The sequence below is a fragment of the Urtica dioica genome, chromosome 7, assembly GCF_054948205.1.
Source record: "Urtica dioica subsp. dioica isolate 48M chromosome 7, U.dioica_male_clone48M_v1_H2, whole genome shotgun sequence".
NCBI lineage: Eukaryota > Viridiplantae > Streptophyta > Magnoliopsida > Rosales > Urticaceae > Urtica > Urtica dioica.
Genome location: NC_142762.1, coordinates 41,703,517 through 41,836,561, shown reverse-complemented (window position 1 = coordinate 41,836,561; position 133,045 = coordinate 41,703,517). Strand labels below are relative to the sequence as shown.

The 133,045-nt window shown below is 36.9% G+C and overlaps 14 protein-coding genes and 1 long non-coding RNA gene across 21 annotated transcripts; 10 read left to right on the top strand and 5 right to left on the bottom strand.

Annotated features, from left to right (window-relative positions):
• The first annotated feature begins 3,908 nt into the window (after positions 1 to 3,908).
• Positions 3,909 to 5,761, top strand: LOC149391699 (NAC domain-containing protein 2-like). Its single transcript, XM_089618627.1, has 3 exons — positions 3,909 to 4,184; positions 4,269 to 4,543; positions 4,882 to 5,761. Exons 1-3 carry the CDS (start codon positions 4,025 to 4,027, stop codon positions 5,359 to 5,361), a joined length of 915 nt encoding a protein of 304 aa, XP_089474753.1. The 5' UTR covers positions 3,909 to 4,024; the 3' UTR covers positions 5,362 to 5,761.
• An 18,572-nt stretch (positions 5,762 to 24,333) lies between these two features.
• Positions 24,334 to 35,417, top strand: LOC149391698 (CELLULOSE SYNTHASE INTERACTIVE 3). 2 transcript variants are annotated; one of them, XM_089621266.1, is made up of 8 exons: positions 24,334 to 24,566; positions 24,889 to 25,027; positions 25,277 to 25,375; positions 25,739 to 28,805; positions 30,911 to 33,455; positions 33,729 to 34,183; positions 34,500 to 34,616; positions 34,751 to 35,417. In XM_089621266.1, the coding sequence occupies exons 3-8, from the start codon at positions 25,311 to 25,313 to the stop codon at positions 34,913 to 34,915; spliced, it is 6,414 nt and encodes a 2,137-aa protein (XP_089477392.1). In that variant the 5' UTR covers positions 24,334 to 24,566; positions 24,889 to 25,027; positions 25,277 to 25,310; the 3' UTR covers positions 34,916 to 35,417. The 2 variants fall into 2 exon arrangements, with proteins under 2 accessions (XP_089477392.1, XP_089477391.1); XM_089621265.1 differs by having other exon boundaries at positions 24,889 to 25,032.
• Positions 35,418 to 35,828: 411 nt separating this feature from the next.
• LOC149391697 (uncharacterized) lies at positions 35,829 to 38,022 on the top strand. The gene is made up of 3 exons (XM_089620977.1): positions 35,829 to 36,060; positions 36,591 to 37,451; positions 37,532 to 38,022. The coding sequence occupies exons 1-3, from the start codon at positions 35,983 to 35,985 to the stop codon at positions 38,015 to 38,017; spliced, it is 1,425 nt and encodes a 474-aa protein (XP_089477103.1). The 5' UTR covers positions 35,829 to 35,982; the 3' UTR covers positions 38,018 to 38,022.
• A 3,457-nt stretch (positions 38,023 to 41,479) lies between these two features.
• LOC149391696 (uncharacterized) lies at positions 41,480 to 42,639 on the bottom strand. Its single transcript, XM_089620042.1, has 2 exons — positions 42,221 to 42,639; positions 41,480 to 42,146 (listed from the first exon to the last, which is right to left on the bottom strand). The coding sequence occupies exons 1-2, from the start codon at positions 42,622 to 42,624 to the stop codon at positions 41,480 to 41,482; spliced, it is 1,071 nt and encodes a 356-aa protein (XP_089476168.1). The 5' UTR covers positions 42,625 to 42,639.
• Positions 42,640 to 45,383: 2,744 nt separating this feature from the next.
• LOC149391695 (replication factor C subunit 3) lies at positions 45,384 to 48,510 on the bottom strand. The gene is made up of 9 exons (XM_089618618.1): positions 48,215 to 48,510; positions 47,752 to 47,968; positions 47,519 to 47,598; positions 47,266 to 47,425; positions 46,920 to 47,001; positions 46,188 to 46,317; positions 46,023 to 46,086; positions 45,876 to 45,944; positions 45,384 to 45,669 (listed from the first exon to the last, which is right to left on the bottom strand). Exons 1-9 carry the CDS (start codon positions 48,405 to 48,407, stop codon positions 45,570 to 45,572), a joined length of 1,095 nt encoding a protein of 364 aa, XP_089474744.1. The 5' UTR covers positions 48,408 to 48,510; the 3' UTR covers positions 45,384 to 45,569.
• Positions 48,511 to 50,955: 2,445 nt separating this feature from the next.
• LOC149391694 (P-loop containing nucleoside triphosphate hydrolases superfamily protein) lies at positions 50,956 to 59,316 on the top strand. Of its 3 annotated transcripts, XM_089618513.1 has the most exons (26): positions 50,957 to 51,430; positions 51,564 to 51,661; positions 51,786 to 51,875; positions 52,082 to 52,134; positions 52,276 to 52,341; positions 52,423 to 52,476; positions 52,573 to 52,632; positions 52,913 to 52,991; positions 53,480 to 53,547; positions 53,864 to 53,926; positions 54,026 to 54,130; positions 54,371 to 54,475; positions 54,585 to 54,692; positions 54,879 to 55,025; positions 55,142 to 55,324; positions 55,422 to 55,592; positions 55,712 to 55,948; positions 56,063 to 56,203; positions 56,286 to 56,408; positions 56,622 to 56,672; positions 56,769 to 56,816; positions 56,936 to 57,232; positions 57,360 to 58,103; positions 58,449 to 58,538; positions 58,629 to 58,691; positions 58,963 to 59,316. In XM_089618513.1, the coding sequence occupies exons 1-25, from the start codon at positions 51,180 to 51,182 to the stop codon at positions 58,647 to 58,649; spliced, it is 3,453 nt and encodes a 1,150-aa protein (XP_089474639.1). In that variant the 5' UTR covers positions 50,957 to 51,179; the 3' UTR covers positions 58,650 to 58,691; positions 58,963 to 59,316. The 3 variants fall into 3 exon arrangements, with proteins under 3 accessions (XP_089474638.1, XP_089474639.1, XP_089474640.1); XM_089618512.1 differs by having other exon boundaries at positions 50,956 to 51,430; positions 52,082 to 52,341; XM_089618514.1 differs by lacking the exon at positions 54,026 to 54,130.
• LOC149391693 (aspartic proteinase Asp1-like) lies at positions 59,289 to 62,200 on the bottom strand. The gene is made up of 9 exons (XM_089618515.1): positions 61,679 to 62,200; positions 61,098 to 61,215; positions 60,758 to 60,984; positions 60,432 to 60,662; positions 60,203 to 60,341; positions 59,908 to 60,102; positions 59,744 to 59,816; positions 59,521 to 59,608; positions 59,289 to 59,429 (listed from the first exon to the last, which is right to left on the bottom strand). Exons 1-9 carry the CDS (start codon positions 61,843 to 61,845, stop codon positions 59,342 to 59,344), a joined length of 1,326 nt encoding a protein of 441 aa, XP_089474641.1. The 5' UTR covers positions 61,846 to 62,200; the 3' UTR covers positions 59,289 to 59,341.
• Positions 62,201 to 66,120: 3,920 nt separating this feature from the next.
• LOC149391692 (uncharacterized) lies at positions 66,121 to 67,626 on the top strand. The gene is made up of 3 exons (XR_016300075.1): positions 66,121 to 66,213; positions 67,128 to 67,228; positions 67,306 to 67,626. It is a non-coding gene; the product is annotated as an uncharacterized LOC149391692 (long non-coding RNA).
• A 3,935-nt stretch (positions 67,627 to 71,561) lies between these two features.
• Positions 71,562 to 73,326, top strand: LOC149391691 (uncharacterized). The gene is made up of 3 exons (XM_089621315.1): positions 71,562 to 71,640; positions 71,779 to 72,293; positions 72,876 to 73,326. The coding sequence occupies exons 2-3, from the start codon at positions 71,812 to 71,814 to the stop codon at positions 73,324 to 73,326; spliced, it is 933 nt and encodes a 310-aa protein (XP_089477441.1). The 5' UTR covers positions 71,562 to 71,640; positions 71,779 to 71,811.
• Positions 73,327 to 77,810: 4,484 nt separating this feature from the next.
• ALDH3H1 (aldehyde dehydrogenase 3H1) lies at positions 77,811 to 82,601 on the bottom strand. Of its 2 annotated transcripts, none has more exons than XM_089619835.1 (10): positions 81,341 to 81,778; positions 80,437 to 80,505; positions 80,253 to 80,349; positions 79,951 to 80,157; positions 79,696 to 79,811; positions 79,488 to 79,592; positions 79,229 to 79,401; positions 79,050 to 79,140; positions 78,809 to 78,958; positions 77,811 to 78,216 (listed from the first exon to the last, which is right to left on the bottom strand). In XM_089619835.1, exons 1-10 carry the CDS (start codon positions 81,572 to 81,574, stop codon positions 77,980 to 77,982), a joined length of 1,479 nt encoding a protein of 492 aa, XP_089475961.1. In that variant the 5' UTR covers positions 81,575 to 81,778; the 3' UTR covers positions 77,811 to 77,979. The 2 variants fall into 2 exon arrangements, with proteins under 2 accessions (XP_089475961.1, XP_089475962.1); XM_089619836.1 differs by lacking the exon at positions 81,341 to 81,778 and adding an exon at positions 82,263 to 82,601 and having other exon boundaries at positions 77,815 to 78,216.
• Positions 82,602 to 88,203: 5,602 nt separating this feature from the next.
• LOC149391689 (putative L-ascorbate peroxidase 6, chloroplastic/mitochondrial) lies at positions 88,204 to 92,029 on the top strand. Of its 2 annotated transcripts, none has more exons than XM_089619271.1 (12): positions 88,204 to 88,471; positions 88,564 to 88,713; positions 89,080 to 89,200; positions 89,284 to 89,384; positions 89,483 to 89,570; positions 89,679 to 89,746; positions 89,814 to 89,900; positions 90,388 to 90,462; positions 90,582 to 90,659; positions 90,749 to 90,853; positions 91,394 to 91,468; positions 91,746 to 92,029. In XM_089619271.1, the coding sequence occupies exons 1-12, from the start codon at positions 88,256 to 88,258 to the stop codon at positions 91,896 to 91,898; spliced, it is 1,317 nt and encodes a 438-aa protein (XP_089475397.1). In that variant the 5' UTR covers positions 88,204 to 88,255; the 3' UTR covers positions 91,899 to 92,029. The 2 variants fall into 2 exon arrangements, with proteins under 2 accessions (XP_089475397.1, XP_089475398.1); XM_089619272.1 differs by having other exon boundaries at positions 88,205 to 88,471; positions 91,589 to 92,029.
• A 7,297-nt stretch (positions 92,030 to 99,326) lies between these two features.
• On the top strand, positions 99,327 to 103,988 carry LOC149391688 (uncharacterized). Its single transcript, XM_089621014.1, has 4 exons — positions 99,327 to 101,166; positions 101,420 to 101,631; positions 102,044 to 102,267; positions 102,827 to 103,988. Exons 1-4 carry the CDS (start codon positions 99,762 to 99,764, stop codon positions 103,602 to 103,604), a joined length of 2,619 nt encoding a protein of 872 aa, XP_089477140.1. The 5' UTR covers positions 99,327 to 99,761; the 3' UTR covers positions 103,605 to 103,988.
• A 6,559-nt stretch (positions 103,989 to 110,547) lies between these two features.
• Positions 110,548 to 114,267, top strand: LOC149391687 (protein disulfide-isomerase-like). The gene is made up of 11 exons (XM_089618859.1): positions 110,548 to 110,845; positions 111,447 to 111,477; positions 111,594 to 111,881; positions 111,958 to 112,146; positions 112,251 to 112,376; positions 112,716 to 112,853; positions 113,035 to 113,154; positions 113,249 to 113,366; positions 113,456 to 113,568; positions 113,667 to 113,893; positions 113,991 to 114,267. Exons 1-10 carry the CDS (start codon positions 110,631 to 110,633, stop codon positions 113,886 to 113,888), a joined length of 1,560 nt encoding a protein of 519 aa, XP_089474985.1. The 5' UTR covers positions 110,548 to 110,630; the 3' UTR covers positions 113,889 to 113,893; positions 113,991 to 114,267.
• Positions 114,268 to 117,772: 3,505 nt separating this feature from the next.
• On the bottom strand, positions 117,773 to 121,081 carry LOC149391686 (glutathione hydrolase 1-like). The gene is made up of 6 exons (XM_089620041.1): positions 120,728 to 121,081; positions 119,264 to 119,779; positions 118,945 to 119,180; positions 118,603 to 118,867; positions 118,133 to 118,270; positions 117,773 to 118,024 (listed from the first exon to the last, which is right to left on the bottom strand). The coding sequence occupies exons 1-6, from the start codon at positions 121,079 to 121,081 to the stop codon at positions 117,773 to 117,775; spliced, it is 1,761 nt and encodes a 586-aa protein (XP_089476167.1).
• A 6,536-nt stretch (positions 121,082 to 127,617) lies between these two features.
• On the top strand, positions 127,618 to 131,493 carry LOC149391685 (CCCH-type zinc finger family protein). 2 transcript variants are annotated; one of them, XM_089619069.1, is made up of 4 exons: positions 127,618 to 127,840; positions 128,807 to 128,993; positions 129,177 to 129,287; positions 129,382 to 131,493. In XM_089619069.1, the coding sequence occupies exons 2-4, from the start codon at positions 128,883 to 128,885 to the stop codon at positions 131,212 to 131,214; spliced, it is 2,055 nt and encodes a 684-aa protein (XP_089475195.1). In that variant the 5' UTR covers positions 127,618 to 127,840; positions 128,807 to 128,882; the 3' UTR covers positions 131,215 to 131,493. The 2 variants fall into 2 exon arrangements, with proteins under 2 accessions (XP_089475195.1, XP_089475196.1); XM_089619070.1 differs by lacking the exon at positions 127,618 to 127,840 and adding an exon at positions 128,172 to 128,272.
• Positions 131,494 to 133,045: the final 1,552 nt, after the last annotated feature.

Below are 133,045 nucleotides of genomic sequence, written 5' to 3'. Positions count from 1 at the left end.
ATGCAGGAAATCATCACGGCATTGGTTATGATAATTTTATTAAGGGTTATATAGCTAAATAGCCTCCTAAGAATATACAGTTTTGGATTTAGCCAACATTTGGTTAATTTTGTGTTAATAGCCAGGCGAATTTATTTACATAGTTAAAAATACCAATATATCCTCACAACTGTTCCCGCCAATTCCCCTATCGAAAATAAAATCAATTAAAGCAAATCTTTGGATAATAACTGCCGCGTATTTCAAGGGCCTTCATTACGCTCTGTAATTAATACCAAATATACACGCAATATTCTCTCTCATTCAAACACAAATTCAAAAACGAAATCCCAAAAAAAAAAAACGATCTCTGGTTTCGTCCAAAAAGTGATCGGCGGGAGGGTGATGAGCGTGGCGGAGAGCCAGTGGGTGAAGGTGTCGCTGCAGAGCGGCGCGGCGGTAGGGAAGGCGGAGGGCAAGAACGCGTTGGAGTTGACGGAGATGGAGATCGACGGCAAGCACTTCTTCTGCGAGTCCAGGGACGTGACTCGGCCTTTCCCCAGCCCCATGCCCGTGGATCGCCCCGATCTGGAGTTCGTGTGGAATCGCTGGTTTTCCATGTCCTTCAGGGCCATCGGACTGCCTCACCACTGCGTCAACCTGTTGCAGGCAAGCCGGAGATTCTTTTTTACTGAAGATTGGTTGGTTGGTTCGACTTTGATTGATTGATTCATACATTCTCTGTGTGTCTGTGTTATCTCTCAGGGCTTCGCTGAGTACCGAAAGTTTGGCGAGCCGCCGCGACACGCAGGTGATCCACATCGATCCCACCACCGGCGCGCTTGGCCTCGATCCCGCCGGCGATTTCGAATCTGAGAAGGACGCTGTGGAAGAGGTGACGCGGGGATCGCGGTGGACGGCGACGAAGGCGCGGGCCATTTTGGGGTACGCGGCGGTGGGCGGCGTGGGGCTGCTATGGTTTTTTTTTTTTAATACAGTATGTTCGTGTAAATAGATAGCCTATTTACAGTATGTTCGTGTAAATAGAAATCATATTTACAGTATATTCGTGTAAATACGAAGCTTATTTACAGTATATTCACTGTAAATACAAAGCCTATTTACAGTGTATTCGTGTAAATAAACTGAAAAATTCTGGAAATATTTTGAGCACGAAAATTCTGGAAATTATGACAATTAATGGTTGATTTCTTTCAAAATCTGCTCAAAATTCAAATTTCAAATTTGAAAACTTCCCTATTCGGTTTCAATATTTAATTCGAATTTTTTTAAAAAAAATGCCTAATTAAAATAGCATAAGGACAAAAAGGTAAAACTAATTCAATTAATAAGCTGCCACGTAAGCAAGATGGCTATTTACGGGAAATTAACGAAAGGTTGGCTAAAACCAAATTGCTAGTGTTTTAGATGGCTAAACAGCTAATTATTTGTTTTATTAAAGGGTCACAAACTTTGTCTTTAAACAGATTAGTACTTCGTATAATAATTTTATAATAGACTATTGCAATATAATAATAAATTATAAACTGCAAATGAATGGGAGAAGACATTGTGATTTTTATTAATCATCGTCCGGAGAATAATTAAAAAAAAAAAAATAAGTAAGCTCTATTGATGCAAATATTGTGCATTTATTGGCGATGTTTAATTGGCAAAATTGCTCATAAAAGGAGGATATTTTTTGCTGATGTGGAGTCTTCACGCGGCAGAGAATATTTGATTTGTAGCAGATTTTGTTGCGACGTATTCTGCGACATTCTCGAAGTCATCAAATATCCGCGAGATTTTCTAGGGATCAGAAGATATGATATCCTTGATGCCAGCAACTGAATTGGTGCGCCCTAATTCGCCTCGAAGACTATAAGTGGCGTCCTCCTTTCATAGTTCGTTTAAGACCCTTTTGGAAACACTTGTTTGAGAGATTTATTTTTTTAGTGTTTTAGCTGAGCTTAGAACGACATGTGTTCAAACTTTTAAGGTGTCTTTTACCTCTGCTTTGTTTCCTATATACGGGTGATTGTATTAGAAGCTAGAGGCTAGGTTTTACAATTGTTTTTGTTGGGAAACACGTTTAGAAGTATCAGGAGAGATATTCTGTGGGAATCGAGGGGATCTCGTGCTTAGGGGGAGCCTAAGTTGCTGTTGAAAAAGATAGACGTAGGTTGGGTAGCTAGCGAGGGAGTCGTTAAGTGTAAAACCTTATTGTACCACGTTATCATAGTAGATTGCTTTCCACCGGGCAAAGGCCCTCTAGACGTAGGCACGAATTGCCGAACTGGGTTACCAATCTCTGCGTTCTTTATAATTTCGCACTTACAGCTTTCTCTGTTTGATCACTCGAATTTTAGTGTTTGTCACAGAATCCGTCACAACATATTCTGTGACATACGCACAGATCACGTAATTTCAAGCTCGAAAGCTTAACTATAAAGCAAAAAAAAAAAGATACAATCTCTTATTTATAGTCTCTGATATCATTGTTTTGGTCTTCTCTTGCCACTTTATGACGCGTATCTTCTACGATCGATCAATTATACAAAATGGCTCATAACACCTTTGAGTTTGTAATGAGTCTGGTATTTCGCTAAACTCATTTTTATAATCATCACCAACTCTTTAAGATTTTTTTTTTGGCTTGTTGATTGAATTTTGCTTGTTTTGGCAAAGTTTGGAATATTGAAGTGGAATCTCTCAAGTTTATTATCGTTGTTTTAAGCTTTTTAATTAATTTGTACTATCATATTCTTAAAGAGTTGCTAATTAGTACTCATCTTTATTTAAGGAGATTGTACCTGCTAAATTAGGTACAAAAACCTTTCTCCATATTATTTAGCATGGAACAATAGCATGGTCAACCGTTCATTTTGTGATCAGAGATCTCATCATAGATCTAGTCCAAATAATTAAAGCATAATACTGAATCAAACTATATAATTTAATACTAATAATTGAAGCCGGTCGAGGTCGTTATACAACTAATGCATACCACAAGTTGTATTTATAGAAGAACCGTCCCTAGGAAATTCATTTTTCAAAGACGCTTCAAAAACCAATAATGAGCATAAAGAAAAGAAATAAAAAAAAAACAAGTAATTTCCGAAAATCTTTCGTCAATTAACACGATGATACTTTTGTACGGATGCTGTTAGTATTAATACAGGAATTCATTCCTAGTTTTTATAAGGATTTGGGAATCAATGCTGTGTATCATTTTTTTAATGTTTTTACAAGAATCTGTGCTGTAAAATTATTCAATAATAATAAGAGAATAAATCAAGTGCGATATCATTAAAAAAAATATATCACCGCATTTACAAGGAACAGACAGACGAACAGTTGGATAATTTATTACCAGAAATTTATTAGAGCAAATTGTCAACAATGACGGATTTCCATTACCAAAGTATTTTCCTAATAACAAGAATTTACATTGAATAATAAAAACTAAAATAATATCTGAAAAAAAAAAAAAAAGCGAAATCACCGTATGGCATGAGATCCTTTGACAAAACTCCGTCGCACGTGTAAGTAATCCGGTGACGTGGATGTCAGATCCACCGTTTAAGTGTCAGCCAAAAGAAAAACGAAAAAAGAAAAAAACAATAAAACCGCCGACTCTAACACGAATCCATATGACAGTGTAATAGAGCGGTCCGGGCCCTATAAGACCGACGAGTACCGAATCCGTCCAAAATAGGTGACGTAAGCAGTGACAAAACAATCCCATGTGCGACATCGACACAACTCACTTGCCCTCCACGCTCGACACGTGTCCGGTAATACCTCACCACTTCCCACGTAAAAAATTCATTACAAAGCGTTATCTTTCATGTGTACGTTCTAGAAATCAACCGGCTACAACCGACACGTCATCCTCGATCCCCTCTATAAATTCCTCTCTCTCCCTTATGTAATACGTTTCAAGCGCCGTCGACGCACACACACACAGACACAAACACACCCCAAGAATTTAGCACAAAAAGAAAGGGAAAAAAAAAGAGGAGAGATTAATTTCGCCGGGTAAATGGCATCGGATTTACATCTACCTCCAGGATTCCGATTCCATCCGACGGACGAGGAGCTCGTGATGCACTATCTCTGCCGTAAATGCGCGTCGCAGCAGATCTCTGTCCCGATCATCGCCGAGATCGATCTCTACAAGTACGATCCTTGGGAACTTCCAGGTAAATAATTGAATTAATTCTGTTTTTGAGCATATTCCGTTATTTCTGAACTGGTGACCTAATTCCTCTTCTCTTTTCGGACAGGCATGGCTTTGTACGGAGAGAAAGAGTGGTATTTCTTCTCGCCGCGGGACCGGAAGTACCCGAACGGTTCGAGGCCGAACCGGGCTGCGGGAACCGGGTACTGGAAGGCGACCGGGGCCGATAAGCCCATTGGGACTCCCAAACCGGTTGGGATTAAGAAAGCCTTGGTCTTCTACGCTGGAAAAGCTCCCAGAGGAGAGAAGACTAATTGGATTATGCACGAGTATCGCCTCGCTGACGTGGACAGATCCGCCAGAAAGAAGAACAGTCTCAGGGTAAGTAAAACGGACATTTTTTTTTTTACTTTGCATGCGTGATTGAAACTTGAAAGTACGATTCTAACCTTTCCCAGTCAATTGGCGGCCGTAAAGTTTAGTGCGTAATTTGATCATAAATGTAATTTTGTTAAAACAAAATAAAATGTAAATGTATTATGTACTATGTATATAACGAAATCATATGGCCCACTAAAAATGTGTGATTTTTCAAAGAAGGCGCTTATACTAAAATGTAACTATTTATGGACAATATTCGACATTACCTCTTTCCGATACGCATTGAAGATATGTAGATATTGATCCGATTGCTTTTTTTTTTTGTTAATAATTTTTAGCTGGACGATTGGGTTCTGTGTCGGATATACAACAAGAAGGGCACAATCGAGAAACAGAACAGCCAAGCCGTTTCCGTCTTGAACCGGAAATCGGCGATCTATTCCGAACCAGAGGACAAGAAGCCGGAGATCAAGGCCCCGCCGCCGCAGGGTCTCGCCGGAGGATTCCCGGCCCCGGCGAACACCGGCGACTTTCATTACTTTGACACGTCGGAGTCGGTGCCGAGGCTTCACACTGACTCGAGCTGTTCGGAGCACGTGGTTTCGCCAGAGTTCACGTGCGAGGTCCAGAGCGAGCCGAAGTGGAAGGAATGGGAAAAGGCCCTCGACTTTTCTTATAATTACATGGATGCCATCGATGTAAACGCGTTCGGCGCTCAGTTACAGGCACAGCAGCAACAACAGCAACAAGGCGGTGGTGGTAATTATCAGATGTCGCCGCTCCAGGATATGTTCATGTACCTGCACAAGCCGTTTTGATTAGGACCGTTGGATCCGGAATACTACTTTTCGCGCGGTTAAATCAGGAGACGCCTTAAAAAGTCCGTGACTGTTGGAACCTGCGCGAGATCATATCTATAATTTTAAAAGAAGAAGAAGAAAAAAAATGAAGTCCCTCTAATCAATTAAAATCAGGGTTGGGAAAAAGAAAAAAGAAAATATAATTGAGGAATTAATTTTGTGCGTAATTCAGCGGTGGGACCCATCAGCATTGTGACAGTGCTTTTCCTTTGATATCTTGGTACAAAGATAGGCTTAGCATGTGTAAAGACAATGTGTAGATATTGAATGTTCACAAACCTTTTGATAATTTTGTGTGGGCAATTTCCATGGCCCCCAATCTTTTTATTTATGAATATATTTCATATTTCAGTTTCTAGCTCGAGAATAATCTTTTCTTTTTCTTTTTACATTATTTTTGTGCAATTTTGATGTTTCTATATTGTGTACATAGAATAATCTTAGAGAAGTTTGTCTCATATATTTCTTTTTTATTTGTAATTAAGCTCGCGATAAGAACCATTGTGCGACGTGACAAATGTCTTCCGTTAGTTGCGTACGCGTTTTGTATTAATTATGGTCTTTAATTTTATTTTTCTTTGGGAGGTATGGTCTAAAATCCAATTATAATATTCAACATGTTAAACTTGAAAGTTTGTTAAGAATTTGTTCGAGTTTTGAACTTTTGAGAGCTTAATTATGGTGACATACAATATGTAATGATAAATTATGGTGATAGACATCCGCGTAATCTTTAACATATTTTGGCATGTATCCTTATCATCACTATGAAATAATATCTTAAAATCCATTTGTGTTGTACGGATGGCAGTTGGCAATATACGTCACATGTTAACCAGAAACAAACAAAAAAAAATTCTTTGGTGGAATATGGTGCCACGTCAACTTGTGCTTGGACATGCATTTCCACCTAAACATATTGCTCTCTCTATATCAAATCTTGATGATAAAATTTGACTTTAATTTAAAATTAGATGCTAATCTAATCTGACATGTGAAAGATGATCTCAACAGAAAAATATTGCTTTTGCTGGCTTCTCAGCAATAATATATTATGAGATCTGTAACTTGTGCAATGGACTTCGTCCTATTAGATTTGAAAACAATACTTAGTTGTTTCATATCTTTGATTAATTTATTTCAAGATCTTCTCAAATACATCGGAAGACCTGCGGTGACGATTCAACTAAAAAAAAACAAGTGACAATGTAAGCCGAGAAGGCACCTCGGAAAGGAAGTGTGATCAAATTCTATCGGAAAACTAATTCAAGAGAACGTTACACGACCTCTCGAAAGCACGCATGCAACATCCTTTATTCATTCTTTACTTTATGAGCAAATTTCCTTGTTCATATATCTCGCTCTCATTCTCCTTTGTTTGATATCATATCGTATTCCCGGTTAATATCATTAAAATCTTTACATTTTCTTATTCGGATAATTACTCTTCAAATCTTGCTGATTTAAATCCATTAACGAGATATTAGGCCCAACTTTTCTTACTTAACAAATCAAATAGATAGAAATCATAATTTCGATCCCTTGACATATGAGGTGAAATCCGCTTTATCACCCAGGCCATCTTCAATAACAATTTCCTAGTTAATTTTTGTTTTTCTATTTTTTTTTTTTTTTACATTTTTTTGTGTGTTAAACTTACTGGGATCTTTATTTAACAAGGCCATAATTATTGAGGTAGTTTTTCATTGTCCAAAATTGAAACTCGACACTTCCTAGTTAAACAAATTGGAATAATGTGCAACAGTTTTGTTCAATTGTTTAATATTGGGCTTTATATGGCCCAATAAAAAAAACTTTGTCAAGCTTTGCCTACAATGTCCATTGTCCGCAATGGTTTAATTGCGGAAATTAGATAGTGATTTTTTTCAAAGTACTTACGGGACGCTGCCTCACGCATAAAGCTGGTCATATGGGATCCCGTTTCCCATATTATTAATACCATATGGAAAATGAGAAAAAAATCGTATTATGAAATGTGGTACCGGGGCTTTTGTCCCAGAACCATCCGGGAAATGAGATGAAACTGGGATCTCCGTTTAGCACCATTTAGTACCATATTTTTAAAGTTGTATTTTTTAATTGAAAATATAAGAATTTTTATTTATTTTAATGCATTCATGATTAAAATAAAATGAAAAAAGTAAATATGGAAAATATGGGAATACCAGAACCGCGTAATATGGTACGGGGAATTCCCAATACCGTAGAAAATGGTTCCGGGATTTTCCGGTACCATTTTTTACGGTTCCGGGAGTCCCATTTCTCGCAAAATATGGGACGGGACCAGGGGATCCTATTTCCCGGGTTCCATATGTCCAGCTTTACTCACGCCTTGCCTGCTGCCGCAATGGTTATTTCTGTTAAGCCGTTTTTTGGATTAACACTTACGGACACGTGACGTGAACGGACTTGGCCACGTGTCTTCGAACCTGTGAGATTAGTTATGGAATATTCCTCTTATCAAGTGAAGAACTTGAGAATTGATTTCTCAAGATCTTGGACACTCTTGTAGAGGGAATATAATTTGGCTTTGAGCCTTGGGTTTAGAGAGAGAGAGTAAGCTTCTCTTCTCCCACTCTAGAGAGAATGGAAGTAGATTGTTCCTCTTTTTTTGTGTGAAAATGTATGTGTGAAGTGACTTTGATTCTCTTTGTTCTTGATTTCAGTCTCAAATGTGTTTTTAGAGAGAGAAATAGCTGAGTAGAGAGTTTTGTATATTCTAGTTAGAGAGAGCAAAAAGCCAGCCCTTGATAAGTGTTTTTTCTCGGGTATTTATAGTGAGTTGGTGAGAGTTAGGGCAAGAGTACGGTAGGAGTAAAGGGGTTGGGGCGAGGCCCACTTTCTGAAAATGAGAATGATGGGGTTCGGGCGAGGCCCCCTTTAGGAGATGGGAATGGGGGGCGGGCGAGGCCCCTTTTACGAAATGGGAATGAAGGGGTTCCGTCGAGGCCTCCTTTACGAAATGAAAATGGGGGGTCGGGCGAGGCCCCCTTTACGAGATGGGAATCGGGGTCGGGCGAAGCCCCCTTTACGAGATGGGAATGGGGAGGTCAGACGAGGCCCCCTTTGCGAGATGGGAAAGGGGGGTCGGGCGACGCCCCCTTGGCGAGATGAGAATGGGGGGTCAGGCGAGACCCCCTTTACGAAACGAGAATAAGGGGTCGGGCGAGGCCCCCTTTACGAAATGGGAATGGGGGGTCGGGCGAGGCCCCCTTTACGAAATGGAAATGGGGGTCGGGCGAGGCCCTCTTTACGAAATGGGAATGAGGGGTCGGACGAGGTCCCCTTTGCGAGATGGAAATGGGGGTCGGGCGAGGCCCCCTTTGCTTGATGGAAAAGGGGGGTCGGGCGAGGCCCCCTTTGCGAGATAGGAAAGGGGGGTCGGTCCGGCCTGTGTGTTTCGAGATCGCTCCGGCCTGGGTACTTCGAGATCGACCCAGTGTGGATGCTTCGGGGACGATCCGGCTTGGATGTTTTGAGATTGCTCCGGCCTGGGTACTTCGAGACCGATCCAGCCGGGGTACTTCGGGATTGACCCAGCCTGGGTACTTCGACATCGATCCAGCATGGTAGCTTCGGGATCGACCCAGCCTGGGTACTTCGAGATTGGTCCAACTTGGATACTTCATGATCGACCTAGCCTGGGTATTTCGAGATCGACCCAGCCTGGGTACTTCGAGATTGACTCAGCCTGGGTACTTCGACATCGATCCCGCCTGGTAGCTTCGGGATCGACCCAGCCTGGATGTTTCGGGGTCGACCCTGCCTGGGTACTTCGAGATCGATCCTGCCTGGATGTTTCGAGATCGACCTAGCCTAGATAATTCGAGGCCGACCTTGCTTAGGTACTTCGAGTTCGATCCTGCCTGGATGTTTCGAGATCGACCCAGCCTGGTAGCTTCGGGGTCGACCCAGCCTGGGTACTTCGAGATTGATCCAGCCTGGATGTTTCGGGGTCGACCATGCCTGGGTATTTCGAGATCGACCCAGCCTGGGTACTTCTAGATTGACCCAGCCTGGGTACTTCGACATTGTTCCAGCCGGGGTGCTTCGGGGTCGATTTTGCCTAGGTACCTCGGGGTCGATCCAGCCTGGATGTTTCAAGGTCGATCCAGCCTGGGTATCTCGGGTTTGATCTGGCTTGGGTACCTCGGGGTCGATCAGGCCTGGACGTTTCGAGGTTAACCATGCCTGGGTACCTCAGGGTCGATCCTACCTAGGTACCTCGGAGTCGATTCAGCCTGGCTGCTTCGAGCGAGCCCCACTTGTCGAGACGGGAGCGGGTTGCTTCGAGCGAGCCGCTAGTCGAGACGGGAGCGGGTTGCTTCGAGCAAGCCGTTTGTCGAGGCGGAAACGGGTTGCTTTGAGCGAGCCGCTTGTCGAGACGGGAGCGGGGTGCTTCGAGCGGGTTGCTTCAAGCGAGCCCCGCTTGTTGAGATAAGAGCGGGTTGCTTCATGCCATTCTGTCAAGTTTTCGAGTTTTCCTCTTTGTTTCTTGGACTGGACTCACTGTGCTTCTTTGTTTTTGGGTTGGGCTTTCATGTTTTTTTTTTACATGGAAAAATCTCGCATAACAGTTTCCATGACTTCTGGTTACTTTCGAGTACCTTAATTAATTTTTTTTACATGGCATTTGTGTATACTTCCAAAATAAATAAATAAAAAGTGAACTATATAAGTTTTCTATTTCAGGGTTTTTTTTCTTCCCCTTATTTTATAACGGATTATACGCAATGTTGTTGTTGGACATGGTGTTTTTTCGTTTGCAATATAATATGTTGAGTGTTAGTAAAAGAGGAAATGGTGGGAAAAATACCCAAGGTCAAAAATTTGTTCCTCCGTTAATACCCGAGCCGTTAAATTGGATGAAATAACACGTGTCACAATCTCAAAATTTAATAAAAAAAAGAAATCTTATTTTGTCATTATTTGCGTTTCAGTGTCATTAATTTTTCAAAGCCTTAAATTTTTATTATATTAGACATGTTTATTACATATATATATATATATATATATATATATATATATATATATATTACACGTTAATAGTTGTTGTTGTAGCTTTATTCTAATATGTATGATAAAGTCTCACCATAAATAAAGAGAGAGAATTTTTTTAATTTTTTAAATTTAAACATAATTAAAATTACTTTTTATTTTTTTATTTTATTTTTTAAAATTTTTGAGATGGTGACATGTGTCATTTCATCCAATTTAATGGCTCGAGTACGAACGGATGAACAAATTCTTAACCTTTGGTATTTTTCTCGCAATTTTTGAAGAATGGATACTTGAGTGTTAAAACCTACAAATATTGAGTCTTTTTGTCGCCATTTCCTCTCAGTAAAATAAATTGTGCAAGTCATCCGAGAAATATTGTTGTCATTTTTCTCAGGAAAAGGGAAAAACGACTTTACGATGAGAATTTAAAAAAAAAAAGTGAAATTGGCTCAATGTCTACCCTTTTAGCCAAAACATTTTTCATACTATTTAGAATACAACTCTGCCCTTGTTCTGGTTTGATACAGTTATGTTATTTATTTTCTGTCCACAGAGGTCCATAGTGTTTATACTTTGTAAAAAATTATTCTTTGAGAAGTAGTTCATTTTTTTATATTGCTCTGCAAAAAAAAGGCCTTTTTGTTTTTGTTACACAGCTGAACGATTGTTATTATGTGTGATTATGAATCTAGTGTCGTTATTGTCACTAAATTACTATATTTAGTTACGAGTTTGTCACTAATTTAAGTGATTTAGTGACTCCAGAGAATTAGTTACAACTTTATCGCTAATTTCAGTGATTTAATAACAATAATATGTTATTTAATCTACTTGAATTGTTGACAGGTTTATATGGTAAACTTCACGACACAAGCACAACCTCCTTGTTGAGTGCAATTATGAATCGACATACATCTAGCGACTCGTAGATTAAATCAATTAGTTCACTATGATCAACCGTATAGTCCATCGATATAAATTTCATCAAATACAAATATCACATTCTTTGGTATCAAGACTCATTCCAACCCAGAGCACATACATGAAAAAAAACACGAGTAGATTTGTGTGGGACATTGAATAAGTAAATTCTGAATAGATGTAGTTATAAATTTGTCATTAAATGGCTGAATTTATGTCATGTTGTCACTAAATCGTTGGATTTAGATTCGTTATTGTCACCAAATCACTTAAATTAGTTACAAATATGTCACTAAATCCAATGATTCCAGCGATTTAGTTACGAGTTTGTCACTAATTCTAGTGATTTATTGACAAATCTGACACTAATTTTAGTGATTTAGTGAATGTTATTAAAGACAATAATTAGTGTATTTAATAATTTTCTGATCAAGTTGGCTAATGTTGTTTATTGGCTATTTCATAAAATAAACCTAACATTGGCTATTTTGACAAATTTACATTTTTTATTGGCTAGTCTACGCAAGCTCCCATACAAATATCAGCTTCTTTGGTATTTAAGACTAATTTCATGTATTTTTTTTCAAGTTTATCACTAAAGCCAGAGAACTAGTGATCACATACATGGATAGAGCATGAGTGGATTTGTGAGCGATATAGAATAATTAAATTCAAGAGTCTTAATGAATGGATGTAGTGAAAAATTTGTCAGTAAATGGCTGAATTTAGTATCAATCATGTCACTAAATCATTGAATTTGGTGTCGTTATCATCACTAAATAACTAGAATTAGTTACAAATTTATCACTAATTATAGTGGTGTAGTGACAAACATGTCACTAATTCCAGTGATATATTGGCAAATTTGATACTAATTACAGTAATATAGTGAAAACCAGATGTTGTTAAATCCACTTGAATTAGTGACAAATTTGTAATGTAAACTTAACGAGACGAGCACAACCTCGTGATTTAGTGACAACGATATGTTACTAATATAAGAGTGTAACGCAAACTTAACAACACATGCACAACCTCCTTGTTGAGCGCACTTATGAGTCGACATCCATCTAACGACTTGTAGATTAAATCAACAAGTTCACGATGGTCAACAATAAACTTCATCACTATAACTTTCATCAATACTAATATAACCTTATTTGGTATCTACGACTTGTTTCAACAATAATAAATGTATTTAGTTTCAAGTTTATCACTGAAACCAAAGAATAACTGAGCACATGCATGAAAATAGTACGAGTGAGTTTGTAAGCAGCATTGAATAAGTAAATTGAAGAGTCTTAATGAATAGATGTAGTGATAGATTTGTCACTAAATGGTTGAATTTATTAGTGTCAACTTTGTCACCAAGTGGTTAGATTTAAGAGCAATGTTGTCACCTTCTGTAGTCGTTTAGTCTCATTTAAAAAATAGTGTGTTTTGTTTCAATTTTATTACTAAAGATAGAAAATTAGTGAACACTTGCATGAAAAAAAGTACTAGTGAATTTGTGAGCGAGATTGAAAAAGTAAATTGAAGAGTCTTAATGAATGAATATATTGATAAATTTGTCACTTAATAGCTTAATTTAGTGTCCATTTTGTCACTAAATCACTTAATTTGGTGTCGTTATTATCACTAAATCACTATAATTAGTTACATGTTTTTTCACTAATTACATTGATTCAATGACAAACTTGTCACTTATTTCATATAATTAGTTACGAGCTTGTCATTAATTCCAGTAATTTAGTGACAAATATGTCATGAATTTCACTGACTTGTAGACAACAAAATGATACTAAATTCACTTGATTTAGTGATAAGTTTGTAACGTAAACTTAAGACACAAGCACAACCTCTTTGGTCAACAATTATGAATCAATATACATCTAATGACTAGAAAGATTATATCAACAAGTTCTTGATGGTCAGCCATAAAGTTTAGCAATATAAATGTCGCCAATACAATTATCACCTGCTTCTTTGGTATTTAAGACTCATTTCAACAAGATCTACTGAATTTAGTTACAAGTTTATCACTGAACCTAGATAATTAGTGAACACATACATGAAAAAAGCACGAGTGGATTTGTGAGCGACATTGAATAAGTAAATTGAAACGTCTTAATGAATGGATGTAGTGATAAATTATACGTTCAGTGATATTAGTATCACCCGATCTCGTAAAATTCATCTCTGACCCATTAATCGGTATGCTTGACGAAAGTAAAAATATCTCACATTACTACACATAAATCAAAATACGCACAAGTGGATTTATGAGAAATATTTGTACAAATTTGAAGTTTATGTATTTACAAAAATCTTAAATATACTGAATTTAGTTACAAGTTTGTCACTATTTTCATAGGTTTAGTGACAAGAGTCTTGGAGGGGATGTGAAAACCTGAGAATGATAGAGGAGGAAAGAGAAAGTGTTATGATGAGAAGGAAAAATATTATTTTATGGAGGTTTTGATTGGTCCAAATTTTAGGGGCCGTTTGGTTTAGTTTTCTAAACTCGTTTTCTGTTTTTAAATTCTGTTTTCTTATTCTAATTTTTAAATTTAAAAAACAGATTTAGAATTACGTTTCAGAATATTTTAAATGTTGTTTGGTTATGTTTTCCATTCAATTGTATAGAGATAAAATAGAAAACAGCTTTTCATTGTTTTCTGTTTTCTAAACAAATTTCAAAGAAAACAGAAACATGATTCTAAATCTGTTTTCTGAATTTATAACCAAACAGTTTTTCTAAAACTGTTTTCTAGAATTTAGAATCAGAAAACAGAAAACAGGAGTAGAAAACATAACCAAACGGGGCCTTAGGTATTTATTAAAGTATGTAAGAAATAATAAAGTACATTTTCATTTTTTAGGAGAGAAAAAAAATATTCCTTTTAAGAGGTTTTGATTGGTGGAACGTTACGAGATTTGATGTTGAAAAAACAAATAAAAAGTAATTAAGTATGTATAGTGAGGTTAGAATAGAAAAAATTTTATTCTCTCTCTTTTAACTTAGGTAAGAGTTTAGTTGACTATTCTTAATTTTGGTAAAATTTTTAAAATAGTAGGAAAATAAAAATGTCCTCTCAAATAAGGATCGCCGTACCGTTATCGTACCGGGACCCTAATTTTTGGGGGAAACCGTTTACCGGAGAAGAAACCGAGGGGTATTCAGACAAAAAAAAAGGAAACCGGTACCGATAGGAAACCGCTTACCGTAGAGGAAACCGACAAAAAATGTAGGAACCCGATGGGTATTTAGACAAATATTTTGCAAAAATAAACATATTTTTCAAAGTTTTCATATTTTGCAAAACTGAATTACTTTGATTACAACACGTATGACAAAATATTAAATACAAAGTTCAAACCAAGATAAAATTCAACATAAAGTACCATAAACTCAAACCTTGATTGCAACACGTACGACAGAATATGAAACACAAAGTTCAAACCAAGATAAAATTCAACATAAAGTACTATAAAGTCAAACATTGATTACAACATGTACGACAAAATATAAAGCACACTAATTAGTAATTAATGTACGTGGAGTGTCTTGAGTGTCTCGTCACTCGTGAATGAAGAATCAGTCGACGGCTTTGGCCAACCTCTTGACCCCGGAGTGCGATCTTCTTGGATCAGAGGACCCCGAAGATCCACCGGGACCTTCGTCTATTTCTTCGTCAGAGTCCCCTAGACTTTTTCGGAGGTCAGCTCGCATCGACTCACACAAACTCTCACGTTCCTTCTTCTTTTGAGAGCGTACTTAGAGTAACTCCCGCATTTCCTCTTGTACTTCTTGAGGAACCTTGTCGCGCATCTTCACACTTTTTGTCTTCTCTATGTTCGCCAAGTGATTTTTCACACGAGTGATTTCACCACCGCCAATGATGTACCCGCAAAATTTGCATTTGCTTGCATTCGGTTGTCCTTCGACGGGATCGCAATACTTGTATGTCGAGTCGGACGCCATACTTCATAATCATAATAATTTCAATTTCACATATTCACAAATCACCATAACAATCATCAAATTAATTTCAATTCAATATAACCATCACAATAATTATCAAATTATTTTTAATCAACATTTCAAGTAATTCAACTTAATGATGACAATAATCATCAATTCATAATATAATGAAGATGAATTCAACATTTCAAGACCATCATCATGACAATAATCAATTAATCTCGAAATTAATTAAAAATCTACAATATCATCACAATAATCATAAATTCATATGACAAAATAAAAAAAAAATCCTAAAAAATGAAAAACTCGGATGATACCTCTCGGGTTCCCCGGGATCTGGACAAAAATGACTTCCACTGAGAGGGATCCGGCGGGACGCACACCAAAAACACCGGAATTCACAGGATCTGGCCGGGATTTGAGCAAATGAAGAAGAGAAGAAACGGAATTCGGCCGGGACGGGATTCGCTGATTTCTTCCTTGAGACAGTAGGGTTTCGCGAAATGAGGAGCAAAATATTTAAAGACAAAACGGTACCCGATCCAGAGGATTCCGGTCCGGTTCGACCGGGATTCGACCGGGTTTAGTTCGCGGGAACGATTTTTGCATGTCCCGTCCCGGTCTCCTCCGATTCGGGGGAACCCGGTCGAAACCCGACCGGATCCCCGGAAAGCGAGACCTTACTCTCAAACACTCCTAGCTTAGAAAATACCCCAAAACTAATAAAAAAAACTTTTGTTACTATTGCTTTTGGAAAAGTCTAGTTTGTTTGTCTACTCTGATTTTTTTTAGCCCATACATACATGACATTTTATCTTGCCCTTCATTTGGCACTTTTATAGAATGGGCCACATATTGTTGTTCAATATGGGAACATATTTTGAATTCGATTTGAAGGCCTTTCTTGGCTCAGCACAGTGTCGTGATTTCATTCATATACAAACTCTGTTCAAATGTGAATCAATCAACCTAAGGAAGCTTGTCATCCTACATGGTCTCCTTGTGACCCTCTTCTTGAAATGGTAGATTTTTCGTGGTTGAAATTTGATAGGAGAACTTATATAAAATAGTTATTTAAAATTAAATGATTAACTGTTTAACTAAAATTATGTTGTCAAAATTTTATTTGACACCGTCATTACATTTTTTGATATTTATCTAATTATTTTATCACTTTTAAAATATTTGCTCATATGAAATTTTTTTATTGGAATATTTTATTTGCAAATTTTAACTATTTTGTAAGTTAATTAAATTTCAATGACTATTTAATTAAAACATTCAATTTCAAAGGCTTGTTAGTCATCCTGGTATTGAGATAATGACCTACTATTATAATACTGAAATGTAAACATAAGCTTCATTATTGTTAGCATGTCTCATTTATCTCACAAATAATTGTTAAGAAAGTATGACGTATCATTATTATAATAATAATTATTATTATTATCACTATAATTATATGAAGATAAACTTCTTAAATTAGACCTAATAGTTACAAAAAATTATCACTAAGGGGAGCTTCTTATTCTTGAAGAACTATCTAAAAATGAACTTTGACTCCTATTCTTGACAAATATACCCTTCAAATCATATACACTTATTTAAAAAAAAAAATATTTATTCTCTCTCTCCACGTAAGAGTTCGTCGTAAGTTGTCAGAGTTCATCGGATTGCGTCAAGACAGAGATAGAGTGCAAATGACAAAAAAAAATGTTAAATTTAGATTGTCTAACGATATTTTTGTTTGAAATAATACCAAAAATTTATTTTGAGATACTTCTTAAATAAAAGGTCTATCAGTGATTTTTTTTTATTATTCATAAGGCAGAGATTTGTAGGGAAGTGAAAACATATTATTTGTTATTTCTACAAGTAAAATGCTGGAATATTACTCCAATAATAATCGATGAATAACTAAATAAATAAATAAAGACAGACGGAGGAGTTGAGAGTTGAGACATTTCATAATCATATATGTGTAGTATAGCTAGTAACATAGGATACCAATCAATTCAAGTACTGTACTGAGCTTTCCAATAGTCTTTTCACTTTCGAACTTCCAAATAGTATATTAGAGAGATTGATTAGGATTTAGGAGCTACTATCAAAAGATTTACTCATTTAATTAATTAATTTTAAATGAAACTTCATGATTCTTATATATGTATAAGAGTCCAAAATAAACCCAAATAAGTCTCAAATTCAATAGTCGAGATTCGACTTAAGGTGTGTTCTTTCGACAAAAAAAATGATATTTTGAATTGACACGTTAAACATACATGAGAACTAACAAGATTTTTTAAAATCGTAAATTTATAATGTTGCGAGCTATTCTTCTTATTATTAGTTAAGTTTAAAATAAAATTATATGACACTTCACAAAAAAAAAAAAAAAATATTACTAATAATCTGATATTGTTCAAGAAGCCCACGTGTTTCGAGGACCAAAGACTCTGATTCAATCGTGTACTCTTCTTAACTTCCTTGCACACACGTCATGAGCTAAGAGGAGCAAAATTGTTCAACAATGTCTCTTCTAGAGAACTTTTAAAGCTTATGATCCCTTTTTTTTTTTTTTTGAGGGAAAACCGAGAATTCCATTAGAAAGAAGTGATTACAATCACTAATGCAGACTTTGAAAGTCCCGAAACAGAGATGCTCATGATCTCGGACTGAACCGAACCCATCGATATGATCAAATGAAAGCTATCAAGGGGTTTAAACGTGGCTTGTAATCCAACAATGGAAAACCAACAAAGCACACAACTAATCGAGCACAACATCGGCTCTTTGACAAAAACCTCTATGGTTGATAGACAAACCCGAACAACCAAGAGCACAAGACCTCGGAAGAGAGTCTCAAACCTGCATAAATGCTTGTCTAACAGGAATTCCATAACGGAAGGCTGAACGATGGCTAATCCAACTTCATAAAACAGATAGCTATTGCAAAAAGCAAAGAAAACAGGGAAATTACAACCAAAACAAACACAAAAGACCCCACCAAAGAACCAACGTAACCAAGACCCAAACAACCCGTCACTCGACAAGCTTCAAAGACTCGAACCCACGGCGTGGAGCACCTTCAGGAAACGACGACGAAGGAGGGTCGGACCGCCTAGCTGGCGGCGGCGCTTGGGCCGGCGGTGGCGAGGCCGGGCCTGGTGGTGACGCGGTGCCGACCGGAGCTCTGGTGATGGAGGGGAGCTCGCCGGGGCGGGGTTCTTGGCGGTGGCCAGCCTCTGGAGCGTGGTCAGAGAGGTTGGGATCGCCGGATCTGAGCTCGGCGGTCGACGGTCGACGGGTCTGGGCTCGACGGTCGACGGTCGACGGATCTGGGCTTGGCGGTCGACGGTCCTGAGCTCGACGGTCGACGGTCGCCGGATCTGAGCTCGGCAGCCTTCGAGCTCGGCAACCTCTGCGACGAAGAAGAAACGAAGAAGAATCGGCCTCTGCGACGGATCCACTGAGAAGGGTCTCATGGAGAAAGCGCCCTCCCCTCCGGACCGGAGCCGCGACAGCGACGGCGTCCGAACCCAGAGGGGCGGCGGCGGCGTTCACCCCCGCTAGATCTAGATCTAGATCTAATTTGCTAGAGAGAGAGAGAGAGGGTTTAGAGAGAGAAAGTAATGAGGTAAGTAAATTAGCTTATGATCCCTTTGAAGGCTATAAATATAGACATTCACCGCAAAGTGAACACTCATTACTCTTCTTACTCGCACATGTTATTATATACAAGCTCACTTATTCATATGTTGTTCATCCCTTCTTCTATTATACTCATTTAGATGAGAATCAAATAAATTTACCGTATTCTTCAAGTGACTTATTATTTGCTATCGTTTTTTTCGAAATGTAATCTATCTTGTGGCGAAAGTTTGAGACCTATCAACATAAATTATAATTGATATTTTTTATCTTAAAGACTGCGAATGTTTGGGGTGATTTATAACGTCTATTGACACCTGAATTATTTGAAACTCTAATGGTTTATAACATGTTCATACAATTCTTTAAAAGTCATGATTTAAGAGTGCATACAAATTTATAGTGGTTTACAAGTTTTGACATTGTCTCATATGTGTTTTCTTCCTATAAAATTGATTAAATGATGAAATAATATAAAAGTAAATATATTTTCCATTTATGTCTATATTGGGTGATTAATTAGAGAAAATATGAATCGTTAATTATCATGCAGTTTTACAATTTTGTATGGTTTACTACGTGTGATTTCTCTTTATGATACATTTATATATTATTATTGTGTGTTTATAATATATAAGTAGATTCGCAGTACTAATTTTTTTTGTTGTCTTATATTAAATGATTGTTGATGGATATATTTGCTACTTATTATTAGAGATTAAATATGTTTGTAGTGTCGTTTATGTCTATTAAACGACAAGTTCAACAAGTTGTTTTTCTTTTATTTTTTTCATTGTATTTTCCTTTATTTTTTTTAATGTCTAATGGCTATATAAAGTCTTATACTTGTACTTTTCTCATTAGGTTGGAATAAACATTTTCACTCTCAATCATTCAAGATGAGAGTTAGTTTCTACTCAATCCAATTTCTATCTATCCTAACCTAGAAATGTAATATGGTATCAGAGCGATAGGAATAGATCTCCGACGACAAGCTCGGTGGAATTTCACGAAGGTCGATTTCCTTTTTCCTTCGAATCGTCACGTTATTGAGCGCCTCTTCTTCTTGATTTCAAGTTCTTCTCATCATCGCTTCATCGACGGAGACGCATCGGACATTCGGAGCGATTTTTATCAAGATTCATCACCGGTGATTTCGAGCCGTGTCATTCATCAAGAATTTTATTCCGGCGAGTCCCACCGTGTCGATATTCAAGATCTTCTCCGGCAAGTCCCGTCGTGTCAAAGTTACAAGGTTCCCTTCTCCGGCGAGTCCCGCCGTGTCAAGGCTTCAAGATCTTCTTCCGGCGATTTCCCGTCGTGTCAAGGCTTCAAGATATTCTTCCGGCAAGTCCTGCCATGATTCCTCTCCGGCCGATCCCGCCGTAGAATTTCTTATCACAATCGACCTCTCCGGTCCGCCCATCACCTCCATCGACGTACCACGGGGCGAGCTGTACGAACACATGAACGCTTCCAAAATGGTTCGATTTCTTGTCGCACGAGCACCGCCAAAGCCACGACGACGATGTCTTTCAACAAATCCAAGAACCAGAAAGAAGGTTAGGGCATGCGTTTCCTTCTGGTGTTTTTCTCGGAAGATTCGAATTCGACCGCCATTAACATCGACAACAACATTCTTCTCTCACAGCTCATTTCTCCGCCGCACTAATTCGAGCCCTTTTCTCACCAAAGACCGGTCAACGATCTCAATCTACGCTTTGCTCGTCTTCGTCACGCTCACTCTCTCCACCTTCGAGCCCAACTCTCGCACCCAAGCCCCGATCGGATTTGCCTCCCGAAGATTCCTGGCCAAGGTTCGGAGCCCTAAAATGTGGAGGCGAAGCAACACTCTCAGCCACAGCTTGAAGAGCGAGTCTCGCTCTTGGTCTTAGAGAGCTCTGCAGGGTTTGGGGACTCTTTACCGACGAGGAACCAAGTCTGTCTCGGATCTCGTTATTGCTCACGTGGCCGAGGAAACGAAAGAAGACGAGCTCAGGCTCTTCCTGAGAGCCCTCCACAGGTCGGGTCTCACCGCGAAATCCGACGTCGTTTTGCTCTTCCCTTCGCCGTTTCACCAGTCAAAGTTCGTCATCTTGAGTGGGAGAGAAAGATCTGGAGAACTTTGGGTCAAATTGCGGTTGATACCAAAAGAGCTGCTTCGTGGGCCTTTGTTGCACTTCCCAAAATCAAGTTTGAGTTGTCACCATTCCGGATCTTCAACTTAATGACAATCCCCGTTCTATCAATTCTCATAGTTGGTGTTTGGTTGCGGGTGATTGGATGCCAAGAAAGCTATGTTCTGCAATTCTGTTCTTCTTAGCGCACTCAAAGTGTTCGACAAAATGCCTCTGAGAATTTTTTTTTCTCAAAACGAGATCGGTTCTTCACAAAGTCAATTCATTTCTTCATTCATGCGATCGAGGTTTTCTCCGAGTTGTCTTCTCCGATATCAAGTTCAATCCAAGATGAACTTTCGAGAAAGTTCATCTTGCGGGGGTGTATTAGAGATCAAATATGTTTGTAGTGTCGTTTATGTCTGTTAAACGACAAGTTCAACAAGTTGTTTTTCTTTTATTTCTTTCATTGTATTTTCCTTTATTTCTTTAATGTCTCATGGCTATATAAAGCCTTATATACTTGTACCTTTTTCATTAGATTGGAATAAACATTTTCACTCTCAATCATTCAAGATGAGAGTCAGTTTCTCCCCAATTCTCAAATCCAATTTCTATCTATCCTAATATAGAAATGTAATACTTATCGTTGTTATTCAACTAAAATAGAAACCAAATTACCAATTCCAACTATAGATAATGATCAGAGACTGAAATTGTAAGAGAATAAAAAAAAGTAATTAAGGACGGTTTGAACTAAAACTAAATATTAAAGACTAAACAAGCAACATTTAAAAGGTTAAAGATATTGGGAGCAATTAATTTATATATATATATATATATATATATTTATATAACATACATACATGTTAATGTATTTTGTAGATCTAATGAACCTATTGTCTCTTACATCCCTTTCATTTCTTACACATTGACCAAATAATTTTCCTTCCCAAGCTCTTGATTCCAAACAAGACCATTAGATTGGCTGTCACAATCATTCAAGAGGATTTTCTTGCTCATGGGTCCACTTTTTTTTTTTTTTGACCATATGGGTTATGTGTGGCTAAGATATATATTTCTATAATTTATATTAAAATGAAAAACATCAGTCAGTCGTATAAGATCTGAATATATATGTATATAGCGACACTTTGCCAATCAAATATCCCCATTTTTATTAAACCACGATCAACTTGCTTAGACCTGCTAACACTAACAATAATATTCGTCACATTACCTATATATATATATATAATATTCAACGATGGGCCGACATGAATTCTCCAATTAATTATTTAATTTTATTATTTTTGAATCGCCAATCTCTAGATAAAAAATATATTATCAAATGAGGTATAGTTTTTGTTTTGTGGTGTTATTTGGATCTTAGCCTGACGAGTGCAAATGCAAATTTATGGCTGAAGAGAAGAGACAATGCAATTAATTTAAATTAATAGCTTTTTCTGAGGTGGAAATGAACCCACATTAATGTATATAGTTGAAGAAGCTTTTATTTGGCCACTTTTATTACTATCATATCTTAATATAGTTAGATCACCATTATTTCTATGGATTCATATCTAAGAACATTGGTCTTATATTGAGTTTGTGAGTACTAATCAAAGCAACAATCAATATTGTTGAGTGTCACTTTTATTTCTTGTTCTCTTTTTTCTTCCCTTTGCTTATCCTAAAATTTAAGATGTAATTGACTGGTAGATGACTAACGATTTATTTTATTTTAACTGCAGTATGGGGCTCTGTTTTTTAATATATTTGTGTATTAATTAGTAGTAATGCACGACGTTGTAAAATATGGTACCACTACCACTTAATCACTGTAAGTGTAAAACAATAGATATGTAATTTGTTAAAAGAAATAATAATAATAAAAAAAAAAATTTGAGTGCTCGTACAGATATGACACATGAGTAGTGCTTCTAATTAATAAGTTTTGGATTTGAGCAAAATAAAAATTAATAAGTTTTGGAATATATGCAACACTAAATCAAAACGCAAATGCCACCATGTGACAATGATATCAGCCATAATGTCATATGAGTCATGACGGTTAAAATTAATTATACGATATAGATAGAAAATAAACAGACTGGCCCAAATTATTAATAACGAAAAACAATTTGAAAGTGAAGCCAAAATTTTTGAGCGATTTAAAATTTAAAACTAGTTTAAGAAAAAAAAAAACAAGAAAGCATCAATCCCAAAGTAAATTAGTTTCTATTTATTTATTTATTTTTTCAACGAAGTAATTTAGTTAATTTTTTTATTTTTATTTTTTATAAATAACAAGACAAATATCACTACTGAGTACCGATTCTATCTCTTATGTCCTTGTGTCAAATCAAACGGTAACTACTCATTTATTTATCTAGTAAATATGTCTCTATGTATTATTCATGTCATGATCATCAATTCGATAAAAAAAAATGTCATGATCATCAAATTGAATACAATAAATATGAATAGGTGTTATGAATTATACATTAACTGCGGGTTTTCTGAAATGAATACGTAATATATATGTACAAAATATGTTAGAAGCTAATTACAAAAATGGTCAAGAGTTTGCTGATTAAATACCTAACTAATTAATAATTTTGTATTTAGTTATCTTTTAGTGCACAAATATATGTGTTTCATTTCTCTCTTTATAAATTTAATCTAAATCTTAAAAAATGGCAAAAAATTTGAGTCACTCTCTACCAAAAAAAAATTGTTTAGGAATTTTTTTATGAGTCAATATCAAATACTTTCGAATCGGTTAACGGTGTTTTTCGATCTTGAGAGCTTAAGTGGAGATTGTTCTTTTACGAGTATTTGAGTGAGTGATTTCTTTATTTCTATTAATTAAATACGAGTCCCATATAAATGATGTATAATCTTTTTTATGAACGTAAATTTGATGTAGATTAGGCTCCAAATAATGTAGTATGCAACATGCGATAGACAAACTTGAGCAGCTTGTACGTGTGTCATGACTCATGAGAAGACTAATAAGTCATAACATTTTTTTTAAGGAGCATTATATCTTAATTGTGACTTAAACTTACGACATCGAACTGCAATATTTGAGTTTTACTTTGATTAATTGAATTTAACAAATTTAGATATCCAATGAAATTAATTGTAATTGAAAGAAAAAGAATTTATGCTGTATAAACTATAAACTCTTAATCTAACAGAAAAAGCTAAAGAAATGTTGAAATGAAAAAGGAAAAAGAAGGAAACAAGTCACAAATGTAGTAGTAAAAAAAAAAAAAAAAAAAAAAAACTTCCAACTCATGAAAGGCAAAGGAAAAGACTGAGACACAGTTCACTATCTCTCTCTCTCTCATCAATCTCTCTCACATTTCTCTCTCGTTGTCTTTGGTACATCTTCTGTTTCTGCCGCCATTGTCGAAGCTCGCAATTGCTTAGTTTTCACTTTGCCAATTTTCGAGGTTTATTTTTTTTGTGTTGAAAGTTAATTATTAATCAATTCGGTTTAGTGACTCTTTTTTCGACATTTTTGAGGAAAAGGACGTTTCTATTACCCTAAATATCTGCGACGATGCTCTGATCTGATCTTCGTACCTTTCATTTATTAAAGTGATTATAGTTTAATTTTACCTTTTTGTTCTGGCTGGTAAGTGAGAGCATAATCAGCTCAGTAATCTGTATCATGATTTGTCGTCGTTCGTTCTTTCTTCTTAATCACGCTCGTGAAAGATCTGGTCATAGTTGCTTGGCTTGAACATTGCTCGGATTCGTGTTTCCGTGCAGAGTTTAGGATTTACTGGATAGCTGAGAGTGAGTCACTTTTTGGTCGATGATTGGATCCGGATTCGGTGAAGCTGAGAGGCGACGATGATTCTTCGGCGAAATTTTTAAGTAGGGGAGCTCTTTGGCATTTGCATTTCCGGTGAGGTAATTTCCCTTTACTGTCACGATCCTGTTCGATATTTTATTTTTGGGTGGTTTAATTTTTAAATATCATAAAGAGAGAGTCAGTGAGATACGATTTTGTGATATTGTGATCGTGAATTGCCACTTATAGGATGGAATATAAAAAAAATGAGTATGGTGATTTTGCATACAAATATCAATATGATTTGATAGAGATTTTTGTTTGTTTGTGCTAATTATTTTAATCTATATGAATTAATTTCAGGACCAAGGAGGAATCAGAGTTGGGCATAGTGCCAATGTCGAAATCCATCTCCCCGAACAGACGAGAGACTATCTCGTCATCCTCTACTTTTCCACCTGGGTTCGTAATTTTCTTTTTATTTTCCGGTCCTGTGTGCTTTCGTTCGATCTTGACATAGGAGATGAACTTTACTAGGGAAGTTGGAATTTAGGCAAATTTGTTCTTTGCTATATATTCAATTGCTATCAGTGAGAGATAGAGAGATTGCAGCATAGCATTATATAGATTCAAAATTATAAATTTTTATTGTAAAATTATCGAGTGACATATTTGCAATTGTTCGATGAAATATAGCAGGGATGTCAGCAAGTTTATTTTTTTCTTCTTCTTCTTATTGTATATTGTTTGGGTAGTTTTTTTTTTCTTTTCCAGAATGCAAAATTATGGTTTTACTGATGAATTTTGCTGGGTATTAAAAAACAGGGATTCAAATGGAAATTCAGCAACCGATGATACAGAATCGACAATGGCCATGGTTGCTCAATATGTTGAGCAATTACATGGAAACGTATCTTCTCCGCACGAGAAAGAACTCGTCACAAAACGAGTTTTGGATATTGCTAAGGCAAGAAAGGACGCGAGGATGCTCATTGGTTCTCATTCCCAGGCGATGCCTCTGTTCATAAGCGTTCTCAGGAGTGGTACCCCTGCTGCTAAAGTTAATGTCGCTGTCACTCTCGGTGTTTTGTGCAAAGATGATGACTTGCGTCTGAAGGTACTCTTAGGCGGGTGTATTCCTCCTCTACTATCGCTTCTAAAGTCTCCATTGATCGAGGCCCGTAAAGCTGCAGCGGAGGCTATTTATGAAGTATCTTCTGGCGGACTCTCCGATGACCATGTCGGTATGAAGATTTTTGTGACCGAGGGAGTGGTACCGACCTTGTGGGATCAACTTAATCCAAAGAATAACCAGGATAAGGTGGTGGAGGGGTTCGTAACCGGGGCTCTGCGAAATCTTTGTGGTGACAAGGATGGATATTGGAAGGCGACTCTCGAGGCTGGAGGAGTGGATATAATCGTGAGCATACTGTCTTCTGATAATGCTACTGCGCAGTCTAATGCAGCTTCTCTCTTGGCTCGTCTAATGCTGGCTTTCGGTGATAGCATCCCCAAAGTCATAGATTCTGGTGCAGTCGGAGTATTGCTTCAGCTTGTTTCACGCGAAAATGATACTTCCGTGCGAGCAAGTGCTGCAGATGCACTAGAGGCACTTTCCTCAAAGTCAACCCTGGCCAAGAAGGCAGTTGTGGACACAAATGGCATTCCGATTCTTATTGGAGCTATAGTTGCTCCGTCGAAGGAGTGTATGAATGGGGGATGTGGTCAGGCACTCCAGGAGCACGCTACTCGAGCCTTAGCCAATATTTGTGGTGGAATGGCTTCGTTGGTTTTATATCTTGGGGAACTCTCACGATCCCCTTTTCTTACTGCTCCTGTATCTGATATCATCGGAGCTCTAGCCTACACTTTGATGGTTTTTGAGCCGAAATCCGGTGCTGAAGAGGAGTCCTTTGATGCAAGAGAGGTAGAAGATATTCTAGTCAAACTACTCAAGCCCAGTGATAATAAGTTAGTTCAAGACCGCGTGCTTGAGGCGATGTCTAGTTTATACGGGAATGCCCATCTCTCAAGATGGCTCAATCACGCAGAGGCGAAAAAGGTTCTAATTGGACTTGCAACAATGGCTACTACGGATGCACAAGAGTACTTGATTCCATATCTGACATGCCTGTGTTGTGATGATGTTGGAATCTGGGAGGCGATAAGCAAGAGAGAAGGAATTCAGTTACTCATATCGTTGTTGGGGTTATCAGGTGAGCAACATCAAGAATACGCTGCCCAGTTGCTGGCAATCTTAACTGACCAGGTTGACGACAGCAAGTGGGCTATTACTGCTGCTGGTGGAATTCCACCACTGGTCCAATTACTAGAGACGGGCTCTCAAAAGGCAAAGGAAGAAGCGGCGCATGTTTTGTGGAATTTATGCTGCCACAGCGAAGATATCCGCGCTTGTGTGGAAAGCGCTGGCGCAATTCCTGCATTTCTATGGCTCTTGAAGAGTGGTGGGCTGAGAGGGCAAGAGGCCTCAGCAATGGCGCTTACTAAGCTTGTCCGGACAGCGGAGTCAGCCACCATCAACCAGCTGCTAGCTTTACTCCTTGGCGATTCTCCGAGCTCGAAGGCCCATATAATCAAAGTTCTGGGTCACGTTCTCACAATGGCGTCACGAAAGGATCTCGTCCAGAAGGGTTCTGCGCCTAATAAAGGCTTGCGGTCTCTTGTCCAGGTTCTTAATTCGTCAAATGAAGAAACCCAGGAGTACGCAGCTTCCGTCCTTGCCGATTTGTTCTGCACAAGACCAGATATTTGCGATAGCCTTGCGACTGATGAGATCGTGCATCCTTGCATGAAGCTACTGACAAGCAAGATCCAAGTGGTCGCTACGCAATCTGCTCGAGCATTAGGTGCTTTGTCCCGTCCCACAAAGACGAAAACCACCAACAAGATGTGTTACATCGCAGAGGGCGATGTCAAGCCTCTAATAAATCTGGCCAAGACCTCCTCCATCGACGCAGCTGAAACTGCAGTTGCTGCATTGGCCAATCTTCTATCTGATCAGAATATCGCTGCAGAAGCCTTGTCAGAGGACGTGGTCTCTGCACTTACACGAGTCTTGGTGGATGGAACTTCAGAAGGTAAGAAGAACGCATCGTGCGCACTTCATCAATTACTGAATCATTTTCCCGTTGGCGATGTTCTGCCGGGAAATTCCCAGTGCCGTTTTGCTGTCCTCGCTATCGTTAATTCGTTAGATTCAATGGACATGGAAGGTACTGATGTTGCAGATGCCTTAGAAGTGGTGTCACTTTTGGCTAGGACCAAACAGGGTGTGAATGTTGCATACCCTGCTTGCTCTGCTCTAGCTGAAATTCCCTCGGGCTTAGAGCCGCTAGTGCGCTGCCTGGCTGAGGGATCACCTTCATTGCAAGACAAGGCAATTAAAATTCTTTCGAGACTTTGTGGTGATCAACCAGTTGTGCTTGGCGATCTGCTGATTGCAAGATCGCGTTCCCTTAGTTCACTCGCTAATAGAGTAATGAACTCATCTAGTTTAGAGGTGAGAGTTGGAGGAGCTGCGTTACTCATTTGTGTCGTGAAAGAGCACAAGCAACAGTCCATGGAAGCACTTGATGTTTCTGGGTATTTAAAACCGCTTGTGTGTTCTTTAGTGGAGATGATGAAGAAAAGTTCTAGCTGCTCTTTGGAAATTGAAGTCAGGACTCCTAAAGGCTTTATGGAAAGAACAACATTCCAGGAAGGAGATGATTTTGATGTTCCAGATCCGGCCATTGTACTGGGAAGTACAGTTTCTTTGTGGTTGCTTTCTTTAATAGCTACATTTGACGCGAAGAATAGAGTTATGATATCAGAAGCTGGTGGACTTGAGGTTCTTTCTGATAAGCTTGCTAGTTACTCTTCCAACCCACAGGTATAAAATTAATTTTAATCTTTATTTAGCTACTTGATTGCTCTATATGATGGATATAGATATCTGGGTTTACATCATCTGACCAGCCCATTAGTTTCTGAATGCGCAGAGAGAAGTATACAAAAGAACAAGACTTTCTATGGAACATGCTACTGTGGTCATTAAAGACAACCCATGAAGTAGAAAACTATTTTTTTTTTTGGGTAATTAAGCTAAATAGCCTCCTGAAAATAGGAAATTTATTTTTAGCCAACGTTTCGTTAATAAGTGGTAAATAGCCAGGGGGATTTATTTACAGCTAATATAGGACGAGACTACCCTTATATTTTCCCGCCCATTAACCTCAGGAAATTTAATATCATTAAACGCAATAACTGCCGTGTAATTATAACCACAGATCACGTAATCTTCTCTCTCATAGAAACAGAAATTTCAAACACGAAATCCCACTCCTTCTCCTTCTTCTCTTCTGCGCGCGGCCACCAGCACCAGCCCGAGCCCGAGCTTCTCTTCCTCGCGCGCGTCATCCCGCTGAGACCGAGCGTCGCCGTCTTCTCCTTCTCTTCTGCGCGCGGCCACCAGCACCAGCCCGAGTCCGAGCTTCTCTTCATCGCGCGCGCCATCCAGCTGAGACCGAGCGCCGCCGTCTTCTTCTCCTCCTTCTCTTCTGCGCGCGGCCACCAGCACCAGCCCAAGGCCGAGCTTTTCTTCCTCGTATTCACCATCCCGCCGACGAAGAGACACCGGAGAAGAGACCATCCCGAGGCCGAGCTTTTCTTCCTCGTATTCGTTGATTTTGAGTTTAGGCCGAGTGGTGAATACGAAGCTTATTTACAGGCTTATTTACAATATATATATTGTAAATACGAAGGTTATTAACGAAATATTCACTGTAAATACTAAACTTATTTACAGTATTTTCGTGTAAACAAAATTAGAAACTAATAACCTAAAAATATGCGCTCATAATAACTACCTGCACAATTTCAAAATTAAAATTTTGAATTTTGATTTTCAAAATTCTCGGCTTAATTGAATATTGTTTAATTAAAACTTGCCGAAAATTAAACTTGCCGGAATTGTTTTCAAATTTCAAACAAAAAAACTGCCTAATACGAAACTGATTTACAGTATATTCATTGTAAATACGAAACTTATTTACAGGTTATTCGTGTAAACTAATAACACGAAGTTCAACAAATATCAACTATTAATATTTTCAATAAATATAATTATTATTAACAGATTTCCAGTGAATAATTTGTAACAAAATTAGAAACTAATAACCTAAAAATATGCGCTCATAATAACTACCTGCACGAAAATTAAACTTGCCGGAATTGTTTTCAAATTTCAAACAAAAAAACTGCCTAAAAAATAAGTTACTAAATCGGTCAAGCAAGGGCAAATCAGTAAAAAAATCCTTCTTAAATGAACCGTCACGTAAGCGTCTAGGCTATTTACGGATTATTAACAAAACGTTGGCCAATTTTAAATTGCAACACTTTTCGTGGCTTAAGCGGCCAATTTTTTGTTTTTTTTTTCTAGCAGTACATCAAGTTAAAAGTAGCATTACAAAAAAAATTTAGCTAACATTTTCACGACCTCACTTTAGAGGTGGTGCGGAATTATCAGTACACCAAATTAGGAAGCCCAAATGCAGCTCTACAATAGATTCCAGCTATTGGCTTTCTTAAAAACAAAATTCTAGCTCATAACAATTCAACCCTTGTACTAGACAAAAAAAATTTAAACCTGTATTTCTTGATGTCCACTGCATTCTTAGTATAAAAAAAGGTGCCTCTACTTCATCCGGAAGTCTATTTCAAGAAATATTTGCAAAGTCTTAGTTCTATCTCAAGAATTTTCGGTTCAAGTCAGAGATCTTTCTCGTCATACATCCATTCTATTACTTCAATTTTAGCTTCTGAATATTTGGGAGAAGTTGTATATTGACACTGATGTTTTTAGGGTGTAAAAAGTATGTTTCTTTTTTTGGTTAATTTATAAAAATAGCGTTTAGCTTCCAGTGATTACATATTTCTCTGCAAAACCAGCTTGGTGTATGAATTTTTCTTGAGCCTTGTAGTATTTTCTTTTGACAGGCAGAATACGAAGATACAGAAGGCATATGGATAAGTGCGCTTCTTCTGGCTGTTTTGTTTCAAGAGGAAAATGTTGTTTCATCTCCTACAACAATGCGCATTATACCTTTGCTTGCTCTTTTGTTGAGATCTGAGGAGATGATAGACAGATTCTTTGCTGCCCAGTCTATGGCTAGTCTTGTTAGTAATGGTAGTAAAGGAATCAGTCTGACCATTGCAAATTCTGGTGCTGTTTCTGGCTTAATAACCTTAATTGGTTATATAGAATCTGATATGCCGAATCTTGTTGCTTTATCAGAAGAGTTTTCTCTGGTAAGAAATCCTGATCAACTTGTTCTTGAGCACCTTTTTGATATTGAAGATATAAGATTTGGGTCCACGACGCGTAAATCCATACCTCTTTTAGTAGATCTCTTGAGACCGATACCTGATAGGTCTGCTGCTCCTCCTATTGCTGTCAAACTTTTGACTCGTATTGCTGATGGAAGCGATGCAAACAAATTACTCATGGCTGAAGCTGGAGCTCTCGATGCTCTGACTAAATATCTATCTCTAAGTCCTCAAGATTCGACAGAGGTCAGCATATCCGAATTGTTGAGAATATTATTCAGCCATCCTGATCTGGTCAGGAACGAAGCATCAGTTAGTTCTTTAAATCAATTGATAGCTGTTCTGCGTTTGGGTTCAAGAAGTGCCAGATTCAGTGCTGCCAGGGCTCTACATGAGCTTTTTGAGGCCGAGAACATCAGAGACTCTGAATTAGCATGGCAAGCGGTCCAACCATTCATTGATATGCTCAATGCAGCTTCTGAGAGTGAGCAAGAGGCTGCTCTTGTCGGACTGATTAAGCTGACCTCGGGAAGTTCTTCAAAAGCGTCACTTTTGGCTGACATCGAAGCCAACCCACTCGAGAGCCTGTATAAGATACTGTGCTCTGCATCATCCTTGGAATTGAAGAGAAATGCTGCACAGTTCTGTTTTATCCTGTTAAACAACAGCAAAGTCAGATCGAATCCCATCATCTCTGAGTTCATAGAGCCCTTCATATCATTGATGCAAGCTAATACAATTACGGCTATCGAGGCCGGAGTTTGTGCTTTCGAGAAATTGTTGGACGACGAACCACTGGTGGAGCTAGCATCGGCATTTGATGTAGTGGACCTTCTTGTCGGCTTAGTTTCTGGCACAAACTATCAACTGATCGAGGCTAGTGTTTGCTCTCTCATTAAGTTGGGGAAAGACCGGACCCCATGCAAATTGGATATGGTCAATGCTGGTATCATCGATAAGTGTCTTGAGCTACTACCTTCAGTGCCCATTTCAGTATGCTCCTCTATAGCGGAACTTTTCCGTATTTTGACAAATAGTAGTGCGATTGCCAGAAGTTCAGCTGCTGCAAATATAGTTGAACCCCTTTTCCTGGTTTTGCTTCGGTCCGATTTCAGTTTGTGGGGACAGCACAGCGCATTGCAGGCACTTGTAAATATACTGGAGAAGCCACAAAGCCTTGCAACTTTAAAGCTCACTCCCAGCCAAGTCATCGAACCCCTAATTTCGTTTCTGGAATCGCCGTCCCAAGCCATCCAACAGCTCGGTACCGAGTTACTTTCTCACCTTCTCGCACAGGAACATTTTCAGCAAGATATTACAACAAAGAACGCCGTGGTGCCTCTGGTTCAGCTAGCTGGGATCGGAATATTAAGTTTACAACAAACTGCGATTAAGGCGTTGGAAAAAATCTCCAAGAGCTGGCCAAAGGCAGTCGCTGATGCCGGAGGTATTTTTGAGCTCGCAAAGGTGATCATTCAGGACGACCCACAGCCACCCCATGAACTCTGGGAATCGGCAGCGTTGGTTCTCTCCACCGTTTTACGCTTCAACGCCGAGTACTATTTCAAAGTTCCCGTGGTTGTTCTTGTGAAAATGTTGCACTCAACGCTCGAGAGCACCATCACCGTGGCTCTCAACGCCTTGATCGTTCACGAAAGAAGTGACGCCTTGAGCGCCATTCAAATGACTGAAGCCGGAGCAATTGACGCCCTGCTGGACCTTTTGAGATCTCATCAGTGCGAAGAGCCATCAGGACGGTTGCTCGAGGGACTGTTCAATAACGTGAGAATCCGAGAGATGAAGGTTTCTAAGTATGCAATTGCACCGTTGTCCCAGTATTTGCTGGATCCGCAAACCAGATCGCAATCTGGTAAGCTTCTTGCAGCTTTAGCCCTCGGAGACCTGTCCCAGCACGAGGTGCTCGCCAGAGCTAGCGATTCGGTTTCAGCTTGTCGTGCGTTGATAGGTTTGCTTGAAGATCAGCCAACGGAGGATATGAAAATGGTGGCAATTTGCGCGCTGCAGAATTTTGTGATGCGCAGTAGAACTAACAGGAGAGCTGTTGCAGAAGCAGGTGGCATTCTGATCATTCAGGAGTTGCTACTGTCACCCAATCCGGAAGTGTCCGCACAAGCAGCGTTGCTTATCAAATTTTTATTCTCTAATCACACCCTCCAAGAATACGTGTCGAATGAGCTGATCAGATCTTTGACAGGTAATTGCCAAAAAAACACTTTATTGGCTACAATGATGTGTACCCAAGTGATAACTCATTCATTAATTTCTTTTAAACCTCTTTATTGTATATTACCCAATCATGTTAAGTAGCTTCCATTACAGTAATCTTGTTTATAATTTTTTTTTTACAAGGAATGAGAAATGTTTTACTATGCAACAACTTTATCATCTTTATCTCTCTCTCTCTCTCTCTCTTTTCTTTTTTTTTTTAAATGAAGAAACTGATTCTAGTGTGGTCTAATATATGCAGCTGCGCTAGAAAGAGAGTTGTGGTCCTCGGCAACTATCAATGAAGAGGTCTTGAGAACCTTGAACGTTATATTTGCCAACTTCCCTAAGCTACACATCTCCGAGGCGGCTACTCTATGCATTCCCAATCTGATAGGAGTTTTGAAATCTGGCACCGAAGCAGCTCAGGAATCTGTGTTGGACACCCTGTGCTTGCTGAAACAATCTTGGGCAACCATGCCGATAGATGTAGCGAAATCTCAGTCCATGATAGCTGCGGAAGCCATTCCCACCCTCCAGTTGCTCATGAAGACTTGCCCTCCAAGCTTCCATGATAGAGCGGACAGCTTGTTGCATTGCTTGCCGGGTTGCTTGACTGTTACAATCCGGCGCGGGAGCAACCTGAAGCAGGCAATGGGAAGCACAAATGCTTTTTGTAGACTGACAATAGGCAACGGGCCTGCTCGACAAACCAAGGTAATACATTTATTACGAGAAGTTTGATAAAATGCACACAATGGGAATGGTTGGTAGTAGGAATAGTTCATAGTTGTGGCGCCGAAAAAAATTACTAATATATTGGAAGAGAAATGATGATGAAACAGTAATATGTATGGACGTACTGAATGCGCAACACTTGAATCTTGCAGAAATTTTGACCCTGAAGAAACACATAAAAGTTCTCTTCACATTGAATTCCCTTGTATAGCTGGACTGAATTTTGCAGTATTTACAATGACTTGTGATACCACACACTGTTGCGTTGTTATAACATTGGTGTTAACCTTATCAGGTAGTGAACCACAGTACATCTCCAGAATGGGAAGAAGGCTTTACGTGGGCGTTTGATGTACCTCCAAAGGGACAAAAGCTCCACATCGTTTGCAAAAGCAAAAACACTTTCGGAAAGGTAAATAATCCCCGTCTCATCTTATGTGTTGGATTGGAAACGTAGCATTATTTTCTGTCAGTTTCTTCCTTCAATTTACACTACGTGTTCTTGAAATTCGCTCTCCATCATCTTGACAACCGACCTTCCGACAGAATACTTTGGGAAAAGTGACCATCCAAATCGATAAAGTCGTCTCGGAAGGAGTGTATAGTGGGCTGTTTAGCCTTAACCATGATGCCAACAAAGATGGGTCCTCTCGCACTTTAGAAATCGAGATCATATGGTCCAACAGAATATCAGATGAAGAAGGTACGTGAAATATCACGGGAAACCCATGTCAGGAATCCAGTAAAAGCCGGGGTAGCAAACATGCCCACAGGGCACTACTGGTGATATTTATCGAAACTGAGCCAATGAATTTGGTAAGCGTTGTAGTTACGGGGGTCGTCTAAGTATCAGTTTTGTAAGCCCCAACGGCGAAGCCGCTTGAGTTGCAAGTGTAAATTATGTTCCATCAACTTGGAGTGAGATAAAGGAGAAAAAAAGAACCGAAAAGCATCATTGACAGGGATTTCCAAAGATAATAGGAAGTTTGTTTGTATATGTAAAGTCTCTGTAGATGGTAGCTTCTCAGAGAAACCAGGAAGCGAAGAAGCATAACACATCCTGGGGAGGGAAGTAATTTATTTTTTCTACATTAAGTTATGCCCTGTTTTTTTAATGCCGTAAATAGGGCTGTAAATGTATGTTTCTTTTGGAATAGAATCATCTGCAACGGCAATTGGCTCGTATGGAAATTATTCCTTTATCTCCCCGCTATTTTACTTGGCAGTTTCCCATTTGAGTACCGTGACAGCATGCTAAACAAGAGGTTCAATCATTTTGTTTTCACAAAGAAATCGATGGCTTTTATTTTTTGTTCTCCATATGTTAATAATGTTAAGGTGAAAATATAAGATTAAATACAAGACAAAGTGCTTGGCTTCCAGCCAAGACCTAGGCCGTCTGTAACTGTAGAAGAGCATTTGTCATTTTTGTAAATCTTTTGTTTTTGTTTTACATTTTAATGATGGAAATAAGAAAATGAGAAATGGTATTCAATTTAAACAAGCTTATAGTTAATCACTAAGAAATTTCATTAAGTGGGCTTAAAAACCCATTAAATATCTCATTTAGACCCTAATATTGAAAAATATCCCAAAATGGACTTTTGTACCATAATCGGACAAAAATGCCCTTATAACTTATTTGAATCTCAACTCAGTCTCATTCCCCCCGAAAACAACTCATCTCTCTCTCGCTCACTAAAAAAAAAAACTCTACGATTGTGTACGAGTCGGTACGACGGCAGACGATCTTGTACGAGTCGGTACGATAGATAACGATGGCGTACGATGGAAATTCTTCGAGATCCGGCGGCGGTGATGCTCAGAAATCCCGACATCTCAAAACGTCGAAAAAGGTGAGTTTTTCAACTAATTTCTTGTTAAATCTCATAAAAAATAGTCAGAATAGGTATTAGGACTTAGGATTTATCTGATTTGTGGTTATTTGAGCTGTTTTTGATCGGATTTAGAAAGTTAGGGTTAAAAATTGGGGGCAGTGTACGATGATATTCATGCATCGTACGATGTCGTACGATGCTGTACGATGTCGTACGATGAAATGCATAGGTCTGTACGATGCGATACGATGGTGTACGATGGGTTTATGTTTTTTAAAAAAAAGTGTCGTACGATGCTGTACGATTCTGTACGATTATGTACGATGGTTTTTAAAAAAAATTAATTATTTTGTTTTACGATGCTGTACGATGATATACGATGCTATACGATGGTTTTTTAAAAAAATAAATTTTTGTCTTACGATGTTGTACGATGCTATACGATGATGTTTTTAAAAAATTTAATTTCTTGTTTTACGATGATATACGATACTGTACGATCCTGTACGATGTTTTTAATTTCTGACCTAATTTTGTTGTTTTTTTAGGACAATTTGAACTACATGTACAACGTCTCATTCCCGGGGCGTATCACGTACGGTGGGACGGGGATCTTGAAGCTTGTACGGAGTAGATTCGATGAGCTCGGGATAAAAGAAAGAATCCTCGGGACTCCGTTCGAGCAATTTTTTACGGAGAGCGAGCTTGGTTTCTCACCGGTGCTCGTACATACTCTCCTTCAGAAGAAGATCGAGGCGACGGTACGCGGCGAGATACATTTTGGTATCGGAGGCAAACGGGTACGATTTGGACGCCTCGAGTACGCACTCGTCTCGGGGATGACTTATGAAGACGGTCCGACCAAAGCCGAACAAGACGAGCGAAAGAACGATGGATTGATCACGGATCACTTGAACGGCGTTGCCGGAAGCAAGTTGAGCGCGTTGATCAACGCGTTCACCATATGTCGAAGCCCTGACGCTGCGTTCAAGCTCGGGCTGCTCGTATTCGTCTACGGGTATCTTCTGGGGCAGCCGGCCAACAAAGCCATCGAAGAAAGGTGGCAGAAATTTCTATACATCGTTCAAGACCTCCCATTCTTCTTCAAGATGCCTTGGGGAAATTTGAGTTGGGCAGAGACGTATTCCAGCTTGTCGGTGAACCTACGGCGTTATCACGAAACGCTGCAAAAGAAGTTGAAGGACAAGCCAGATGTGGCACAGAAAGAGGCCAAGTACACATTGACGGGTAATCTCCATACCCTTCATTACTGGGCGTACGAGGCTATCCCAGAGATCGGGATGAGGTTCGGGTCGAACCAGGGGATTCGTGTGCCCCGGATGCACTCGTGGTCTAGTAATGTGCTCATAATGGGCAAAGACATCGAGGCGGTCTTGAATAAAAAAACGGTAACTTTTTATTATTTATCGTTTATTAATGTATTTTACATTATTTTGGAATATTGGTAACGTTTATTAATGTATTGTAGGTGGGTGTTCTTCAAATGCTGAGACCAAGGGCACCAGAGAAAGAAATGTTCACTCTCCTCGAGACACAGACGAGCAAATGTCTGTATCCCATAGACGTCGAGGGCGAAGATGCGACAGAGCCGCGAGACATCGAAGAAGAAATAGATCGAGTCGCGACTGTTGCAGAAGATGCCATCGTCGGAGACTCCGACGACGAACACGTGTCAGACACTCCACGTGTTCGTCTTGCTAGTCCGACCACTCCCGCAATGGGATCGAGGCCTACAGCGACCTCTCGCGCCGACATTCCCGAGGCCTTTGTCATAACACGGGAAATGTGGGGAGAAATGCGAGCTTCCCAAGAACAACTGCGAGCATCTCAAGAACAACTGCTAGCATCCCAAAAACGAATGATTCAGTCACAAGGGATAGTCTTACGTTCTCTTGCCACGACCGGCCGTAGAGTTGAGCGCATGAGTGTTAGACAAGTTAGAGTTCAAATTTAATTTAACGTTTTAAAGTTGAGTTTAAATTTAATTTAACGTTTTAGAGTTAAGTTTAAATATAATTTAACGTTTTAAAGTAGAGTTTAAATTTAATTTAACGTTTTAAAGTTGAGTTTAAATTTAATTTAACGTTTTAGAGTTACGTTTAAATATAATTTAACGTTTTAGAGTTAAGTTTAAATATAATTTAACGTTTTAGACTTAAGTTTAAATTTTAGAGTTGAGTTTAAATTTTTTTGACAAGTTTAAATTTTGTGACATATTTTATTACTTTGACTTTCAGCTTTCTATGTGGAGGAGGCTGAACATTTTGTTCGAGGACGCAACGGGCTTGCCTGGGGGTGAAATTCCCACGACCCAAGATGATGGTCGTAAACGCCGGACCCCTCCTCCTCCTCCGGCGGCTAGTCAAAAGCCGGCGTCTCCATCGCATGAGGCAGAGCCGTCTTCTACGCATCGCGAGTCATCGAAGAAGTCAGAGCCGTCTTCTACACATCGCGAGTCATCGAAGAAGTCGAAGAAGCCATCTTCAACGCATCGCGAGTCGTCGAAGCGATCGGAGATCAGGCCGGTGACTTCTCCCAGGTTGTCGACGTCTTCGTCGAGTCCTCGTAGAGAAGACATTTCGGATAAGCTACGCCCGCTCACAACTCCTCTAAGGAAAAGACAGAAGGCACAGCTTACTCCGGCACGTCCAGATCGGCAAGTGCGACAGAAGACGTCGCGTTGGTCCGAATTCACTGATCCGACGAGGCCCAAGTATTTGGAAAAGCCGATCCCCAAGTTCAAGCCGTTGAAGGACGCGAAGCAAAAAGAGTTTGATAATTTCGTTAAGTGGTTGCGGATAAAAAAGTGGGACGGCAAATTCATGGAGTCTGTTCGACTGAAGACGTGCGACGCAGACACGATTTTCTTCGACACGATATTGACAGAAACCAAATGGCTACATGATTCGGTACGTTATTATATAATTTCACTTTTTCCAATCAATTTAAAATAACGCTATATGTTTGTAATGTCTCAGCATATTGATGCTATGATTCACATGGTTCGGGCTCGCCAACGAGGTCTCGACGGTTATCGGCAAGACGTCCGAATCATGGATTGTCGGTGGGTCCAGCACGTGTACGGCCGATTCAGAACGGAAGAAGCGAACATCAACAAGGCCATCGAACTGGGAGCAGAGCCCGAACCCGTGGACTGGGACATGAGGGCAACTATTAGCCCGATGACTGGGTATAGGGACGCCGATATTTTGCCTTGGGATGGTGCTCGAGAGATCATGTTCGTCGTGAACTTCCAGAACCTTCATTGGTTCACATTTCGGATCGACATCGAGGCCTGGACCATTACCGTCTTCGACTGCCAAAAGGATCTCATGCAGTCGTCGAGACATCAACAGGACTTCACTGAGCTGATGGAGGTACGTAAAATGTTATGTTATTCACAATTATTACCTTAGAGCAACAATTAATTAAATTATAAGGGTTACTTAACATTGTTAAAATGTTTATTATTCAGACTTGGAGTCGAGCATTTGCTAGGGTTGTGGCCATAGGTGGTTTCTTCAAGAACCATCCCCACTCTTACCGGGAAAGTGAACATGGTGAAATTAAGTTCACTGTGCCGACGTGGATCGTCGATGACAAGGTCCCACAATGTGCTTACAAGTAAACAATTATCTTTTTATTGACAAGTTATTTTACTAGTTATTTGAACTTTTTTTTGACAACTTTATCTAAACAATCATGTTTTTATTGACAAGTTATTTTAGAAGTTTTTTTTTTTTACAAGTTTTAATTGACAAGTTATTTTACTAGTTATTTGAACTTTTTTTTGACAACTTTCTCTAAACAATCATGTTTTTATTGACAAGTTAGTTTAGAAGTTTTTTTTTTTTTTTTACAAGTTTTAATTGACAAGTTATTTTACTAGTTATTTGAACTTTTTTTTGACAACTTTCTCTAAACAATCATGTTTTTATTGACAAGTTAGTTTAGAAGTTTTTTTTTTTTTTTTTACAAGTTTTAATTGACAAGTTATTTTACTAGTTATTTGAACTTTTTTTTGACAACTTTCTCTAAACAATCATGTTTTTATTGACAAGTTATTTTAGAAGTTTTTTTTTTTTTTTTACAAGTTTTAATGACAAGTTATTTTACTAGTTATTTGAACTTTTTTTTGACAACTTTCTCTAAACAATCATGTTTTTATTGACAAGTTAGTTTAGAAGTTTTTTTTTTTTTTTACAAGTTTTAATTGACAAGTTATTTTACTAGTTATTTGAACTTTTTTTTGACAACTTTCTCTAAACAATCATATTTTTATTGACAAGTTAGTTTAGAAGTTTTTTTTTTTTTTTTTTTACAAGTTTTAATTGACAAGTTATTTGAACTTTTTTTTGACAACTTTCTCTAAACAATCATGTTTTTATTGACAAGTTATTTTAGAAGTTTTTTTTTTTTTTTTTACAAGTTTTAATGACAAGTTATTTGAACTTTTTTTTGACAACTTTCTCTAAACAATCATGTTTTTATTGACAAGTTATTTTAGAAGTTTTTTTTTTTTTTTTTTTACAAGTTTTAATTGACAAGTTATTTTAGAAGTTTGTTCTTTTTTTCAAGTTATGTTTCAACTATTTGTGACAATTTCTTTTACTTATTCTTGTGTTGTAGCGGTGATTGCGGGATGTTCGCATTGAAGTATGTCGAGCACGTAGTACTGAACGAATCATTTGACACTCTTCAAAGTGAGAATATGAGAACGTTCAGGAAGAAATGGTGCGTGGACTTATTCTACAACCACCTTATCCCGTGATTTTGTATTTTCGGATGTTTATTTTTTATCTTTTTGGTTTTCTATGTAATAGTACCCTATAAACATATTATCGAGATGGTTTGTTGACTATTGTGTTTTTTATTGTACCTTATAAACATGTAATTCAATTAAAGAGATTCACAAAAAAAAACATCAAAAATTCACACATTCACAAAGGGTTTAGAACTCGAGACATTTATAAAGAACTAAAGTTGCATCTTGACGCCACTGACAAGCTTGCTTTTCCATCATAGCTTCATGTAGGATTAGGATATTGTGTAACTAACTTGTTCATTCTAGATTAGGATAGTTTGTTACAAATAATCAATATTCTAGTTTTTTTTTTAGATTCTAGCAAAAGTTTCCTTTTATTTAAAAAGAAAAATAGCTCACTAAGCTGAATTAAATTAAATTAACTAAAATAGTTAAATTCAGTTACTTCGAACTGGTGAGCTATTTTTTTAATAAAATGAAACTTTGCCAATTTTTAAAAGGATAGTGGTCTATTGAGCTACTAGCCTAATTGTCCCGTATAAAAAGGTCCATGAGACGGATGACACTCCATTAAACAAGATAAAAAGGTGACTCAAATAAACGTTAAAGTTTTAAACTTAAAAATATAAATAACACACAAAGTCTAAAGTTTTAATTCCTCCAAGTGCATGTTTTTCTGTTATGTCCCCTACCACCACATTTCCCGCATTTTCGCTGCACGACAATCTTTTCGCCTTGAGATGGGTATCGATTAATTCTTCTTCTTCCTTGTTTACTTTTCTTCGGTCGACCGGCTTGCTTCTTTTCAACGGGTTCCGAAACTTTCATGTTTTTTATCTCATCCGGGACATCCCATTGATCTTCATTGCCAACCGGATATATGGCTTCCTTGTACATCTCAATCCACGTCTCCTTCAAATAAAAGTCACTGCATAACGAGTACACGTCCACGCTTCGATGTTGGGCTGCTGCGATAGAATGCTCGCACGGGATATTCAATTGTTGTGGTAGTCCGCAAGTGCACGTCTTCGCCATAAGGTCTACATCGAAATCACCTCTTACGTCTTTGACATGACATTCATATAGACCAAGTCCGTACGCATTGACGAACTGTGCCTTATTATTTAGCTGTGCGAGATCATTTTGCCACGTTGGTGTCAATTTTGTGTTCAACTTGTTCGCTATCTCTTCTCGTTCAAAAAACCAAGTTTGGAGTGTGAATCGAATAAACTCGAGCAACGTCGTAATGGGAAACGTCCTCGCATTCCTTGTTTTGTTGTTGAAGCTTTCTGCGTTGTTGCTCGTCATTAGGTCGTACCTATATAAAACATACTTGATTTATATAATCAACGACATAAAAAATTCAGTACAAAAGAAGTTCTAGACTCTTACCGTTTTCCAGGAAAGAAAGCTCTGGCCCACCGATCGACACCAACTTCTTCAAGATACTTTGCCATCTCGACATCCTTACGTCTCAACTGTCTAAAATTAGCTTCGAATGCTGTTTTACTGAAGGCGTAAGCCGCATCGTAAAGTTCAAAGCGACAATGGTCTGTCTTGAACTTGTGTTGGACATTCAGTTGTAAATGATGGTAACATGCTCCGTGAGGGATACCAGGAAACACAACCTCGACACCATGTATGATGCTAACGTGGCGATCGGATATGAACGCCAAATTAGGTACGTCTTCACCGATAGCTTCTCGCAATCTTCTCAAAAACCAAATCCAAGAAGCATGACACTCGCTATCTACAACTCCGAATGCAAGTGGATATAATTGTGAATTCGCATCCATTGCAATTGCGCAAAGCAACTGTCCCCCGTATTTTGTCTTCAGAAATGCACCGTTCAATGCTATGACCGGCCGACATGCTTTGAAGCCTCTACGACACGCCCCAATGGAAAAGAAAGCATACTTGAATTTATCACCATCTCGCACAAAGTCTGTTAACGTCCCAGGATTCTTTTGCTTCAACATGTACAGCCAAGACGGTAACTTCTGGTACGATTGTTCCGGCGTACCCCGCACGTACCCAATAGCTTTCTCTCTGGATCTCCAAGCTTTCAAATACGATACGTTCACACCCCATCTTGTCTTCACTTCTTCCCTGACGTTATGCGCCGAATACTCCGCCATAGAGTTAATTGAGTACTTGTCTTTAAATACGTGACCGATGACCCATGGTGCCGCTCCTCGATGGCCCTCTGTTCGAACAACACGCCCACATGAGTGTTTACCCTCGTACGACGTAATCTCCCACATCTCAGACCACTGCACGACACCCCTCAACCTCCATGTGCATCTCTCGTTTTTGCATAGAACATACCATCTCTTTTTCGAAGAAGATTTCACTCTAAATTCGAAATTATGTTTCAACGCGTACAAGTGGATATGTTTCTTCAGTTCATGCTTGTTTTCAAATTGCTGCCCAATATATATTTCTTCTGAGCTACCTGTTACTTTCAAAGGTTAGTTAAACAATATGTGGTTTCATATTATACTTGAATCTCATTTGAATCCACTTAAATTACCTGTAGAAGAATGACTTGGATAATGACTCGGGTTTTCCTTCACAACATCATCGGCGCTGAACTCGGGTGCTTTCCATGAATAAGGAACGATAGGTGATCCGATCATCGGAGGCTCACGCTGACATTGACCCGATGGTTCACAATGACCCGTTGGTACCGTAAACGTTTCCACAAATTCTTCATATTCTTCGGGATTGGCAAATTCTTCAAATTCTTCACCTCTACCATTGTTATCTCTGTCATATCCATCACTATTCTCTTCATCACCATCGCAACCTTCGTTTTCATCACCTTCGCCACCTTCGTTTTCATCACCTTCGCCATTTTCGTATTCATCACCATTGTGTCCATCATATTCGTCACTGTTGTGATTACAATCTCTATCACGCCTGTATACTTCGTCACCGTTTCCGGCACCCTTGTACTCGTTAAACAAGTCATCGTCACAGCCACCGTCTTTGTTTTCAATTATAGGATCTTTTTGTCGATCCTCGATAACAAGAGTATTCCGTTTCTTCTTCGGTTCATTGCGAGACACCATTCCAACTTCCACATCTTTCCCTTTACATAGTCCTCGATACGCAATAGGTGCAATGACCTCGATCTGTTTCGGTACCAAACTTACACAGAGTGGAAATCTATTACGATATTTGTGCTTCATAAAATGCGAAACATCACCATTGTCCTTCAATACGGCAGGACCTACTGGAATTGTACCGACTTCGTATGGGACTTCGAGTTTTAAGTCGAACGCGAATCTGTCTAACTCGAACTTCTCGTATAAGAAATCTACTAACTCCGTGTACGTTACCTCTTTCGGAATTACGAATGCACGAAATTCTGCATTGGTGAAAACCCATTGGTGTCCTTCCTTCTCCCAAGTGCCGTTAATCATGACAAAAACTGCAAAAAACAGTCAAACTATGCAAAATAAGCTTTTATATCGTACATCATCGTACAACATCGTATACCATCGTACACCATCGTACATCATCGTACATCATCTTACAGAGAGGCATCGTACGGCATCGTACAGTATCGTACAACATCGTACAGAATCGTATAGAATCGTACAACATCGTATACCATCGTACATAACGCAATTTTTATTCTAAATTTCATCGTACAAAAATTTAAATTTCATCGTATATCATCGTATACCATCGTACAAACAAGTTAAACCCAGATTTTGGACTTTGTTTTCAGATCTGATCGATTTTTTTTTGCTACATTCTATCATATACAATCATAAACTTTGTAAAAATGATTAAGTTAGTAATCTTACCCATGATTCTTTTGAAACCCGCTTAAGTAGAGAGGATTTGAGTGGATTTGAAAGAGTTTGAGCGAGTGATAAAGTGAGAGTGAGAGGGAAAGGCTCGTTCAAATGAGCTGATATAGTCACAGGGGCATTTTTGTCCATTTTCGGTGCAAAAATCCATATTTAGATATTTTTAAACATTAAGGTCTAATCTTGATATTTAATGGCTTATTAAGCCCACTTAATGAAATTTCTCAGTGTCTTATAAAAATTGGGGTTTATATATATACTGTCCTAATCGCACAATTCAGCAGTTCCAAAATTTTAAGACCAGACCATACCATTAAATAAACCAAACCGTATTAACATAATTGATTAATCAAACCGTTGACGATTTTGAATATATATTACAAAATTTACGAGCGAATACCTAAAAACAGACTAAATTATCTTGAATATTAACATAAAAATTAACATGTTCAACCCAAATTAAATTATATTCGATAAAAAAAAATTAAAAGTTCCAATTTTTTTTATGTCAGACCAGAAACTATTTTTTGGTCCTAAATTTACCGGTGAAAGATTTAAAGAATGATTAACCATTTCCCCCACATACTACGATCTATGACACAATAGTAGAGCCGTAGAAACTAGAAAATAGCTTGCCCAAAATCAGCTATCCTAAGGAAGAAAAAAAGGGGGTTCTTCAAGCAGTGAACTTTTTTGAAATATTGCAGGCTATATAATACGTAAAGTATCCCTTTCAAACCGACCTTTTTTTTCACTACCTACCCCAACATCTTCTTCATCAGCACGTTGACATCAAAGATGAGTGTCCCAATAAAAAAATCGGAGATAACAACTCAGCTACACCATTAGCCTTAGAAAAAACTTGGAAAGGTGGAAAAAACAAATAACGTACGTAAATTAAACAATTTGACGACTAACTACTTTGCAGCAGCAACCAATGAAGCTCGAGTTTTTGTGAACGCGGCAATGAGTGATCCAAGTTGTATCTTGTCATTGCAACCAAAACTCAATCTATACCTGAAAATGGGAAAAATAAAATAAATATGAGGGAACAGTAAATGAAGCTTTGGAATATTGAATACAATCCTGTATGTACTGAACTAAGGTTATTGAATCACTTAAAAGAGCAGCAATGAGAAACATTTCATGGGATGGAGTGACTGGATTTATAGGCCAAGCTATGTAGAGTGAATAAGAATTATGAAAATAGCTTATCGCATTACTCTATATCTGCCAAATCATTAATCAACTGAACCCGAACATCTGATGGCATCTTTATCTTGAAGACAAACCTGTTAAAACAACATGGCAAAATAATCATGTCAAGAGAAAAACAAGGAGGATAAAGCCACTTAAGGCATAAGACTTACATCGTCACTTCTCTGACAATGTCTACGAGAGCAAACCCTTTCCTTGCGTTCATATCAGATATTCCTGTGACGATGACAGTACAAAATCAATGCGAGGGGAAAACTACAGAGAACATTATAACTAGGTAATTAGAAAATTAACCATTAACCAAAGTTGTTATTTACTCTTAAAGCTCTCTGCAAAAGGTTCATTCAAAAGCCAGTAACATATTTGCTCTATGTCTTTGGGTAATGGATTCCCAGTGCAAAGGTATACTTCCTCTTCTGCTATCTTTTGTGAAGCCATATGTGTTGACTGTGTACAATAAAAAAAAAAGTCAGCATTATCACGTGATAAATTCAGCATTCAGAGTTTTCCACCGATACTTTCCTCCATTAAGTTCATTTTAAAAATACCTTTTTGGCGCATAATAGTCCCTAAACTTTTGTGATTAGCTATTTTAGTCACTAACCTTTTTTTGGAGCATTTTAGTTACCAACCTATTGATTTAGTAGCTCTATTGGTCCTTTTTGAAAGAAAAAAAAAAGTTTTTCAATAAAAAAATTAACACCTAAACTACTCAAACATATTTACTAACTAAATATCTTGATAATATTTGAGGCCAAAATGCTCCAAAGAAAGGATAGCACAATCATAAAAGTTCAGGGATTATGACTAGAAACTGGACCATTAAGTTATGACTTCTGAATTGGCAGTTTAATTTCCCTCTTCCCTACCTACTTTAGCAAAGTCATTACAAGGGAGGTTGTGTTTGACTCGCTGATAATTTCAGTGTTCCATTGCATCAATAAGTTTCTAAATTGTACTCTAAGAAGCTGATATATAAACCAGTGGCATTAATTATGGAAGAGAAGAAAACAACGGAAACATTAATCAGGAAAAGATATGTAGAATACCTGTAAGATATTCAAAGCCTTTCTCATGTCGCCATTGCTGAGCCGTACAAGAGCTCCCAAACCACTCTCGGACACATCAAGCCTGCAACAGTAAAAATTGTCAAGACATGAGATTCTTCAGTTTTTAAAAGATTGACATCAAGTTCATTCAGTAGCAAATCTAACAAAATAGATTTTGAAGAGATGAACATGCATCTTCCTGAATCTGTTGTACATACAAGAGGATTTTCCCAGACAAAGTGCACTTTACAAATTTAAAAAAAATGCAAGTCTTAAATGCCTTTTAAATATTATTACAAATACTCTAGTCAAACCAAACGCAACATTTGCTATTATTAATGCTTACCCTTCAGATTTGATGACATGTTTGAGTCGCTCGGAGACGTGTATGGAATCAAGGGGAGCAAATCTAAAACGAGTACATCTCGATTGCAGTGCTGGAATAATCTTGTTAACGTTATTGCAGATAAGAGCAAATCTTGTATTCTTTGTGTATTTCTCTATCACTGCACCACAAACATATATTTAGGACAGAACATAAAAGATTTGAAGACCTTCTACAAAGTTGAAAAGACTAAATTAAAAACAGTTTACAATACCTCTTCGCAGAGCAAACTGTGCATCCTTTGTCATGGCATCTGCTTCATCAAGCAAAATCAACTTCACCGATGACTTTGGGCTGTCAAAAACCTACTTATTAAAAATCCTTTGTACTCCATAGTGATTCTCCGTCATCATAAAAAAAAAAAGTTGCAACGGATATAGAGAAAAAGTCGAAAAACAAAACAAAAAGAGTATTATCATCAACGGAACATTGAAATGAAATAAATACCCGAATGAGAAGCTTTGAGTGCTCGCGAAATCTTGGATCTGTTGTCGCACGACATCGATTCCCCTATCATCAGACGCATTCAGCTCCAGAATCATGTTGTGGTATTGTGCCCCATACAGCTTTCGAGCCACCGCGAGAATGGTCGAAGTTTTCCCAGTTCCGGGTGGGCCGTACAGCAAAAGATGAGGCAGTCTGTTCTCTCCAGTCAACCTATCAACTGTTCGTTCATTCATTCGAAACACAATTTTGAGAAACAACCTAAATCTGGCATTCCCCAAAATCGAATTTCTCGGGAAACAAGCAGACCGAAGCGCAATCAACTTAAAACAAACCAAACAGGAAATCTGAAGGAGAGGCCGAACGAAAACTCCGTAACGCAAAAACCCTAAAACTCTATCGACAACCAAACGGAAACTCAGAAGCAAAGTCCGAAATACTAATATAGAGAGGAAATAGAACTAACTGGTGTCGACGATGTCTCGGTGAGCTGCGACGTCGGCTAGGGACTGAGGGCGATACTTCTCGACCCACGGCGTGGCTTTACCGTCGGAGTTCGAGACGGCGACGATTTTACCCTTCTCGCCGAGGCCGGCGGACCCACCGGCGTTACCGTTTTCGTCTTCGTCGATGTCCATGAGAGAGATCACTTCGGTCATGGTTGCTACGGTGATCGTGGAATTAGGTTCTCCGTCGTCGCGATTTCTAGGGTTTTGTGTGTGCTAGAGAGAGAGAGAGAGAGAGAGATGAGCTGTGGCGCCAAAACCTAAATCGAAGCGGGAAATGGGTTTCTCTACGTTTCGTAACGTTTCTTGTAGGTCCCACATTTAGGATTTTTTTCTCTTTATTTATTTATTTTTTTTTTTTTCACTACTCTTGTCTCTTGTGTTAATAAAACAATAATTGGAAAAGTCTACCATCCGGGAAAAAGGTTTCCCATTGCCAGCTTTCAAACTTTTATTCAAAACTTGAAAGTTCAATTCAAATATCCAATAAATCATATCCATCAGATACGAAAGACTACAATCTAATGGCTCACATTTTTTCTTCTAGTGTCTTTTGTACAACAGATTTTTAATCACTAAATTACAAAATATTCTCAACTCTAATATTACAAAAAAAAAAATAAAGAAAAAAACAAAAAAAAAAATGATCAAGCGGCTATATAGCCAAATAGAACTTAAGCTTTTGCAAAATAATCATAGTTTGCCAACTATAAACAAACTAGCCCAAGTAAGATTAATCTAGGCTGGATTAACTTTAATCCCAACGAACTATAAAGACAGAATGTAAGTTTTATGAAGGCTGGATTAAAATTTAATCTCAATTCTCAATTGGCTATTTTGCTATACCTAATGAAACTATGGCTATTTTGCAAAAGTCATAGTTTGAATTGGCTATTTCATATCATTTTTCCAAATAAAAGCTCTTAATCCCTTCCTATGGCCTCTCACTCTCGAACATGGATTAAAAGCTCGTGCGAGATGAGAGTATCTCACGCGAGATCTCGCGTTTTTAAGAAACGCGAGAGGGATAGATGAATATCTCGTGAAGTGTATTAAATCTAGCGAAATCTCGCCATATTTATCGCGTCTCCCTCGATCTCGCGCGAGATCTTCATTTGTTGTCCGCTAGATGTTCATTTTTACTCAAATCTCGTCGTTTTCTGTCATTTCCGTTGGTTAAGTGTTCATGTCTTATTTTTAATGTTTGTAGTTGATTTTTTAATGGATTTTCCGCCCGATTTAGATTTTAGATGTTGATTTTAATGAAATTATGATGTGCGAAGAAGAAAATATAGATTTTGATTTTTGAGTATTTGTTCACTTGATTTTATATGGATTTTTTATAATCCGAATATAGGTAGTTATTTGAATAATTAGATGTTGTTGTTAATCTTGATGTTGTTGTTTTGAAATGGTTTTTTTTATTCGAATTTAAATATTTATTTTGTTGATTTAGATCTTTGTAATTAATTTGATCTAAATGTGTATTGATTTTACTCTATTTAGAATTCTATGTGTGAAATGTTGAAAATTTTATCTTTTGTGTGTCCTAAGTTTTAAACAAAATCCTAAATAAAAAGTTGTTTTAATATCCCGCGGAATACTCTTTTTTGGGTGGTATATCATGCGGAATGCGATTTACCACATGGTACGAGATACCCCGAACGTTCATCAAATACCACGGGATGTCACAGTACGAGACGAGATGCCTCCAAAATTAAAAGTGCGATACGACCGCGAGATGCGAGATTTTAATCCTCGATCTCAAATGCTATTTTGTAGGAGTTTTGCTTTGATCGTTATGAGGAGCTACTATATGCATGTAGTTCAATTTTAAGACTAATTGAAAAGAAAATAAGCAAGTTATTATCCTATAAAGTTTGTTAATTTTTATGTGAGATTTTTAACAAGAACAAGAACGATTAGACTAATGTTATCACAAGTCACGACTAATGACGATAACGATAATCTAAGTCTCCATCAAATCACTTGTGTTTCTATTGAATAACGTTATGAATGTGCACGATCAGAGGTCGGAGATCGCAACGTCATCTTAGAGAGTTTTTGTAAAATTTTAACACCTATTTGGCGTTTTTATAAAATCAAAATATTCCACGATAATTTTAGACATCTTTAGTGAAACTAGAGAATAAAGATAAGTGGATCTTTCAGAAAAAAGAACAAAATTTGCATAATTAAATGTATTTTCCTGGAAGAAAAAAAAATTCATTGTATTACTTTATACCCTTAAAAAAGACAAGACAAAGAGAAGACTACATTGGAAAAATATAATAAATGAAATAAATAAACTTAGGGGCCGTTTGGTTTAGTTTTCTAAACTCATATTCTGTTTTTAAATTCTGTTTTCTGATTCTAATTTTTAAATTTTAAAAACAGATTTAGAATTACGTTTCAGAATATTTTAAATGTTGTTTGGTTATGTTTCCATTCAATTGTATAGAGATAAAATAGAAAACAACTTTTCATTGTTTTATGTTTTCTAAACAAATTTCAAAGAAAACAAAAACGTGATTCTAAATCTGTTTTCTGAATTTATAACCAAACAGTTTTTCTAAAACTGTTTTCTAGAATTTAGAATCAGAAAACAGAAAACATAGAAAACATAACCAAACGGGGTCTTATATAGCATATTGTTGCAACATTTTACAAGACTGTCACGTCGTCGTACACTATATTATTTCAATTTTCAAGCAGGACCTCAGGTTCAAAAGAATCAATTCCCTGAGCTTAGAGCAGTGCAAGTACTACACAGCCAACTATTAAATAAATTAATTAAATCAAGTCTTCGTTTTTTTGGAGGGAGAGAGAGAGAGAGACAAAGTAAAACAGAGACCAAAATTTCCAAACTCCAAAGGCGGGCGATATTTTCTCTCTATCTCTCTCTCTCTAAAACCACGATCGCCGATGTTCGGCGCCGGAAAAAGGTCGCACAGACCATCGTCGTCACCGTCGACCGCCCCGCTAAACCGCTCTCGGAAATCTACCGCGCCGTCGACCGTAGCCCGCCCGGCCTCGTCGTCGACTTCGAGACCGCCGTCGCGACTCTCCGCTTCTCCCCCGGCGGCTCCTTCTCCGTCTCCGGCGCCGGAACCGGTTCTCGATGGCTCCAAATCGAAGGAGAACGTCACAGTCACCGTCCGGTTCCGTCCCCTAAGGTTCGGCCTCGTATAACCTTCGGTTGGTCCGCCACTCAGCTGTGGCCGTGACAAGTCACAATCACGACTCTCTCGCCGTGTATATATTTGTGTGTGTACTAGTTTTGATTTGAATTTGGTTAACAAAATACAGTGCGAGAGAAGTGAACAAAGGGGACGAGGTTGCGTGGTACGCGGACGGAGATAACACAGTGAGGAACGAGTACAATTCTTCCATTGCCTACGGATTTGGTATGTCACTGTTAGCTCTTTTCATACTCAAGTGCGAATTTCCTTAGCTGTTGTTGTCGTGCTCGCATTATCATATTTGGTTATCAATTTCAGCTAACTGTCTTAATTTTGGGTGTGATCGTAGATAAGGTTTTTGGTCCAGCTACAACAACACGGCGTGTTTACGATGTTGCTGCTCAGAGTGTTATTTGTGGTTCCATGGAAGGAATAAATGGTATTTTGTAGTACTGCTTTGTTTCACTTCGGGTTTTGCTAATTGCTATTTTTTGTGAAATTAAATTTGCGTAGTCAACGTAGACAGAGAATCTCCATTTCTTATTTGTGTATCTGCATGATATGCAACATGGCAATTGACCATTCCGATTCAGGTAATGTTGATTTTGGGCTGAGATAAGTGTATAAATATGTATGTATATGCAGGTACTGTATTTGCATATGGAGTTACTAGCAGTGGAAAGACTCACACAATGCATGTAAGCGCTGAGCTTCCCCAAATATTTAGCTACCTAGCTTTGCATTCCCACGCAGATATTATTTTTTTGTATTGTGTTCGTATTGCTTCTAGATTGTTCCTGATACCCATGAGTTACAAAGCTGTATGGTGTGTTCCTCAGGGTGAGCAGAAGTCGCCTGGAATAATTCCATTAGCAGTGAAGGATGTTTTTGGAATCATACAAGAGGTAATGTGTTTGTTCATCCAAAAGTTTTTTTTTAAACTTCTTTATCTGCCTCAAGTAACGTTTCGCTTTTAAACCTTACAGACTCCGCATCGTGAGTTTCTCCTCCGGGTTTCCTATTTGGAAATCTACAATGAGGTTAGCCTTTCTTCCAGAAAACTGAATCATATTTTCCTGTGTTGGTTATATTATAATTTGAGCGTCTTATATTCTTGGGCTTGTGGTTATGATCAGGTCATAAACGATTTGCTTAATCCAATGGGACAGAATCTAAGGATTCGAGAAGATGCACAGGTTAGTTTTATTCCTATGTGTCTTCTCTCTTCAATTCATTGGCAGGCATTGTAAGAATCTGTTTTTAAAATATGTGTTTTCTGCCTCAGTGGTACTTTTCTTTGAAGACACATCAATTGCACTGGCATTAGTTAAAGTGTGGATATTTGCTACTCCTTTTGTGCTCCGCTTTAACTTTATGATAGATTTGAATTTCAACTTCATTTTGTTTTACAGATTTTTATTTTATGTTATTTATGCTTGTTACACATAATTTCCAATGCTGCATGGGTCTTGGCAGGGCATCTACGTTGAGGGAATAAAAGAAGAAGTTGTTTTATCACCTGCCCATGCTCTTTCGCTTATCGCCACCGGGGAAGGTTGGAAATTTCTACATTTTCTTTTTTCTATTTGTTTATTGTAATATGGTTGCTATAGTTGAATGCTTGCGTAATTGCCACCTTAACAATGTTATCATATTTAACTCCAAGGTGTTGGTCTAGTGGTAAGGGCGATTCTTTCTTGGGACCTTATAAGTCCCCGGTTTGATTCCCCGTGGACGCAGTAATTGGAGCCAATTTGGTTGTCTCCCAGCTGATAAATGCCAGGGCCTCGGGAATTTAGTCGGGTCCAACTTGGACACCACGGTTATCATAAAAAAAACAATGTTAACATATTTGTTACACATTTAGATGAAATATTTTTGTTTTCCCTCTTCCCTTGAATTGAAGTATTTAACATTGCATCTCAACATATGTGTCAATTGATGTTTGTTGCTGCATGATTCGTGTAATTTATGGAGCTCTAGATAAGCTTACCAGCTGCAGGTGATGACATTGTAACATGTTATTTTCCTTTTAATTTGCAGAGCACAGGCACGTGGGGTCTAATAATTTCAATCTCCTTAGCAGTCGGAGCCACACTATCTTCACATTGGTAATCATTTCATTTATTCCCATACAACTTTTGATTCTTGATTGATAAGTATGTTCAGAATTAGCTTATCTTGAATTAGACAAATGGTATCAGATGACATATTCTGTTTGCAAGAACTATCAAGTGGGCCTCATATCGTCTTTGGTTTGCATTAAATTTGAACGACATGGTTTCAAACATTCTTTTTGAGGAGAAACTCATTGATCGACTATGCTCGCATTCTGAGATATTCACAGAGAAAATCATATTTTTCTATGGATTTTCGGATCTTATATCTATGGAATTTTTTATTTTATTTTTAATTTCATGCTTCCAGACTATAGAAAGCAGTCCGCGAGGGGAATATCACAGTGAAGAAGATGTGACTTTGTCCCATTTGGTAATTTATGTCCTGACTATGTAATTCCAGTTGGTTTATCAGTTCATTAAGCTCTTGGCATTGTCCAGCCCCACATATATTTGTATTTCTCTTGTGCAGCACTTAATTGATCTAGCGGGCTCTGAAAGTTCTAAAACTGAAACAACTGGGCTGCGTAGAAAAGAGGGTTCATACATCAACAAAAGTTTACTCACGCTTGGAACTGTAAGATTTAGCCAATATATATATATATATATATATATTTAATATTTGACTATTTAAGCAGTCATTCTCGCCCATAGCCATGATTTAGAAAATGAAGAAGCTAAAATATATAAGATAAGGTCGAAACTTGACGCAGCTTGATGCGAAACATGTTTGGTTGTTGACTTAGTTTTGTCTTGTGTATTTTCCTTTTTCCAATTTATTATAGCTGCATTATTCATTATTGATTATAACTTGTAGGTGATCTCTAAGCTAACAGATGGAAAAGCAGCACATGTTCCATATCGAGATTCAAAACTCACTCGTCTACTTCAGTCATCCCTTAGTGGTCATGGCCGGGTTTCTGTAAGTACTGTACTAAAATTTAAATTTTATCAAACTAACCTTCTTACTCTTTATTGCAAATCCTGTTTCTGTTGTATGTTTCTGATTTTGGAAATTTGCTGCACCATAGCTTATTTGTACCGTAACACCTGCCTCAAGCAACAGTGAGGAGACACACAACACATTGAAGTTTGCACATCGTAGTAAACACGTGGAGATAAAAGCTTCCCAAAACAAGGTGACTTCATGGTTAAAAGTTAAAACATTTGAGTCGTTCACTATGCGGCAAATTGGCTGGGTGCTTACTTGCAACGATTCTGTGTACTAGTGGGATGATCTTCCGTGTTCTTTAATTACCCGACAGCATTGTAATTTTCTCCACAGGCTCTGATTAATATTTCTTTTTATGGATTGTTCCCTTCAGATCATAGATGAAAAGTCTCTCATTAAGAAGTATCAAAAAGAAATTTCCAGCCTAAAACAGGAGCTTCTGCAACTTAAACGTGGCATGATGGAGAATCCAAATGTTGCTGCGTCTACTGATGAAGATCTGGTTAATTTGAAGATGCAGGTATGTAAAGCTACTCGGTGCAATTCTTACCTAATGTGACATTTTCCTTAGGCCCGTTGACACCTGATAAACTATGCCTAACAAGTAACAACCTTTTCTCCTAAATCGTACCAAAGATGGAAGCTGGACAGGTTAAACTACAGTCAAGACTGGAAGAGGAAGAAGAAGCCAAGGCAGCTTTGTTGGTAAGAATTCAGCGCTTGACGAAGCTGATATTGGTTTCGACAAAGAACACATTGCCAAGAAGTGTATCTGAGCTTACTAATCATAGACGGAGACACTCATTTGGGGAAGATGAGGTTTGTGATTTAAAATTGCTTTGTTTATTGTGCTGGTGACTAGACCACATAGATTGACATTGGTTAACAATTTTTCTGACCCTTGTTTTCGATTTAGCTGGCATATTTACCAGATAAAAAGAGGGACTACGTTATAGATGATGATGCTAGAAGCTATAGCTCTGAAATTCAAGTTGATGAAAGAGATGATGGGACATGTCTTGACGACTTAGTCAAAGATTACAAAAGGAACCGAAAGCGTGGAATGCTTAGCTGGTTTAAACCGAAGGTATTCACTTTGTACTTTTATCTTGTCTATTACATGATACCATTCCTAAGATTTTCTTGAACATCAACAGACTATCTAGCCAGATTTTACTGAATTAAGCTCTTATGCTGTCTTTGCAGAAACCTGAGTATATGGATGGGTTATTGCCAAGTGCAGAAAGTGAGTGCTCCACAAGTGGGTCACCTGCATCTTTCTCCAAATCTTCCCAAAGAGTCGTGTCTAGTGAAATGAAGGATGGTGGAAGAAAATCAATTAGTAAAAGGGGAGCTGATTCTATAATTGCTGACTCGCTTCCGGAGAAAACTCAAGCTGGTGATCTGTTCAGCGCCGCTGCAAGAGTTCACTCTCTACCTCCAGTGAGTCACTATGCTGCTTTTCAATCCCTTTGGTCCATGGTTTAGTTTTAACCCTGATCATTTGGCATTTACTATAGCACAAGTGTCATCACATGTATGAATAAATGCTTGCAGAGTGGGACCACCATTACAGATCAGATGGACCTTCTCCGTGAGCAAGTGAAAATGTTAGCTGGAGAAGTGGCATTGTCTACGAGTTCTCTGAAAAGATTGTCCGAGCAAGCAGCCGCTAACCCTGATGATTCACAAATAAGGGTTGGCTACCTTTACAATTTTGTTTTCAAGAATAAAAATGATATTCTGGTTTATGATATGATGGTTGCTTTTGTAAATTCAGGAAAAGATAAGGAGGTTGAAGGATGACATTGGTGAAAAGAAGCTCCAATTACGAATTTTAGAGCAACGCATGATTGGATCTTTTGAGATGAATCCCCGTGCAAACAGCCTTGAATTGTCTCAGGCAATCTTCAAATCAGTGTTTTAGATATCGCAAAGAGTTGCACCTTGACTTTTCTTGATGATGATTCTATATACAGAGTTTCAAGTTTAAATTTTATTATATTAATTATGCTACTTTTGATTACAATTGTTATAGTTCTCAACCTTATTTATTGAAGTCTTCCAAAGCCCTTGTCTGTTTTCTTTCTGATTAGTTTGTTTTTCTCTTTCATAGGCCCTTTCAAAGCTTACCACTCAGTTAAATGAAAAGACGTTTGAGCTGGAGGTTTGTTTTCATATTTACTTCCCAACTGAAAAATATACAGTACCATCAAATTGAAAAAATTATTGTACTAAGTTAATATTGGCTTGAATGTTCAAGATCAAGTCTGCAGATAATAGGATACTACAAGAGCAACTACAGATGAAGGTAAAACTAACTACACATCTGATATTTATTGTATTAGATTTCGAAGCTTCTTATATTGCTCGGCTGTTGATTTTTTGTTTTTGTATTGTTCTTCTTTTTGTATCTCGTGATGGTGTTAGATTTCAGAGAACATTGAGATGCAAGAGACTATTCTTCTACTAAGGCAACAGCTCTCTGTATCAGATAAAAGTCCGATTGGCTCAGGACCAATTTCTGACAGTGTTGCTACTTCACTGGGTGTGTATTCTGATAAACCATTGGAAAAGAACTCAGTAGGAAGCATTGCTTTGGCGGGAGAAGTGTATGGTGATGAAAATACTCCCAAAAGTGTCATGAGCTTGACCAGAGTATTATCTCTCGAGGATTCCAAAGATTACAACAATAGCTTATCTTTTAATCCTCAAGTTTACACGCAGGTCATTCCAGATCTCTTAAACGTGATATAATATCCTACTCCGCTGGTGGATCTTTGGATTTTTTTCTCCAGTGAAAATTATCATATTCTTACTGTTGTTGAGTTCCTAATATCTAGCATTTTCACAGGCTGCTGAAATAGAGGATTTAAAGCAAGATCAGGTGAGACTAACCGAGGAAAAGGACGGGCTTGAAGTTCAGAACAGGAAGCTTGCAGAGGAAGCATCGTATGCAAAAGAGTTGGCTTCAGCGGCGGCCATTGAACTGAGAAACTTGGCTGAGGAAGTAACCAAGCTTTCTTACGAAAATGCCAAGCTAACTGGTGATATGGCTAATGCAAAAGAGAGTCGCTGCCAATCAGCTTGCTGTCAGAGTCCTACTTTATACAACAATTTTAAGCAAAATACACTCAATAGGGTCCGAACCGATGGCCGCCCTAAAAAGCTAGAGGATGAGTTGACGGAGTTGCAGAAGGAACTTAACTTTAGACTCCAAAAAGAATCTGTGCTTGAGAAAAGCCTGTCCGAAAGAGAGAAAATAGAAGATGGGCTGAGAAGACGACTAGACGAAGCAAAGAAGCATGGGGAACATTTGGAAACTGAGCTTGCAAGTATGTGGGTGCTTGTTGCAAAGCTGAGAAAGTCTAGTAATAACCCCGAAGATGTGTCGTCCGAAGCGGTTCACTCGGCGGATAGCTCGCGTTTAAGCATGAAAAACGGTTATCTTCCCTCTAATGGCCACTATGATGCGTTTAAAGACGAGGAGGTCCACAAGGAAACAGATATGTCGGGTGTCTTGGAGGGGTTAAAAGCTAGCTACCAGAAAGAAAAGAAAAGGTGTCAGGAGTTAGAAAGCTATATTGCCAGGTTGAAGGTATGCCTTTTTTTATATTAAAAGAAAACACTCTTATTAGCAAGACTATAGCTCTGATATCTGATTTAGTTATGCGAAGCCTTATCATTATCAAGTCGTAATACCCTGTAGGGTTATTGTTGCTACTATGGTCTTTTTTATTGTATTTGGTATACTGCTCGAAAGTAGTTTTATTTTTTAGTCTGCTGGGAAAATGGATTCAGCTCGAGACGGTTATTTCATCGGAACAATGCTCTTGTCTTGTTTGTTGAATGTTCGTAGAATTTTCTGGCTGATCTCAGAACAAAGCCTTTTTCTAAAAAATATGTCTTACAAGAGTTTATTTTTTAATTTTTTTTTCTGTAGGGTGACAATATTGCTGGTTTGGATGTCGTGACTCTTGAAGAACTGCAAAACTTACACGTGGACGCCATAACAAAGATTTGCCACGCAAAGGTAATTACCTTTTATTCAAACTGAATTTCTCCTTCTAAAACTAAATAAACCAGACGACTAATCATATCTAACTCTCTGAAACTAAATCAGTGTGCTAGTCGGGTTTCGTAGCATGCCTAAGGAGGTTGATCACCATGCTAACATTCCAGCCAGGTTTGTCTGAATCTAAACTCTGTAGCTAATACTTCAGATTTCTGACAGTGACAAATATACGAGTAACGAAATCAAGATATGTATTGTTATAATTGTCCTTGTGTCCAAAGCCATACTCACCTCACCATATATTCTCGCAAGTATCAACATCTCTATAAAAGCAAGATATGTCTGCACACGAGATTTTTTTTATGTAATAATACTAGCTAGCTATAAGTATGTCTTTATCAGACACCTTTTCACCTTTTTATTTTTTATTTTTATTTTGCAGGAGTCGTAGTCAGTTACTAATATTGTATAGTCGGTGGTGAAGCACTGACGGAAGAGAGATGATTTCGAGCGAGTAAATTATGTTGGAACTGGAAAACTTACTGATCTGAGTTAAATGAGTGCACAGTTTTCACATATGAAATCAACTATGCGACTAAAGCTATATTCATTGTTATGCCTTTTGGCAATATATCTGTTTTTGGTTCCATATCTCAATCAGCGAGAAAGTAGTGCAGATTACATAAGAAAACAGGACTCCAAAACCTCAAATGAGTTGTTATATGTATGTGTATAATATGTATCTAATCTTGCCACATAATACGTGGCATTTTTTTTTGGGCCTTATTTGTATAAACCGTGTCACTTGTGTCTTGCTATCATCAGAGCTCTTGTGAACCCTCCGATGCTGCCATACCGAAAAAACTCAAAGCCTGCGATGCAAAATCTCCTAGCTGATTTTTATCCACGCTGTTTATGGACAGAAAAAAAGAGAGAAGAATAAGAGAGAAATCCAAAGACAGGAAAGATATGGAAAGTTGAAAGATGAGACGGTTCATACTTGGGCATCCGATCGCAGTTTGCGATGCTCCATCCAATGCGACTGCGTTCGTTGTCATATATCACCATTTTTCCTTGCAGAGAAATGTCTACAACAGATCATAATAGGAGAAAAAAAATCAGTGGAAATAATTATGAACAACGTTTATTTATGTATACATAATAATAATGATAATAAAGGAATGGGTTTTTTTTTTTTTTTCCTTTTCTTTTTCCAACACTACCTCCAATTAAGTTTTGATTGGCCAATCCCACTTCGGTGCCATTCAAAATTCCCAAACAGGCATGTCCACGTTCCTACAAAAGAAAACGGTAAAATATGCTCTCACCACAATCACCTGAAGAAATTTCTTTCGAAAGCATTTCATGTTTGGATGTAGTGACTCACCGTGACCACTAGATACGCTTCGGGCGGTAACTCTAACCGAACGTTTTGGGTTTTGGAGAAGCTTAGCGCCAACGACGGGAACAAGTTCTTGGCATCTTGGACCGTCTTGAAAGCTTTCTCGCCTTTCCAACATATGGGCAGAGCTGGCTCTTTCTCCGCATCCTTCAATGGCTTTCCTTTCAAGCTCGTTTTCATCTGATAATGCCATCGATTATTACATTCTCTTTCTGATGATTTAGCCTCTAAACAACCCGAATGAAAAAAAAAAAAAAATATGTTTCATTTCAGCGTGTACCATGTCGAGAACTGCCTCGTAAACTTTGGAGCTAAAATAGCTGTAAGAGCTCCCACTGTCGAATATCACGTCCAAGCCTTTAACTCCGGATGGCTTTCCAGCAAAGTGAACCTCTGCCGGTCCCGACGAGTAGTGTCTCCTGAAATGCAATTACGCTTTCACTGTAAATTTTCCGTATCCTGGTTATCTGGATATGAATAAATGATAAATTATTTCAAGACTGTCTCACTCCAAGGAATTGTGAGAAATTTGTGTCCATGACATTCCCGAGGAAGGAACGAAATCGTCTCCAAAGAAGAAATAACCGCCTTTGGAGCCGAGACAATGGCCCGAAACGTTCCGAGTGAGGCCCAATTGAGTCAGCTGCGAAAGGATGCTCGCTTTTCCGATCCCGAGCCCGAGAACGCCTGCTGTTTGAGGTGGCGGACCCACTCCGCCGTAATGCTGATTGTATCCACACCTACACCGCCGACCATAACACAATTTTTTTTTTAAAATAAAAAAAAAAACCCCAAAAAAGTAACTATTTTTTCTCATTATTATTATTATTACTACCCAAATGTCAATTGGGGACCCAAAGTTGAGCCATTGATGAATTTGAGTGGGAATTTGTCTTTGACCAAGACTCCCATAGAGGAGCCGTGATCGGCGTAATCGATCTCGTAGTCGCATTGATCGGTCGGGCTTTCGCACTCGTGATTTGTCGGTGACTGCACGGCCTTGCAAATGGGGTCCACGCAGTGCAACAAGTTGCCATTGGGCTTGTATTGCTTGGCACGAGGCTGCCGAAAAAAAAAAAAAAAACGGTTTCTGAGAACAAACAAACAAACTTGAAAAACACCATTAAAATAGATTAAAAAAGAAAACAAAAGAAAAGAAAGAAGGAAAAAAGTACTATTGTGCAACCGGTACAAGGAGCGTCACATTGGACCCAAGTCAAGTCACTGCCTGTGTCGATATCAAAATCATACACTTTTCCTTCATTTCCTATCTTCAGAGACGCGTAGTAATATCTGCGGACAAACCCAATTTTTTTTATACAAATAAAATATATATAAAAACAAAAAGCGAACAAAAGAAGAGGACTTGCTTCGTAGGCTATCGAGTAAATCAACGGGGGACTTTTAGAATAACCTTTTTAAGAAAATACCCAAAAAGAGATATTGTTTTGTTTTCCCTTGCTTTCTCTCAACCAAAGAGAAACTGGCGTGACTTAAAGTTGAATAGTTAAAATTAATCTCATGAAAGATTTGGGATCGCTATACAAAGAATCCGATTTGTGGAACAAGAAAACACTTGAAACAGCAAACCCATAAAGATGAAATAAAAAAAGATTCAAACTTTTTACTTTCCCGTTTCTTTCTTCATTTGAAAAAGAAAAGAACGCCAGAAATCAAAATATCACATCACACGAATAAAGAAAGAAAGAAATCAGAAAATCTCCAAGGATTAAAAAGAGAAATTAAAGATTCATACCCATTTGGATAAACATTTCCATAGACCGGAAAAACAGCCGAAGAACCAACGGCTCTTGGTTTCTTCTTTTCTCGGAACTGACTGGAATCCGAGAAGCAACTTGGGAAACAAGCAATTGACGAGCACACGAGCAATGATAGACACAACAACCCTCGAATCCCATTCATTCTCACTCTTCTTTCTCACTCCTCCTCTACTCTCTCTGTTTTTCTTCAGCTCTGATTCTTTAAAAATGATTACCACGAGAGAAACCCAACAACAGACTCGATCCTTTTATAGCCCCCACAAAAAAAAAAAGAGCTGATTTGGAATAGCGATTAGAAATTATTATTATTATTTCTAGCCGATGAGGCCAGCGCACGTGACAGAAAATCCACGTGTCATGTGTATATAATATTCTTATCAATAGTCCAACTTAGTATAGCTCGACCTTATGGAATGATTTCAGAAATATAATGTTCGACAAGTGTGACTCAGGCGGAGTTCAGTTCAATGAACAAAAGGAGACGAACAGAGACATGTTCTCTCTCTCTCTCTCTCTACTATTGGAAACTGTAATATGTTTATCTCTGTGTTCAGTGTGTTGTAGTAATGTCATTACACCGCAAAACGCGTGTCTTGGCACTTATTTTGTCGTATCTGGACCCTAATTATAAAAAAAAACATGGGTACATTTATCATTAAAAACCCGTACCCAAATCTATGGTCAATTTTAAGTAACATTACCTACTACCAATGGAAAATTTTCATACATTCTTACAGCAGCTAGGCCAGTCAAGTTTCTATTACACCATATCCCGAATCCACATCACTAAAATGATACAATCTTTGCATTAAAATAATTTTCATTTCTAATTCACAACACTATTTTTCACACAAAAATTAATATTCTCTTTTTATATATTTCAATATACATCCTATCATTTACACATAATCCTCTATTAATTTTTTTTACGACGATAGCAATCTTATAAATATTATATTAGTCTCTTTATAATAGTATTAAATATTGCATTTATACAAACAAATTACATTTTTTTATATATTAAACATTACATTGCATAAGTAAACGTTAATACTATATTCGAAACATTTATAATTTTATTAAATATGTAATATGATTTAATTCATGTAATACATTATATATTTTATTATTATTATGTTATTTTTTTTTACTTAATGATATGTAATTTATTTGTATAAAATAATTAAATTAAGTCAAAATTATAAGATATATTTTTGGGGGGACTATTTTGCAAATAAAAAAAGTAAAATGGTGCGTGCGTAGTGGTACACCAAATTTCGTGATACATTATTCGGCACACTATTTTTTACACCATTTTGGTGTAAAAAAAATAATGTGGATTGGAGCAAAACTCACTCTAAAACTATCACTTCCCACACCAAAATGTTGTGGGTTGGAGATGGTCTTAGACTAGAGAAATAAAATTGTTATTATTATTATTATTTTCAACCATAATGTAATTTCATTTCATTTCATTTTTTTGTCTAGTTCCATGTCATTGTCAAAACAAAATCACTCTTCGATCATACAAAAGAAAAAAAAATAGTCATAACCAATCCGACTCTTGCAAATAATGAAAATAAAAAGTAATCCCCCATCGATCACCCCACCTTTGGCGTCCTCCGCACTGTCGTCTCATCAGTTGGCTCGTTATAGAGATGTAGAACCTCGTTCTTCAAGACCACATATAATGTCGGCCTCATGTGACCCCCGGACGGGATAAAAACCCCAAATTTTGTGCGGCAAGTTTTGCAGAAGAGTTCCCCAAATCGTTTGCCAATGAAGAGGGATGTCGTGGTCCACACACTTTTTGCAGGAATAACGACCAAGCGAGCCGTTAACAAGTTGATCAACATCTATCAAATCCATTATTCAATGAGCTGAAATTTTCAGTGACTCTGGCACCGGCGACGGAGGAAGGAGTGTCGTAGAACCGCGGGCCCAAACGAGCAAAATCGGCGATTTCGAAATGCTACTTCAAAATACACGTTTTGTTATAATGAGATTTGTAATCTATCTCTCGTGTTCTCTTTTTTTTTTTTTTTTTCTTTTCTTCACTTCGTTTATTTTTAGTATAGCTTTAACCACGGTTTTCCTCCACCATCCATGATGGATATTAAAATTTATGTAATAACGTCCACGTTCTTTTAAAAAAAATATCTATTTTAAATCAATGGAAATAGCGGCTTGTTCTTATATAAATTTTGTATGATGATGTTTAAAAATACATATATATATATATATATATATAATTATTGTATTGCCTTACAAAAATACATTGTAATATATCTTATGAAATGCTCATGGATAAAAAAAATTGCATATTGATAACGTTATCCATATTTTTTTCCAGTTTACTTGTCGATATCTCTATGATTTACCATCTCGTCAACTTTTTGTTACCTCGCACTGGTTGATTTATATGACGACAAAGCTGCAGATGGAGATTTTGTTGTTGAACCACTGTCGAGACTTGAATGCATCTGAGCTTCCCATTTTTTCCGAGTCGCTTCTTGTCGTGACTTTTTCATCGCTGCTCACAGTTTGACTTCGCAATCACCATCATCGTCTGAATCCTCATTGGTAACGATGTTATTCAAGGTGTTGCGAATCGTTGCATCCAAAGTATGTTTTTTCTTCTTCTTTTCAACATTACCAAATTGTAAGGCCCACATCTCCTCCCCAACCTTAAGCGGAACTTTATCACATATTTTCACGTTCATCTGAGCATCCAAATTTGACCAGTGATTTTTCATTCTAGTGATATCATCGCCTCCCATTATATGAGCAAAAGAATTATGCGTGCACATTGGACTTTCTCGGAATGGAATACCTTCTTGCTGGATCAGGAGGCGTCATTTTTTAAATCTAAAAAAAACATAAGTCAAAAAAACATATAAACACATAATTCATATAATTTGTAATTTCGTATAACACATTAAATCAATACTTGTAATAAATCTAACAATTACAACTTTACACTAAAAATTTCAAGTCACAAAATCTTGTAATAAATCTAACAATTTCAACTTTACACTAAAAATTTCAAGCCACAAAATCAACACTAAACCAGATACTGACACTAGAATAACATTTCATTAAAAATTATATTGAATTCGGATTTATAAAAAAAATTAGAACGATTTGGATACAAAATCAAAATAATGATACTAATCATGTTAAAAATAAATTAATTAAATATAAACATTCAAAATCCACAACTAATTTCACAAAAATATCCAAAAACATATTGAAATCAAAACCCTGATTTTATATCTAATATTTATTTATTTTTTAATTAATTAATTTACTGCATATTTAGTTACTATCTATTTCCTGTAAAAAAAATACAAAAAATTTAAAGAGAGGACTTTTTGTTTTATAAAGAAATGCTCTAAATGCCTTTTTCGAGTACGTGGTTAGTCGCTTTCGAAAATGAACTCGTTGCAAATAGTAAAAGTTATATCATCTGTTACAAAGACTAGAAAACTTCCAGTTTTAATACAATTGAGACTAATTAATATAACGGACAAAAGCGTGTAGAAGGAATAATGTACGAAGCATAAATCACGTTTAAACGTAATGAATTTTCCATTTTGCCTTCTGTAACAATATAATTGATCCTTCTAAAAATAGTTCATTTCCGTAAATGTTACTAGTAATTTGTTCATCACATCTCTTTTAAGGTTCGTTTTTATATTTGTTTTCACATCTATTTATTAAGTTTCTTTCTATTGATTCCCGATCAAAGCCAAAAATAAAGTGAACATGATAATATGAAACAAATCCACACTTATAAGCTTTTTCTTGTCCCTACAAATAAAACAGTTGATACCAGATTGGCCTTTGTTTCCTAATAAGGAATCTTACGTAATAGTAAACGACGGTTTTTTTAATGCTAAAAATCTGACATTAATTTGTTCTTTTTTCATGAGAAGATTCCTCACTTACACATTGCAATTGCATGACTATTGCCATTCCCAAACCCCAATTGGCATTTGGAGGGAATGTGGAAATTTTGACAAGTAAAACTCAATACCTTAAAATCTAAGGTATCTAATAATTTACTTGCCAAAATTTATTGACAAGTAAAACTCAATACCTTAAAATCTAAGGTATCTAGTAATTTACTCGCCGACGTGGCAAGCTTTGATGCTCTTTTGGGCCTCCTCTCCCCTTTGGGAAATGGCCGATTCTACTACTCATTTCAGTAGTTTGGACCAAAATATAGAGTAGTATAATTTTGGACACTTTTAGTAGTGTTTTGAGGAGAGATAATAATTTGATACCCGGTTTGCCCTTTAAAATTTAATTTTGTTCATTCAAGCCCTAAACCAAACTTGCTCAATAAGAATTCAAGTACGTCTTGTTTATTGTGTCATCACAGCTCTCTCTCTCTCTCTCTCATCTCTTTTTTCTCTGCGTGTGAAGGACGTTTGAACTTCCTCCATGAGATGTGTGTGTCTTTGAAGTGAAGTGAAGCTCTCGGCCACCTCGTCATCGTCTAAAAGTAAGCTTCTTTCGTTCATCTCCGTCGTCGTCTTCTCTCCTCTCTTTTTGTTTCTGGGTTTTCGTTCATCCTCGTCGGGTTTCTGAGTTTCTGGGTTTCGGAGAACATGTTTGTTCAACGTCATCCTCGTGCATCTTAAAAGAAAGCTTTTTTTTTCGTCGGTCATCTTTGTTTTCGTGTGCTTGTTGTCTGGGTTTTAGGTCTTTGTCGTTCTGGGTTTGTTGGTGTCATTACCCGCCGTCTCTGTGTTGTTTGTTGCTGGGTTTGTTTGTGTGTTGTTCTTCGTGTTTTTGGACGTTTGAGTTTTTTTTCGCGTTCTTGAATTGTAGACATACATGTCTACAGTCTCTGAAATTGTAGACTGTCCCCGTTATACGTCGTTATTGTAATTGTAGATATACATGTCTACAATTCTTGTAAATGTGGACATATCGGTGTACACCTTTAGCTGTTGTAGACTAATACGTCTATTACAACTGAAGTTGACCTATATGTTTACAATTACAAGAATTGTAGACATGTATATGTACAATTGGTGTAATTGTAGATATACATGTATACAAATAGTCTCATTGTAGACATTTAATTTTTTTCATACACGATAATAACAATCAGATATGCGTTTTTGCTATGCAGGAATGTCAGTTGTAACAATTGTAGATATTATAGGTCTACAGTTACTACAACTGTAGACGTCGATATCTACAATTGTTGTTAACTGTAGACTTATAAGTCTACCGTTTATTACAGTTTTTATTACAATTATACATATCAAGGGGAATTGGCGGCATAAATCATCAAACTCTTTCTCTGGACTCAATGAGAAAAACAATTTGAAATCCTTAAATAAGAAAAGGACCCCAAATTGCTTCTTATTTTTCTCGTCTGCTTAACTTCAAGTCGCGATCTTGCAGTCATGGGAGAGCTTTGCTACTGTGGCATTCATGTTCACGAGTGCGCTTCGTGGACAATTTTGAATCCTGGAAGGAGGTTCCACGGTTGCATCACAAAAAAGGTAAGCCCTCGAATCACGATTGTGAATCGCGTCTTTGTTTTCGCCGAAAAGTCACCTCTTTGTGTTTGTTTTCTCAGGAAGATGGTGGGTGCGGGTATTTCAAATGGATAGACCCAGAAATGTGCTATAGATCGAAGCAAATCATTCCCGGTTTGCTGAGGAGGAAAAACATGTTAGAATCCGAGAATGCGGGACTTCGAAGTCAAATTTTCAAGCTGAAGATGGCTCTATTCGTTGCCATTGTCATTGTTGTAGTTTTTTACATGCTCTGAATATGTTTGGTTAGTCAGATAATAGATGCTCGAATCAGATTTTAAGGTATCTGTTTTAAGGGTTTTGTAATGATGTAATGAAGATGATTTCAATGCAATGCAATGACAATTTTTGGTTTGAACTGATGCTTTTGCAGTGTTATGGTGGTGATAAATTTACAATGTTATATTTCAGTGAGACAGGGTTAATGATAGAATTGAATTATTATAGTTGTATGTCTTTTTTACGTCTTGAATGCATTACATGATAGAAGTTGTTCAAATTGTAGACATCATTGTCTACAATTAAACTGATTGTAGACATTTATGTCTACAATTGTGGTGATTGTAGACATTTAATGTCTACAATCAGTTCAAATTGTAGATATATATGTCTACAATCATCACAATTGTAGACATCACTGTACACATCTGTAGACACAGCCATAACAAATCAAAAGCATACCGAAGCCATACAGTCATAATAAAACAAAACAAAAGCATACGAAAATATATAGCAATGTTTAGGCATTCAAACTTCAAATTGTCATACAAAACCATACAAAAATATAAAACATAGTTTTAAAAGTAACTTCATAGTTTGAGATTTGAGTTCATGTAAACATAAAAATCTCAGCCCAGAGATGTCGGAAACTCGTTGTCAGATTCGTAGCCGGTCGCAAGTTTCACCGCCACATGGTCTCCTCAAACTTGTCCAATGCGCCGAAGAAGATGAAGTTGTGGTCTACAATCTCTTCTTCGGGGACAAATCTTACAAATCCCTGCATATGTCAAGAAAAAAACATGAAACTCTACACAAACAGTCCTCATATCACCAGAACTATATCTACACAAACATGTAATTGTAGACATTTATAGCTATAGTCACTAGACATAAACATCTACAATTCTAGTGACTATAGCTATAAATGTCTACAATTACATAAATTATAACCTATGAAATCTTCAACACACAGAAAATGCAAATCAAAGAATTCTACAATCACATAAATAATAACTCAAATTCAGCTTTGCATGCCATAAAAAAGTTACCCAAAATACTCAAAGTGAAGAAATGTACCTCATTTACAGTTGCTTTTCGTTTTCGGAGCTCAAATGGCGATGTCTCATCTTAATTTGACGCCGGCAATTCAGTGACTAGTTTTGGTTTCTTCACTCGATGAGACGTTGTTGGCTTCTTGGCGGGAGACTTTTTCGCTGGAGAGACTTTTCTTCAGCGGCGTCGGACCTTTCTTCGTCGTCCTTGATTCTTCCGAACCGGCGCGTATTTTTTGGTCGTCATTTTCTGCAATTTAGCGTTTGAAAAAAGGTGATTCGTAGAGATTTGAAAGAATAATGAAGATTAGCAACGAACCTGAGATATTTAGGAGAGATTAGCAACGAACCTGAGATATTTAGGAGAGATTAGCAACGAACCCGGAGATTTCGACGACGTGGATGAGGATTTCCGCGATTTCGGCGAAGTGGGTGAGGGTTTTAGAGAGAGAGAGAGTCGGAGGAGAGATGAGAGAACGTGAACCAAGAAGATGAAAATGGGTTTCATTTGAGTTTTGAAATATTAACTGACGCTATTGTTTAATGAGGTATTTTTAAAACAAAAAATAAAGTCAAGGGCAAATATGTACTTGCTCACTTAAGCAACTACTAAAAGTGTCCAAAACAAGAAACTCTATATTTTGGTCCAAACTATTGAAATGACTACTAGAATCGGCCATTTCCCCTCCCCTTTTTGACCGGTTGTTCTCCGTTCGGTGAGCTTTAGCCTGCGTTCGGAAGCTCTTTCCGTCCAAATGAAAGGCCTTCTCGTCCTATTTGGCCAAATCACGTGGGCTTCTTGTCCATAAAACAAATTATCCTCACCCAAAACCATGTTCCAAGAGGATTTTGAAGCTAAACTTCAGCTGGGCCCACCAAAATGACTCTTTCACTCAACATCAACTTCAAAACTCTACAAATACCCCCACTTTAAAAAGCAAAAGGACGGAAAAAGGGACCAAAAAATTGTGTGACTAAATGTGATAGAATGGTGTCAGAAACGTTTTGTTGTGTGACTGAAGTTTTTGTAAGGCAAACCCAATTTTTTTTGTAGTGGGACTACATTTTTTTTCTCATCTATTATACTCGTGTGTATTTAAAGAAAATTTCGCCTAAATATTTATTGTACTTGATAGTTGATACCTTTTCGTGCTCGGTACCTTTCATTTATTATGAAACAATATTTATTGTAACTTTTTGTTTGTCAACATTCGATCAAACAAATTAGATATGCATATATCTACGGTGACCAAAACAATTTATAGTGATAACTTTCATTCTTTTTATACAAATCACAGCATACGTAAAAACAAAATATTATTTGTATTGTTTTATAAATCGTGTCGTCCCTCTGATTTCTTGAATGAATAATTAACTAACATCAAATGTCCCCTTCTTAATGATTAGTTGACTTTAATGATTCTTTCATATTTTTCTCTTAATAATCCTCACGTGTACATAAACGTACCACTAAAATGTGGCGATTATTTGAAAAGAAACTTAGAATTGAACATAAATGTTTACTGTTTTTTTAAAAGGTGCTTTCACGTGCAAATTTATTATTGAATTATGTTAGACACTCTCTCTGTATATAAACTTTTGGCATAACTTTTTTTTTAACATTAAAGGCTTCTATTTTGTAAATGAGAAAATCACATAAATAAATATCCAGTTAGCCTTTGACAATTCTTACCTGACAGGAAATCAACATAACTGAATGTACGTATCCCAAGCCAAAAACCGGAATCGCCATCGTCGTACTCGTTACCTGCTATTACTTAGGTCGCACAAGACTTTATTTGATGTTTAATTTTGTTGTAATTTGACCTTTATCAACAACAAAAAAATAATAATAATAATAAAATAAAATAAACAAAACAAAGCCTCACGTTTAGCTCATACAGCGAGTATGATAATTTCCAATCGCTAAATGTTGTTGGACTGGTCATTACTATATGTTAATTAAAAAAATATTCTTTTATTCATTGAAGGGTATAGAAGTCAATAAAATTTTATCAACATACAACTATATTTAAGGAGCAATGCTATTTGTCCAGACTCGTGAACCGTGACGATCCACTCACGTGTTGACACGTGGCAGGTCGTTGCCACGTGTCAACGCGTGAGTGGATCGTCACGGTTCACGAGTCTGGACAAAAATCAATTCCGATATTTAAGGTATCCGGCTATTTAGTTTCCTAGATTTTAGTTTAGGTGGAATTATTCTTATTATTAGTCAGGCTTATTGACACTCATGGTCTTTATATTTTTACGATTTTAGTAGATTGATCCATATATTCCTTTTTCCTTTGCACCATCAATCTCTTAATTTTTTAAAACTCGACATGAAATTGCTCTCACTCCAACGAAAGAGACTTATATTTTGTAAAAAAAAAATTGATGCAATTTATGTAAAAATCATGGACCGCTAGTAAAAATTAGCATAGTGGTTATTATCTTATTATTGTAAAGGGTAATAAAGGGCACGAAATGCATTATCCATATTAATTAGTAACAAATGTATAATTGAAATTATACATAATTTTCAATTTCTTCGTCTCTTTGTATTTATACACACACACACACACACACACACACACACACACACACACATATATATATATATATATATGTATTTCTAGTATATGTAAAAGGACAATTAAAAAATCTATTGGTGGATTGGCAACGGATATACAGAGAAAATTCTAGTGCTGTAACAAAAAATAAGAAAAAGTAAGAGAAATATCCTTTTATCTCCTTCAAACGGAATACTCTAATAAAAGGCATAATCCGTTCACATTTGGATTAACGATAAAAAGCATTAATGGTAAACGATATAGCAGTAATAATCTCATCATCCCTTTGAAAATCTCTTTCTTTTTTCTCTCTCTCTCTCTCTCTCTCTCTCTCTCTCTCTCTCTCTCTCTCTCCATCCATCTATATTCTCCCATGGTGGAGTTTCCTCGCACCATTATTGGCATAGCCTTCATTGCCAGAACTTGCAAAACCTTTGTTCAAAAATGTCGCCAAAACAAAAACTCATCTCAATCTTCCAAGGAAACCCAACTTGATACATCTGAATTCAACGATGAGCACATCTTTGAGGTAATTAATATATATAATATTTTTTTTCTTCAAATGCATGCACAACCTAATTTTTTTAATTTACATGTTATAATTACATAATGTTTATATATGATATATAATAACATGCATGCACGCACGTCGTTCCATGATTCTCAGGAATATCAAATTAAAGAACCAAAAAGAAATGCAATGAGCCGATACAACAGCTTCAGATCATCATCAACATGCAATCATGATCGCATCCACGACGATCATAGCCATCCAACGAGCCAATCAATTAATTACCGAAGAAGAAGAAGAAGCAGTAATAAAAGAGACAACAAACACAATCACAAGAGTTCATCGACATCATCATCAGAAAATAATAACAACAATAATAATAATCACAAATGTTTCCCAGCAGCTACAAACTACTTCTCATGTAGCCCTCTCTCGAGAAACCAATCGGCGGCGATGATGAGCAGCGACGAATCCTCGCCGGTGTCGACGCCATCGCCGCCGGCGTCTCGGCTGAGCCGCCGGAGCTCCAACGCCGGAATAATGTTCTCGAACTCGTCGGGGATGCTGAAGCCGCCGCCGATCCAGAGGCGGCTCGAGTGCTCGCTCGAGGATCTCTGTTACGGCGTCCATAAGAAGATTAAGATCACTAGAGACGTTGTCAAACAGACTGGGTATGTATAACATTTAACATTTAATTCATTTTTATAATTTAACTTTGACCTTTTAAAAATTGCCCAATTTTCTAGATGTTTTATGTTTAATCTTATTTTTATGCATAAGAAAGTTTTTTGAATCATATTACATGCATAATAATATAATATGACTCATCTTCTTTTGTATTTATTACAAGCATATCCCAAGTCTCTGAACCCCACATTAACTTGTAGATTAGGTGGCATCATTACTTCAGATTGAGGTCCCACTCATTTACGACGAAGATAATAGTTTCAAATCCATAAGAATGTGAAAAGTCTTATTGAAGCTTCAAATTATTTTTCATAACTTATGCGCGCCGCGCCTTGAATGTTCGGTTCAATTACAATATGAATGATTAATTGTGAACTTTAATCCGGTGATAATATTTTCTTAAGAATCAAAATTTATTATAATAATATAAATAAACTCAAAATAAAGTTGATTAATAGACTAGCAGTGAGTTTGCATATGTCATCATTTGTTGTGTATAAATAAAGTAGAGACCATGCATAATACATATTGATTTTTGTTTCCCTTTGTTTTGGTGCATTATACAGAATAGTAGTACAAGAAGAAGAGATATTGACGATAAAAGTGAAGCCGGGTTGGAAAAAGGGGACGAAAATAACGTTCGAAGGGCTCGGAAACGAAAAGCCGGGACTGTTAAGCCCGGCCGACATAATCTTCGTGATATCCGAGAAGAGGCACAGCGTGTTCAAAAGAGAAGGAGATGATTTGGAGATAGCCGTTGAAATCCCTCTGGTCGAAGCCCTAACTGGCTGCCAAATCTCTATCCCACTCTTGGGCGGTGATAAAATGAGCCTCGACCTCGTCGATGACGTCATATATCCCGGCTTTCAGAGGGTCGTCCGAGGCCTGGGTATGCCTGTGGCCAAACAGCAGGGAAAGCGAGGGGATTTGAAGGTCACTTTTCTCGTTGACTTTCCCAAGGAACTCACCAACCAGCAGAGATTGGATATCATTGCCATTTTGCAAGATTCTCGCTGATGTCATCTTTTTTTTTTTTATCTTTTTTTTTGTTTATCTTAGTATTTAGGAATTATTAGAAGAGGAGTGTATGATTTTCCGTGCAATATATATATATATATATATATATATATATATATATATAACAACGCAATTAGAGTTTATTTGCTAAGCATGCGAATAAAGCAGGGTTCTTCTTCTATTACAAAAATGTGGACTGTTGATATCAACAATAACAAAAATAAAGATTATTTAGAAGGAAATATATAAATAAATAAAAAACGTTAATTATTTTTACATACTTTTAGGTCATTTTAGGCCATCTCCCACCGAACTCTATTTTTCAGTAAACGGTGATTTCTCTCCGACCGAACTCTATTTCCCACTCTATTTTCCACTTTATTTTTATCCTCTTTTATCTCTTATTTATACTTCTACCCCTATATTTTTATTATTATTACTAATTGGATAACTTGGAAGAATTATGATAATGAGTAAAATATTACTCTATAAATTAATTATAGTTATAAATATAAATACACATTAAATAAAATAAAATTATATTTAATAGAAATTACAGCACAGAAAATAAAATACAATACAACACAATTAAAATAAAATAAATACAACACAACTCAATTAAAATAAAGTAAAACAAACTAGAACACAACAAATAAAAGTAACTTTAACACAAACAATTATGATTCGGAATTAGAATACTCTTCCCACAAGTGCTCATTCAATGCATTCCGAAGTGCGATGTGTGCATCTTTATCTCTTATTTGTCTATAACGAGTAACAAATTGCTCAAATCGTGTGCCATCATCCACCACCATTTCAACATTCGCTGATGGTGTTTCTCTCGCAACTCCTATTGGAGCACTGAGATCTCGTTCATCTTCAATTATCATGTTATGCATAATTATACATGCAGTCATGATATCTTGTAAGACGTCTTTTCTCCAAAATCTTGTCGGTCCCGCAACAATTTCAAATCGTTGTTGGAGATCCCCGAAGGCACGTTCTACGTCTTTTCAGCATGCTTCTTGCTTCATAGCAAAATAATTTTTTTTTGTGGCCACGCGGCTCTCAGATAGTTTGCACGATGGTTGACCATTTTGGATATATACTATCAGCCAAATAGTAACCCATATGATACTCTGTTCTTTGTATGACATAATGAGCAGGAGGAGCGATACCTTGAGTGAGATTGGAAAATAAATGGGAAGAATCTAGCACATTGATATCGTTGTTACTCCCTGGCATGCCAAAATAAGCATGCCATATCCAAAAGATCATAATCTGATACAGCTTCAAGTATAATAGTAGGCTTTTCACTGCGACTTGTGTATTGTCCAGCCCATCCAGTGGGACAATTTTTTGACTTCCAATGCATACAATCTACACTTCCTAACATTCTTGGAAAACCACGTTGTTGACCAACATGCAGAAGTCTAGCAATATCATTAGTTGTCGGTGATCTTAAATATTGCTCAGAAAATACCTCAACGATTGCCCGACAAAACTTCTTCATGCTTTCAATCGCCGTTGACTCTCCTATTTTGACGTACTCGTCTTTGGCATCTGCTGGAACACCGTATGCCAACATCTGAAATGCAGCTGTTATCTTTTGAAGGGGTGACAAACCAAGTTTACCGGCGCGATCCACCTGTTGCTCGAAGTAGTTGTCATGACCTTGAACAACATCCTTTATGCGGAGGAATAATGAGCGAGACATCCGATATCTCCGACGGAACATGGCTTCATCATACGTCGGGGTTTCTGAAAAATAATCATTGAATAGTCGACGGTCTTCACTCACTCGATCACGGTTGATGAAAGCACGTCCTGGAACTGAGCCTCCCCCTCCCACGTCTACATGGCTGGAATGTTGACGGATAAGCTCTGTGATCAGGATATTGTTATTGATGATAGCACGAGTTATGGCCTCATCCTCTTCATCCAAACTATTAATGAAATCGTCACCCGAGCTTGAAGACGATGATGACAAATTAGTATTCATTTTGGGAGATAAAATGAGAGAATGTGTATTATATTCAGAATAGAATGAGTGTGTGATTAAAACTCATGATAGAATTGGCATTTTATAGAGAAAAAGTTAGTGATAGAGGAAATCTTGTAAGTGAATTATCAAATCGCGTCAGAACGAGTTGAGAAACGTGGGAATCTTGTAAGTGAATTGTCACATCGCGTCAGAACGAGTTGAGAAACGTGAGAATCTTGTAAGTGAATTGTCACATCGCGTCAGAACGAGTTGAGAAACGTGATAATCTAAAACTGATCAGATGATTGGTATATACCGATGATTGGGTCTTGCGAAATCTCCATGTAAACCCGACAAAGGAGTTTGTCTTCATCTCGAGAGTAATTAGAAGCTCTAGACATTTTTTTTAGTAGTGTGAGTGATGTGGTGAAACTACAACTTGTGAATGCAATATTTATAGCAAGATTCTCACGTTTCTCAACTCGTTCTGACGTGATTTGACAATTCACTTACAAGATTCTCATGTTTCTCAACTCGTTCTGACGCGATGTGACAATTCACTTACAATACTCGTGTTGCGGAAGCTTACAACAACGGAAAAAGTCCGGATTCAGAGATGCGTTCAACGCGATCAATCCAGTGTCGTATTCAAGTGATTGAGAAAGCTACAAGGAAGATGCATGCATGCATTCGACAAATTGAGAATACACACCCAAGCGGTGCTTCAACTGAATATATTGTGAGTATTATAGTTTATTGTTTTCTCACGATTAAATTTGTACTTAACCTTTGTTTTATCAACTTTCAGATGGATCAAGCTAAAGTATTGCTTTCACAAGATGAAAAATTCAAGAAAGGTTGGAAGTTTGATCATGTGTTGAACATTATTAAGAATTTTGAAAAATTCCAAGATGGAGCCTCAAGTGCAAGACAAACATCTCGAGGTTCATCTTGCCCACAAGAGTCAGAAAATCCAACTCCTGAATCTGCTAGACATACATCTCCTACTGAGCGGCCGATTGGGGTGAAGAAAGCCAAATTAAAAAAAAAATGGATGATGGAATAATGTCTAGAATTAGTGGTATTGAGGAAGGAAATAAAGAACTTCTTGAGCAATTGAAGAAGACAAGTGCAATCAGGCAACGCCACTTGGAATTGAAAGAAATCAAGGAAGAAAATAAAATATTGTTCCAGGATTTAAGTTCAATACCAGATCCACAATTTCATGCATATATTCAAGCCGAACAAGCGAAAATTATGCAAAAGAGGCTTGAACAACAACAATCCCATGCACCACCGCCGACTTCTGATTCATATTCACAATATTTTACCGGTCTCGGAGGATTCGGCACCAATCATCCAGAATATTAGTTTATCTATTGTAATTTTATTTTGTTGTATTGTGTTTTTTAATGTCTTTTGAGTTTTCTTGTTGATTTTCTTCCAAATTGCTAATGTAATTGTGTTTGGTATTAGTTTATTATGATCGTTTTAATATTATAATTTTCTTGCAATGTGCAAAATCATTGTTGTATTTTAAAATATTGTTGTCTTTTAAATTATGCAAAATTATAAATTTTATATAAAAAAATAATTTTAGGGGTTAATATTAAATAATTATATAAAATCTGGACATTTGAGTAAATTTTAAAACTTATAAAGCAATGAACAGTGCAGCGCTACAAATAAGGCTGCACTGTTCAAAATTTGATCCCACACTATAATAGCGTGGAATATCAAGACCCACTGGAGCATCTCACGCTATATAAGTGGGATTTGGCGCTCCACTGGAGATGCTCTTATATCGTAATAAAATATGTAAAATGATGATAAAAGTATCCAAAATAAAATTTGACAATAGTTTCGTCTAAGTATTTATTCATGTCGAATTTACTTGATTATTATGGATTGAGAGGTCTTAATTTAATCAAATTTATTACTAACTAAATCATCTAACCTAAAAGATTTACTAAATAGTTAAATTTTTATAAATTTAAATAAATAGTCATAATGGCAAGGTGGTATCTTCAGAATAGTTAATATATTCATCTTTCTAATATTTCTAATTTAATTGGATAACATATATGCATCCACAAAAGGAAAAGGATGAAGAATAACAATACTAGGAGAATGATCTTTGTTTGTGCACAAGTTTGATATGACAAAGCTTGCGACAGAAAAACGCTTTTCTAACCTTGTTCAACATCTTTTTGAACTGCAACTGAAATAGCTATTTTAAGTTTGAATAAGCATTATAATTTTTTTTTTTTATTATTATTATAAGGAGAGTAGAGTAGTAGACAGACATGCTAAAGTTGGCCCAACAAGTTAGCAATATTGTTACGCAAGCAACTAAATCTCAAGAGGATAGATAGATAGATATGACTTCAAGAAAGAACGCTAAAATGATTTTTCCCACCAAACGGTTACAAATTAGTTGAGGATTTTCTTCACTAATGGTTTACCAATTTGGTTCACCAAAAAACTCTGCAATAATTTATGAATTTATTTATTTATAATTCAAGCGAGTGAATTTGAAACATGGTACAGTTGTAACAAAAAAAAAAAAAAAAAAAAAGCCGAACTACAAAGGGGGAGGAAATAATTAACAAATTAAGAAATTCTTTAACACATCACAAATATATTATTAGGAAAAAAAAAAAAAAAACTTAACTAGACCAACCAAACAAAGCTCTGATGATGCCCATGAAGCTACCCCCGATGAGAGCCTTTAACAGCCTGAGCTTTCCCGCGGTGTAGGGCGGGTACCGTACAGAGGCGTCCGCGGAAAAACCCCGATAAACGACCGCTTTTTTGTGGCTAAATGCGTCAAAAGAAAATTTCCCGTGATAAGACCCCATTCCACTTTCTCCGACCCCGCCAAATGGAAGTGTGTGGACCGCAAGCTGAATCATTATATTATTGTGTATATATAATATGAAATCTCATGTTTTACAATAAAGGTAACCTTTGGTAAATTTCAAGTAAATAGCCACGAGATTTTACTAACGAAGCAAAAAAAAAAAACATTAATCATCAGACTCCAAAGAGATAAATTGAATGCTGAAAACGTCCAAATAATGTCACATCACCATAATGTCTATTTTAATTTAAAATTTTCAAAAGGTTGATTGGTGGCTTAGGTACTCAATTAGTTTAGAATTTTTATAGTTGGGGTAAGAGTAATGGTTTTCATCAGCGGTCAATCATTATTGTATATGGAAATGTGAAGCAAAAGCGCGAGCTATATTCAACAATGTCTCTGAACAAATAATCCATTTTTTTTTGTTGGAGGCCTCAGTTTGGCCGGTTGGTTATTTTGAATGATTTAGACACGGAAAAAAGATCATATAGATGTTATGGACTATTATACTGAACCTAGGACCTCCAACTTTTACCCACTTCTGTGTCTAAGAGCCTAATTGATGGTAATTATGTGAGACGTTGTGTGTTTTTGGGTTCATGTATATTGAGAAGCAAGAAAGTGTGATTGCGTACGTGTATTGTAGTGTCATTGATGACCAAACCCCCAGCGGAGACGTTCGTTACGAACTGCTTCTTGATCTTATCTTCGTTGGTGAATAAGTACGCGGCGAGAGGCTTTGATCCCGAGTTGATGACGTCATAGCTGTCTTCAAGTTTCTCAACCTGTTTTTGGCAAATTACAATACGCACGTGTGACTAAGAAGATTGAAGGGACAATCAGCGAACGATCACTTGGTTTATCCTATGTAATTACCGTGATGATTGGAAGAAGAGGGCCGAATATTTCTTCCGTCATGATCAGAGCGTCGCGTGGGACATCAAGCAAGATTGTCGGGGCAATCCTCCTTTGTTCGTGTAAAAAAGAACACACACTCGTAAATAGCTTTCTAATAAGAGACTGTTGACTCAGGTTAGTAATGTTAGGTCACTTACAATTCCTTTTCATTCCTTTGGCCTCCATGGACGACCTTACCAGAAACCTTTTCATCATCCAACATCTTCGACAAACGAGCAAAGTGGGTCGAATTCACGACACGAGACAAGTCTTTCGATTCCAATGGGTTCTTTCCGTAAAATTTCTCCAACTCCACTTTCAGAGAGTCAACCTGAGTGAAGTGCAACACATTGGGATTGAATTCAACGCAATCAGACTCGAACCCATAAGGCCAAAATATGTACTAGAAACACTAACCAATTTGGGAGCGAAATCTTTTGTGGTGATAACGTAGTCAGGAGATATGCAAGCTTGTCCGTTATTACAAGCCCACTTGCCTGCAATTATCCGTTTTGTAGCAACCTGCGATACAAAAAAAGAAAAAAGAAAAAGGCTTTAAGTTACGCAGACGGAAAGTAGATTGTAAAATGACAAAATTATACTTCATGTTGGACAGAGTAAATACTTTAAGGTTGATGTTTGAATCAACGATGACCGGTGATTTTCCTCCGAGCTCCAAAAGAACAGGTGTGAGGTGTTTTGCAGCAGCAGCCATAACAACCCGACCAACTCTACCATTGCCTACCACCGGGGATGAAGACGGAAAAAAAATCACATTTACACGACTTTCATGGTTTATATGCCTTATTTACTATATTCTAAAAGTCTCACATGAAAAAATTTCTCAAGCAAATTCAATAATTGAGAGATTGGAATTAACCTGTGTAACAAATTTTGTCCCACTTCTGTTCCAACAGCGCAGTGGTCTCAGCCACCGCCCCCTCAACGACCCTCACGGCAGAGTTATCCAAGTATTTATCCATCAACTTAGCAAGTAACGATGACGTAGCCGGAGAAATTTCTGATGGTTTCAAAACCACTGCGTTTCCAGCCGCGATGGCTCCAATAACCGGATCTAGCGACAACACTTATAAACCACACACAATGAGAAGAATAATCATGATCAGTTCTATATGATATCTAGTGAGTAAATTTGAACACTTGGAAACTAAACCGACTTACGAAAAGGGTAGTTCCACGCTGAAATTATGAGCACAACGCCTAACGGTTCGGACACTATCTCAGCGGATGAAGGGAAAGTGGTTATAGAAGTTTTTGCCTGCCAATTGAAACTCGTATAATGAATGCCCTTCCAACAAAATTACAGTAACAAAAAATTCTTAATAATCATAGATCATTGGTGAACCTTTTCTGGGGCCATCCAACGCTTCAGTTCCTTAAGTGTGACTTTGCACGAGTTCTTTAGCATGGCTATCTGCAATGTGGCCATAGATAACAGAATTTAGAAGATAGATCATTCATGTCTACTATTTTTTCATCATACTTAAATTAGATACTAAAGTCCACTTAAGGCACGAGTTAAGTCGCGCCCATTTGACTTTCGGGCATGAGTTTTGCAGGTTAAGGCACGAAAAAAATTGCTTGTTGTAGTGATTGCATAAAGAGATCATTCAAGACTTAAGCAATTAAAAAATTATAATCATATTTAACAGATTTGTAAGGACTAGTATCATGTATGATACAAACCAAACCAACTACCAGAAATAAATAATTACTGACATGATAGCATGGATTAAAAAAAGTATTCATACACAACTAGGACAAACATTACTGGCCATAAAAAGCCCAGGCAGTTTCCCTCAATTAATGCTCTTTAGCCATTTACAATTACATCAGATAACTCTGTTCTGTAGCTTTTAATTACCCAAAAAAAGCCCCAACTTCATACATATGTCAATGGCTAATTCTCACGACACCCCAAAAAGTTTTTGAGCCGTACATAAAGAAACAACTTTACTCTACGAATTTATGGACAAGCCAACCCCACTTACACGCCTGTATCAATAAATCCTTTTTGATATCATCTGAAACAGTGACAGAAACACGCTTGAAAAATAAATTCTTTTTTCTATCAGAGCATTTAATACCCAAACTCAACCAGATTTGGATTGTACTGGTTATTAGTATATCACAAATCCCAACTACTTTCAGTTTCAGACCATTACTTGGCACTGGGAATTTATTTGAGCACGTTGACGTACGAAAAAAAAAAAGATAAATAAATATGAATTATTTGCAAAACCTAGGACCTCATAGATAATCGATTCGAGTTCGGGCTTAGCAAGATCGGAACGAAGAGCTTCGACGATATCTCTCTCGTGATCGGTCGCGATCTTCACCAGGCTCTTCAGCTGCGACTCTCTCCATTCGAAGCTCCGAGTTTTCCCGGCGGCGAAGCAGCCTCTCAGCTCCGCCACCATCTCCGACGCCGACTCTGCGTCAAACGCCCTCGACTCGCTCTTCTCTTCCTCGATGACCGCCATGGAATTCGCTCGATCGAAGGCGCGAAGGTCACGAGCACGGTAATTTGTGAGTGTAAAGAGAGAGAGAGCTTTTGACTTTTCCTTATGGTTTTCGTCGCCGTTCGTATTGTTGTCTTATTCGTGTACGACAGTGACGATGCTGAGCTGGCAAGATTACGAAATCCCCGAACGAGAACGAGAACGAGAGCGAGAGAGAGAGAGACTTCACGGTTACGCAAAACAGTTTTACACGCGAACGAAGTACAAAGAGAAAATCTTCGACATGTTTATAATTCGATTAGGTTACTGATTTGGTCAAAAACTATGGTCGAATTACGAAAATACCCCTACTCAGAATTGACGGATCAACAACTTCGAATGAGCAAAGGTTATAACTGAAAAAGTCTTACTAACTTCCTTGGGATTTATGATGAACAACAACAATTCGATAGAAATCTGAAAGTATTTCTCATTAGAGGAAAGAAATAATATTGACGTGACAAAACGACAATGTATTTGGAAAAAAAAAATTAAAAAAAATACTCTTCCACCACCACCACCACAAAAACGACAAAAAGTTAATCGAGATGTGTGATCACTAACCACAAGAAAGAAACGGCCAAGAATAGCCGCAGAGATACCTCGTGACCTGATTTCGAAAAGAACCGTAGCGATAGCTATCGAAATTCAAATTCAAATAGATATATACCTCTTGGACGTAAGACTCCATTTCAGGCTTGGAGAGGTCAGACGAGAGAGCGTCGATGATTTCCTGTTCGTGGACATCGGCGAACTTTTCGATCTTCTTCAGCTGCGAAAACCTCCACTCGTAGCTCCGAGTCTTGCCTGAGCCAAAGCTCGCTCGGAGCTCGTTCACCGTCTCCGATGCTTCTTCCGATCCGAACGCTTTTCCCATCGTCTATCGATTTCTAGAGTGAGAGAGAGAGAGATTTATGTATATATGTTCGTGAATCGGGATTGATTGAGGAAATGAGTATTATAGACCTGTTGAAACTTAAATAATAGCAGAGGACGGAGTGAATGTTTATTATACTCGTATATTATATATATTGGGCTTTTCAGGATACAAAGGAAATTGGGCGAGAGCGAGAGAGAGAGAGAGAGAGGGTAAAAGTGTCTTTGTCAAGTATTATACTATTATCTGAGCTTGGTCAATGTACTCTATGATGATGATGCGTATCAAATTAATTCCGTTTCACATAACAAAATTTAGATTAATTTTTTTCTAAAAACTGTTCTATTTTTTAAACTGAAATGTGTTTGATAAAGTGTTTATAAATCAATTGTTGCTGGTAACAAAAACTGATTTTTGTTGAGTAAAATAAATATATTATAATAAAAAGATTAAAATAGACATATTTTTAAAAATTAAATAATAATTATTGATATGATGATTTATATGTATATATATGAATTATAATAATAAATTAAATATATATGAACAACAAAAATTTATTTTATTTTAAAAATAAAGTTTTTTAATTATTAATAAAATAAAAAAATTTAATAAAGTTTTTTAATAATTTTTTTAACATAAATTAGATCATTTTTTATTTTTAATATAAATTAGATAAAAAAAAATTAGGAGATAATTTCGAGATTTCACAAAAAAAATGAAAATATTAAAGTAATTGTATATCAAGATAAATAAACGTTTTTTTTCCAAAAGTTAGGATTCTTAACTTTTTCGTTTCATGTACAATTTTTAAAATCGTTTTTGAAGTTTTTTCTAAAAACTGTTTTATCAAACGCAAACAAACGGTTTTAGGTTTTTCTAAAAACAAAAACAAGAGATTAATAAGCTGTGTCAATCGGGTCAATATATCTGGTAACCATATCGTTTTTGCAAACTCACTTTTCCTACATAATTGTAGCTCATTAAAATAAGAGATTAATAGTATCCCCTGGGATCAGATGATGGCTCTGATTGATATTATTATTATTAATATGGTACTTCAATTCAAAGACCTGCATGGATCCTGGGATTTTCTACAAACTTTTATTTGTCTTCTCTCTAAATAGTAAATACAATCTTATCAACCAAATTTCTTCACAGATTAATCGCTTTTAGTAGAGATATATATTGACGAATTTAAATTATTCGGCGGGGATTTAAAGCAATATGATAAAAATTTATAGTTAAAGAAGTATGAATATATTCATTGTCTTTTATAACTACAATAATTCAGCTTATAATTAAGGGCTTATTACGTAAATATAATATTTGGTTAGATTTCTGATAGCCTACATTCAATTTTTAATATCTACTTCAAAAGTATCGGTAATCGATCAGTAACAAATAAGTTATATTTATTTACACTTTATATTTTAAGGTGGTTTACCCAACTTTGTAGTCCTGTTTATTGGACGTAATGTAGTACACGCCACAAGTTATATATATTGAAGGGTGCCATCAAAGTTTATCTGTCAAGTGCTACTATAACATTTTTTAAGTAGAAATAATTGTACGCCGTAATTATTATATGATGCATTAGCTGCTAAATATATATATATATATATATATATATATATATATATATATATATATTCTTTTCTTTTATGGATTTCTTTAATTACATAAAACAATGTGATCTTTATTTCTTCTCATTCTTTTTAAGTAAATAAGCGATCTTGTATTTGATCTGGCCAATATTTGTCCTCTTTAAGATTTATTTTAAATTATATAATCATGGTCAATAGTGTCACATACGCTTTGCACTGCTGCTAATATAATCTTGTTCAATAATGACATTTCTTAACAAAAAAAAATAGTGTCTTGTATGCTATTTCATTTATCTTAAAGGTAGCCTATATAGTTATACACACACACACACATATATATATATACACTTCAATAAAATAATGTAATATTGTTTTTATTTTAATCCTTAATAAATGACAATGTACACGTTTAAGCTAAATAATTGTTTGAAACTAATGTTGTATGCTTATGTTATTTTTGGATCAATACTTGAAAACAAAATTAGGCATGGACCTTATGATCTCAACGATCTATGAACTCGGCGTCTTTACCTCGTCAAAAGTCTATATCTGTTGTCCTTCAACTGAAAACAAAAATATATTTAGCAGCTAATGTAAAAATATATTTCTTGAGCAAAAATAAATATAAACGTATAAAAAATACCCCTATTACGAGTTTGGCCAAACCGGTATAACAAACTCTAGGAAATTATAGACTTTTGGTGATTTATGCACATAATCACTATTTCCAACTGTGACTTCAAGGATAGTATTTTTAATTGTACGTCATTATTCGTAATTTAATAAGCATTTGAAACTGTGTCAAGTAAACTAATGTGCTATATTTTGTTATTTATTTATGCATAATACATAGAGGTTAGGGGGGAATACTGTTAATAATATGACTTATTTTGTTTTACAATTATAAAATATATATATATATATATATATATATATATTATTATGCGGAACGATGATGCAGAAATGAAGACTAACAACTTATACTAGAGTAACTAAACACATAGAAGAAGGGCAATAGTGACGCCATATATATTGAATTTTTTATGTCTTAAGTATACCAAATTTGACCCAGTGACAAGTTCGCCAAAAATTAGCTGATGTGGCGTTTCAAATTATTGTTTTTCCAAGAAGATGGTGTCAATAATGACCAAATACATAAACCCTTGTACAGTTATGGTCATACACTCATACTCACGGTTGTCGTACTCGTATTACACAAGTGACATTTTTTTTTCTTTTTTTTTTTCCTAAAGAAAGTGACATCCTTTTTGGTTGTCCCTCTTGCATTTAGTTTTTATTATTAAAGACCATTAAAATCTAGTTGATTATTTAGGTTTAAACTTTAAAGTAGGCGTTCGGCGAACGGAAGTTCTGTTTAGAGTTTAGACCAAATTAAATTTTCAGTCTTTAATGAATCATAATATTTCATTTTAAATAGGTTAATCTAATTATTTTTTACACTATTCAAATAATAAATTTTGAACAAGAAACTATAGGTCTGTTTGTTAGAAGATTATTAAGAAATAATTTCGGGATTAATTTATGAGGACATTCCAATAATTGTGTTCAGAATGTTTAATCGCTTTTATCAAAAACTAAGAATTGTGGCTTTGGCAGTTACGTACAAATATGTTTAATCGGTTATCACATAGTTAATCGCATTGTTAAATTAAACGTGAACATTAATACTAATTTTTAATGTACATTTAAGCATGGATTAAAATTCCGACGAAATTTGTCGATTTCAGCCGGAACATAAAAGGCCGACGAAGTACAAGTTTTTCGTTTTATCGTCGTTTTTCGTCGAAAGTCGCCGTTTTCTGCTTATGTCATTTTTAACTTAAAAATTGGATCTAGACCTGGGAGGATTTGAACCACAATCGCGCGGGTGGTATGTTCCAGATATACCACTATGCTAAGCATCCACTTGGTTATATTATATATAAGTTTAATATAAGATTTGCAAATAAAAAATTTATACTATCATAAAATTAATATAAAAAATAATTAAAAAATAAATAAATTTATAATAACTTTATATAACGTTTTAAATTAAATTATAAAAAATATATAACATAAAAACTTTAAAATCTCATCTAGATTTAAGAAATAATTTATATATATATAAATAATACATAGATATATCCACATATATATATGTGTATAAATTTGTGTATTGAGTATAAATACGTTATGTGAGATTGAAATTAACAAGTTGTGCATATTGAAATATTAGATATTAGATTGGTGTATAAATAATTACGTATTAAGATTATAAAATATAGTTTTCATAAATTTTAAGTTTAAAAATCAAAAGATATATTATCATGTGTATATATATTAACATATTGAACAACAATATTTCCGTTCGGTTTTCTATCGGCATGTCGGTTTTCCATCGAAAACGGCATTTCAAAACGGTATTTTATTTGCCATTTTCAACATATTTTCCGTTCGGTTTTCCGTCGACGTGTCGAATTTCCGTAAATCAGGAGACTCGAAACGACATCGAAAACGGCATTTTGAACCTTGCATTTAAGAAAAGTTTTAGCCCATATAATTGAGTTCAAACACCTTAATAAGTTAGGATAAAATGATGGTTAATCACGATTAACGGCGAAAAATGGTTAGTGCTAATCTTAATTATTTTAATGCGGTTAAAATTAACCACGATTAACCATTGGCCCATGCTGAGAGAATTATGCAATCATGCCATTGTAGTTAGACTGTTGAACTTGAAACGGAATCCGGTACTTCGAGGTCTATAACCCGAAAGCCTTAGCTTTTGGATTAGACAGTGTATGTTTTGACTTTTTAATAATAAAAAATTGAATTAATCCCCAACGACCCATATTAAATCTTTCACATGTTTGCTGCAACGAACATAAATCGTTCACTCTTGGGGAACTTTATGTCCTTAATGGTCTGAATCTTTCATTTCATCAAGGACTATATAGAGTTTGATGGGGGTGTGCTTCTGAGATAATAATTCTAAGATATGTATAGGTTCCGAAAATTGTGTATTCTGTCCAAAGTTTAAAATTTCGAGAAATTGCGTGGAAATTGCCCGAAATTGCGGAAATTTGAGAAGTCCGACACATTTATGACCATATGTGCATTTCTATTTTGTGTCGCGGGTATTGTGTCGAAATTGCGGGAAAATTTCCATGTCGTTGCGTCTATTAATTTCATTTAGTCCATGATATAAAACACAAAAAATCGTGTCATTTTCGTCACAATTTTTGTCGCATTTTACGCCGCAATTTCGGTTGCGTCGTCCATAAGCCAACCAAGCTAGTGCAAATTCAACAATATTTCGGAAAATTATGTGGAAATTGCGTTTATCTGTGTTTTTAAGCAAATAAATTATAATTTTAAGGTTTTTTCATTTTTTTTTTCACTGGATGTTATTTATACTTGTTTCATGGTGAATATATTATTGTTTTAATATTTTTGGAGAGGTTACAAATTTCAAATTGATGTTAATTGAAAGTTAATTGTTAGGAAATTATAGTTATATGTATATGTATTCGTAAACAAGTATTTGAAAATATGAAACATGCCTTGTTAGTGAATTTCATAGCTGGGTTAATACATGAAATTATGATGTGCTTAGAACTTATTATGTGTGTTTCTTATATTGTGTTTGACTTTGATATTTTTCAAAAAATTATGTGTGTTGATTATATGTATCTGACTTTGAAGTTTGAATTTATTATGGTTGTGTATTATGTGTGTTTGTGATTGAAACTTATTATGTATATTTAGAATTTTTTATATGTGTCTGAAATTTATTTTTCATATTTGAAATTGTGCAACATTATTTCCGTCGCAATTTCCGTCGACCAACGCAATTTTCGTCGATATAATTTTTTCAAATTTCCACATTACTTTTGTCGCAATTTCCATCGGCTATCGTAAATTTTTTTTTATTTTTTTTTTAATCATAGGCAGCAATTAGCATTTCAAACCTTAATTCTATGGGACGATCGATCCACAGTGCGAGATAGCCAATCATATCGCGGGCGAGAATGACCACATCTAACTAAAGAGCGACACGTGTCACATGACTCCGCGAATAAAAGAAAAAGAAAAGAAAAGAAAAGAAAAAGGCATTAATCCGAAACTAGAGGAGAGGCAGTAAATAGAGCCAAAACAATAAAGTAAAAGAAAAAGAAAATGTCACACACGCTCTCATCGTCGTCACTCACTTTCCCTCTCACCAAACAAACTCAAAACTCTCGCTCTTCCATGGCCGCCACTTCCGCCGCCACTTCTCGCCTTCTTCCCTCCGCCGCGAGAGCCACAGCCACTCTCTCTCTTCCTCTTCGCTCTTCTTCTTCTCTGAAATGTCTCCGATCATCGCCTCTCGTCTCTCGCCTCTTTCTTAACCAGGTCATCTATCGACATACCTATATGTATATCCGTGCGATTGTTTCTGTGCGAAGATTTATCCGATTGAATGAATTTCGTTTCTGTAATTTCAGAAGAGATCGTCGTCGTCGGCTTTAGCTTCGAGCCGAGGGTTTAGCGCTGTCTCGGCTCCGAAATGCGCGGCGTCCGATCCAGAACAGTTGAAGAGCGCGCGAGAGGACATCAAGGAGCTTCTCAAGACTACCTTCTGCCATCCTCTTTTGGTATATATTAGTATATCTGTGTTGCTGTATTCGATTTTTTCTTTCTTTTTCTTACAACAGACTAAAACTAGTTAATTTGGTTATGCTATTCCGAATTAGGTCTTAGCACCGTTTGTACTGATTAGGAAGTGTTCGTGTCACGAATTTGGCTAATTCGCTTCTTTCTTTCTTTTTAATCTATTTATTTATTCTGTAAGTTTTTTTGCTGAAGATTGGAAATAGTGAACCACTGACGCAAAATAAAAGCTCACCAGTTCGTTTGATAATGTTTTCCAGTACTTAATTGTTTTGTTTTAATGATTTTTCTGTTGGGAATTATTTATCCATGATTCTGAGAGTTATCATTTATTATATTCTGTGCCATAGGTTCGTCTGGGATGGCATGATGCAGGCACTTACAACAAGAACATTGAAGAGTGGCCACAGCGAGGTGGCACTAATGGAAGTTTGAGATTCGAGATCGAGCTCAAACACGGAGCCAATGCTGGTAAATGACTTGGAAAATGAAATTCATAACTGCGATGGTTGATAGTTTGCTTTTTGGGATAAGAATATCATTGGTAATTTCAGGTCTTGTGAATGCTTTGAAGCTTCTTCAACCGATCAAAGAGAAGTATGCTGGTGTGACCTACGCCGACTTGTTCCAGCTGGCCAGCGCTACTGCAGTGGAGGTATTTTTATTTTAAGTTTTTCTTTTAACTTAAAACTGCAATCTGAGATTTTCAAATGCGTACGAATTTCAACTCATCAAGTGCTTTTGAGAATTCAGGAAGCTGGAGGTCCTAAACTGCCCATGAAATATGGAAGAATAGATGTGACAGGACCTGAACAGTGCCCGGAAGAAGGCCGGCTTCCCGGTGAGTGAAAAAACTTCTATTCGCTACTAATTCTTTTGTTGTGCCATGCTTGGTTTGTTACCATTGTCGGCTTTGGTTGTAAAATACTTTCTGTCCAATTTTTCACAGATGCCGGTCCTCCTTCCCCTGCACAGCATCTTCGAGATGTTTTCTATAGAATGGGCTTGAATGACAAGGTGGGATTTTGAAGACTTTGCTTACGAATCTGAATTAGACGTCTTATTATATCTGTTTTATCTTCAGGAAATTGTTGCACTGTCCGGTGCCCATACGCTTGGAAGGTCTAGACCCGATCGTAGTGGCTGGGGCAAGCCAGAGACTAAGTATACGGTATTGAAACATGCGTGCTCTTTAAGTTTCAGGAAAGAAAAAAAAAGAGATGCTACAGTTATCTGAATTATACACCTTGTTATCGTGCTTCTATAAGATTATGCGACTTTTTTTTTTTCCATTCAATAATGAATTTGTGTTTGTGTTCTGTACCATCTTCTTTGGATAAAAGTATATCGGGCTTACGCTGAAATTTATCAGCTACTTGCTATTTCGTTTTAAGTGGTTATCTCTCGATTTTATGTATGAAGTTTAAATCTTTGTAATTCACGAGGGTTACACCTAGCAGTCTTATTCTTCGAAAAGGATTGGCATGCAATTATCATAAACCCTTTCAATATCCATATTCTTATTAATACGTATTCTTCAAATCTATAAAAAAAAATTCAGGCTGCTAGTATTACTCGCATATTATTTCTTTCATATATTTTTCTGATGAGCAAAAAAAATATCAAAGAAATAATAACAGTAATCATTTGTTTGACAGAAAGAAGGACCTGGAGCACCTGGAGGGCAGTCCTGGACTGTGAAATGGTTAAAGTTTGATAATTCATACTTCAAGGTTCCCACTTTCATTTACTTTTTCTGCTTTATAATTTCCGTACAAAGAACCACGACGAAATAGTAAAAAAATAAGGATGTTGAGTTACTTGCTGAAGTTGATGGTATTGCTTACTGCAGGACATCAAGGAGAAAAAAGATGAAGATTTACTGGTGTTGCCAACTGATGCTGCTCTTTTCGATGACCCGGGTTTCAAAGTGAGCAAAACAACTTACAGAACACGCCTGACCTATGAAACTTGTATTTGAAAAATATTTATTCTTAATATGAAATACACAATTTCCAGGTCTATGCTGAAAAATATGCTGAAGATCAGGAAGCATTCTTCAAGGATTATGCTGAAGCTCATGCTAAACTTAGCAATCTTGGAGCTAAATTTGATCCTCCCGAGGTTTGTTCGCTTTGACTGTGGATAGTTTCTTGTAATAGATAATATCGTTGCACGAGTAAAATCCTCTGCTTTTCTTTTACTGCATGCATGGGTCATATTTTACTACTTTATTCTAATGACTTTATAGACCTTGTTAGTTCCCATTCTCCCGGGATTCCTATCATGACTCTTCAAAATGATGGTCCTTATAGGAATAGCTCATCATCTTGGTCTGTCCCAAAAAATTTGATCGGATACCCATTTAGACTCGCTTAGACTTGTTGGCCTATTCGTAATGAGAGGGAAACACATCACCTTATAAACCTTGCTAGTTCACCTTCTCTTTTCAATGAGTGATTCCTACCAAGATCTTTATCTTTGGCAAAGTTTCTAAATTTTCTTTTCAAAGCGAGGGGTGAACTTAGTTGTAAAATCACCTCTAACTATACCAAAGATATCGGGTTCGAGTCATGAAATAGTCTATTGAATAGAAAGGGCTATTTTTAACAACTACGTAAAATCTCTTATCTGATTCTATGTTCAATTTTTTAAATCGGCCAGGGAATTGTGATTGATGATGTTTCTCCAGCTAATGCTCCAGAGAAGTTTGTGGCAGCAAAGTACTCTTCTGGAAAGGTTAAAAATGAAGCTAAAATTTCAATAACTCATCTGTTTTAGTCAGTTTTTCTTTTAACATAAAACTAATGTTATAATTACAAATCATTCATCGTCTCTGCGTTTTATGGTTTGCTGCAGGATTAAAAACCTACTATCGTGTTTTCGTGTGCCGTGTCTTTTAATAACCCAAGATGAAGCGTTTTTCAAATCGTGTGAACTCACATGCATGAATTTGGAAGTCTTATATGCAGAAGAAAGGAATAAAGTTCAATAGTTTTACCTATTTGAATTGCAGAAAGAGCTGTCAAGCGCTATGAAGCAGAAGATTCGTGCAGAATATGAAGCAATTGGCGGAACCCCAGATAAGCCTTTACAGTCCAACTATTTTCTAAACATCATAATTGTGGTTGCTGTTTTGGCAATTTTGACGTCGCTACTTGGAAACTAGATCATGGAAGTTTCTTCCTGAGATTATGTTTTGTTTGTTTAGAGGCGCTGCCCAATTGTTATTCATATATCACCAGTTCCGTAATTCATAACATGGTAACGAAACCAAGCATTTACTGCCCTTGGGCTTCATGATTGGTAAATATCTCAGCTTTTGTCGTCCTAAACCAGCTATCCCTGCTCGGCGGCTACCAACCATAACAAGAATTCCTTAAACCCTAAACCCTAAGCATTTTGAGTAGCTTTATTTAATTTTTTAAAAAATGTAGACCAACTTATGGGAGAGGTGGAATGAGGGTCCCAATTAGTAGAAAAATAAATAGAATGCTTTGAAGTTTGTACACCTTAATTTTAGTTCAAGCAGACTCGTCTTAAATAGAATCCAACGTTATTATTTTGGATTCTTGTCTTAAAACTTCAAATTCTTTCTTAATTATAGATTGATATACGCTCCAACATCCATAATGTGTTGGACACTTTTAAGGTTAAAGGAGCACTGTTTGAACCACTCAAAGATTGGAAAGGAAACACAAACAGAGATCATTGTGATGTTTCCAGTTTAACGGGCGTGTTCATAGTGTCTGATCTTGTCTTGCCACAAGAGGACTTGTATAGCCATCATAAGGGAGTTAGTCTTTTTTGCTTATGAAGCACAATTGTAATTCCTATCCACAGAGCTGGGCGGTGATTTGGGAGCCAAACTAACTACTCATCTATTGTCCAATTTACTTGTTATGCTCACCCGATATTGACTACTTTTAGATGTAACAAATAAGGCAAATGAGTGGTGTTGAAGTTGAACATGATAAATCATAGAACTATGTGTAACGTTTGTCTTTTTGCCCGAGTATTAGTTGGTAGTTATCCAGCAATAATGTTATTTTTTATTTTTATTTTTATTTTTCGGTATTTTCTTTTAACGTGGAGCAACACAGTGCATATACACACTAGATAACAAGACCCTACCTTATGGGATGAGGTGTGAAATTTCTTGATCAATATTTAAAGCCCAGGCCCATTCTCATGTCGGACGTGACATAAAATCTTGGGATTTTTCCTATTTTAAGACCAAAAATAAGATTTTTCCAACTTTATTTATTTTTCAAAAAAAGTCACAAATAAAACTTCGTGAGGAGAGAAATTCTCTTTTTTACCATCACTTTAACCATATAAAGACAATTTACCCATCACTTTAACCATATAAAGACAATTTACCCCTCCTCTAGCTTTAAATGAGACATACCCAGTTTCAAATAAAACTGCAAATGAAAAAACAAGTGTCGGATGCATTTATAATATGGGGCAAATATGGCCCCGTTTGGTTATGTTTTCTATCTCTGTTTTCTGATTCTAAATTCTAGAAAACAGTTTTGGAAAACTGTTTGTTTAAAAATTCAGAAAACAGATTTAGAATCATGTTTCTGTTTTCTTTGAAATTTGTTTAGAAAACAGAAAACAATGAAAAGTTGTTTTCTATTTTATCTCTATACAATTGAATGAAAAACATAACCAAACAACATTTAAAATATTCTGAAACGTAATTCTAAATCTGTTTTTTAAATTTAAAAATTAGAATCAGAAAACAGAATTTAAAAACAGAAAATGAGTTTAGAAAACTAAACCAAACGGCTCCACTTTTTCAACTTAACGATTCGTCCAATCATCTTTTTTTTTTTTTGGTAGAAAGTGGTGTCCAACTTCCAAGCTTTAGTTTTAAGACACTTCAAAATTTCTAACCAATACTCTACCGACCCAAATAACTTATGAATTGATATGTTATTTTTAATTTATCAATTTTTTTCATATATAGTTTGTGATTACATGTTCAAAGTATCACTGTGAAAAAAAAAACACTATTGATATTTTATATAATATTTGAGAAAGAAACAGCCATCTAAATTATCTTTTTATTAATTATTTTAATTTCAAATCGGTTAAAGGGCATTTTGGTCCATTTTTGTCAGCTAATAACTCGTAACAATAATAAAGATGCAAGAGATACTTTAACAATAACGATTTAAATGATATAATTATGATAGTTAAGAAAGACATGGAAAAAACAAGTGTTGGATGCATTAATAATATGGGGCAAATTAACTTTTTCAACTTAACGATTCGTCCAATCATCTGTTTTTTTTTTTTTTTTTTTTTTTTTTTTTTTTTGTAGAAAGTGGTATCCAACTTCCAAGCTTTAGTTTTAAGACACTTCAAAATTTCTAACCAATACTCTACCGACCCAAATAACTTATGAATTGATATGTTATTTTTAATTTATCAATTTTTTTCATATATAGTTTGTGATTACATGTTCAAAGTATCACTGTGAAAAAAAAAACACTATTGATATTTTATATAATATTTGAGAAAGAAACAGCCATCTAATTTATCTTTTTATTAATTATTTTAATTTCAAATCGGTTAAAGGGCATTTCGGTCCATTTTTGTCAGCTAATAACTCGTAACAATAATAAAGATGCAAGAGATACTTTAACAATAACGATTTAAATGGTATAATTATGATAGTTAAGAAAGACATGGAAAAATGTAGTATTTGATGAAGGGATACAAATGATATTTTTTTCAAAAGATTTGAGGCATTATGTAAAAAGTAAAGAGATATATGCATTGTGGCAAAACTTGTTACAGATTATTCCTAATCTAAACTATGAACTCCTCAATACTTTAAGACAAAAATTTAATAAGTTAAAATTAATCCAAAAGCATGAGATTTTCTTATATGAGTTGGTACAAAAATAACTTTAATGAAATATTATTTTATTATTTTTTTATTTACTTTTATTATTTACTTAATGGTAACAAAAGCAAAGATAGAGATGATTTTTCGTTTGGTCTATGAAGTTAAATTAAATGGAAAATTTGAGAAATCTGGAAAAAAAATTATTTGGTTTGAAAAATCTGGAAATCCGTTTGAAGATTTATTGACATTAATGTCGATAAATCTTCAAACGATTCTGAATTTTTTTTTAATATTTATTGATATCATTGTCAATAATTTTTTTGGATGTAAATAAAACTTCAACAGTCCAATTTTTTTTTAAGATTTATCAACATCCAGAAAATTTATTGACAATGATGTCAATAAATCTTCAAAGAAGTTCTCAGTATTTCCTGTCAATAAAAAGACAAAGTGTTTGGCCACAAAAGACACGACGTCGGGTCATTAATGGTTTTAAAAAAAATTGGCCACAAATTTGTGTAGTTGATAAATGACTCGCTGGGGCGTGACAAAATGGTTTAAATTGGACCGGACCATTTAGTGACATAAAATCAATCTAATAAGGATCGTGAATCACTTCTCACCAAGCACTCAGACCTCACACTCTCGCTATAACAATCGACCTCTCCCAAAATCACCCTCAAGACCGTCACTCAAAGACTCGACTCACAAGCATATCTCCAAGTCATATTTATTTTTCATTTGAACACTGAACCAAAAAAAAAAAAAAAAAAAAAGATAGATGCTAAAAGTGAGCATCATCTTAAAACATCTTTTTTTCTTTTCTATTTTTTCATTTTTTTTTTCAACAAACAAACATTAATAATAATGATAAGAAAAACGATGACGATGTTCAACGATTTTTTTTATGACTTGGAGACTCACTAAATTACATGTCAAAAACTCTCGGAAGTGACTTGCAGCTGGCTTTTCTTTTCATGGCTAAAAACGAGAAGGATTAGTGTTTGACTTTTTGTGTAAAGGGTCCTAATGGATAAAATTTCCGAGTCGGCTCTTTGGTTTGAAGTGGCTAATCCTAACTCATATATCATCCTAACTAGATAATCATGCACTCAATTTCGCCTCGACTAGGCACCGAAGAAGGTTCTAGTGTGTTCGGTGCTCTATTTTCAAGTGATCGGTTAGATTACTCCTCAAGGTTCCCTAGGCTTTGAGACATACATAATTTGGTTCTAATTATGGTAACACAAAACTCAACAAAATTCTTTCACACCAAGTAATTCATGAACTAAAATCCGTTGTCGAAGGCTTAAGATTTTCAAAATTATCGGTAAGCATATGTGAATTAATCTACGCAAATAAAGCACTAATTTCTATCCAAACACACAAAAAAAAAAAAAAAAAAAAAAAAAAAAAAAAAACCTACATCGTCCTCATTGTATTAATGCAAAACCGGGAAAATGAAACTTACTTTGCAGGGGTGGAAGATTGCCCTTACTCATGACCGCCGCACTTAAGAGACAGTGGAGCTTCTTTTTTCGTTTTGGCGCTCTTATTCTTCCACACCTCTTTCAACGGTGTTGGCCATTGTTCTCGCGTCGGTTCAAATCGAGAATTCAGCGTTGCATCTTTTCTCTCACCCTTCGTGGTTTTGGCAGAAGGAGCAGGTGGTGGTGATGCGGGCGGCGAATGCTTGACTTTGTCGATTTTGAGGAAGTAGACCTCTTTTTTCTCATCTTCGCGCTTTCGGGCTTTGTAGATCATGTATGTCTCTTCCTCGTTCTTCAGCGCGTCTTCAGCTCGCATTTCTTCATGTCGATGAGAGCATCACATGTAGCTAAGAAATCCCTTCTCAAAAGTATATGGATGTCGCGGTCCTTGTCCATGTCGATGACGTAGAAATCGGTTGAAAAGATAAATTTTTCGACCTTGACGAGAATGTCTTCCGCGAAGCCGCGCGGGTACCTTACAGAACGATCCGCCATTTGGTGAGTGGTGCGCTTGGGCTTTAGTTCACCACACCAAGTTTTTTGAAGATGGTCGTAGGCATGAGGTTGATGCCTGAACCTAGATTGCACAAGACGTTGTCGATGAAAACGTCTCAAATGGTGCATGACAATGTGAACTGGCCGGGATCTGCCAACTTGGGTGGGAGCTCTTATTGTAGAAGCGCGCTACACTCCACGGAAAGTGCCATCGTGAGCCTTTACATGAACAAAAATGGCGGCTCGTAGGTGTGGACCGGCGAAGGTGGTTTAGGAGTTGTGGTGATCGGGGCAACATTTTCCTCTTCATCTTTTGGGCTCTCGACAACCGTGACGTGTTGATGTGACATGGCATTGCAGTGTTCCCTTGGGTCCACTTCGGAGGTTTTTGGACGCGAGTTGAAGGCTTTTGAAATCTGCCCGACTTGAGTCTCGAGGCTCCAAATCTGTGTTGCTTGACCCTGGAAAGTGGTCTCGGCTGTGGTGATGATGGAGGTGAAAAGGTCTTCAACATTGGCCTTCGGGGTAGGGCCGATTTTTTGTTGTCTTGGTGGCTACTTGAAGATGTATTATCGAGTTCTTTGACTCATTTGTTAATGGCTACTTGAAGATACCTAAATACTTATGTCTTTGGAATTTGAGATATGATCCGAGCGGAAAGTGATTCACAAATACATAATCCAGCATTTCTAAAAGAAAGTCAATGTTCACTCACCTAAGAGTTTATTCCAGAACTGATTGATTGCGCGTACTGTTGTAGTAAGTACATATGGTAGAATCTTTCGATGGGGAATCAACGATGCTTAGGGCTCATATGTATAAAGAATGGTATAACCGAATAATTGACATTTCTCGATACGAGTTGAAACTTGAGGATTTAGCTCATGAACTAACTATATCAATGGACGCTCATAAACATCGAGTAAAATATAATTCTTTTAACAAGAAGAGTGCAATCTCGGTATATCTTGTGTGTGATGCCGTGATTGATGAATCAAATGAATAAGAGAAAACAGAGATTTCGTATATTTTATTCGGATTCGTGAGAACTTTGGTTACTAGGTCCGTAGTCCCCAATGTGGCTCTAATAAAAGAAAATACTCGTAAAAATTAGTTAATTGATTATACACTCATTACTGCAACTTGGTTGCAATATCTATCGAATTCGTAGTAAAGTACTTCACGATTATATTATTAATTGTTAAGTAATTTCGAAATATCACTGAGATTCAAATGGACTTGTAAAATTACAAGAGTAATTTAAATTTATTTTCGATCACATTATAATATATTCTTAAAAAATCATATCATAATTTTGTTGATATGATTTAGCCTCCTAAATATATTTCTGACTTTCTCCCTTGTAACATCTAGTTTCTTATGCATTACTCTTACAAAAGAAACTCAAGTTGTAATGTTTCTAAATATTTTACAAATTTGTAGAGACATAATTTATACAATATAGAATATATACAGGAAGAGGCTCTCTCTCTCTCTCTCTCTCTCTCTGACACACATATATATATCTAATTTTATATTTTCAAACATGTAAAAAAATTAATAAAATCTCAATTTATAATACGAGATCTGAACATAGTTTTCAAAATTACCATTCTCGAAGCTTAATTTAAGATTATCAATTCAGTATCTCTAATTTGAGTCGGTAAATCAAATGGATTCTCACTACCGATCATAAGTTAACTAATTTTTTTTTTGGAAGTTTGTTTTAAAAATAATCAACGTGATGAGTGATGACTATTACAAATATACATCCATAGCCTAGGGTAATTATTTTTATCAACTTGACGTACATTCAAAATTATAAAGAGTAATGAACCATGTGAAATTCGGAAAATACAGATCTGGATAGCTAATGCAGCAATGATTGTATATGTCAGAGTTTATTTATCTACTGAAGGGAAAAAGACAATAATAATATAAACAATGCAAAAATATATACATCATAATCATAGATCATGTGCAGTTGTCAGTAACCAACTTTACCAGCCAGAAAAAATAGATATTTATTCAGCACAAGGACATGATATAAGTTATTTATATAACAACGAGCCTATAGTAATTTACTATTAGTTAAAACTTAAAAAGTGGCATTTTTTTACTGAAAAATAATAATATTCTATTAATAATAAAAAAAAACAATTAGGTTTATCATATAAAGAGTCCGGAAACTATAATATTTGTGAAGCTTGAGAATTTACAAAAATAGTCGTAATCTCATATTAATTTGTTAAGAAATTAGCCTGACTACTTTAAGAAAGTTAATTTTACATAACAGTCAATTTGATTGACATTTTTGCAATATTAATTAAAATCTGCTTAAATTTATTAAGAATAAGCCAAGTGATAGTATAAATTAATGCCATGCTCTTTTAGTAAATTAACAAACAAAAGTAAATAAAAACATTATTTTTTTTAACAGTTAAAATAATACAGTAAATCATGGGGTTTTATCTATTTTCGCTCATCCTTTTATCTAACTAAATAAAATACCACATATATAACAACATGATGATAGCATGTTAATTGTCATAAGAAGCAACAGTCACGCAACAAATAGCAAGAAACTAAAAATAGAAAAAATAAAAAGAGAAAGTGAAAGAGAAAAGGAAAGGTTTGAAAAGGGTAAATTCGTAATCATATGTGTTTCTTGGCGCGGTGGCGGGTTCCACGACCTTTTCTTTGATCGAATTTTTTTTTTCTTTTGATCGAAGGTTCCACGACCTTTCTCTTTCTGCTTCTTATTCTTCTTCTTGATTTAAAATAATAATAATAATAATAAAACTCCCAAAACCTCAAGCAGAGCAACGCAAATTATCCAATGCACACAAACAAACACGTATGAACTTTGACTGATGCAAAAAGAATTATATAATATTGCTTTTCTAATATAAACAGATCTCTCAGCTCTTCACGCTTTTAGTCGCTCTCCACATTTTCGAAATTCTCAACCCAAAAATTTTCGGTTATTCTATTTCTCGTAATTATTATATTATTATTATTATTCACATTGGTACATCGATACACTCGAGCCTAGATTGCCATGGCTGTCTGATCGATTCCTCGAGTTTCCGATCTGAGCGAGGAGTGGAAATTCGGCCGGACATGATCCGATCGTACGGACGTCGGAGGCGGCGAGAATGAGCAGCGAATTGCGGCGGAGATGGGCTGCGGTGGCTCCAAGGTCGACGACTTGCCGTTGGTGACTCTGTGCAGAGAGCGAAGGGACTTCGTCCGAAAGGCCTCTGAGCACCGCTACGCTCTCGCGGCGGCGCACATCTCCTACTTCCGGTCGCTCCACGACGTCGGCGAGGCGCTCCGGCGATTCTCCGACGAGGAGCTCGTCTTCCTCTCCGCGTCGGCTCCGGGCTCGCCGGTGCTCACATTGCCCTCCGACGATGGGAAGGGGAAGCCGAGGAGGAGAGGCGGCGACGGCGAAGGAAAGAAGTCGTCGACGACGATGACGCCATCTTCGGCGGAGGAAGACGGAGCTGAGGGCTCGCACCTGCATTTATCCGGCTCGGATTCCGACTCGGACTCAGGGCATATCCAGATTGAAGAGAGTCCCGAAGCGGAGACAAGTTATCCGAATCCCTATCCGTACTCGTACCCATTCCCGTTTCAGAACTCGTACGCGCCGGCTCAGAATTTCTTCAACCCCGGGGATTGGGGATCGCCGCCGATTCCCACCGCCGAATCCAATACGGACTCCAACAATTCGAGGTCTTACATGTTCTTCTCCAAGAGGTCCGGGAGTAAGATTCAGTCCATGGTCTACGAGGAGCCCGAGACGGATCGGTATTCCTCGTGGTACCCTCACTATAACCCCGGTCGGAGCGATGACCGGAATTCTCCTCCTCCTCCGGCTCCGCCGTCGCCGCCTATGGTTTCGACGTGGGACTATCTCAACTTCTTTGACACGTACGACAGCGGCGGGTACCAGATGAAGTACGGGTACAGCTCGAACGCGAGCAGCCCGGACTCGAACGAGGTGAGGGAGAGAGAGGGGATTCCGGAGCTCGAGGACGAGACCGACCCCGAGGCCTCGAGGTCCGGCCGGGCCGCCGCGAGGAGGAAGAAGAAGAACAAGGTCGGCGACGGAAACGAGTACTATCATCATCATCATCGAGAGAACAGCAACGCGGGGAAGCCGAAGAGGAGTGTCAATTCCGCCCCGAAGCAGTGGCAGAGCGAGGCGGCCGAGATCACGAGCAGTTCCGGGACAATGGACACGAGCGTGTCGAAAATCTCCGTTGAGGACAACGACGATGACGATGACGATGGAGAAGAGTATCAGTCTGCTACCGGGAAGAGAGCGGTGAGTTTCGAGGGCGATGAGGTGGCGGCGGGGGCGCCAAATTCGGAGATCGAGTCTTCGAAGCGGAGCAGCGTGGCGGCGCTGACGGTCAACCATGTCCGTGACCGAGACCGGACGCGAGACCTTCAAGAGGTTGTGAAGGAGATCAGGGACGAGTTCGAGGCCGCCTCTGGGTACGGGAAAGAAGTGGCTGTTTTGCTCGAGGTCGGAAAATTGCCTTATTATCAGCCCAGAGCTAACGCGCTGAAAGGTACATTTCGTTTCCCAGTCTGACTAGGGATATAATAAGTGTAGCTTATTTGTAACTTAAACTTAGGTGTGTATTGCCTGGTCCAGAAGCTATCTCGTTGACTTCATTTTTAAAGGGCTTTGTGTACATTGTAGTTGAGTGGATTTTGTTACGAATGAACGAAAATATGTTTAAAGAGCTATTAAGGTGATATCTATTTTGCATGTCCTGTTAATCCATTTGAGGTTGATTGGAACTCATGGTCTCTATGCAGCGATCTTATCACGGATTCTATACCTTATAGCCCCGTCCATGCTATCTTCAGACCCTCCATTCAGGCCGTCCACGCGATTGTCACCTAAAACGGTGAAACTGGCAAAAGAATATGGAGAATACGCAAAAGATCCCAAGTTTAAGACTTTGAATCTTTCATCGACCTTAGAGAAACTTCACGCATGGGAGAAGAAATTGCACAAGGAAGTCAAGGTAATGATGAGATTCTAGATGGCTGTATATTTTCCAAGTTCCCAGCCCCTTTTTTATTTCTTATAAATATTTCGAATTGACGAAACTTCAAAATCGTTTTAATTAAACATCATACTCGGATATATTTTAGTCCAATCCATTGGAAAGCTTCAAACGTTTTTTTGTTCATATATGTTTTTGCTTGATAAAACTTTGGCACTGAATAAGTGAATGAGGTATGTTAGATTGGATGCTCGTTTGCAATTTGATCTGGGTTTAGTTTTCAGTCTCTGGGTACATGTTTCAAAACTATGAAGTGAGAGAGAAATAAAAAGGGGTCCTATAACCCATGTCCATGTCCTTGGTTTTTCACATCTCGATGTTTCTTCTAATATAACACCATAATCAGAAATCATTTTAATTATCTATTCAGGACGAAGAGCGGCTCCGGGTTCTTTATGAGAAGCAGTGCAAGAAACTGAGATACCTAGATGAACATGGAGCTGAGTCTGGGAAGGTTGATGCCACCCAGGCTTCAATACGAAAATCGCTGACGAAAATCAATGTTTGCATCAAAGCTGTCGATGGTATATCTACTAGGATACACAAGTTGAGGGACGAAGAATTGATGCCTCAAGTCACAGAGCTAATTCGCGGGTATCGACTTGCTTCAACTTATATCTGCAATTTATTTTTTTATTTCTGGTTTTGGTGACTAATCATTCCCAACCTGATTCATAACATGAAATCTTATTGTCCTCTCCTCTTTCACTGGCTATGGTTATTATTGGTTGTGTGGCTGTGTTTTATCTGGGTTCCAGTGATCTCCCTTGTAAAATGCTTATTGGTGAACAAATTTCTTGATCTTCAAATAATCAATCTAGCATTAAATATATAAAACTTGGCTGTCATTTGGATTTACTTTCGACTCTCTCACGGTCTTAAAGTGTATTATACTACTCAGTGTTCCAAGAGTTTTAAAGCATATTCAATTTCATACATAACTTTTTTTAAGAAAAATAATGAGTAACAACCTAGTGACCGATGATCGGGATATGATAAGCCCACATAATCTGTTGATCTAGTGGTACCTGGGAGAGGATAGGTTAGATTGCAAGTAGGAGCCGAAAGTTGGTCATGCATTGTTTAACCCTTTTTTTTTTTTTTTTATCACAACTTAGTTTCTTAACATTATTAATGTATTTGTAATCTGCAGATTGGTAAGAATGTGGAAGTCCATGCTAAAATGCCACCAGAAACAGTTCCAAGCTATCATGGAGAGCAAAGTGCACAAACTTAAAGGAAAGTCCGGTCAAAACAAAGATAGTGGACTAAAAGCCACTATTGAGCTTGAAATGGAGCTTATGAATTGGTGCACATGCTTTAACAATTGGGTCAGTACCCAGAAATCGTATGTCGAGTCCTTGCACGAATGGCTATCCCGGTGCATCATTGGGGAGCCCGAAGAGACCGACGACGGTTTCGCTCCTTACTCTCCGAGCCGAGTCGGAGCACCTCCGATTTTCGTGATATGCAACGATTGGTTCCAAGCAATGGAAAGGATTTCGGAGAAAAGGGTTTCGAACGCGATGAGCGATTTCGCCGCGACGCTACACCAGTTATGGGAAAGGCAAGACGACGAGCAACGTCAGAGGATAAAGGCAGAGTTTCTCACCAAGGATTTCGAAAAGAGGCTCAGACAGCTACGCATGGAAAGAGGGAAGTTAGAGCAGGACCGCGATGCCTTGTCGGACAAGACAGCTCTCTCGGGAAGTGGAATCTCGCCTCTGGACGATCTGAAGGTGGATTTGGACTCGATGAAGAGTAAATTGACTGAGGAGAGAGCACTGCATAAAGAAGCGATCAGGCTGGTTCAAGATGCTGCGTCAAATAGTCTTCAGACTGGTTTGACCCCGATTTTCGAGGCTTTGGGTAATTTTACTTCGGAGGCTCTCAAGGCTCATGAGGAGGTCAGGCTTCAAACTTCTGGATGAGAATAAGGTTGCCTAAATATAGTTATATTATCAGGAAAAAAAAAAGTTAGATGCTTATATGCTTTCATATAAGTGAATTTTTGGCACGAAGAAGGCTAATTTTTAGGTGGTTAAGTTTTAGGAAGAGGGTTATTATATTTTATTTTATTTAAAATTTAATAGGATCATAAAAAAAATCTTGTAGAACTTAGAAGCTAGCTAGTAAAAGTCGGTAGTTTTTTTTTTTTTTTTTCCTTGGCGTAGTTTTCTTTTATCAACAATTCCCTCTATTGATAAGTAGGAATTTTTGTACAGAAATTCATTTATTGGTTGATTGTTTTTTGCTTTGGTGACTCTGGTCTCTTCTTTCTTTTGGCATGTTTGAACACTGAATGGAAAGACTTTATAACTTAGTTTTGTTGAAGCTATGAAACATAACCAATTTTGGATGACCTATTTCCATTGTGAAAATATGTGAACACAATCTCTCTTCCGTTATCTTTGGATGTAAAATATGTTGTTTAAATAAATGACACACTAGCATTGCTCTATCACGTATCCCCATAAATGGTCCCAAATGTCAATCTCAGCTTGATTATGTGTGCTTATTTATACCCATGAACCCTACTACGTACCATTTATGTTTTTACATGCCACGCAAATTTGTGATGAGACTGCACTTAAGTGTAGATTTTTTTTATACGTATAGCCATTAATACGTATGGTATTTAATATATATATATATATATATATATATATATGTATACACCAATATTTCTCTATATTATTGATGTTGACAAGGTATGTTCTAGTATGTGTGCTTAATTGTATGAGTGTCGGTTAGCCTGCATATGATGAGGGGTATTAAAATTGTCTATTTATTATTGTTTTTTTTTTGCTAACGAGTAAATACTAATTGGATAAGTTGAATTAGACTGTACTGCCATATTAGTTTTGTGACAAACAAATAACAATAGATAACCGAATTTATAACACCCCTATTCAGTGCCGAACATTAATGCTTGGAGACCATTAAAAGGTCTTGGTACCACTCTGTGATACTGATGCCTTCTGCTATTTTTTTTTCACCCATCAAAGGTTTTGATTCTCACCTTAATTAAACCAGATAACATGAATAAATAAATCAATTTTAACGTTGGTTAGCGGAAATATGTTTTTGAGTTCAAAGAAATGTTTAATGTCATTATTTCGTGTATTTTAATTATACCAATAAGCATGTGTTTGTGATTTCCGTCTAGTTTGACAGGCAAACAGGTGATTCATTTTGTAGGGTATTCTATTTGCCTATTTTCCTTCTTCTAAATTCTAATAGAGGTTAACATTATTATAGATATATTGAGAGAGATCTAGATAACAAACAAACAAGAAGAGTACGAATTCTTGAGAACTAATTTCTATTCATACCTAGATTAAGGTGGGAACCTGCCTTCTTAATCCAATTCTAAGTCTGCCCTCGTATAATTCTCTATTGCCCGTCTGATAAGCTTTGGGGAGGAGTGATTTCTAGTACTTTTATCTTTTCAAAGTTTTTTATTTATATTTTTTATTTTAAACAAAGGCAAAATTCTCTGAAAATAAAAATAGAATGAAGATTTTAAAATTCAACTAGATTTCATAAATAATCGTTTTAATTTTTGAAGTGTTCTTTTGCTCTTAATAATTGTTAATCAGATTTCAATATACCAATATTTTGAATTAGATTTCAAACTGTTAACCAGATTTCAAAAACTATTAACTATATTTCAATAGTTGTTGACCCGATTTCAATAGCTGTTGATCAAATTTTAATAACTGTTGATCAAATTTCAATAATTATTAATCAGATTTGGAACATGAGATTATTTTTGTCCGGAGAAAAGAAAAATAGTTGTCGAAATGTTTAGAAAACATGAGTGAAATATGGAAAATGACGCATATTTTAGACTAATTATGTAATTTTACCACGAATATTCGCATATGCAAACCAGCTATTGCTATTTTTACAACTCTCAAGCTAGAATTGGGTCTTCGCCGAGCCATCAGTGAGATATCAATGTGGAAAGAACTAGAGTTCTAACCAACATAAACCTATAAATAACTGCATCAATTAATTTCAATACAATAGGGTCGTGCAAGTCAAATTCAGCATCCTTCTCATTGTATTTTGGGCTTTTTAGCTTAATGGGGATGTTGGTTCTGCATATTCCAGTTTTTCTACCTATAGATATTGGGTAAATTACAAAAGTAACTCTTAATTTTTTTTTCAAACAGTAAATAGTTATTTTCTTATAAAGAATAAATAAAGTTAATTAAGCTCGAAACAGTAAAAAAAATTTACTGTAAACGTTAAGAAAAATAATAGTTAATTAACTTAAAAAACGTTGTTGGTTCGTAATAAAAGTAGTTTTAAGCACATATCATAAAGTAAAAAAAAAAAAAAGAGAGACCAGAATACGTAAATATTCAAATCAAACTAATACATCTGTTCGGTTTTATTTATTTATACGTATGTCACGTTAATGTTTTAAAAAAAAATATACAACATACTAATATGTAAGTTAGGAGCTGATAAGGATGAATTAAAAAGAAGAAATGAGGTAGAGCATCTTTAGCTCAGATTATGTTACATGTATTTGGGATTCGCGTGAGCCTAAAAAAATGACTATTTTCAGATAGTATATTAATAAAATTAACAACTTTTTGAAACTACTCTACTCTCTTTAGTAGGCCTGTACAGCGAGTTGGATCATTCAGATTTGTACATTTCATGAACTCAATCCGAAATCTTCGGATTGTCATTTTTATAACCCAACCCGAACCGTTTATGGTACTGAAACCAAACTAATCCGAACCGATATTAATCGGGTTAGTTTGGTTTGATTTATTTGGGGTGGCTTAAGTCGGTTTGTTCGGATTAATTTGTCACAACAAATGTACAAATAGAACCGTTGAATCAAATTTATAAAAAATAAACAAATTATGTCTCATCTCAAATTTCATACTCCATAAAAATCTAGACCTCATGAAAAATTTGTAAAGTAATAAAAAAAAGAAAAAAGAATTATACAAACTAATATAAGTAAGTCTTTGCGATCATATCGAGTCTACTTATATTATCTATTTGTCAACTGTCGCGAATGAAGATAAAGATACACCTACAAAATATTTAATTAATTTAAAAATGCATTTATATTTTCATTTTAAAACCATAAACCATATGGTGTATTTTTTATTTTACTTTGATAACATTTTTCATTTTTCTAGAGAAATGTTTTTTACTTTAACATGATCGGGTTGGTTTGGTTCAACCCAATCTCATGACGATAAAAAACCAAACGAACCCGAAACACTTGCGGGTTGGGTTGGTTTCAACCCGAACTTCTTCGGGTTGTAATGGAGCGGGTTAAAAAATAATGCAGTTTGGTTTGGATGATCGGATTGTTTGGTTTGTCGGTTCTCATGCACACCTCTACTCTTTAGTATCAGAGATCTATCCGTCATTCTTAATAGTTTTGTATTAATGTGACAAATGTGTCCTAATATTTTATTAATGTTAAGACTATTTTTTTTCATGTGTCGGCTATCTTGTTTGTATATGTCATTTTTTATATGTATATGTATATGAGAATTGTCTTCTAAATTTTACTTATAGGGTTTTTTTCCCTTTCTTTCTGAGTTTCAAGTTTTAACTAACGTGTTTCAATTTAGATTATTTCATTTTTTTATTTAGATTATTTAATAGAAATTGCTCGCACTAAACCATTCTTCTTGTTATATTGAAAGAAGCAGGACCAACCGACGGAGACATGCAATCAAGTACAATTGCAAAGAGACTCTCTTTGCAATTGTACTAATATTCTTTATGGAAGACAAATAAGAACTCATCTTATATATCCCACGATCAAGACAATTGGTTGAATCCCGTGAAACCATTTCATAGAAGCTCATTGATATATGTATTTTGATGGTAAGAGATTAAAAAAAAACATGTTTTTCAAATAGAGGTATTTTTTATGAGTCTATTTTTTGATCAAGGATTGGTTCCTATTAAACCATGGTCTCTCTCGAGTATTTGAACTGAAGGAGATCTAAATTCTTACCCACCTAAAATGGTAACTACAAAAATAATCAGGAGACAAATGGCCTTACTTGGGGAGGTGATCGAACTCAATTGGGAGGGCATGAGCGAATTCATATTTATGAATTTTGCGAGATTCAAAGTTAAGGCATCCACTGATGGTTTAGTATGCCAGGGGCATTTTGTACCTTCGGAGGTAAGGCGAGTATAGATTGATTTACAATACAAATAGCTTACATACATGAATTGAGTGCGAAGCTATAAATTGTCTCTTAGAGGTTGAATTTGGTGCATGGTTTTGAGTTTCGGCTCGACGAGCATAAACATATGGAAAATACAGTGGCCAACCATAGTAGCCATTGCAGGTTGGTAAAGAGTCAGTGGGGATTTTGAATTTGAATCGTGCAATTGTAAGGACATATGTTTGATTTTTTCAAAAAAAATAACACTAGGTAGCCATAACGGTTAGGGAATAAAATATTTGAGGGTGAATCTGAAACCAACCAACTGATGAATTGTGCTAAATCCGAAAAAAAAACGACAATGATTGATAATTCGTTCAGGTTTACATGCAACAGACCATAAGAAACCAAAGTGTTATGTGGAATAGAATTGAGCCTGCAAAGGCCCATTCTAAGTCATGACTCAATGATCTTTCTCAATCGAATTTTCGACCATGTGTTTCAAAATAACCAATTTGACTATTATACAATCTTAATTGAGCAAACGGTTCCAAGCAAATGCGTACCTATAAGTTTGCAACTTGTGGAAACAAAAAGGTTATGACAATCCGTCGGACTTTGGGAGAGTAGCACCTTACTCGAGCAAGTATGGAAGATTGGTGGAAGTGTGATGACAAAAATCAAAGCGTTAGATGCGTCAATTCATGTTTTGGACTCAGAATCGATTCATGAGAATAATGAAAGTGATTTCCATAATATATCGACATCGATGCGATGGAGTGTTTATTTTTATACGCGTTAACGAGTTCAACGACGATGCGGAGAAGCAAGCGGCACACCTCGCATGGCAAAAATATCGGTGGGGGCGCTTCATTTTATGTTCAAAAATATTTGTTTAGCTTTTTGTTAATATATCAAGTGAAAAGCCATTTTGATAATAATAAATAATATATTCGTATAGTGATTTTGAATTTATCACACCAACTACTCTTTTAAGTGATAATGTATTGTATCATATAATTATACAGAAATGACATTCTCTCTCACGGTTCACTCACCTAACTTCGCCAAAATTTCAAAAACGTGCTCCAAAGCATCAAATTCAACATAGTGGATGGTGTGGAATGGATAGAGTGCTCTAAACAAAAGGATAAAGAAAGTAATAGAAGCTTTAAAACAAATTATGAACGAAAAATAAAAGGTACAAAAAGCTCATCAATCATTAAGTAGAAAGCAAGAGGCAATATATTTTTTTTTCCCCTTAAAATATCTGAATCTATCTTTATTTTATATCTCTTAAATCATCTCCTGAGCATATTCTCAAGTTTTTTATTCTCACATTATTTTTTTTATTTTTTATTTTTAATGTTTTACTACTTTATATTTTATTTTCTTGCTTTAAATACTTAGTACGTAACAAAACTTTAAAATAATTGTTATAATGTAAATAATTATGTAAAGTAAACATTCGGTTTAAAATTATTATAGCTTCAAATTGTAGTGGTTAAAAAAATTCTAGCTTGTCTTACAAATATGAAAAAAAAAAATCGATTCAAATATAAAGAATGGAGATAAATGTGTAGATTATTTATCAGTTTCAATTTTCACGACGAGGTATTCAGTTTTCTTATTTTTTTTGTTTCTTATTGGACTGACGTGGTATTGAATTGCTATTGGCTGTTAGCTCATAACTTGGCGTTACAATAAGCTGACATGTTGCAATCTTATAGGATCTTGAACAGAAAATAAGATATATATATATTTTGGTTCTTTCTCCAGAAGAACATGTAATACGATACTTTTTATTTTGTAAAATTTTATTACAAATATTTACCCAAAATGTATACGGTTCTGCACCCCCAATTTTGTTAAGTGAGATTAATTTTTATTTTATTTTTAAGTGATGTGAAATTGCATTATGCAAAGGAAAAATTGTACAAAATAACCATTTGAAACTTATTGAATAATAAAATAGGCAAAGTTTCAACTTTTCAGTAAAATAATCAAATTTACATTTTCAAAATTTTATAACAGTCAGGATTAAAATTTTTGACGATTATTATAAATAATTTATCCCTTTCAAAAAAATTAATTTTAAGGTCAAATTTTTTTTTTAAAACATGATTGCTGCACATTTTAGTTATTTCGCTCAATTAAGACAAATCTTAACTATTTTACAAATTCATAATTTTAAATTGATTATTTAACTACATCATCATTGCGTATATCATGATATTTATTTCTATATTCCCTCACAAAATAAATTCCAAAATATAGTTTACGTGAAAAATTGTGCACTTATTTTCTCTATCAAAAGATATTCCATATAAAGTAAGTAAAAAAATTGAAAAGAAGTAACTTCTTTTACCATAATCTTTTGGCCTTGAATTTTTTTCTTTTTCAAATCACGATCGCCATTGAATTGATTACTGATTTCCTTCCTATTTAATAACCTTCAATATAAAATTAATATTTATTAAGATCTGGTATAATAATTTCCGTGTTTATCCCTTTCACTGAAAATAGAAAATTCGTTATATCCAACACAGCAAACCAGTGACGAAGTCTACCCAATAATATCCTTCCACGTGGCTCTCAGCCACACGGAGAGCGAGTTGCGCTGAATCGCGGCACTCGTATGTCTGAAGTGTCACGTGTTCGGGTCCGTGACAAGTATTTTATTTCTTTATTTATTTATCTCTGTTCTCTCGTCTCCTTAAAAACACACTGGAGAGACTCTTTCTCGCAACACAAAACATCTCGGAGATTATAGAGCAAGAAACAGCAATGGCTTCTAGGGTTTCGATTTCGTGCCTCATTTTTTCGATCTGGTGTCTCCTTTCTCTTACTTTGAACGCCGATCCCGAAGTTTCGGCCGATCCCGCCGTTCCCGCAGAAGAGACAGAGACAGCGAAGGAATTCGTTCTAACCTTGGACCACTCGAACTTTCACGACACTATCAGCAAACACGATTTCATCGTTGTCGAGTTTTACGCTCCGTGGTATGGATTTCCTTTCTTTCATATGTTTAACTGTAGACTTGTCGATCGTCGTTTGATCGGTCAATTATGCTTTTCATGTTTTGCGGATCTGGTTTTCGATTCGTATTTGTTATCTATATTTCAATAACTTATGTTTAAGTGATTATTTGTGATGTTAAATTGAACTTTTGATGTTTTGATCGTAATATGCTGTTATTTCTAAGCGGTTTGGAAATAAAGCTTGAAACTTTCGTACATGCAAAAGTTGTTGACCATCGTCAAGTTTTGTTCCTCCTATTTGAATGTGTGAAACTGCAAATGATTCTGGTAGGACTAATTAAAGAACACAAAATTACTACTTTTATTGTTAAGTTTGGCTCACTGTTCGACAAGTGAGCCAATCTATCTTGTGAAGCTAAACAAGTACCTAATAATTACCGAATTACGATTGTTATAATGGCCTATTTACATAGCTTTATTAGTAATGTTTTGGACCGGATCATTTTAAGATTTTTTATGCTGTTCTTGAGTTTGTTTATTTTTTTATTTATTTTTTACTAATTCACTTACGAGCAATGATTATGGTGGTACCTAATTGATATTTTGGCCGTTATCTTCTCAGGTGTGGCCACTGTAAGAGTCTCGCTCCAGAGGTGAACGACCATTTGAACTATTTATTTGATTTTGTACACTACAGGAATTGATTTTGATAAAGTAATAGGCTCATAAAATTAACTAATAAATCGTTACATGTTTTTCTTACTGGCAGTATGAAAAAGCTGCATCTATTTTGAGCACCCATGAGCCTCCGGTTGCATTGGCTAAAGTTAACGCCGACGAGGAACTCAACAAAGCCTTGGCCACGGAGTATGAAGTCAAGGGATACCCCACAATTAAGATTCTGAGAAATAAAGGAAAGAATATTCAGGATTTCAATGGACCGCGTGAAGCAGAGGGTATCGTTGAGTATTTGAAGAAGCAGAGCGGTCCTGCCTCTGCTGAGATCAAGTCGGCTGATGATGCTGGTCGTGTTGTTGTTGACAAGAAGATTGCCGTTGTAAGTTTTATGTTGCTTGCACTGTTTGAATGGCATAAGTATCATTGTATGCCTAATTATAATGAGTTATTTGCAGGTTGGTGTGTTCCCAAAATTCGCCGGAGAGGAGTTTGAGAAGTTCATGGCTTTGGCCGAGAAATTGCGGTCTGACTATGAATTCGGTCATACATTGGATGCCAAGCACCTTCCCCGTGGTGAATCCTCGGTTTCTGGGCCTTTGATTAGATTGTTCAAGCCATTTGATGAACTCTTTGTTGATTCCAAGGTATTGTTGGCTCTATGATGTTAGATGTTGGTGAACTCTTACAATGTTTGTTTGGTAGACTTCTTAAAATTAATGAAATCGCTTATGCGCAATATTTGATGTAGGATTTCGACTTGGATGCCATGACAAAGTTCATTGAAGTGTCTAGCGTGCCCTTGGTGACCGAGTTCATCAATGATCCCAGCAGTCACCCTTTTGTTATCAAATTCTTTAACAACCCCAACGCCAAGGTAATTCTTGGACGATTACTCTTTTTGTCTTCACAGAGTTCTCTATTCTGAAATTACCTTCGAGTTCGGGAATGTGGCAAGATCTATTTGTGTGTGTCGAATGTCAATTTTTCTCTTAGCAGCTGTGTTTAAGGGTGTCGTCGTTGGATGTATTTTTATTTTGAGAAGAACTTTACTTGCGGTGATGAATCAATGAGTTACTCGTATGATCTTCATAGCTGTTTGTTGTGCCACTGATTGCTCAAACCCACGTGTGGGTGTCTTCGGACAGATATCAATCTTCATTTGATTTTCTTATGTTCAGACTCACTTTCTTATAGAAGTTTTGGGTTCTTGCAGGCAATGTTGTTCATGAACCTCAGCGGCGCTGATGCTGCTGTTTTTAAATCTAAAGTTCGTGAAGTTGCCGAGCATTACAAGAACAACGAAATCAGCTTTCTTGTCGGAGACCTTGACGCCAGTCAAGGTGCCTTCCAGGTTGGTTACTCTTTTCTGGGTTTTCCTATGATTTTTCATGCAAATAACTACCAGTGATAATAGTTAGTCCTTTCACGCAAACAGGTGAACAAACATCCCTTCAAGTCGAATTTGTCAAGTAGAGCACAATAACTTCATGTATCTTACTGATGTTCGACTGTTCTGTTGATCTATATGGCAGTACTTTGGATTGAAAGAAGACCAAGTCCCATTGATGGTCGTGCAGACGAATGATGCTACAAAGTTTTTGAAGGCAAATCTGAAGGCTGATGACATTGCACCTTGGATTAAAGATTACTTGGTAATGCAAAAAGGAAACCATATCATTATCATTTTTTTTTCTTTTGAAATTATTCTATGATGTCTAAATTTTTGTGGCTGAAAATTAACCGCAGGACGGCAAGGTTGAACCCTACAAGAAGTCCCAGGCTATCCCCGAGACAAACGATGAGCCCGTTAAAGTGGTTGTTGCCGACACCCTTCAGGATATTGTTTACAAGTCCGGCAAAAACGGTGCGTAACTCTAATACGATTGGCTTTGCTGTGAAATCGATTGTGATCCTCTTTAATCAAAACTAAGAGAATCAATTTTTTGTGTCCAGTGTTGCTCGAATTCTACGCTCCATGGTGCGGACACTGCAAGAAGCTTGCCCCGATCTTGGACGAAGTAGCCGTACATTTCGAAAGCGATCCCAGCGTTGTTATTGCAAAGCTTGTAAGTTTTTGTGAAATTCTTCTTCGTGTATGAAATTTGTTATGATCTTAACTCACCACTTTTATCTTATTTTATTATTATTATTATGTCTATCACAGGATGCTACAGAGAACGATGTCGTTGGAGAGGACTTTGACGTAAAGGGATACCCCACTTTGTATTTCCGATCAGCCAGTGGGAAGATTACCTCGTTCGAGGGTGACAGATCAAAGGAAGCTATCATTGAGTTCATCGAGAACACCAAAGACAAGACAGAGACTGAAACGACTAAAGTAGAGGAGAAGGTTGTGAAGGAAGAATCACCCAAAGACGAGCTCTAAATGTGGTAAATTAAATTTTTTCTCCTTTTGATAAGATTTTTGCTGTGTTTTGATTTTGAAGCTGAAAGTAACTTCTTGTTTGTTGCGCTTTGAATTGGACAGCAATGTTCGTCCTTGACATGGAAAGAAGTGACTGACGACTCACCAGCAAGATAAACTGGTTGCGTATTCCATGAGAAGAAAAAAAAATTGCCTTTTATCTCTATTTATGCGTATTGTTAGTTGTTAGAGTTTTGTTTTGGTGGAATAAAAATGCGGAGAGGAGATTTTGGCGCTTGTTGGAAACTCCTTTGGCAGTAGCGTAGTTTTAAATTATTTCAAAAGTTTTGTATCGTATGAAGTATGAACCTTAAAAGATCTTGATTGTCCATTGCTGCTATGCGACTGAGTGCCAAGTATTTCTTATATGCCGACTTAACTAAGATAATATGGAGATGGACTAAATTCGGGCATTTTTTTTTTCTATAAAAAACACCCATCTATAATTATCTTGTTATATATACAGGCATATCTAAAAAAAATCTCTCTACGTTTTCTCTCTAGGGTTTAAAATAAAAACCACGTTTTCTCACTAGGGTTTAAAATAAAAACCAGCGCCGCCGGGGGAGGTGACAAAGTTGGGGATTCCGTATATTGACATGGCGGATGTTGAGCGGTTGGAGGAAGAGAGACGTATGGTGTCAGCTACAACGGTGGACCGTAGATCTGCAGCGTTGGAGCCAATATGCGATGTACTACGATAGCGTGATGGTATTTGCCGGCGTGTTTGTGGCGACGGTTGCTGCCGGCGGTCTTGTGATGGTGGGCTTCGTCGATTGCGGTGTTCCGACGAGAGATGTACGCGCGGAGCCTAGCCGTTGTAGATGGCACGGAGATGTCAGACATGTGCTCTGATGTGCGGTGGTGTTGCGGGCGATTTTCATGGAGAAAGCATGTGGGTCAATGGATCCATGTCTCTCTCACTCACTGGTCAACGAAAAAAAATACCGGTGTTGTGATCCGTTTTATTTTATGTCCATGTTTTTATGTTGATTTTATTTGTCAGTACTTTTTGTTGTCTTATTGTACTCTTTCTATTTTGGATTGGGGACGGATTAGTCGCCTCCTGCTATCCCGTTGTAGAGTTCATGTTAGATTTTTGTCTGTGCGGGTTGAAGAGCCATCTTCTTCACGGTTATCGGACCACCGTTGCTTGGATCTCTCCATTAACCATTGGAGGTATTTCAAAAGAGTCAAATTGCTCGAATACTCATGTGCTAGATCCTTCATTATGTTGGAAGTATGCACAAGACGAGCGAACATCTGCACTTATTGTTAGATATTTCCGACCTCAGTCCGTATTGTATCTTAGATTTTATTCACTTGTATCAATGAGTATTTTACCCTTGTTTTAATGGAAAGTTTCGTGCATTTTTCAAAAAAAATAAAAATGATCTTGTTATAATATTGTAACAAAATTGAGTACTGACCTATTGTCACAAAACAGTCTTTTCCCAAAATATTATCTTAATCTAAGATAGTATGAAGATACCAACTCCAAGTACAGTTATAATTTTTAGCAGCGTATTTAATTTCATTTTCTTTGTGTTGAATGAATATAAATTCCATTTTAAATGGGTAAATGAAATTAATTTGAAAACTATGTGCAAAATGACAAAAATGGCTTTTGACATATAATTTTCAAATTTTAACTCAATCTTATCTCTCACTCTCATTCCCTACTTTCTCACTCTCTTTCACTTCAACTTCCCTCATCTCTCGATCAGTCCAAGCCCCTGCACCACCCTCGCATTATTCTATCCTTGGGATGGTGGTTTCATTTTTTTTTTCATGTGTTTTATGTTAGAGGTTAGATTTCTATGTTTTTTTTAATTGACTTGAGGTTTAGCTCGAAATGATAAATTATTGATGGATTTGGTGATAATTTAGGTCAAAATTTTAGTTTATTGATTTGGATAGAAATTGTTACATGTGTTGTTGGCTTATTTTCTACTGCAAGTTTTTTTGGCAAGATGTCTTGCAATATGCTTCAGGATATGTTGAGACATTTTGTCCGCTGTGTACAAAACTGTATATCTGACAAGTTCTCCGGCAATGGTGCCAAAAATTTGATGGAGATTTTCTTTACTAAGAAAACTCAAACGCAAGCGTATGTGTCGTCAAGTCATAGAGTGCAAAGAGCACAAATATCGATCCCACAAGGACTTTGGACAATTTTCGATGTAAACTCACTAGCTTTTATTTCCAAGTTATGAAAATGTAAAAATGGGATATTTTTTTTTTATGTTTTTGAGAATGAAACTAATCTTAAAGCAAGAGCAAATTAAAACGATTCAAGTCCAATAATAAAAGCAAGGGGCGCGACTTCGTTCGTTCATCGATTCGGTTGGTCTTGGTTACAATTCTAAGCTCGGATTAAAATTGAAAAATTTAGTTTCAATCCCCTAAAACATCCACCAATCTCTCTTGAGCCTTTAGGGACCTATTTTTTGACGAACTAACACCTTTCGGTTTGAGTTCTATTAAAACAAACAACCGCAATTAGCCCAAGATTTCAATTGACTACATCTACCCTTAGTCTTTATATATCTCTAGATAGGTGAATGATGAGATGAGTAAAGCTCGCTCGTTTATTACCTTTCGATTTCTAAATTAGCTTTAGGATTCACTAATTGGGTAGCTAACCTAACTAGAGATAAAACACAACCCGAAACCTATAGATTTCACTATCTAATCCAACCATGAAGAACAATTTCTGATCTTAGGATTGACCAACCAAAATCAACTCACGAACTACATCGCACCCCTTTAACTATTTAGCTACTCAAGATTATGAACAAACAAAGCAAAAGAGACATTGAATGCTAAACTCAACAACCAACAATAAATTGCATTAACTTCAACTAAAACTTCAATATTTAACTAAAGGGGAAATGGTGGCAATAATACTTAATGTTTGATCAAAATACTACTTATATACTCAAAGTTTTTTTCTTTGGCAAAAATACCACATGTTACGTTATAGTGGGTCCGTTACTACTCGGACCGTTAAGTTCTAACAGAAATTTTAACGGCAAAGTATTTACGTGTAACTAAATTTTAAACTTTGAATATTTTTGCCCCAGAAAAAAAAGAATGAGTATATAAATACTGTTTTGTCTAAACATTAAGTATTTTTGCGACCATTTCTCCTAAACTAAAAAAACTAATAAATTCAAAAGCTAACAATATTCAATGTTCATAACCAATATAAACTAAACCAAGTTCAAAACAACCATAAAATAATGCAAATAAGTTCAACAAAACATGAATAAAATAAAGAGAAAGGAAAATAGTAAACTATTAGAAATGATGATGATGGAATGTGTGTCACTTCACTCCTTATTCTTCAATCCAAAGTTTATTGGACTGAGTGATAAAAGTAAGAGAATCTGACTGTTCTTTTCAATCTATATCTTAAGAACCTCTAACTTAGTGGACAGAGTGATAAATTTAGCATGTTAATGGGATATGGTGCGAGTCTTTTTTCTTTTTTTTTTTGTCTTAAACCTTGAGAAACACACTGCTAGTGTTGCAAGTACCGCACTATATGAAGAATTTGCCAAATGTACTGCATCATCAAATAAAAAAATTAATTCTGTGGAAAGCCTATACTGTGCTTCTTCAGATGGATTGCGACCCAAGATACGTTTATTGTCTGAATAAAATTGGAGTTTTATTGGAACAGTGTATGATTGAGAAACATAGGAAAGAACTACTCTCTTGACATTATTGCAAGCCACAATCTCAACTCCCCTTCAAAAGAAAAAAAAAAGCCACAATCTCAACCATATAAGAGAAGGTATAGTTTTTTTTTCCCAAAACTGTTACAAGACTATACATTGTCAAAATCCGGCAGGTACACCACCCTTTCTTGGGTCACTCACTGCCATGAGCTCTCGGGAATATTTTTTACTATCTTTATTTTCCTTTGGATTATCCGTATTTTTAACGATAAGCTGGCAAATAGTCCCACCTGCAATGCCCTTCAGCACGTGATGCTTCTTTTCGAGGGCCTCCCTGATATTACTCGGAACTTCAAAGTGATCGCCCGTCACGGTTGTCCAGTTCTCGTAGTTTACAACATTCGGTATCAGCTGATCACATTAAAAATAAAAAAGAAATCTTTAGTTCCATGACTAAAAAGCAAAATAGAACATAATGCATAAAGGGAAAATTTATATTTGCTTATTTATTCATGAAACCTGGTGATAGATTCTTGGAGCCATGATAGAAGGCAGAGGACCCATTCCGCGGGCGAAATGGTTCAAGACAACCTCGCCGACCGCCGAGAAAATTAAGACTCCACCGCTCGCACCCAACACCGCCTTAATTTGATTGTTCTGTGAAAGAGCATACAATTGTCAAATGTTCATCCCATTGGTAAAAAGATGAGTAACTCATTACTTTTTAAAGGTCGCTAAGCCACGTAATCTATTTTACGTGGTATTGATCATTAACATGTCTCTCAAGATGGTGGCTCATAATTGAATTGACAGGGTTCAATTACTCTTTTGAGTTTTGTGGACTCTGATATCATGTTTAGTATTGCGAGATTCCACCTCAAAATCAATTGATAATGAAATGAGTAACTCGTGACACTTCAAACCTTGCAGAGTCCATTCATATTTCTGATATGGGATTGATTAAATAAATCCATGGTTGTCAATTATACCTTAAGGACTATGATCGGCGACATGGACGACAACGGCCTCTTCCCCGGTCTGATAAAATTAGCCGGGGCAGGCGGTAGAGATCCCGTCGCAACATTCCCCGGAATCGAGAAATCGTCCATTTCGTTGTTCAACACTATCCCTGTGCTCGGCGACATCATCTTCGAACCAAAGTACGAATTGACAGTCGTGGTCATAGACACCGCGTTGTTGTGACGGTCAACGATGGAGAAATGGCTTGTTCCATGGTTGATGATCTGATCCCACCTGTTATTCAAATAAATAAATAAATAAAATAAGAAAAAGGTAAAAGAGAAGAGTGGATTTAGCTAAAAACAACTTACTTGCCGCCGTAATGGCTTGAATCAAAGGTCGTGTCGTCGTTGATCTTCTTCCTTATTTCTTCGGCAAACTTGGGAGAGAGCATATCAGATAGAACCTTGGAAGTGTCGACAAATCCTGGATCGCCGAGGTTCATTCTCACGGAAAATGTGTATTTTAGAGCTTCAATCATCCGGTGGACGCCTAACGATCCAGACACGCCCGAGGGAAGTCCATATTGCGAAAGAATGTTTAGCAACTGTGTCGCCACAGATTCTAGTCATAAAAAATCTAACATGAAAATAGAAAGAAAAAAAATGTTAAAGAGATATTTCGATTTACGAGTATCATGGGCGGACCGCCGGAAGGAGGAGGCATGGAGAGTATTCGGTGCCCCATAAAATCAGCCGAAATCGGTTTGTTGACTTTGACTTTATATTCTTGCAAGTCCTTCATTGTAATAACGCCGCCGGCTCGACGGACATCTCTAACCAAATGAAGCCCGACCGAGCCGTTGTAGAAGGCCTCAATGCCAAGCTTGGAGATCTTTCTGAGGGTTTGGGCGAGCTTTCGGTTGTAGCACAAGTCTCCTTCCTTTAAGAGAGTGCCGTTGGAGGTGAATGTGGCGCGAAGTCCTTGGTCTTCGAAAATGGAGTCTTTGGAGGCGAGCATTTGGTTGTGTAAGTAACGAGATATCTTGAAGCCAAAGCGGGCAAGTCGCTCGGCCGGTCTGACCAACCTCGACCACGGAAGCCTTCCGTGCCGTTTCCAGGCTTCGTGGAGACCAGCGAGCTCTCCCGGGACTGCAACTGAGAGACTGCCTTTCGCTTTCAGGCTCGCGTTTCCCTTGTACATGTCCTGAGATTAAGTAAGAGGAAAAAAATAAAACATCTCTTATTATTACACAAGAGTAAAACATCTAGTTAAATGTAAATCAAATAAAAGATTAATCCTAATCAAGGTTTGAAATTGTAGGGATCGATGGAAATGCCGACGAAAAAATTCCAGAAATTAGAAAGGAAAAAAAAACACTTTTGACGGAAAAGAGTCGGTGGCCAATGGAAATACCAACACGGAAAATATGTTGCATAATATAATATTAAAAACAAAAATTTAACGATATAAGCCACATAAACATAAGCGTTTGCGTTTTAACCAACGTTTTGTAAACTTTTCGTAAGTAACCAAAATATTTCGTAAATAGTCAAAAATATTACGAAGTCAACGTTATCAACATATATTTACAAGAAATTTATTCTGCGTTTTTATCATTTTGATAGCGTAAATAAATTTACGTTGATATTTACCAAAAAAAAAAAAAAAAAATTAACGAAACGTTAGTAATTATGGCTAGATAACCACTGGAGCTGTTAAAAATGTGTTACAAACAAAATGTTAGGACATGGATTGCTAAAGTATTAGAGTAATATTAGATAATAGAGTCATATATAAAATATTAGAAAGTTAGTTAGCTTATAGGAGATTAAGAGGAAAAATGAATCGATAGCTTTGGATTAGGAAGAAGGTCTCAATTTGGAGAGCACGGATCTCTCATTCATATTCCAATCCATACAAGAAAATATTCACTGCGGATCACAAAATAGCTCAAAAGGCCCAGTTTAACCTTTTTTTTTCAAAAAATTTACTGTAAAACCGTCAAATTCGTACTTCACTCTAAAAAATTGACGGATTATAAAAAAAACAAAAATTTCAACGATTTTTTTCTCAAAATGTAAAATTATATATGTAAATATACTTGTTTAAAAAAAAAAAAAAATGAAAGTGAGAATTATTGAGAGAGCTTACCTGAGAAGCAAGCAAGGGGGCGGTTTCTCGCATGTCGTAGGCACGAGGGTGGGCACGGGAGGGGCGGACGAGCATGAAGGCTCCCCCTCCGATCCCGCTGGAGGCGGGCCCCACGACGCCGAGGCAGAGCGCGGCCGCCACCGCCGCGTCCACCGCATGGCCCCCTCCGCGCAGCACATCCCTCCCGACCCTCGAGCAGCGCCCGTCGTCCGTCGCTACCGCCCCGTGCCGTGCCCCCACCGCCTCTCTCCTCCCTCCCTCCGCGCACGCCCACGCCATCATCGCCACTCCCACCACCACTTGTATCACTACACGTCTCATTTCAACATACCACCCACTCAGACTCAGGTGCATTATATTCTTATATATATGGAACGTGTTGAGAAGATCATATTCATAGTGTCTATCGAGAGAGAGAGAGAACAATGAATGACTTACGTCTTGTTGCTGACATCATCACTTCAATATTGAGACAGCGAGAGAGAGAAGAGGATAAGGGTTTCTATTTCTCTTGTATTGATGGATCGATCTCAGAGTTATTTGGTGCAGAGGGACGAGTATTTATACAGAATAAATTATGAAAGCTTTATAGGATAATAATGACAACTCACATCAAATGCCGTAGCAATCCTCCAATACGAGGTTCTGTGTGACTTGCTGGAGAGTGAACTCACATATAATAATCTTCTATTTAAAGGCATATCTGCGGGGATTTTCTCACATGAAAACTACCATCTATTCTCTGCATATCCATAAACTATACAACCTCATGTCCATCTATTCAATTTGGTGTCAGTTATGGCGTGTATAGATTCTGTATTATTTGATTACTGATTTTATTTTGTGATATATGTCTTGTAATTTATATATATATATACCTATATATTCCTGATTCACTTTTCTTATTTTGACTCATAGAGATAAATCTAGTGTGATGTGTGAATGTAACTATTGGTGAGCAGGCAGTGACGGATCTAGGTGGGATCAGGGTGGGCCAATGCCCCCCTCAATTTTTGAAAATTATTTTTTAATCCCAAATTTTTAAATTTTTTATAATTTTACCCCTAAATTTTACTAATAATTATGTTTTTGACCCAAATTTGTAAGTTTTTTTCAATAATGCCCCTCCTAAAAAATATTTCTCAAATTTGCCCCCCTTGATTGAAATCCTGGCTCCGTCGCTGTGAGCAGGAATTTTCAGTAATGAAGATATTGGATTTTTAGGTTTTGATAGAGAGAATGATCCGGAAGAAAGCTTTGTTCTTTCAATTAGAATCAGAGTGAACATGAATTCACTCCACACATCAACTTTGTACAAAACACCAGCTTATATAGCTGAGCGACAATAAAAAATCAACTAAAACTAAGTGACTAGTCAAAATGACTTATCGTTTTGGATACCAAGGGAAAGAAACAAAGTAAACGACACAATCAGAAAATAAAATGATTAAGTCTAAAACACGTGGTTCCAATAGAAGATTCAAGAGACTGGCTGCATTTTGGAACTTTATTCTTTTTCCATCTTATAACGTTTGATTAGCTATAGACTATAAGTAAAAAAGTCATAGTGGATAAAGATGTATATAGGCCTGGCCAAGTGAGCTGTCTTTTTTTTTAAGCCCAAAAGAAGTTCGAGCCTCATTCGAACTTTTTTTATTGGACGGGATCGAGATCGAGGAATAAGACCTTAAACGCAACTCGGGACCAAACCCTCGACCACCGGGGTCGAGGCCTGGGCCCAGACCCGAGCTTAAAAAGAGCCTAAATTGGCCTAAGAAAATCATAACCATAATCATAAAAATAATTATAAATAAATATGTTTTAAATTAAAAAAATACATACTTATAATAGAAAAACAAAATTTTTTTAACAAAAAACATATATATATATATATATATATATATATATCATTAATACTAAAATTTATTTATGTGTTAAAAATATTTTTTATACATAAAAGCAAACATTTTAAACAAAAATAAAATATGAATTTTATTTAAAAAGGGTTGTACTCGGATCGGGCCTAATTAAGGCCAAATCGGGCCCGGATTGAGATTTTTTTAGGGATAAAATACCCCAGCCACTGTAATTTTAACTTATAATCTTGTCTAATTATATGCTACGACTAAATAAGTTACGGGACACTTAGAGACATATGCCTCATCCCAAAAGAAATTTACCGCCCGCATTAGGGACGATTTTGGGCATTGTTGTCAATAGGTAAATGGTCAAATTGCCTTATTTTGGTTATTCTTGAATCGCAAGTTTCTATATGAGATTTGTAACTAAGTAGGCCACTTTAAACATGTGATTTTGGATCTAACATATGTTTGACAATTTTTAGGGATATAGCCAAATGGCTTATGTGACAATAATTAAGGTCTGATTTGCCCTTATTTATTAACAAATTCGTCACTTTATTTCTCCTATTTTTTTCAAATAATTTTTTTTTGCATCAAAAGTTCAAAAATTCGTATCTTTCTCATACGAACTCGAAATTGAGTGATTTTAGATCCTACAAATTTGTGGCGTCGAGATCTTCAAAAATAGACCCATTGTGTTTGATGAACTTTCTTATTTTGTCTCATATAGATAAATCTGGCGTGACGTGTGAATGTAACCATTGGTGAGCATGTGTTTTTCAGTAATGAAGTTTCAAAAGACTGGCTGCCCTTTTCAACACCTTTCAATTTTGTCGCAGCTCTTGTTTGTTAAACTTTTTTCTCTTGCAGCTTTATTCCTTGTCCATCTTATAATGCTCGACTAGCTATTGACTTATAAGTAAAAAAAAAAAAAAAGTCGTAATGGGTAAAGGACTAAAGCTGTAAAAGGGTCGGGCCAAGTCGGCTGCCTTTTTTTTCAAGCCCAAAAGAGTATCGGACCCTACCCAAATCCTTTTATTGGACGGTCGGGCCGAGTCGAGCCTAAAGAATAGGACCTTAGGTCCAACTCAAAACCAAGCTCTCAACTATCGGGGCCGAGGTCTGGACCCAGACCCGAGTTTGAAAATGGCATAGCTTCAAAAAGTCATAACTATAATCATAAAAAAATAATAAATGAATATTTTTTAATTAAAAGAAATACACTTTTATTTAAAAAAACAAAAAATTTTAGTAAAAAACTTTTATATCATTAATTATAAAATTTAATTTATGTGTCAAAAACACTTTTTATACATAAAAAAACATAAATTTTATTTTAAAAAGTTAGGCTCGAACCGAGTTTAATTGGGGTCCGAGCCACGCCCAAGTTGAGTTTTTTTTTTTAAGGGGATAAATACCTTCCGCGACTGTAACTTTATCTTATAAACTTGTGTAATTATAGGATGCGAATAAATAAAATATCGGACACTTAAAGACAAATGACTTATACGGGACAATTTTAGGTGTTGTTGTCAATACGTAAATGGTCAAATTATCTGATTTTGGTCAGTATTTGAATCTCAATTAAGCTAAGAGAAAAACAACCGGTGAATAGCGATGAACAATATTGCCTTATTTTGATTCGTATTTGAATCTCAATTAATGTAACATAAAAACAACGGGTGAGTAGCGATGAATGATGTAGCTAAAATTTTGCATAGAGAGTCGCATTATCTTTTAGGGTACATCTTTATATGGAAAAAATCATCCAATGGTCTAGAGATTCATAGGATATAAGATGAAATTACATGCGCCAATCTAAATATATTTATCGATTACCTTTAAGGCAAAGTGACATAAGAGCAAAATCCAAATTCTTTGATTGTTGTCTGGTCATATGATTCGACCTTAACTTTTAATGGTTGACTTCAGCAATCATATGAGTTTGTTAAATGAAATCTTTTGTAGCAAAAAAAAAGACATTAGCAATCATATTTTTTTGTAGAAAAAATTATGATGTAATATGTCTCTAACTAGTATTTAGACTTTGAGTGGATGAACTGTAAAATAAAAGAGAAATTATGAGTGGATTGTAAATTATAATAACATTGATTGATATACTAATAAGAAAGATTGAACGACTATTCCGTCTGTTATCAAGATCAAACGAATAAAAAACTATCAACAAAATAAAGTTTTCACTAGCAACATAAACAAAAAAAAATTACCAAATCAACATGAAAAACAAACAAACACAAAATTAAAAACAAATCTCAAGAAAAATATGTCGTCGTATTCCAAAATCCACCTAAAGTCTTGTCGCCGTCCAGCCTTCGAACTCTTACATTCCTCGCTGGGAACGAAGGCTCCAGCCTCGCAAAACACCTCACCGTTCCGAAAGCCCAAGACGTTGCATCCTAGTCCGCCAAATAAGAGCCACTAGTAGACTATACAAAGAAGCGGAGAGACGAGAAGGAATACATGATTTATATGCAAAACTCCCTTTTCAAAAAAAAAAAACATGATTTAAAATATTTAATCGTGTCTTCAAAATATTTAATATACATTTATAACAAAAAAAAAAAAATAGCTAGAAATCAAGTTTAGAATCCCAAATTTTAATAGGCAACAAAATATCCAGATTTTCTATTGCTACAGACTTTTATGTGTTTTTTCTCTTTTTATTTTTCGTGATTAAACTTATTTGACCTAGTCATCTGCTACGAGAAACGAAGTGTCAAAACATCTAATCATGATTTCAAAATATTTAATCCATTTTTATGTAACAAAAAAGTAAGAAGCTCATAAAATTTAATCATGCCTTTATAATTGTTTATCGAGTCTTATAGGTTGGTTTATAGGTTGATTTTGTTGATTTATTAACAGCACCATCAATATCATGTTGTTTTGTGACTGTTTGTATACCCGTGACCCTGTTTTAGGTCTTTTTTTTGTTGTTGCTATAAATGTGTATGTATTCACTATTTTGCACATATAACTATTTCTATTTTGTTGAAATTATTGCAAATTAATCATATTGAAAAGTTGTTTACAAAAGTTAACTACATATAATGATTAATGATGTTTACTAATCAAGAGATATTGTAATATACATGTGAGTAATTATCTCTAAATAGTTAAAAACGATTGAAACACGATTAAATTAACCATTTAACACGATTATTAAATGGTTTAATTTAAACGGATATGATTTTGTAAAAAAATAAACAAAAAATTGGCTACGTAAACCACCTAAACTATATGAATTGTAAATTAGCCAACCTTTGGTAAATAATTTGTAAATAGCCAACTTGCATACGTGGCAGCCAATTAACTACCTAAAATATATGTTCGGTTGTGTTAAATAAGGCTTTTATTAATTTGTTAATAAGTTTACTTGGCTATTTACAAGAAATTAACCAAAGGTGGACTATATCTCAATCCACTATATCCGTGTGGCTATATAACTTAATAACCCAAAAATAAATGGTCGGATTTGGATCTAAGTTTCAAACACGATTAATAAATGGTCGGATTTGATTCTATCGCATATTTTCAATAACACGATAAACACGACACGATTACGACACGAACACGAATTTGCCATCTCTACTTAAAAACACACACAAAATCGTTCGAAAATTAGAATCAATTATTTAAAAATATTAATCATGTTTTAAAACTCTCAAGAAGAAGAAGAAGAAGAAGAAGAAGAAGGACGGCGATGGCGATGAAGATCGACGGCGATGGAGACGAATATTGACGACGATGGTGATGGAGATCGATGACAATGACAACGGAGATTGATGACGACGTTGATGACGATCAACGGTGATGTTGGTGACGGAGATCAACACCAATGACGATGACAACCGACGACTATGGCGACGACGGAGATCGACGGCGACGGAGGTCGACAGTTATGACGATGGAGATCGATGACAATAGGGAGTTTGATCACGTTGGAGATCGACAACGATAGAGACGAAGATCTATGACGGCAACGGCTACGTTTGCGCTAGGGTTTTGAGATTCGCATTTTAGAAGTGAAGCGTTTGTGAAATAGAAAGTGTCTTATCTCAACCTGGCTTATTGGAAATTTCGGCCTTCCAATAAGCCGATAAGGACGGCTTAATGGCTTAACGAAAATTTTCCTTCCGTTAAGCCATTAAGCCGTTTCCGTTTCTTATTGGAAGCCATTATTCCGTTAAGCCAATAAGCCGTTTTGATTTCAATTAAAATGTAAAATCAAAAGGACTAAAATGTTACGTTTTTAATAAAAAGGGTTAATATGCAAACTAAATTTTATCTTTACATACAAACTATATAATGAAAATATTTTCGAGACGTTTTTATTTTAAGTAAGAAACGTGGACGAAACCACGAAAATTTTATTAATGAACCCTCACTTGTGGCGGAGGAAAACCGTGGTTACAATAAATATCATAAAACGAAAGGATTACAAAAATAAACCGTGGTACATAAACTATATTTTAGAAACTATATTATATTAAACTATATAGAAAATTTAATTTAGAAACTATATTATATAAATTACATAGAGCTTGATGAGATTGTAGAGAGAATTGTAGAGAGAATTTAATGGATGATGTTGTGAAAAATTGGATTGAAATGAGTTATATTTATAGAGAAAAGGATGAAAGTGTAAAAAAATTAATAAATCCGTGTATAAACAGTAAAATAACGGAAACCGCGGAAGCCGAATTTCCGTGTAAACGGTTCTGCGGAAGCCTTCTTTCTGTATAGACGGAAGCCGCTAAGCCGTTAAGCCGAGCCACGCGCGGAAGGAAGGAAGGCTTCCGCATTTCCGTCTCCAACAAGCCAGGTTGAGTCTTATCCAATTAGGGATAAGTAAAGGGTATTCTTGTTGTGGGTGTGTGTGTGTGTTTTTTTTTTGACTAGTTGCTAAGCCTACACTTTAAAAATAGCTAAATAACCACGTCACCCTACAGATCCGAACCGTTAATTTGTTAGTTCAACCCGACCCAAGAATGTTAACCTAGAATTCCACTTGAGCCACCATTATCTCTTCTCTTTCGACAATCACTTACCACACCTTTCGATTCTCAAAAGCTATTTCAACTCTCTATCCATCACTTCCGTCGGAGCTCTAGAATCGCCGACGAGCTTCGATTCCTCACCGGTGGCCTCGTCCTACCAGGAATTCATTCATGTGCGCTCGTCGCGGCGTTCAACGGGCCGTTCTGATTCTCGTCAACCACTTGTAACGGTAAAAAATCGGAAATCGTTCTTTCCAGATCTGAAGTCTTTTTGGATATGTTTTTAGGGTTTCGGTTTTGAGTATTGGCGTGATTTTTTCCTGGGACGATTTCTCGTTGAAGTCGGTTCATTAAAAGTTTGGCATCATCATCGGTTTACTACTTTTTATTTACAGTGAATATATATATATAATTGAAAAGGAAAAAAAATTTGGGCTTCTAAATCCATCCACACTTTCTTGTCTCACGTGCAATGCTCCAACGATCTGATCGTTCTTTTCGTTTGATCCGACGGTCCAGATCTCTCGACGAGTAGGTAGATGTGAGAAAGTGTAGCCTCACGTACTCGAGCCCTAAAACTATTCTTCTTCGTCTTCTTCTCCATCTCTTTCCCAACTTCGATCCTCATATCTGTTTGATTCTTAATCTTATCCTAGCATCAGGTAGAAAATCCCTCCCTCGATCAAGTTTGAATCTTTTTCTTCTGTTTCTAGGTTTTCGTGGTCGTAAGATTGATTAGTATTTACGGATTTAGGAGTTCAAAGGGTTTCGATTCAAGCTTGTAGCTTTAAATTTATCGTTCCGAGTTGATCTCCTTTGGGCCTGCACTTTGATCTGATATTATCGGACTTGTCTTGATTCGTTACTATGATTGTGTGACCTAAAGTTTCAATTTAAGCTATGTATTGGATTAATTTTGGGGGAGGAAACAGAAACCCTTTCCATTTGGTTCGATTTAGCTAGACTTCTAGTTGTCAAGATTCAAAGGAGTCTTGTATTGGAAAGTAACGTTGAGAAGATGGAAAATTTTAGAAGAGTTGATTTTTTATTTTCCTTCTTCTTCATATATAAGGTCTTATCAAAACCTTACCTTACCTATTTGGCACTCTATCTACAAGGGGAAAATTAAATGATAGTCATTTTTCGTAAATGACTTGTGTGATATTGCTTTAATTGCGTCATAATATCTGTTGCAGATCTCCTATTCTCTATTTATTTAAGTTGAGAACAAAGTCGATCCGCTGAGATTTCGAGGAATAAGAAGCCGCCGCGATGGTAGCAGATGCGCAGCAACAGCCACAACTGGCCACCGCTGAAGATGAGGCCGTGAAGAGAAACACAGACTGTGTCTACTTTCTCGCTTCACCCCTCACTTGCAAAAAGGTCCGCCTCTCATTAATATCATTTTTTTTATGTAGTCTATTGAATTCGATTATAGTTTTTGCTAGATATTATTCCATCGCTGTTGCCGTATTGTTAGGAAAAGCAATATGCGTGTTAATCATTCAGTGACTGCTGTTGGATTTTTGTGATAAATGAACCCTTCTAACACAATACCTGTAACAGGGAAGCGAGTGCGAATATCGCCACAGCGAATATGCACGGGTCAACCCCAGAGACTGCTGGTACTGGCTGAACAGTGCTTGCCTAAATCCAAAATGCGCATTTCGACACCCTGTAAGTTTCTTTCCATATTAACCTCTACTAGAGTAAAGGGAAAACTATATATTCAATAACAAATTGTTGTCACTGACACCGGTTTATTATTCAGCCTGTCGAAGGTCTGTTAGGAGTCCAGGCACCGCAGTCTTCTGGTGGGTTTCCGGTGCCCTCGGGACAGACCGTAGTAGCTCCTATGCAAGCCCCTGTGACTCCTGTCACTCAGAGCTCCGCTAAGCAGCCCGTTACTTGCGTGTTCTTCCAAAAGGGGTATTGCATGAAAGGCGACAAGTGCTCTTTCCTTCACGGCCCGAATCCTCCGACCAGTGCTAAACCCGCTCAAGGACCGTCAGCTCCACCGCAAGGCATCGAACCGTCGATCGTAAAGAACGTGTTTTCCGGCGGCCTTCAGAGGTGCTCGCAGGAGCAAAAGCTTCCTCATGCGCATATGGCCAAGTCCGTCGTCGGAGCACCGCCGCCACCTCACAGAGCCGACCCGATTTCGAAGCCGCTTACTTTGCCCGGAAACGGATTCGGTATCGAGAGAAGCCTGTTGCCGATAAAGCCGTTCGACGACGAGCGTCACAGGGCAAAGGCTCTGATGAGCAATGGGGTTCCGACTAACCACCGTCCCAACCGCGTGCCGAGCGATCACGGAATTAACAACGGTAAAGAAGCTGACGAGTTCATGAGAGAGTCGTCGCCGGGTTTCGATGTTCTCGTGGAGGACGAGCTCAGAGACGAGGAGTACTTCCACGCGGAGGATCGTCAATACGGAAGGTTAAGGAGCTTGGATGTGGACGACGAGTACGACATGGACCGGCCCGTTTCGGGAGCCGATGTCGACCCAGACAGGTTCCGCGACCACCCGCGTGGCTTCGAGCCTCGGATCCAAGGCCAGTACGATTCGTGGGAGCCGCGCCGGGATAGAGATAGAAAGCCGATCGGTCCGCCGCAGTTCGATAGAAGGGGTTATCGTAAATCCATCAGCCCGGATAACATCGAGGGCCTGGATTTAAGGCACCAGCTATCCAAGCACAAGCGAGTCAACGGGCTGCGATCGTCCATTGATCGTTACGATGCTCACGAGAGACACAGCAACGACGACCGAAGCCACAGGACTTCTCGGAGAGATTCGCAGCCGGCGCAGCAACACAAGGCCCCACTAAGCAGTCGCCTCAGGGGGAGAATAAATTTCGGCCCAGAATCCCGGGTCGATAGGGACTTGGATAGGCCGAGGAGTAGCCGAGGCAGATTGTCTCCGAAACGGCCTCAAACCTCGACCTCGTCCTCGTCCACGTACGAAGGGAGATTCAGGGACAGGCTAAAGGGAAGAGTCGTTGACGAGGTAGGAAACGGAAGGAGCGCTCGTGACGGAAGAGAGATCGTCAATTACGAAGGCATCGTCGATTTCTCGGCGCCCCCGAAAGGCTTGTCGGAGGTGAGACGCGGAGGAGCCGAGAATAAGGAACCGTCGATCCTCGGGAAGAGAAAGAACGCTGCTTCTCAGCAGCCCTCCGAAGGAGCAAGCAGCGGCGGTGTTTCGTTCGACGGACCGATGCCTCTGAGCGAGATTCTGAAACGGAAGAGAGAAGCGTCGGAGAGAGAGAAAAGTGCGGCGAACACGCAGACACAGCCCGGCCTCGACAGGGAAGAAGGCGAAGTCGGGGACAAAGGCGAATCGGGTGCTGATGTGGCAGCTGAAACGATTGAAGACGAGAAGACCGAGCTCGAGGGCGGTGATGGAGTGACGTACGATGAAGCCGCCGTGGACGATCAAGATCTCGATCAGGCTCATGGGGATTATGAGTACGAGGAAGAGGAAGAAGAAGTAGAAGAAGAAGAAGAAGACGAGGAAGGTGAATATGAGGTCGAAGGCGAAGAGGAGTACTTTGAAGACGAAGAGGACGACTTTGCTAAGAAGATTGGCGTTCTGTCCTCGTAAAACCGGAGGAGCTATGATCAAGAGATGAAGTATTCATCAATTATTAGCCTTTGTTATTTCCCATAAAATATGATGTTTGTGTGGAAATTCAATTAGGTCCCCTTTTTCTCCTCTTTTCTAAGAATCACTGGCATGGCTTTTCTTCTTTTTTATTAGAAGTAGAAATATGAAGAGGGTGTTTATTTAATTTTTATATGTACTTTTAGCCAAAACATTTCATTTGTATTTGAAGAAAACAGATTTAATGGGATTTTCTTTGTGGTGGAGGAATTTTGGGTATGTCCTCTTGTAAAACTTGAACAATTAATTAATTAAATATCTAGTCAACTCTTTGTCACGGTTTCTCTCATATCATTGTTGAAAGTTGGAAACAACTTCTGAACTAACATTTCGAGGAAAAGAAGAAAAAAAAACCTATGAACACACATTACTTTATCCGCGTAACACTCTTTTGTGTGTGTGTGTCAGTGTGTGTGTGTGTGTGTGTTTTCCTTCTTTTCCTTTTTCTGGTCGCTGTTGGAGTTGGAGTAGTTGTGTTTTTTGGGTATAGATTTGTACTTTTCTTTTCTTTGCTCCCATTTGTACTTAATCTTTTGCGAGAACGTTGGATTACATTTCCCCCAAATTGAGAGCCAGACACGATATATATATATATATATATATATATATATATATATATATATATATATATGTGTGAAATTGTGATAAAAATCTTCTCTTTTTTTTTTCTTTCTTTTTTTCTTCAAAATTATATGGTTGTCATAGTCTTGAGTTTTAGACGAGGTTTTTTTTTTTCCCTTTCCAAATCTAACGGGGGATGCACTTGAAAATTTTGAATATATATATATATATATATATATATATATATATATATATATATATATATATATATATGAAGAGTACTCTATGCATATTATCCTTTTTTTTTTTGCTAGCACTCTGCATATTAACTTAACTCACGCGACTTCTTCTTGGCTGAGAGTAAACGTGGCTTACCGGTAGCGGGACGGGACGGAATCCCCGCTACCGGTAAGCACAGTAACGGGACGGGAGGTCCCGTTAAGCGTAACGGACGGGAGTCCCGTCCCCTTACTGTAGCTAACGGGATCCACGGATCCCGTTAGCGACCGTTGAAGTTTGTTTTTTTTTTTTTTTTTTTTTTTTAATCTCGGCCGTTGGATCAAAGATCCAACGGGAGCCGTTTGAATATATCCGTTTGAGCGAAAATGAGGTTTTTTTTTTTATTTTTTTTTTCCCACTTATTTCTAAAATTTATAAATACCCCCCCATTTCATTCATTTTCTTCACACCTTTCACTCAAACTCTCTCAAATTCTCTCAATCTCTCTCTCTAATTCTCTCAAACTCTCTCAATTTTACTCTCTAAAGCTTTCATTTTCTCATGGCATCATCATCCCACAACCGAGGAGGTCGAAGGGGAAGAGCTTCCCGAGGTGAACGAATGCACCGTTTTGAAGAAAATTGGTTGCATTTGTCTTAAAACGCCCCCGACCCAAACACCGAATACTCTTTCGATCCAAATTATGTTGCTCCTACTTTCCACAATACGGAATTCACCGAAATTCCAAACACACAAATGCCATATTATCCTCAAATGGATCCCGAGCAAGCATATCAAGCACAAATACCGCCATCCGAAGTCGCTTTTCAAGAGTTTCAAGTGTTCGAGCAACATTATCGTCAATCCCAAAATCCAAATGAAGAAGAAGACGACGACGAAACCCAAGATCCAAATGAACAACATGATGACGAGGAGGAGGAAGATGAAGAGACGTCCCACCACCACCACCTCAGCCTCGAACTCAAGTTCC

What these genes read in the sequence shown, in the direction of transcription:
- LOC149391686 (XM_089620041.1), bottom strand. Translation starts at nt 121,081, where the DNA reads ATGCACCTGAGTCTGAGTGGGTGGTATGTTGAAATGAGACGTGTAGTG. An exon ending in GCGGTCCGCCCATGATACTC is followed by an intron (nt 119,181 to 119,263) that starts GTAAATCGAAAT and finishes GTGGCGACACAG; the next exon opens with TTGCTAAACATTCTTTCGCA. An exon ending in CTCCAAGAATCTATCACCAG is followed by an intron (nt 118,025 to 118,132) that starts GTTTCATGAATA and finishes TAATGTGATCAG; the next exon opens with CTGATACCGAATGTTGTAAA.
- LOC149391693 (XM_089618515.1), bottom strand. Translation starts at nt 61,845, where the DNA reads ATGAATGGGATTCGAGGGTTGTTGTGTCTATCATTGCTCGTGTGCTCG. An exon ending in AAGCGTATCTAGTGGTCACG is followed by an intron (nt 59,817 to 59,907) that starts GTGAGTCACTAC and finishes TTTCTTTTGTAG; the next exon opens with GAACGTGGACATGCCTGTTT. An exon ending in AACTGCGATCGGATGCCCAA is followed by an intron (nt 59,430 to 59,520) that starts GTATGAACCGTC and finishes GTCCATAAACAG; the next exon opens with CGTGGATAAAAATCAGCTAG.
- LOC149391689 (XM_089619271.1), top strand. Translation starts at nt 88,256, where the DNA reads ATGTCACACACGCTCTCATCGTCGTCACTCACTTTCCCTCTCACCAAA. An exon ending in CTAAATTTGATCCTCCCGAG is followed by an intron (nt 90,854 to 91,393) that starts GTTTGTTCGCTT and finishes TAAATCGGCCAG; the next exon opens with GGAATTGTGATTGATGATGT. An exon ending in CAAAGTACTCTTCTGGAAAG is followed by an intron (nt 91,469 to 91,745) that starts GTTAAAAATGAA and finishes TTTGAATTGCAG; the next exon opens with AAAGAGCTGTCAAGCGCTAT.
- LOC149391695 (XM_089618618.1), bottom strand. Translation starts at nt 48,407, where the DNA reads ATGACCGAAGTGATCTCTCTCATGGACATCGACGAAGACGAAAACGGT. An exon ending in CCGAGACATCGTCGACACCA is followed by an intron (nt 47,969 to 48,214) that starts GTTAGTTCTATT and finishes ATGAACGAACAG; the next exon opens with TTGATAGGTTGACTGGAGAG. An exon ending in ACAGTTTGCTCTGCGAAGAG is followed by an intron (nt 47,426 to 47,518) that starts GTATTGTAAACT and finishes TTTGTGGTGCAG; the next exon opens with TGATAGAGAAATACACAAAG.
- LOC149391687 (XM_089618859.1), top strand. Translation starts at nt 110,631, where the DNA reads ATGGCTTCTAGGGTTTCGATTTCGTGCCTCATTTTTTCGATCTGGTGT. An exon ending in TTACAAGTCCGGCAAAAACG is followed by an intron (nt 113,367 to 113,455) that starts GTGCGTAACTCT and finishes TTTTGTGTCCAG; the next exon opens with TGTTGCTCGAATTCTACGCT. An exon ending in GCGTTGTTATTGCAAAGCTT is followed by an intron (nt 113,569 to 113,666) that starts GTAAGTTTTTGT and finishes TGTCTATCACAG; the next exon opens with GATGCTACAGAGAACGATGT.
- ALDH3H1 (XM_089619835.1), bottom strand. Translation starts at nt 81,574, where the DNA reads ATGGCGGTCATCGAGGAAGAGAAGAGCGAGTCGAGGGCGTTTGACGCA. An exon ending in CAAAGGAATGAAAAGGAATT is followed by an intron (nt 79,141 to 79,228) that starts GTAAGTGACCTA and finishes ACACGAACAAAG; the next exon opens with GAGGATTGCCCCGACAATCT. An exon ending in TCAATGACACTACAATACAC is followed by an intron (nt 78,217 to 78,808) that starts GTACGCAATCAC and finishes ATAATGATTCAG; the next exon opens with CTTGCGGTCCACACACTTCC.
- LOC149391698 (XM_089621266.1), top strand. Translation starts at nt 25,311, where the DNA reads ATGTCGAAATCCATCTCCCCGAACAGACGAGAGACTATCTCGTCATCC. An exon ending in GGCCTGCTCGACAAACCAAG is followed by an intron (nt 34,184 to 34,499) that starts GTAATACATTTA and finishes TAACCTTATCAG; the next exon opens with GTAGTGAACCACAGTACATC. An exon ending in GCAAAAACACTTTCGGAAAG is followed by an intron (nt 34,617 to 34,750) that starts GTAAATAATCCC and finishes ACCTTCCGACAG; the next exon opens with AATACTTTGGGAAAAGTGAC.
- LOC149391696 (XM_089620042.1), bottom strand. Translation starts at nt 42,624, where the DNA reads ATGGATGCGAATTCACAATTATATCCACTTGCATTCGGAGTTGTAGAT. An exon ending in GCTTTCTTTCCTGGAAAACG is followed by an intron (nt 42,147 to 42,220) that starts GTAAGAGTCTAG and finishes TGTTTTATATAG; the next exon opens with GTACGACCTAATGACGAGCA.
- LOC149391685 (XM_089619069.1), top strand. Translation starts at nt 128,883, where the DNA reads ATGGTAGCAGATGCGCAGCAACAGCCACAACTGGCCACCGCTGAAGAT. An exon ending in CACCCCTCACTTGCAAAAAG is followed by an intron (nt 128,994 to 129,176) that starts GTCCGCCTCTCA and finishes TACCTGTAACAG; the next exon opens with GGAAGCGAGTGCGAATATCG. An exon ending in AATGCGCATTTCGACACCCT is followed by an intron (nt 129,288 to 129,381) that starts GTAAGTTTCTTT and finishes TTTATTATTCAG; the next exon opens with CCTGTCGAAGGTCTGTTAGG.
- LOC149391699 (XM_089618627.1), top strand. Translation starts at nt 4,025, where the DNA reads ATGGCATCGGATTTACATCTACCTCCAGGATTCCGATTCCATCCGACG. An exon ending in CGATCCTTGGGAACTTCCAG is followed by an intron (nt 4,185 to 4,268) that starts GTAAATAATTGA and finishes CTTTTCGGACAG; the next exon opens with GCATGGCTTTGTACGGAGAG. An exon ending in GAAAGAAGAACAGTCTCAGG is followed by an intron (nt 4,544 to 4,881) that starts GTAAGTAAAACG and finishes AATAATTTTTAG; the next exon opens with CTGGACGATTGGGTTCTGTG.
- LOC149391688 (XM_089621014.1), top strand. Translation starts at nt 99,762, where the DNA reads ATGGGCTGCGGTGGCTCCAAGGTCGACGACTTGCCGTTGGTGACTCTG. An exon ending in CAGAGCTAACGCGCTGAAAG is followed by an intron (nt 101,167 to 101,419) that starts GTACATTTCGTT and finishes GTCTCTATGCAG; the next exon opens with CGATCTTATCACGGATTCTA. An exon ending in AATTGCACAAGGAAGTCAAG is followed by an intron (nt 101,632 to 102,043) that starts GTAATGATGAGA and finishes TTATCTATTCAG; the next exon opens with GACGAAGAGCGGCTCCGGGT.
- LOC149391697 (XM_089620977.1), top strand. Translation starts at nt 35,983, where the DNA reads ATGGCGTACGATGGAAATTCTTCGAGATCCGGCGGCGGTGATGCTCAG. An exon ending in ATCTCAAAACGTCGAAAAAG is followed by an intron (nt 36,061 to 36,590) that starts GTGAGTTTTTCA and finishes TTGTTTTTTTAG; the next exon opens with GACAATTTGAACTACATGTA. An exon ending in CGGTCTTGAATAAAAAAACG is followed by an intron (nt 37,452 to 37,531) that starts GTAACTTTTTAT and finishes AATGTATTGTAG; the next exon opens with GTGGGTGTTCTTCAAATGCT.
- LOC149391691 (XM_089621315.1), top strand. Translation starts at nt 71,812, where the DNA reads ATGAGCCGATACAACAGCTTCAGATCATCATCAACATGCAATCATGAT. An exon ending in GACGTTGTCAAACAGACTGG is followed by an intron (nt 72,294 to 72,875) that starts GTATGTATAACA and finishes TGCATTATACAG; the next exon opens with AATAGTAGTACAAGAAGAAG.
- LOC149391694 (XM_089618512.1), top strand. Translation starts at nt 51,180, where the DNA reads ATGTTCGGCGCCGGAAAAAGGTCGCACAGACCATCGTCGTCACCGTCG. An exon ending in TTCCATTGCCTACGGATTTG is followed by an intron (nt 51,662 to 51,785) that starts GTATGTCACTGT and finishes GTGTGATCGTAG; the next exon opens with ATAAGGTTTTTGGTCCAGCT. An exon ending in GTGGTCATGGCCGGGTTTCT is followed by an intron (nt 54,476 to 54,584) that starts GTAAGTACTGTA and finishes GCTGCACCATAG; the next exon opens with CTTATTTGTACCGTAACACC.